Genomic DNA, 144179 nt, shown 5'->3' with positions numbered 1-144179 from the left:
TGCAGTGGATAGCTGCTTTCTGAGCGGGCTGGGGGGAGGATTTTTCTTGCACTCCCTGAAATGGGTCATTTAAATAAAAGGGCTACAACTGATGATTAGTGTTGACCCTTAAAATCCTATAAAATCATCACTGTCTGAGAACTGTTTCCTCTGCTGTTCTATTTGTGTGTGTGGAAGTGGAGAATTTCTGTAATGGGTAAATCTAAAGCCAAAAAACAGAAGTGAAGCTTTTTCTCCCCAGAGATTTAGCCTTTGATGCATGCATTGGTTTCCTGTTTCTCAGAAGGCTTTGGAGATCGTTCACGTGAAAGCCACCATAGGAAAACCACCGCAGGAAAAAAGTATGAGTGAAGCATTCCTGGCACCTATTACTAGCTCTACCAAAAACCAACCCAATGGAAGAATGCCATGGCCTACATTTCTAAAGGAGGCTAGTAGTTTTGGAGGGCCTAATTTTCAAAGCAGCTGAGTATCCAAAAATGCAAGTGAATTCCCTTAGAACCATTCTTGACACCTCACAGTCAAGTCATGCATCTTCCTTTAGTCATGATACATTTTTTTGCAAACCTGAAAAACAGAGACAGCTTTGGAAATGTAGGAACTTTGGTGCATTTGGGAGAGAAAAGATTCCATTCATGCAAAGCAAAGAAAAATGAAACACTTCTATAAATGAGCCATAATCCATCTCCCATGCCCAATTAAGATGTCGATATATCTCTAGCCTGACTTATGTCTCAGTTCAAACTCAACATTGCTAAAACAACATTCCTAATCTCCACCCCTTCCCTGCACTTGCATTCTCCTCTCCTTTTCAGTCATTCTGAAAAATAACACCATCATCCTTGTCAATCAAGCTTATCATTTGGGCATGATATTCACCCAGATGGATTTCTTTCCACCACATCAAGCTGTTTCTAAATCTCGCAGACACTTCCTGAAAAAAGATGCAGATTTTCTAATCCATCCACCCAGTTAAAATTTATCCAGGCTCTGAGCACCTGATGTCTCAAGCCTCGATAAACATAGTTTGGTCTTATTGATGTCTATCCAGAATTTGGATGCAAAAGTAACTTTCCTACTGTATTGTTTTGATCATATAATTTATTTCTGTATATTTCTTTAATAATGCTGTGTCTTTTCTGTTGTACCAAATATAAGAAAGTTCTCTTTTTCATGGTTTTACTCAGCTCTCTATATCTTAACTCATTCACTCTCACTTAACAGTGAGAGATCTGCTTTCAAGCCTCTGCTTCAAACGTTATACCAACTTACAGCTTTATGTTTTGTCCTTGTTTTGTCCCAGATGCTTCGGGTAAGTTCCCCCAAAGCAACCTTCGGTTTAATATTAGTCTGAATATGAATAAACATCCAGAATACCAATTTGACACAAGTCAATAAGTTTACCGATTAGTACTGGGACGACTGCGACCAACCAGTAACATAGATGATATTACCAAATTCTGGTCTGGTACGTGCCACAGTGACTGTAAATGAAGACCAGTTAAGAGACGATCTTGAACAGAAATATTTTTTCACCTTGTTTATGGCATTGAGTTTAATAGAATGATCCAACCTCCATCTGCCTAAGTCAAGAGCAAAAGTAAAAAGTATTAGGGTAACAGGCATGCAGGCTGTAGGTCTGATAGTCAACAAAAAGCATTATGCAGTAATTCTTAGCTGATCCACTGTGGTAAAAGGCTATGGAAAAACTTTATCTGATCCCTTAATATAATTGTGTTTACAACATAACACTATACAGACCATTTGCTAATAAGCAAAGAAGCTAAATTAAAATAGCTAAATAGCATCATCTGCCAATGATTTGCAAGGTCATGTCTTTCTTCTTGATATTTTTTCTTGACTCTCTTCTTTTCTGTGATGTCTACAAAACCTTGATAACATTCAGGTTAGTTGGGTGCTGCAAACCACTGCCTGTAACATCATCAGTTTCTTTATGACCGCCTTTTTTGCTCACCTATTAAAAATTACCTGCTTAAGGAGTTTTGAAGAAGGAATCACTTTTTCTTTTATATTTGTACAGTAGCTGTAGGGACTACAGTAAGATTTAAAAAAAAAAGATAGCTACTATATTTAAACCCAATTACTCAAACCATTTCTAAAAGTGAACAGCTTTTAAAAAAAATGCTTTGAAACAGCTAGCTCAATTCTAGCCAAATATCAGAGTAATCTTGTGAGAGCCATCCCCATCTTTATTGAAGATAATGACCTTCAAATAAAGGTAAATCTGAAAATATTTGGAGTCATCCTTCTCTATAAGACTCCAAGGCACACATTTTAAATGGGATCCGTGTTTACCTCTCATCTTTACTGAACTGATCATTTACTTTATTCCAGCTTGGTTACTCTACAAAATGAAACTAACACCTTCTAATAATGGTTGGCACAGAATGCTGTGCTACTTGGACATGTCTACATGAATTTTACATAAATTAATAAGTAAAGTAATGGTGGTTGTCAGTGCAATATTTATCATTACTTGCTGAATTGAGAGTGCGTAGTTTAAAGGACATAACTTACTAGCAATGACAACCTGCACAGGTTGCTCTAGCAAATGTCATCTTCTGTGATTTTAGCTTCAGCTGCATCCTACTGGCCAGCTGTATTAGCTATAATTCAGTTGTCAGTAAAATAGAGTTGTGTTGGTAGAAAACGTCTGCAGCCTCACTGCTCTTCAGGGTTGTATAATTGATCCTGCGCCAGAACCACTCAGGCAGGGACAACTGAGTGAGTACCCTGTCCCTTTGGACCCCTCCTGGAGGGAGGTGCAGGAAGGCACCAGCGTCCCATAGGATGCCTGTCACATCTGCCAGAGCCAGGTGTGTGTTTCAGATGCTCTGATGCATCTCTAAAGGTATTAAAGCCTGATGTCTGAGCAGTTGTGTTGAGTCCCTGGGTCATACATAAACATGCCTGTAGACATCCGCAATTAAATGTGAATCTAGACTGGAATATCATTCGAGATGTCTAGACTACGTTAACATACACTGACTGTATGTTAACAGGCTGCCCAGGGAAGTGGTGGAGTCCCCATCCCTGGAGGTATTTAAAAGACGTGTAGATGAGGCGCTTAGGGACATGGTTTAGTGGGCATGGTGGTGTTGCGTTGACAGTTGGACTCGATGATCTTAGAGGTCTTTTCCAACCTCAATGATTCTATGATTCTATGATTCTATGATTCTATGACTGACAGACAGACAGTGGAGAGAGGGGTATTCCCTGAAAGTGAATCAATTCCTCTTAAGACACAGGGAATGAAATGATCTCTGGACATGCCTTGAAGATCTTTGCATCTAGTTGACCAGTCTAAAGTAATGACATAACAGTTAGACATATAAAATTTGGGGAAATGATTCCTGGCCAAGAAAAAAAGGAAACAAGGAAATGGAGCTCATGATTTTTATGTAATAAAATCTGACTGCTGACATGGAAAATGGATAGAAGTGGGGGTCATCAGCACTGAAAGCACACGAGCCTATCAGATGAGCTGCAGAAAGAGCTGCTAAGGGTTGGTACAGGCCAGTCTAAATAGCCTGGGGGCTGTGTTTTAGGAACATGCCTGCATGTACTGAAATCCAACATAATATGCCTGTATTCATTTCATAATGTTGAATTTTCCATGTACTTGCAGATGTTCATGAACTGGGACTAAGCTTGAAAAGAAATCCTTACATCACTTCACAAGTCATTCCTGACAGACTGAAAAAGTGAAAAATCAACCTTAATGAGCTTATTTCTGAATCTACACGGGCAGAATTTGAGGATGAGTGTGATACCAACCCACCAGGGTGTGATCCCAGCATGAGTTGACAGGAATTGATACCTGAACCAAGCCCAACCACCAGGAAGACAGTAAAACTCCAGAGGAAAAAGTTCTTACGTAGTATAGCCAACTATCCATGGGTTTTGGTTTGCTCATTTTAAGTTTCCTCATTTAGTGCTTTGTAACTAAAACAAAAGAGGTGGCACCTCACCCAGACCCCAAAGTATCTGCTTTTAGGACAAGGTTCATTTTACTAAACTGCTGTCCAACAGTTAGCCACATAGTCTAAGGTGGTTGTCACAATTTCAACTGCAAGCAGCTTACCTCTGGGGATGGATTTATCAAACCTGTTTTGGCACCTGCCTTTTGATGGGACGAACTCACTTCAGGAGGTGCCCATCTCTCCCTGCTGACCATGAATGTTTCAGACCAGACATCCATCGTGTGACGGCCAAAGTCAGACTGGATGAACCATACCCTCCACATAGAAAGTCTTAACAGCAATTAAAGGAGAGCTAAACATCACCCTGCAGGTCCACTTTAAAGTACATAGCTTGAGTTAGGAAGTGATAGATAATGATAGATTCATAGTAATAAGATTTCCTTTGGAATATTTCCAAACTGCACAGCCTGGTGTGGTGTAGGATCCCAGTCTTATGATGGGAAGAAGCTCCTCCTTCGAGTTACCTTTCCCATTCCCAGGACCCCGTACAACACCACTACATCTGCATTCAGCCTTATTGCTCAGGCTTAAATTGGCTTAATTAGTGCCATTGATTTGAAGTGAGAATCACAGGGGCGGGGGGAGTGTACATAAGAATTTTTCAAGACTTTTGCTAATTAAACTCTGAGTTGCCAAACACTGGGATGATAGTCGTGGATTCTCAGGCAAAATAGAGTGGATATTGTGTTGGAGCTTGGCCCAGCTTCTATCCTACCTCAAGCTACTTTTAACGTTAGCTCAGGTAGTAAATAAAACAGAAGTGGTGTTTTAAAACAGCCTCCGTGAAGTGAATGAAATCCACGTAAACATCAGCAATCAAGGTGGCAGGCCCAGCTGTGCCACAGTGCCTAGCTTATATATATAGTTATAGCTATAATATAGCTATATTATATATATGATCTTGCACTTATCTATGCAAGAAAGAGTGTAAGCTATGAACATATATATAAAAATCATAGCTTATACTCTTTCTTGCGTAGATAAGTCCTAAATCAGGTCTTGCTGTGCATCTAGTTAAATGTAAAGAGCATCTTCACCGGCTTTTCTACTGCCTTATCTACATACTTCCCGTATGCTCCATTCTGGAGGGGCAGCCGTTTTGTGTTCAGGTATAATTTGCACAGGGTATATGGCATGCACTGCTGTGTGCAGCAGTTCTCTTCCACAGGGATTGCATTTTGGTTATGATTTTCCCTCCAGATAACACAGAAAACATCCTCTTTGAGATTCTCTGACTGCTGCTCGTACATGGAGCAGTATTGCAATGTCTGTATTTTTCCTAGTGACCCCTCGGCAGCTGCATTCCCTTAAGCACCTGGATGTTCCACATTATGCAGAGTGTTCTCTGTAAATGGCTGGGATAAATGATGAGATTCAACTGCTGGGGGAGTAACCTAATCAACATACAAGGTCACATTCAAAAGCTTGAATGTTACTTCCCAGTTAGAGCTATGTATTAGATGGAAGGCAAGAGAATAAATATTGATGATTTTCTTCACTGGCTAGTGATCCTTTTTCAGGGAAGCAGTTATAGTTTCTCAGCCGGTGTCCATGCACAAGATGCATTCTTCCACTAGGTATTTTTTCTTCCCTTAAGTCAGTAAAATAAATCTCAAGTAAAATTTGAAAAAGTACCCTGCAGTGAAAGACAAACTCAGAGGTGGTTTTTTCCCATTATTCACATTGTGGATTGAAATCGCAAAGATAATTGGCTACATTCTGTTTCCAATTACCCCTATTTCTACTCCACCGATATCATTAGGGATTGCATAGATGCTGCAGAACAGAATTAAGTTCACATCTCTTCAAGGTGGTAGGTACTTCCATGTGGTGCGTAGGTTGCTCGACAGGAGAGGTTTCTGAATGGGAGGGATAAGCAAGATCTAGAGGCAGCCTTGGTGCACTGAAACAGCTGAATCCGAGCACTGTGAGAGGTGTTCGGTGAAAGGATGTTGGACCACACTAGCAGTGAATAGGGCTTTTCCCCTCTTCTGCTTATCAAGGGTGATGTGGCAAAGTATTTCAGTGACCAGAAGAGACTTTCAGGCTGTATCTTTCATAACACCTGTTTGTGGGCTGTAGCTGTCACCCATCCTATGCAGCCGTAGACTTGCTGTTCATTGTTTTCCTATTCTTTTGCCCATTACCAATAACTCATCTCAATGTCCAGATGGAGACTGGTGATGAGTGGCGTCCCGCAGGGGTTCATATTGGGACCGGTACTGTTTAATATCGTCATCAATGACATAGACAGTGGGATCGAGGGCACCCTCAGCAAGTTTGCCGATGACACCAAGCTGAGTGGTGTGGTCGACACGCCAGAGGGACGGGATGCCATCCAGAGGGACCTGGACAAGCTGGAGAAGTGGGCCCGTGTGAACCTCGTGAGGTTCAACAAGGCCAAGTGCAAGGTCCTGCACCTGGGTCGGGGCAACCCCCGGGATCAACACAGGCTGGGGGATGAAGGGATGGAGAGCAGCCCTGCCGAGAAGGACTTGGGGGTACTGGTGGATGAAAAGCTGGACATGAGCCAGCAAGGTGCGCTTGCAGCCCAGAAGGCCAATCGTATCCTGGGCTGCATCCAAAGCAGCGTGGCCAGCAGGTCAAGGGAGGGGATTCTGCCCCTCTCCTCTGCTCTGCTGAGACCCCACCTGCAGTCCTGCGTCCAGCTCTGGAGCCCTCAGCAGAAGAAAGACCTGTTGGAGCGGGTCCAGAAGAGGGCTACGAAAATGACCAGGGGGATGGAACACTTCTCCTCTGAAGAAAGGCTGAGAGAGTTGGGGTTGTTCATCCTAGAGAAGAGAAGGCTTCGGGGAGACCTTATTGCAGCCTCTCAGTACTTAAAGGGGGCTTATAAGAAAGATGACAGCAAACTTTTTAGCAGGGCCTGTTGTGACAGGAGAAGGGGAAATGGCTTTAAACTAAAGGGGGGTAGATTGAGACTAGATCTAAGGAAGACATTTTTTACGCTGAGGGTGGTGAAGCACTGGCACAGGTTGCCCCGAGAGGTGGTGGATGCCCCATCCCTGGAAACCTTCGAGGTCATGTTGGACGGGGCTCTGAGCAACCTGATCTAGTTGCAGATGTCCCTGCCTATGGCAGGGGGGTTGGACTAGATGACCTTTAGAGGTGCCTTCCAACCCAAATTATTCTATGATTCTATGATTCTATGGTTCATTGCCTTCTCTCAGCATCATATATTTGCACCATAGAAGAACTGGGTGATATTTTTCAGTGAATTGTAGACTCCTTGAACAAAGGCTCCAGAGCATTTTTGAAAGCTGTTTCTCAACTATTTGGAGAACAGTTTTTGACTACAAATATTGACATTTATTTGAAACTAAGTGTTTGTTTTCAAACTGAAGTACCTCCCCCCCCCCCCCAAATATTATGTTCCCAGATCACCTGGTCTTATGAAATGATCTGAAGGAAATGAAAAGGAAAAAAACCTAAAAGTTTCATGTCAAGTCCATCTACACTGAAAATATAGCTCAAATAGTGACAGGGCAGTAACTGAACTGAAAATATTTTTTTGCAAGCTCCCATTCTTTGCCTAGACTCTTCATATTTGTTGATTGGTGGATTTTTTTGCTATAACAACTGCTTCATTGTGTAATTAATTTTACTGGATAATTCATTTGCACAGTTATTGCTTTGCATTTTTCAGTAATTAATTCCCTGTAAGCAGGTTCATGTTTTTTGTTTATTCCCCATATTATTCCTGAATTGTCTTCACTTTGTTAAGGTGACTGCAACAATCTTCTTCCCAGCCCTTTTCTCTGTCATTCTCTTGTTTCTCTTATTCTGTCATCGAGTCCTCAGCCCTGCAGCACCCTCCAGTCCTCACTTTTGACAGAGCAAAGACAATTTTTATTCCTTGCGTCATGGTCAAATGAAGCCAGTTTCAGGACACACACAAAAAAAATGGATGGATGAGGCAGTTACAAGGCTTTTGGAGAACAATTCAAGCTAATGCCTGGCTGGCTCTGGGCTTCTTGGCAGTGGTAGGGTGGTCCCAGGGACAGCTGGTGGGCTGGAAGTGGCCAGTAAGGCTTTATAAAGTCTGAGGTTAAGGACTGGAAGGACTTTAGGAGACTTTATGAGGTTCCAAAGACCTGGAGTGAGTGAAGTGGCCTGGGAGGAGATTTCAAGGTGCCTAGTGGGGGGAAACATAGGATGAGAACACTTAGTGGAGTTTCAGAGGGCTGTTGGTAGAAGGAGGTCCTTTCTGTCTCCTTACTGTGAAGGGCCTCATAATAAATAGAACAAGTTTGGCAAGCTCACTTCTCCTGGGAGCTTCAGCAAATATCCTTTGTTTTTCTAGATCGTAACACTCTTACGCTTCATTGTGACTTTGCTTCGAATTTTGATATTCACAAAGCTCGCATTTTCTTCACAGGTTGGTTGTTTCTCAAACACAGGCTTAATCTCAATACCTGTTTCTTAATTTCACAGAAAGCGATTATCTGCATTGTTGCATTGTTTATTAGTTGGTTTCCCCCCATTGGTAGTGCTTGATCAAACAAATCAATCGTAGGGCAACATTATTGTTTTTCCTGTGTGATACATTATACTGATCACCGTTAATAAGTAAATGGCTTTTTGGTACAACTTTGGCTTTGCAAAATTGAATGTGACCCTATACTTTTTTGTCTTGGACAGGAGTTATGCCAGTGTTACACAGAGTGGACTTTTTATACTCCTTAGGTGGATACAGTTAGGTGAGGTGGATCCTCCACATGGTCTCTTAGAAGAATTTCTTAAGTGAATTTGCATGTTTACAGGTTATTAATTTGCTTTTGCTCCAAGTAAAATTTCTGCCACAAAGCTTGATTACTCCAACATTTGTCTAAAGCAGATGAATAAAAGAAAACTCAAAAAGTTAGAGCCACATTATTAGTTGACTCCTTTGCTCAGTCCAAAGGGCACAATCCAAACTTTCCTGATGACTTTATTTGCCTTTGGACTAAGTTCTGACTGCAAAGTTTGGTTTTCAGGCACATTTCTGAAGCACAGGACACTGTGTTCAAATCACCAGCCCCAAAGAGATCTGTGCTTCAGGGGAAAGCAGTCAGAGCACAATTAAAAGATGATGTCTGGATTTGTCAAACTTATGGAGACTTTTTGTATCAGAGCAGAACTCACATCTTAATATGTCAGGGCTCATCTACCTTAAATAGTCCATGATATTCCAAATATTAGGTTCTAAGTTGCTCATCTGAAATATTCTCGGTAACCATTGTTAGAAAAGTAATACACTCTTTAGGGATTAATCCAAATATTACTGGAGTTACTAGGAGCTTTACTTTAAATACATTGGATCGGAGATACACCCTATTAATCTGCTTTTAAACTGCTTGTTTTGTAGCTGATTTCATGGCCTTTTGCAGGCTGGTATGGCTTCATTCAACCCACAGTCTGCAATGGCTAGAAACTATTAATAATGGCAGCATGACACTGACTTTGAATTACAATATCTTTTTTCTCCGTATAGCATCAGAGATGGTTTTCTCGCTGACCGTGACTATGCAGCCTCTTGTCAGCTTGAAGTGTGGACACTGAATGAGCTCAGGTCTGTCTGCAGAAGGTGCTGCAGCACATTGTCCTCCATCAGTATTGACCCTCAGCAACAGAGGGGGAACAAATATTTCAACCTCAGTCATTCGAGTCTCATCCTTTGAAAGGCTCTGGAAGGACAACCTCATGCCATTCGTAGAGTGCAACAGCAGACTGGATACTTGGCCCTATTGGAGGCACAAAACCTTTGCTATTCAAGGTCCTTATGCAGGCACAGCACATCAGGATCAGCACATTAGATGGACTCAAGGTGTTCAGAAAGTCTGCCCTTGCTTATCCCTCATTAAAACAAGGTTTAATATGAACTTTATTTGAATGTATTGGCATACATATATTACCATTATTCCTTAATATTTTATCATAAGAACACATTAAGATGGCTATATATGGGGACTGAGTCTCTGCTGGATGAAATTTGCCTGTATAATACACTCACACAGGATTCAAGCTTTTCCTCATCCCTGCCAGCATAAGGTATTGTTAATAACATTAAAATAAAATTTAAAAAAAACTGAGCGAAGACAGAGGTGTAGTGGTGCATGGTTCCTTGCCATGGAAACAGCAGTGAAATTTACAGTTCAGGAAATTTTAATTAAAAAAAAAAAGAAAAACTAAAGGAGAAAGTAATTTAGGTTTAACATTTCTGAATGAAGTGACAATTCCAAATTGAAAAAGTTATGAGTTACACGATAATTTGTTTAAAATTTTCATCCTGGTTTAGGATGAAAATATTTGGGAAAATAGTTTCCAAATGTGTGATTGTCAGTACTTCCCTCAGGATGGAACCTCACGTTTGCTATTCGGTTGCAGACTCCACAAATGCTATGTACAAATGCTTGCAAAGACTATGATGTCCTCCATCAGAGAAAAGGGAAAATGTTCTCACTTGGCTAAAGGTCTTGTTTCAGGCTCAGTGAATACCTGCAACAGATCTCCAGTTCCTCAGCATTTCTTGTTTCTTACTCCTGCAACGACCTGTATCCATGGTCCATGCACTCAGCCTATATCCCTGATGAAGGTATCTCCCATGAGCCTACTTTATTTTGTGAACCAGTAATGGTATTAATTCTGATCATTAAAATCAAACCTTGGCATGCAGTTTTCTGGTAGCATCCTAATCATGAAGATTAAATATGTGTAAACTATGCTTTCCTTGGTGTTTCAGAGAGGCCTTTCAATGAGATTGAAACTATAAACTATTGCGCTTGAGAAACTCATATTAGCTTTAATCTGAGAGGTGTGCAGAGTTTATGCTCAGCCATCTTTGTCATCAGAGCTATTAACTTCTGCAGTTGCTGCTGCAGAGTTTATAGGCTTTATAGGTTCCTTCCTTCTCAGGAAGAGAGATTACTATCCTTGGATAAAGTTTCCTCCCGTAGAAGAAACTTGTATTTTCCTCAGCAATTTTGAAGCCATGTAAGTTCTTCAAGAGAATGCAATTTTCAGTAAAGGATTAGTTTCGTCACTGAAATGGATTCCTGTGGCAGTCTGTATTAACACTGATTCAATTTAATTATATGTTAATTTTAACAAAGCCACATATTCTAAAGGAAAAATTGTTCCCAGTCAAAAATGTTGACCAGCTTTGGTATTAGCTGCAGAAATCTCTCCCTTTCAATTTCTGGGCGGCTTTCAGGTTAAATTGTTCATTCTTCCTAGCATTCAAACACACTGAATCCAGGAAGAGTAGCTGTGGCCTCCAAGATTGTCAAAACATAGTTTCTTCGTTATTTAAAAAAACCCCATACCTATTTACCTCTCACTTTAATTCCCTTTCATTTTAATAGTAGCTTATTAAGCTAGTTTTTTAGAAGATGTAAAGTAAAGAAAAAATATTTCACACTCTTTGTGCCTTTCTCCAACACTTATTTCAAGCGGTGGTGTTCTCTTCCCTCAGTTTTCTTTCTGTCTTACATCTTCCTGCTCTTCACTTGCCATTACAAGACAGTCATGTGATTTGTTACAGTTATTCTCACCACCAAGGTATGAAAACATATCATGGTTTACATTTTTGGCTAAAATACACAAATAATTTTGCATCTGATGTTTTTTGACATGTATTGGTCTGTGAGACTTGGTGTTAATGCGACTGTCATGCCAAAAAATTTAGAAGAAAGCAGAGATTGGTGGCCTAAAGCTAAATTGTTTTCTTCCACACCCTCCTCCACCAGCTGTGTTTTGCATTATGTATTAGGCTTTTTTTTTAATGCACATAATCTTAATGTCACTGGAAAGTTAAGGAAGAAGAAAAGGGAATGTGTTTCAGTGTTGGATGGCAGCCAAAGTTTTTTTGGCAGGTCTGAGTTAAGAATGCAAGAGTGAAGTTTTCAGAATCCTCTTTTGAAGATAGATGTTTACCAAGAAAAAAAAAATCAGATTGCCTCAGCATATTGAAAAACACCAAAATTTTAGAAGTGAAATCCTGACTCCATTGAAACCCCTGGCAAAACTCTGATTTGTTTCAATGAGGCAAAGGTATTTGTTGTAAACTGTCTGATCTTGGAGGATTTTGGCTAATGGAAGTAATTGTAGATGATCTGTTAATTTGGACAAAGAACAATCAATTAAATGATGAGGGATTGCATAATGTTCAGCAGCCCACTGAAGAAAAAAGCCTTAGCCTGAAAAAGACCAAATATCGAGTCAGGCAGGGTTTGCTGTACAGAGCAGGATTAGCCTCACCCAACCTTTGCTCTTTAAAAATCAGATCTTTTCTCTGAGCTTGTCATAGAGTGGGATTCAGCTCTAGCTTCAGACATCTACATGTTGGCACCCACATCTAGGTGGATTCATGAAAGTGTTTAAATTGCCATTATGCTCAGTGGGAACCTAGTCAATACTGTCAAGCAACCTGCAAAGAGATTTGGCTTATGCTACACTCAATGTCATGATGCTGTTTCCAGTTGCAGGAGGGAAATTTATCCCACTGATTTTGAGACAAGATGGACCATGCTCCCCCATGGGCCATTTGCCTCTCCACTGACCACAGAGGCAGCCAAGAAAAAACAATTGAGATTAGAGCTCTGAACTGTTGTGCAAAATAAAATTATCTTGTAACAGGAGGGCTTCTGCAAGTGTTTGTGGCAGGCTAACATGTCAATCAAATTGATTCCTAATCATTACAGATGTGCTACTTGACTCCAGTAGCTTCTTGTCCAACAGAGGATGGTGACGGGATAACTGTTTGGGGTAAAATTTCTGGCTGGGGAAAAAAAAATTGTCAGAAAACCACTGGTATTGAAACTTTGAGATCAATAAGATGCTTGAGGTTTCTGTGGATGAAATATACATAAATACGTATACCAGCCTTGAGCACTATGGTCATGTTGCATTATACCTTCTCCATGGAAATATGTTTTGGAGCATTTTTCTCCCTTGGCACAGGACTTTTTTTTGACATCTGACTCCTACCTAAGAGTGACTCCTTAGTGTGCTTCAGAAGGGAAGATGGCTGAAAATAGAAGGAATACCATCTTAAAAATAGGAAAGCTATTAAAAATAGGACACTACAGCTTGAAAAAAGGAATGTTTTTGTAAGTAATGACTATTTTTAAAAAGGCAATTCCATGAGTCTAACATTCACAAGCTCTTCCAATCCCAAACTTAGGAAATGACACGGATGTAGTTTAGAAAGCTTATGCACTTAGAATCGGAGATAAGGAAAAAATTGAAATTAGATAATGCTTACCTTGTCGTTGAAAAACAGGACAGATTTTTATGTCTGTTATGGTGGCTATACGTAAGTGTTATCCATCAGGAACTGTGCATATTTGTCAGAGCTAGGCAGTACAACAAAGCCCTTAGTGCCAAACCTTCCCCTTCTGGAGCTACAGATAAGCAATTTGCAGGTGGTCAAACAAAACCTGAGGTACTGGAAATTAAAATGATGGAAGCAAGCATGGCAAGATTTAATCTTTAATTTAATATCTTTATCAATGACATAGACAGTGGGATCAAGGGCACCCTCAGCAAGTTTGCCGATGACACCAAGCTGAGTGGTGTGGTCGACACGCCAGAGGGACGGGATGCCATCCAGAGGGACCTGGACAAGCTGGAGAAGTGGGCCCGTGCGAACCTCATGAGGTTCAACAAGGCCAAGGGCAAGGTCCTGCACCTGGGTCGGGGCAACCCCTGGGATCAATACAGGCTGGGGGATGAAGGGATTGAGAGCAGCCCTGCCGAGAAGGACTTGGGGGTCCTGGTGGATGAAAAGCTGGACATGAGCCAGCAATGTGCACTCGCAGCCCAGAAGGCCAATCGTATCCTGGGCTGCATCCAAAGCAGCGTGGCCAGCAGGTCGAGGGAGGGGATTCTGCCCCTCTCCTCTGCTCTGCTGAGACCCCACCTGCAGTCCTGCGTCCAGCTCTGGAGCCCTCAGCAGAAGAAAGACATGGACCTGTTGGAGTGGGTCCAGAGGAGGGCCCCGAAAATGACCAGGGGGATGGAACACCTCTCCTGTGAGGAAAGGCTGAGAGAGTTGGGGTTGTTCATCCTAGAGAAGAGAAGGCTTCGGGGAGACCTTATTGCAGCCCATCAGTACTTAAAGGGGGCTTGTAAGAAAGATGGGGACAGACTTTTTAGCAGGGCCTGTTGTGACAGGACAAGGGGGAATGGCTTTAAACTAAAGGAGGGTAGATTGAGACTAGATCTAAGGAAGACATTTTTTACACTGAGGGTGGTGAAGCACTGGCACAGGTTGCCCCGAGAGGTGGTGGATGCCCCATCCCTGGAAACATTCGAGGTCAGGTTGGACGGGGCTCTGAGCAACCTGCTCTAGTTGCAGATGTCCCTGCCCACAGCAGGGGGGTTGGACTAGATGGCCTTTAGAGGTCCCTTCCAACCCAAACCTTTCCATGATTCTATGATTCTATAAGATTGCCATCTTTGCAAGTAGGAAATAACATGAAACTCTAAAGAGAAGAGACTGTAAAGCTGCCAAATTAATACCTGTAACGTCCTTACCATGATTGCACATCATACACTAGAAATTCAGTCCCTCAGTAGGAAGTGAAGCCTTCTTAATGAAACAAACAAACAAACAAAAAAACCTGCTTCTAATGACCATCAAATTCCCAAAGGTAGGGCTTATGTTCTCTGGGTGAAGGCTTGCAGGAAGCCTCTATGCTTGGATTATGAAGGCTAGCAGAAGCAGGAAACTTAGGCTGCAGGTAAAGCATAAATAGAAGTGGTCAAACTAGAGAGGGAACAGCCTTACAAAGCTAGAATTCAGATTATGAACGAGGTAGGAGTTGCTGTATAGGAGCTATGATACATTTTATAAATGAAATTGAACTAGATGTTCAAAATGCTGCTACAGAGTCTCAGCATTTGAAGATTTTGATCAGCACTCTATCCTGGGAACTAAGTCTGTGAATTTTATTAATTGGCTGCAAAATGCTATGGTTGCTGCTTTTCATGGATTTCTTTTTATTACCGTGTGAGAAACCATTAGTTAGGCTAACAAGAGGGATGATTCTTATGGGTCTCTGGATAGAAGACTTATCAGTTCCCCTAAAACAATACATCTTTGAGATATTGAGAAACTGTCTCTGTAGTTTCTTCCATGAAGCACATATTTCTTGAGGTGTTAGCAGACTATGAACAGTGGCTTTTCACTGGATCCACAGTTTAATAAGTACATTTAAAAGATTTTTTTTGTTTGGCATTGGAAACACTACAAAACACTATGGCAGAATGAACATCATTTTCATGTTTCATTGGGTTGGTTTTGTCAGTAACCATATCTGGCCAGTCTTAGAATCTTTTATCTTCATGCAGAAGTAAATTGATGCAAATTAATGCTCGGTTTTGTTTACTTTCTATTTTAAAATTTCATTACTGGGCTCATGCTTAGGGTGATAATGCCCCATAAGATGCATGGTATTACCAGGTTATTCTCTTACTTTTTTTCCAGGCACAGTAAAAGAATTATGAGCATCCACTGAGAGGCTGTGATTCTGCAGTGACAGCTTGTCCCATGCTCTTCATGCATGTAGCAAGCCCTGCTCCAGTGCAAGGAAGGGAATAGGCCTCCTGTCTACCCAATTGCCAGGACTTTCCCCACCACCACCCATTCTACTTTACCAAGTACCTGAGCTGGTCCATCCCATGAACCTTGGTGCAGTACCATCACCTGTGTGTTCAAAGACCTGCCCTACCTTGCTCTGAGCCTTCAGCAGTGTAAGGCTGGAAATACCCACAGAACTGTAAATTCAATACCAAAATTTGCTTAAGAGGTAATGTCAGTGCAATACAGTGCTGTGACAGGATAATGGTCTCCTGACACAATAAAACTGCCAAAAAGAAGCCAAGCAGTTTATAGATAATAAGTGTCAAGACGGAGGTAGATGTTTATTTTCAGAGCATCACAAGCCTATTATCCTGTCAGACCCTCCCATTTCGATTTCTTTATTTCCATTATACTAAATTAATAAAGAACAGTAAGGAATGAGATATCCCGCAGGCCAATCACAAGCCTGTTCAGCCTGACAGATCCAGCAAGGCATTAGCTCACATCAACGCATGTCTTTATTGAGGAGCTGCATTGCTCTGGATCACTGACACATGAGCTTCAGACGGGCAGAAATCCCTCTGTCTCTTCCAGGAGGTGTTTACCTGCCAACCATAAAGTTCTCGTTGCTGTTAAACCATCTTCACTTCAGTGAAGGGGGGTGCACGTGGAGGAAACAAGGAGAAAACATTTGTCCCTGCATTACACTACTGGCATCTGTATTAGCTTGGCAGAGATGAGCATTAAATGGGTCTTTAGAGGGGGTAGATGAGGGCTGTGGGCAGAGTCAAACGGGTATATACTGGTGTATGTACAATGGCCATGAGTTTCTAGAAGGGGATAATGGGTATCTTCATTTATGTCCACAATGCTAATAAATACAGGTTGAGTAAATCCAATGTCATCTCTTATCTTGACATGTTTCCTCAGATGAGCATTTTGCATCATTTACTCATCATTTTTTGTTGCTGCTATTATTATTATTATTATTTAACAATAAGTATGTGTTTTATGGAATGGACTAGTAAAAATAATCTCTGCCCCAAAAGATGGCACAGTCTGGAAGTGAAAGAAATCTTGTATGTTGCTGAACAAAAAAGGTGAGTGGAAAAGGAGCCGGTTGTGCTTTTATTTGCTGCTGCATATAAAAAATAAAATTCAGAGCTGCTGTAGTGGGTAAGATATCATGAACAGGCCATGCTGGTGTGGGTCTGGAGAATGAATCTAAAGGGAAGCAAGCAGGAGTATCTGAAATGGGGTGAAAAGGGTGTTTCCAAAGGAAAATACACTGAGAAGTAAAGACCATCATGCAAGAAGAATGCTGTGATGACATTTGGTCTCACAAACATTATTTATTTCATGTGCAGGTTTCCATTCACCAACTAAGTGAAGTCAAAAGGCCTCCAGAAAAAGTAGCGTGACAAAGGAAACTCTTGGCAGCTTTCCTATGCAGAGAATGCCAAGGGCACAGTATTAACCTTCAGCCTTCAGACTTCCCGCTGGTTTTCCTGAGGCTGCTCCACCTTCTCTTGGGGGAATGGCATTGCATTAACATTTTTTACTCTCCTTCTTTCTTTATCACTGAAAGAAAAACACCCAAGATAAAAACCCTCCACAGAGGAGTGCTCATCTGGAGATGAGCCCTAATATTCCCTTGACAGCAGCTGGGACTTTAACTCATGTACTGCCTAGGAATGCCTGAACATCCAATGGTCAGCATGTGAAAAATGCACTTCCAGGGGGAAGACTGATCTGGGCACCAAGGGAAAGTGCCAGCCTGTCGTGATGAGGCTGTTTCAGGATTATCTCATGGTAGATAGATGCAGTCCTTTGTGTTTGCTGTGAATCGTAATTGCATCTGTTCACGTAGCCATGTTAATTAACAATACAGAAGGGGGACAGACTTGCTGAAACATTCCACAATTTCTGCCCAGAGGAAGTTTCCATGCCCTTCCTGACTGGGTTTTTCAGCCTCATTGCAAGGCGTGATGTCTTTGGTAGACCACCTGGATGAATGATGGTAGCTGACAACGCAAGTGACCCTCATAGTCTCTAAGAGTACGTTCATCTTACCTGACTTCAGCTATCCGAAGGTTAGGTATCTGGTCTGAATTAACCATCAAGGAGCCATCAATAGTCCCTGGAGACAGACAGGCATGTCCAAAGGTTATTTCATCACCGTTTAACAAAAAGTTCTAAGATAAGTCTAAGATGAATCTCCTGGTGAAGATGTCTTTTTGATGATTATTAAGGGACCTACCTAATTAGATGAGACTACGCACATAACTTTTAAACAACTAATGTTAGGTGAGTTGTAACCCGTCCCATAAATGAATTTCATGACTTCTTACTGCATATTATTTCAATATTGCAATGCAAAACACACTGTGTAAACTGAAATCACAAGAAAAATAGATAGATAGATAATAAAATGCTAAAAATCAATTCTATCAGGTGAAATGATGGGATTTTCAATTATGTTTTTATTTCAATAATAAGTGTCCTTAATATTTAATTTTAAATTCTGACACCTCTGTTAATCTACTTAGAATAAGCTAGAACTGCGATATATAGTTACTGCCATTTATATAAATCATTTAAATTAAAACAATGTCAAGCAGTTCAGGGTTCTTACCAAAGTTATAAAAATGTGAAACCATTTAACCTGTGAAAAGCACTGAGCAAGTAGCAGGAAGTGGAATTTGTTAAAGAGCTAAATTAATGCCGATACCACTAAGCTCTGTCTCAGTGCAGAGTATTTTCTGTTTATACCACTGATATAGTCAACTTCTTCAGGTGCTAGCATGTTCAAAGTAAAGAAATCAACAGGGAATCAAAGAAATGGGAAAATTCTTTATTCCCATCTGGAAGGATGAGATCTGCTACTGTAATGCTATGGTAAAATCTTGTGGAGTTCTGAAGCAATCTGTTCAATTTATTTGTACAAATTATAGTTTAACTTCATCCTAGATGCAAAACATGTCATTAAAAGCTCTCCAACCCTGCTTATGCATCCAGGACATTTAAGACAATTTTGTTTAACTAATAAAAATGATTTTTAAAAACCTTGGTTTCTGTACTTTAATTAAATTCCTGGATCCATGTGAAAGCTATTTGGCACTTACTGTGCGGGGGGAGGGGAAGTTAATTGCATCTTTAGAAAATAAGAAATTTGTCATTCACACTTTTTCAGCAAAAGAGAAATGAAAAAATAAAGAACCTAAATGAGGTTATTCTGGGTTATTCTGTGTATTTTCTTATGTAAATGCATATAGATAGAGAATATCCAATATTTGCAAAGTGTGTCCCAGATTCTGCTGACCACTGCAGATGAACATAAGAACATATATATATCATAAATGTTTTTTTCTTTCTCTTCTTGTTTTATGAAAAAAAGTACCATCCGTGTTTTCATTTTTTTTATCACTGAGGAGGGTGAGATTGAAGAAATGTGATCTGCTCCACAGCTGATGAACTTTGCGCCCGTGCTCCTCCATTAGGAGGAACTTCAAGACAGGGACTACTTGGAATCTCACAGCAGACTCGCAAAACCTTCCAGTGTTGGAGATTGGACCACTTCTCCGGGCAGTCAGTGCTAGGGCTTACGTGTACTCTGTGTTAGAAGGTTTTGGTGCAACATCCAACAACTACTTGCTGAAGTTTATTACATGTTGTCCTAGTTACCAGGGACATGCAAAACACGTTAATTCTTCCTTCTTTTATATCTGTTTTCCACATATTTGAAAAAGACCATCATGTCCCCTCTGTTCTTTGCCTTTGCATATGCATACTGCAAGGAATATTTTTCTTAAAGGGAGCAGTACTGTCTCAAGAGGAAAGTAAATAGGTAAAGCATGAAGAACTGAGAAGTTTGCAGGGGGAAGAAGGTTTAGGATTAGGGAGAAATCTCATAAATTACTTGGGAAGAGGAAGGAGTGTGATATTCTCAGATTATCACATCATGTTCGGTAAGTTGATCCTAATACGCAAAGTACTTCATGATCTTGGCATGGCATTCCTAAAAAACAACCTAATTGGCTCCTTTTGGCAAGATGGAGCCATTCACAGCAAAAAGAGGGCAATCAGGTCAGCTTATAGCAGAGCCCTGTGCAATTTGTTTACTGAAATTCTACTTCATAGTCCCTCACCATGGGACAGTGTGTAACTGGAATCAGCTCAGCAAAGGTAACAGAGGCACCTAATGGGTTTCATAGCCACTGACATTTCAGCTGGGCAACTTGACTTCACAGGAGATAGAACCAGAAATACTTAAACAGAGACAAATTTGCTTTTGAAAAGTTTTGTTTATCTTTTATTGCAATATAATTAAAACCCATTGATATCAAATTATGAGGTTTCTGCTGCAGTAAGTTACTCAGGTGATCATTTTTATGCTGATGATGACATAATCATGAAGTCAAACCCAATAATTAGATTCAGCAAAGAACATCAGAGGAAAAATATTGACTGAAGCATCAATTCTTGGTTTGTTGAGGTATGATATCTCATGCTTTGCAGTGGAACCTGCTTGTAGTGAAGTCAGTCTGATGCATTTTGTGGCTGTTTCTTGGGTAAATGGTATGACAGAAGTGGGCACTGATTCCTGAAACTTGCTATCATACAGACGTGAATTTGCAAGGCACAGAAGAAAAAGGCACTATCGCAATGATCGAGGTTTCTGCAACATGAAGAAAGTACAGAGACAGCGATGCTTTATGTCCCCTTTGGGTAGGAAAAGGGTAAGAGTCACACTGCCTAAAGAGAAACACCCAACTTATCTTTGTCTCCTTATGGCTTCTAATGTATAAGTGACAGAAACAGTCCTTCAACAAGTGAAACAGAGGTGGCCTTTTTTGGCCAATAGGTAGAAATTAAAGCCCAGAGTAGACTGGATATCATGAAACAGCACTGAGATAGGATCTTCCAAACAGCATCTGGTCCTTGAGTTGTGTCCTCAGAATTAAAAATTCAAGTCTGGACCACCCTTTACACTAGCCAAAACAAGTATATTTCTGCATGTGCTGGTTTTGGCTGGGATAGAGTTAATTTTCTTCACAGGAGCTAGTATGGGGCTATGTTTTCATTTTGTGCTGAAAACAGTGTTAATAATACAGGGATGTTTTTGTTATTGCTGAGCAGTGCTGACACAGAGTCAAGGCCTTTTCTGCTTCTCACCCCACCCCACCAGCGAGTAGGCTGGGGGCGCACAAGAAGTTGGGAGGGGACACAGCCGGGACAGCTGACCCCAACTGACCAAAGGGATATTCCACACCAGATGACGTCATGCTCAGCATATAAAGCTGGGGGAAGAAGGAGGAAGGGGGGGACATTCAGAGTGATGGCGTTTGTCTTCCCAAGTAGCCATGCCGATGGGAAGGAGTGAATGAATTCCTTGTTCTGCTTTGCTTGCATGCGCGGCTTTTGCTTTCCCTATTGAACTGTCTTTATCTCAACCCACGAGTTTTCTCACTTTTACTCTTCTGATTCTCTCCCCCATTCCACTGGGGGGGAGTGAGCGAGCGGCTGGGTGGGGCTTAGTTACTGGATGGGGTAAAACCACGACACTGGTTCATCTCTTTATAACCTGCAACAACACTGGGGCTAAACCATATCAGGCCTTAAAGTGTAAGCAGAAGGATTATGTGACGTGTCTTACAGACGCATCTGATATGATGTTTGGCCATTTTGGAAACTGCCTGATTTTCTTGAAATGTGGCCAGTTTGTGATGCAGTAAAACCCCACTTTTATTCAAAAATACCTTTGAATCCATCTGATTCAATACCATTGAATCCAAGCTGATTATTATCTAAGTGGACAAACATGCATTTAGTTGAATGGCATGCATTTCTTCCATCCTGTTTTGATTTCTATTCCTTTCTCCACTCCTTTGAGCCCTCACCCCGTATGATCCCATTTGCAAGTGTAATACTCATATTCCTTGTTTGATCATCCAAGGCATAACTCCAAATATTTGGTAATACCTGACCAAAGAAAGAGTCTTGAGAAATTTTTCACAGTACGTCCATTTGGAAAATGAACCAATCATAATTCATTTCAGGCAGTCATTTTCTAACCAGTTTTTCACCCACCTTACTTTGGTTTTATCAGGACTATCTCCAGTTTGTTTGTGAGAAAATAATATGAAACAATGTCAGTAAACATCCTAAAGTCAAGTATTTAACGACTGCTTCTTAACTATCCTGAAGGCTGCCATAGAAGGAAATTAAATTCATTTGACATGTTGTTTTTTTTCTTAACAAAACCACATTACTGCTTATTTCTCCCTGTGTGCTTTCATATAGTTATTGTTCAGTTATGCCTGGTTGGCTGGCTGTTCAGTATCCTTTGGCCTTCTACTCCTCCTCTTCCTTTTTAAAAAAGTCCACTGTATTTGCTTTTTCCTGTCTTACGGGACCTCATCTGACTTCTAGGAGTTCACAGACACCTGACAGTAACACTAAGATATTTTTCCATAAATTATCTGAGAATCCAATTTAAATTCATCTAAGTGTTCTCTACAACATCTTCTATTTTTGTTCTACTTTGATTTTTATTCCTTTGTTTCTGGCATTCACTTTTTTAGCCATCTGATTTGATTACACCTGACCCTCTTGCTGAAAATGGAAGCAAAAATGCTATTAAATATTTAAAACTTCTTAAGACTTCTAACGAGTAAGGAAGAAAAGCAGTTTCTTAAAATACCCATCTTGCTGAAGGATCAAGAGGACCCAGTCTAAGAAAATGTTAATGAGTTTGATGTATAGCAGTGTCCATTCTCTCATGGGATCATAGAATCATAGAATCATAGAATAGTTTGGGTTGAAAGGGACCTCTAAAGGTCATCTAGTCCAACCCCCCTGCCGTGGGCAGGGACATCTGCAACTCGATCAGGTTGCTCAGAGCCCCGTCCAACCTGACCTCGAAGGTTTCCAGGGATGGGGCATCCACCACCTCTCGGGGCAACCTGTGCCAGTGCTTCACCACCCTCAGTGTAAAAAAAAGTCCTTCCTTATATCTAGTCTAAATTGACACTCTTTCAGTTTAAAGCCATTCCCCCTTGTCCTGTCGCAACAGGCCCTGCTAAAAAGTCTGTCCCCATCTTTCTTACAAGCCCCCTTTAAGTACTGATAGGCTGCAATAAGGTCTCCCCAAAGCCTTCTCTTCTCCAGGCTGAACAACCCCAACTCTCTCAGCCTTTCTTCAGAGGAGAGGTGTTCCATCCCCCTGATCATTTTCGTGACCCTCTTCTGGACCCGCTCCAGCAGGTCCATGTCTTTCTTCTGCTGAGGGCTCCAGAGCTGGACGCAGGACTGCAGGTGGGGTCTCAGCAGAGCAGAGTAGAGGGGCAGAATCCCCTCCCTTGACCTGCTGGCCACGCTGCTTTGGATGCAGCCCAGGATACGCTTGGCCTTCTGGGCTGCAAGCGCACCTTGCTGGCTCATGTCCAGCTTTTCATCCACCAGGACCCCCAAGTCCTTCTCGGCAGGGCTGCTCTCCATCCCTTCATCTCCCAGCCTGTATTGATAGCGGGGGTTGCCCCAACCCAGGTGCAGGACCTTGCACTTGGTCTTGTTAAACCTCATAAGTTTCACACGGGCCCACTTCTCCAGCTTGTCCAGGTCCCTCTGGATGGCATCCCGTCCCTCTGGCGTGTCAACCGCATTGTCAGAGATTTCCTTTCTCCTGGCCAAGAATAGTACCAGATTCTTGCAACAGTGGATGTGGGCTGAGAGGAAGGAAGGTCCTCGTATAAAAAAGCTCTTAGAAACTTGAGGTCTTTGGCGAGGGCTAGGATCCATCAAAGGGAGAAGAAGCCGGTTAAAGTAGACAATTTTAGAGAACCACTAAATGCACATGCTGAAGGGAGGGGAAGAAGGAAGGGGGGAAGCATTTGTGTAGCAGGGTGGGCTGGGACTGAAGTGACTGTTAAATTTTCCATGGATAGGTGCAGTTCATGTCAGGTCATAATTGCCTATCAGGCTTCTCACTATTCTAGCTCTGTATTCATTCTCTCATTTCAAAACTACCAGGCTCATTTGAGACTGGAGTGTTTTTCCTGCAGTTGCTACCTCTCTCCTTTCCTCTGTATTCCTCATGTCCCATAGAAGTTGTCTGAAATGACACCCCTGCTTTTGACACAGCTACTCAACACAATCACGAAAAACTAGAGAGGCTATGTATCGAAACACAGGAAAATTTGCAGGCTGAGGCAACTTTCATGCCTGAGAGTTTCTAGAAAAGCATTTTCCAAAAGAACAGAATCCAGGGGATGTTCCAAAGGGTGGGAAACCTGCTGATGTGTGTCAATAATAACAAATGATGAATGAGATCTCCTGGGAAAGCCAGTGTAACATCAATAACAGAATCGATACAGGAAAAAAAGGCAAAATTAATACAGAAATAATAAAGAATAAATAAGTAATAGGGAATATAATTAATTAATACTAGTCACCAAAATTTTACAGAAAACTTGTCTCATAAAACAAATGCAATTTAAATATGTGATGATTTTCCAAGGCTGGCTAATTAAGCTAACAACAAATCTATTTAGACTTCTGCATGGTGTTTGACTTTTTGCTGCATAATATTTTGATTAAAAAATTAGCTTCACATAATATCAATAAGGCACATGTTAAGGAGATTAAGAACAGGCTAATTCACAAACCTGCAAAAGGGTTTGTCAATGGGAAACCATGATGGAAAGAGGATGCTCTTAGTAGGGTTCTGCATAGACTGTTGCTATGTCTGTTGCTATCCCATATTTCTGGAAGGCAATTTGCAATCACCGTTGCTAATATTTGCAGACAACACTAAGGATGTCAGCATGCTAAATAATGCAGAGAATGGAGCAACAGCGCACAGCAATACACATCACTCAGCGAGTTGATCCCAGGCAAGGTTATGTAGCCCATGACGAGGAGGAGTGGGGAGGAGGATTCTCGGGGCTTAGCATGTGAATCACTCAACATGAGCAGTGGTGTGTCAGGAATGGCACCGCAACCTCTGCAGAGAGCAAGCTAGCAAATAGGGCAGGGAGGTGAGTCTTTGTTGAAGGACTGGCTTTTTTCCTTTCACTGCCATGCCAACACTTGCATGTGATTTTTCTAATGTATCTTTTCCTTAGGAGGGATCCAGTTTGCCTGGGTTGACTCTCTAAGCAACACCTGTATTTTTGGCTCCTATCAGAGCAAGCCTACAGTAAGTACCTAAGTTCCCGGGCAAGTAGCGATGACAGATATCCTGAAGGCCTTGAAAGGAAGATCCACTTTATCCAATTTAGCTGATTAGATTTAGGCAGGCAAGATCTCTCCCTGGAGTCCTCCAGAGCACCCTGCTTATCTCCACTGACCACACTGGGGGTTTCAGCTCTTCTTTTGGGAGGAACTTGACACTGAGTCAGATAAACTGGATCACATTCCCTATATAAAGGTCACTTGACCTATATAAATCTATAGTCTCTACTGATAGGGGAATATGTATTGTTCACTCACGGGTATTGGCTAAGGAGCCTTTCTTGCTATTAAGTCCATTAAATTAGTCCAGTGCGATAAAAACCTGATAGCACACATGAGAATCACCTTTACTCTATATAGTGCATATACTGTGTCAAAAGTTAAGAGCATCCAGAGTTTTCTTTAAGGCCAAGATATGTCCTGAATTAAATTCATGCTTTGCCAGGAATTTGGGGCATGAAAATTGAATTTCCAGCTGGTGTAAATGGGGAAAAAATCACTGAGTTCCTGGTTTTATGGAGAAGTATGCTTTTCTTTTCTCTTTGCCTGTCTTTCAGTTCCAGTCATTCATAATCCACTTGTCTATTTTTCTATTTTATAGCCATCCCACAGGAGTAATGAGAAACATAATCAATCAGTATTTGTAAAGCACTCTGAGGCTATCAGGTGGAAGGAAGTGTATAAATGCAAATTGTTACGATTGCTCTTCCACTGCTGCCAAGGGACCTGCAAACAGAATCAGGCCCCCGTCTATTCAGATATACACAGTCACACCTTGTGAAAGCAACCAGAAGGTAAAACCTGAGGAAGCATAGGAAGATAGAAATTTAATAAAATATAGGAAAAGATGGTTCAGGGATTGTTTACAAGTTTAAGACTGAATCTTTGTTCTGCCACAGATTTTTGCTCAGTTTTGCTTCTACCACTGGCTACGATACCTACATTTGGAGCATAATTACTCTGGATTGTCTATATTGGTCTATGTTATTCATAATGTAGTGACCTAGTGTTTCTGGGCTACTCTTATAGTCAGTGTTATCTAATACAGCTTTTATGGTGCAACCCATGTGACGGTTATTAGACATCCACTTAATGATAAGTAGATCTCATATGATGAGAGAAATTATGCCCAAGTGTTTCTCTTCATTGACTATACATTGTTTGGGGAAGACCCAGACAACTGTCTCAGATGTAGGCATCTATATTTGATCAGGCAAATCCCATCCTATAATTACCTCTGTTAGTAAATTGAACGGTGCCAGGGAACATTCCCAAGCACTGGAATGCAATCATCTACATTCTTCAATTTTTAGAAGGGTGCCTGGAATAATTTTGGCCCAAAACAACCAGCACTTTCCCAACGCAATCCTGAGTGTAGGTCACGATCCAGCACCAGCCAGGGAGCGTTCTGAGCTGTCAGTTTGGATGCAGCTACCCTGTTCTGGAGGCTGAGATACTTTAACGCTATAGACACAGCCAGGCTGTGCCAGCTGGCCCCAGGGCTAGAAAATGGGCCCTGGCACTGCTTAGTTTGCTAGGATAGTCATATCCACAGCTCAACACCCATCACAACTGTGGCTGGGAATGTTCAGTCGTTCGCCAAAGTAGACCTGGTGCTCCCAAGTTGACAGGAGACTTACAGCCCCACTGGATCTAAGCCATTTGAGTAGCATCCCATAGGAACAACGTGGCAGAGGTAGAAACAGGACCAGACCCCCTCCAGGCAGCATTCAAATGCTTCACACTCCTGCAGCCTCTCTCAGTCCCAGGTTTTTAGGTTTGTTTCATTTGTTTTTTTTTTTTTTTTGGGGGGGGGGTTGGTTGTTTTTTTTTTAATTCTGCATTACTCTTTAAAAGACAGAAAGAAAGAAGCTGGGCTGAGACATTTTGCATGGACTCATGAACATGTAAATTTGCTTTTCATGAAATGTGTTCTGCTGGTCCCCTATTATAAATACCTTAAGGCAATGCAGCTTTTCGGAATAATGAAGTACTTTATCTTGAGACTGTTTTCCTAAGTAATGAATTCCTTAGTTTTCATCCTCCTTTTTACCTCTTGTTGAAACCACCATGCCCTTCGTGTCATTAAGCAGCTAACACCACCACTAGGTGAGATTTATTGAATATCTCTTGATGTCATGTCAGCCTAAAGAAATAAAATCCTGAAGTTGACTGCACTTTGCTCCTTCCCATCAGTTTCTGTATCAGCTTCTCTTACTGCACTCAGCCGTGTCCTCACAGGACTCACAGCAAAGGCCGTCTCAGGCCATGTCCAAAAAGGCAGACTAAGGCTGACAAAATTAGCAGAGCTAGCCTGTAACAAAGGAGAAGCAGGAAGCCTCTTAGGAAGACATTTTATGAAGGTGGTGTCTTCTACAAGACCTATAGTATTGCCTTTCCATTCTGAACCCACCTTTGTAAACAGAAAATAACACTGCCATATGGCACCACCCTCTGATTTGGGCTAAATAACAACACTACCCTCCATTGTCAATGAGAAGGTGAAATAATGCAAGGCAAGTACCCAAGATGTTGTCAGACCAAGGATTAATACCATCTATCTATAGCCAACTGTATCCTGGGTTGCATCAAAAGAAGGGTGGCCAGCAGGTCGAGGGAGGTGATTCTCCCGCTCTACTCTGCTCTGCTGAGACCCCACCTGCAGTACTGCGTCCAGCTCTGGAGCCCTCAGCAGAAGAAAGACATGGACCTGTTGGAGCGGGTCCAGAGGAGGGCCCCGAAAATGATCAGGGGGATGGAACACCTCTCCTGTGAAGAAAGGCTGAGAGAGTTGGGGTTGTTCAGCCTGGAGAAGAGAAGAGAAGAGAAGAGAAGAGAAGAGAAGAGAAGAGAAGAGAAGAGAAGAGAAGAGAAGAGAAGAGAAGAGAAGAGAAGAGAAGAGAAGAGAAGAGAAGAGAAGAGAAGAGAAGAGAAGAGAAGAGAAGAGAAGAGAAGAGAAGAGAAGAGAAGAGAAGAGAAGAGAAGAGAAGAGAAGAGAAGAGAAGAGAAGAGAAGAGAAGAGAAGAGAAGGCAAGGCTTCGGGGAGACCTTGTTGCAGCCTTTCAATACTTAAAGGGGGCTTGTAAGAAAGATGGGGACAGACTTTTTAGCAGGGCCTGTTGCGGCAGGACAAGGGGGAATGGCTTTAAACTAAAAGAGTGTCAATTTAGACTAGATATAAGGAAGGATTTTTTTTACACTGAGGGTGGTAAAGCACTGGCCCAGGTTGCCCCGAGAGGTGGTGGATGCCCCATCCCTGGAAACATTCCAGGTCAGGTTGGACGGGGCTCTGAGCAACCTGATCTAGTTGCAGATGTCCCTGCCCACGGCAGGGGGGTTGGACTAGATGACCTTTAGAGGTGCCTTCCAACCCAAACTATTCATGATTCTATGATTCTATTTTCTTGCTGGGATCCATGTGCTTAGGAGTGTCTTTTCCAGCTTCCTTTGGATCGGTAGCACTAAAAATACATTGCAGTAGCTTCACCGGTCAGCTTGAAAACCCACAGGTTAGATATTTTCTCTGTATAAAGTCCTTAAGGAGGAAGTGGATAGCAGATATAATTTACAGTTCCACAGATCTCCATCTAAAGATGGGTTGTAGCAGACAGCTTTGTTTTCAAAGTATTTTTCCAAATAGGCAGGGACATGAAAATAAAGACATATGGTGATGGAAGACATGAATATTCATTGTTAGCCTTTTTTGATAGTAAGAAGCACAGTAACAAGAGCTGAAAAGATGGGGTTTAATTTTTGCAGAAGCGATAAGGAGCAACACATGTGGGAGCATATTTGTTTGATTTTTTCACTCATCTGAGGTAGCTTCCTCAGTCATTGCCATTTTCTCCAGCTGAAGCAATATTTTCTCTCTCACAAAAGAAAACAAACCCACAACTTAACTTCCCCACCCACAAAAAAACTATTACTTAACTGCCTGCTGCTCCCAGCTATCTTTGCAAGCTGCCTTCTTTCAGCATTTTAATTTTTCAGCCCTCTCAAGAAATATAATACATTAGCATTATGCATTTTATGACGCTTTTACTTGTCACAGATCTCGCAGCTCCTTGCTAACACCGGAGGCTTTTATCAGGTAACAGTGTGAATTAGCTATAGTTGCTTAGAAAATGGCAAGTATATTTTTGCAACCAAAAAAAAAACTGAACAGGAGCAAACCCAGCTTATTTCTTTCTAAGAAATTTCCAAGAAAGCTTCCAGTTTTTGGTGAAAAACTGAAATTTAAAAAGATTTGGAGAATTAATCAGAAAAAAAATATATTTGACACCTGTTCCCAAAAGCTTGAGATTTGAATTAACATTTTTTCTTTTCAAAAATAAAAGAACTTTCTTGTTGTAGGAAAGACAAAACAATCCAGTAAATGTAGAGTAAAACGGTAGTTTTATGCCCAATATTTTTCAAAATCTGTCTTTCATATATGAAAGTATTGGCCAATTTTATTCAACAAATGTTAACCCTTTGAAAACCCTGGCTTGGCTATCTTTACTTAGGTGAGTAGCATTTTAGCACCTTCACCAACTGCCCTGCAGCTACTTAGGGAAATAACACCTAATTGGGGTTAAAACTTTTATAATAAAGCAGAACGTTTGAAAATATATTGATACATAAAGGATCTGATACTTGCTTCCACCCGTACAAGAGTTTCAATGACTCTTTAGCACCTACTCCTTTTGTTATGACCACTACAGCCTCCTGTGTCTTTACTAACAGCCTGACTGTCCATGCTTTTCATCAATCTCAGGTGTTTCTGTTTAAAATCTCCAGAGTCCATGGGTGAAGGTTTCTGGTCCTACAGGGCCTGACATCCTCCCCAAGAGGCACGAGGCACCTCGGTGTTTCATACCCTCCATTTCTGCCGCTGGCAGGGTTTTCTCAACTATTTTCAAAACCACCACATAGCACGAAAACAAAACAGCAAATCCAACCACAGTAACTGCAGTTTGAGTTTTTTTTCCCCTGAAGGGTCACCCCAGCTCTTATATTCTTTCTCCAGTGCTCTCATCCCCCAGTACTATGCACAGACCCGCTCTGTCTCCCCCTTTCCACCCCTGCCTTCCCTGCCTGGCTCCTGAGTAATGCTGGCCCTGCAGTTCGAGGAAGTTCAGAACTTAACTGAGAATTGCTAAGAAGGGATTTTCTCTTAAAATCTACACTTCTAAAACTAAATTCACTATCACACTAGAGTTTTTCTTTCCCAGTTTGAGGTAGAAAGTCATATAAGTGTATGAACGTGAACTGCTAGTCGGTCTGAAGTCTGTTTTATTTCCTCTTATATACACAGCCTCTGTGGCTATTCTAAATTATTCCTCTGTTTTTTCACTATTTAATGTCTTTTTGTACCATTAATTTTTACTATATTCACCCAGCTATTAAACCATAACAACTTAAAATCACTGTGTCAATAGGACTGTTTGTAGCTTTACTTGCTTGTGAATCAGCATTTGGCAATCTGGCTCTTGGGCATCCGACTCTACCTTCTTCAATACCTAATCAGTAACCCCTTGAGCCCACTGATAATTCTTATTTAAACTATTGACAGGTTGACTGTCTCTCAGTAACCCTCTGAGCTGAACACAGTCCCCCAGTGCAGCCACATCAGGGTTACACAGAGGGACTGTTCCCTCCCTGGTTTAGGGTATCTCTGCAAGTAAATTTCTATTGCTTTGATTTTCTGCTATGTATTGCTTTTCCAAAATCATGTCTGCCTTGCTCTGTACTGTGATCTGGGTTTTTTTTTTTTCACAATCATTTGTTCCCAAAGTTGTCTCCTTTCTGGGAGTAGGCATATCCAATTATTTTCCCCAGATACAGTTGCATTTTTTCCAAGCTGAATCTTCTTTCAAATATTTCTGAGTGTTTAGAATCTCTCTGTGGTTTGTTATTTCTCTGGGCTCCAGACTGTGAACCATCATTCAGTTCCCCCAGCTAACATCCCTGACATGTCGGTTATTCCCCTTTAAAGAGGATTCATTGGATGACACCAGGGAGGATATAAATATCAGCATATCCCAACACTATTCTCAGAAAAACTGCTGATGCCCTGTTTGTTTCTGAGACGTACTTCAGACTGACTTGATCTTCCATGGAGTTAGCCATTCGAGATGACCAACGTAATGCATTGGTCACTTTACCATCCACGTTACCCGCTGGGGCACTAATGCCAGACTGCACTTTGTTATTGTGTACTCCAACGCACAGGCAAGACCAACTGCTGGTGCCCTTTGGCAATATTGCTTTATTTTCCTGCCCAGGAAGGAAGCAGCGTGCGCTCAGTCACACCTTTCATTGCACATATTTCATTGCCCTCTCTTCGCGTGGTCTGTGCTTCAGCAATGCCGTGTCTGAATGCTCCACTGCAGCATCCTGGCAGACAGAAGTTGTCCAAGACTGGGAGAAGCTGCAGAAAAAACCATCCTTTGCCATATCTTATTTAGGCACTAGAGGGACCTGCTCCCCCTATGGTGGTCTGGACCGCTTGTAGTGTGTTCCTGAGCTCTTCCTGTGGTCAACAGGAAGATCTGGCCAACCTCCTGAGCAACGATCAGCTCTGTGGAGGGCTTACTGGGCAAGGCCACGACAACCAAGAGAACCGATTGCAGCTTTCTCCCTGCCAGACCAGGTACCAACACCATATAAGCCACAGACGCAATAAGTACCAAGGACCCAAAGGCTCCAGGCAGAGCTTCTGCAGCCTGTGCTGAAGCCCACCGTGCTAAGGCGTCTCTGCCAGCAGCACCCATAGCTTAGATACGGTGACACACTCTGTCAAAGGCTATTATAAGCCTGCATGTGTAGAAATGAGGAATCAGGTTCTGACTTCCCACTCAAGGTCTCACTTATGTGTGTAAGTACAAAGGCTCAATAAAGCCTTTGCATTTAGACTTTATTCACTGGGAGCACTCAACCATCGGCATAAGTGCATCATAAAATAGACAAAGAGCTGTAATTTGTACCGATGGAGCTTAGCATTTCCTGGGGTTGTTGAAGCAGATTTCCATCATGGACAATGCTTTAAGATGAGCAATAGGAGGCTGATAGGGTCTTTTCTACTGAATTTCCCACCTTCGACCTCTCCTTCTTGTTGCCTGTAAGAACTCCAGCCCACATTTGCAAAGCAGTATCTAGGCCGCTAAATAAAAACAGCCTGAATTGGAAAGGCATGGTGTGCTTGCAGCACCCATTCAAAAATCCAAAAATTAAGCCAGTTTACAAGGCAGTTGTGAATCTTAGCCACTGATTTCAGTCAGGTGGGTTTCCAATCCAATGCTCCCAGCGTCCCTGCTGCATCCCTTGGAAGAATTTCATGTTTCCACACTTCTGCAGGACCTCAGGCTCCCGATCTGAATCACTGCCTCTGCGACCTAACACAAGCCCTCCAAAGCCCTCAAAGGTGGGCTCCTTCTTTGTATGTCCTGTTCATCCACACAGAAGTGTGTGTGTGTGTGGGTGTCAGCATGAAAGGGATTGCTGAATATGCTGTTTTTCTCCAACACTGATAATTACTTCAAGCTGAGCGTAGCCCACTGTTTGTCTCGTCCTGGATCGGGCAGAGTCTGCTAACTGCCAGTCTCGAGCTCCCCATTTTCCACTCTCCCTCCTTCTGTTTCAGTAAGGGTTTATTATGGAAGAACCTTGCTCTCTCAGGCTTTCCACAACGTCCTTGGTCCCGTCCCAAAATAAATCAATTTCTGCTTGACAAAACTAGCTAAAATACAGCAGGAATTTGGCGGAGGGGGAGACACCGAGCAGAGATCTGCATTTTTCGGGTTTTGTTTTTTAATTACATTTCTGTGATCTAGACTTACGAGTTAAGTATAAAGCTCCTGCAAAGCAAGCCAGTCTTTTCTCCTGCCTTGCCTGCAAGGGGCTGTCAGGTCTGCTAGGGCTGGATCTGCTGTCCCAAGCAGTCCTGGCTGAAGCTCCTGGAGGGGCAGAGCTTGCTGCCTGGAGAGTTGGTGGGCAGCTCTCCTGCTGCAAATGCATGCATTTCTCTGCTGCTCTCCTTTGGCCCGGGGAGCTGCAGAATTTTTCTTATGTAATGGTCTGCTGGTGTCTTTGCTTGGAAAACCTCTTTTTCAGCTGGAGGGTGTCAGGAGTCCCGTCCTACCTCTCTTGGGTCACTGCGCAGGGAGCTCCTGGCCGGGGGGGAGAGGTGTCAGGCTGTCGGGCAGCAGGAGGGAGCCGCTCACTCCCCCTTCCTCCCCGTGCCCCAAGCCCTTCCCGGAGTCACTCTCCCCCTCGTAGGAGCACGGGGCAGCTCCGCCTGGGCGACCTCGGGCTGCAAACGGGCGAAAGGGGAGAGGTGGCAATTTGGGCTGGGAGCTTTGCCTGGAGTGGTGCGTGTGTGTGTGTCCCCCCAAGGGCCACAGCGCAGCTGGGGCAGGGCTGGGTGCGGCGGTGGGGGGGATGCAGCAGCCGTGGGACCGGGGGACGGGGAGCGGAGCGCGGCGGCTGCTGCTGTTGCTGTTGTGGGAAAGCGCTTCGCAAAGTCTCCGGGCGAAGCTCTCCCTCCTCCGGCAGCCGGCGGGGAGCAGGGGAGCCCAGGGCGGCCCCGCGGCTGCGGCCGGGCGGGGGTCGGGGGGGGGGGGGGGGGGGGGGCACGGTGGGGTCGGGGGACGTTAAAATGCAGCATCATCCTCCCGCCCCGGCAAATTCCCTGTGTGTGTGTAGGGGGTGGAGGGAGAAAAGGGAGCAGCGGTGCTTTGCAGCGGGGGGGGCCGCTGCCGGCGCTCGCTGCACCGCCCCGGAGAAGCGGTGCCCGCCGCGGGGCTGCGCGGAGCGGCGGCGGGCGCGGAGCGGGCACTGCAGAGCCGGCAGCGCTCCCGGTGCAACGCCGGAGCCTCGCCGGCGAAAGGGGGGCACCCGGGCGGGGGGGGGGGGGGCGGGGGGCGATGCTAGTTGGCTGGGGGGGAGGGAGGAGAGAGGGGGGGGAAAAAAAAGAGAAAGGAAAAAAAAAAAGCAAGGACCCCCCCCCCCGTCCCTCCTCTGCCCGGTCCCTTCCACCCCCGACACACACACACACACGCGCGCACACACACACCCCATTGATCAATATTTGGCTGTCTTGCTGCAACTTGCTGCAGTCTTTTAAAGGAGTAGTAGAGAGAGAGGGAGAGAGAAAGGGAAACTGACAGGAAGGGGTAAGGAGCTACACATGTCACATGTGCTTTCTAAAACGGCCAGGAGCATCTGCAGGCTGGATCTGGTGGAGGATGCTGCGGCAGGTGATACACAGAGGGCTCCAGTCGTTTTTCTACAAGCTGGGCTTATTCGTGAGCAGGCATCCGGTGTTTTTCCTCACTGTGCCCGCAGTCCTGACCATCATCTTCGGCTTCAGCCTGCTCAACCGCTTCCAGCCTGACACTGACCTGGAGAGGCTGGTAGCCCCCAGCCACAGCCTGGCCAAGATCGAGAGGAGCTTAGCCAGCAGCCTTTTCTCCCTCGATCAATCCAAAAGCCAGCTGTATTCGGACTTGCACACCCCGGGGAGGTATGGCAGGGTGATTCTCCTCTCCAAACCCGGAGGCAATATTTTGCATCAGGCTGATGTGATCCTGCAGATCCACCGAGCCGTGCTGGAAATGAAGGTGAACTACAAAGGCTATAATTATACTTTTTCCCATCTGTGTGTGTTGAGAAATCAGGATAAGAAATGCGTGCTGGATGATATTATTTCAGTGCTAGAGGATCTGAGGCAGGCTGCCCTCTCCAATAAGACAACAGCCAGGGTGCAAGTGAGCTATCCCAACACTAAATTAAAGGTATGCTCTTACTGCATGCTTTTGCCAATTAAAGAGGCAGCACTTCATTTCTTGTCCTAAACAGCAAAGAGAAATATAATCATATCTATCGCTCTATATCTAAATGTGTGTGATCTGGGCTTTCCTCGGGAAGCAGCTGAAACCGGTGCCTTGCTATTGTTCTGTACGAGGAGGGAGGGGGGGGACTGTACGCTAACGCACCAGGAGAAGAAGGGAGTGGAGAACAGCCTCCGGACCGGGAGACCTTGCAATGCCTTGAAGGGTTAATACATCGGGGAAAAGGGACAGGAGGTCGGTGGGGGGTTGAAAGCTGGGGCTTCACTATCACCTTTTCCAGCCCCACTGGCGTGAGATAATTTATCTTTAATATGGCCAGAAAAGGCTTTCCTCAAATGCACAGTGAGCTCCTGTATCTCCCTGCCTCTGCGAGTGCCGTAGGAGCAGCAAGAGGTTTGGGCCAGAAGCGATTTCAGGTGTCCTACCTTCTTTTTCTTTACCTGCATGCAAAGAAGGGGAAGGGAGGTGGAATTTTTTCTCTCGGTGTGAAAATAATTAACTCTGCCGCTGATGGATGCGCTGGAGTTCTGGGACGGATCCCATCAGCTAGAGGCTTCCAGCAAAGGCGAAACAAGGTAAAAGATGAAAGAAGTTTCAGTCCTTCCAATTAAAAGAATAAACAATTCGGCACAAATGATCTCAGGAATATTTCCCTGACACACAAGCACCCATCTGCTTTCCCCCTCACCTGGAGCAATCCAGTTCACCAGCGCTAACCTGCTATGAGCAAATAAGGTGCAAAGTTTGCAGGTGGCTGCTGAAAGAAGTTTATGCGAATTACACTATATCTGCATGCTCCCCCAGGCATTGCACCAGAGGCAGGATTTATCTAACAGAGTGTAACAAACTCCCTAGCACACTGGTTATTCATGGCTCAGGTCATGGGGAAGACGATACGGTCCTTCTTGTAAACCAGAGAGGCTTTTTGGTGTTACCTGCCCCCTGCTTTCAAAGAGATCCTCAGGGATGAGGGAGGTAGTGCTCTTGCAAGTACTGGCCAGATCCTGAAGTTATCATTTGTTTCTTCCAGTTCATTTACAAGGAAAAAAAGTAAAGCCAGTCCCTGCCCCAAAAACTGAAGCAGAGACGTAGATTGATTTTATTGGTATTTTTGCTTCAGTGAAAGGGCCAGGTGGGACAGTTGGGATTTGGTCCCGTTGCTCTAGATGTTACAGTAATTGCTTTGTGCAGAGTTGTGGCTGTTTGAGTTAAGTGTGTGGAAATGAAAAGGTGTCCTTGCTGCTGCTGGAAAGCCCTGAGTGCAAGGAGTGCTCAGAAACACGAGTTATTCTGGATTAAATATCCCTGAACAAATTTTATCTTTTAGTTTGCTGTGAAGACAATTCTGCTATTGCAGAATTAAAGTGCTTTCTTTCCATTTTGCTTATTTTTAAAGTCAAGATTAAGTGAGGTCAGTGAAGAACACTGATAATCTGGGCTAACATAATTATAAACCAGCTTTACACAGAAACAGTCATTCTACTCTTTCAATCCAGATTAATTTTCTTGTGTAGAGAAACCTTAACTGAGCTTGGCAAAACTAAGATGGGGCCACTTGCAATGTGTTTTTTTACTAGGAGAGTGCCTACAGCTCCTCCTTTTTTAAAGATAAAAGCAAAGGAAAAAATAACCTGGTCTGGATTAGAGATTTATTGGAATAAGTGATCGGTAGACAGAGAAAGGTTTTCCCAAGGCATAGATGTCTGACTCTGAGCACTGCCGAATACCAGCCCGACACCTCCAATCCCCCAAGTAGTTGTTGTGTATCATCTTCTGGATGAAGGAATAGGTGTCCTTAAGTACCTAGGTTTAAAGTTGGACAGAGCAGGCAGCTTTCTACCTGCTTCTCAGTGAAGGGAGGTAAAGCCGCCAAAATCTGTGACTGCACTTTAGAGAAAAGCTAACGATTACAACCCATTTCTGCAGATAGGGAGAGTCCCTGCTGTTACTGAGAAAGAGAAACACACTTTGCCAGTTTTTCTCTTTCTGGTACGGTAAGGACTCTGTTGTGGGACCGTGAACCAGCCCCGAACCTGGACTGGCCTTCAGCTATGGCGTGTCCTGAGAGACTCACCTCCTCTGGTCTCTTTGGCTCCAGCTGCTGGGAATAAATTACTACTTTGTATAGATTAATTCATTAGGTGAGCCCCCTCTCTGTCATCTCTGTTGTCCCACCTACCAAGCTACAGGGTTAGGAAGTTGTGGGCAAATATCTCTTGCTCTTCTTCAAGCCATGGCCAAATATTCATTTAATGTAGGTTCCCAGGCTATTCACTGACCTCTCTCTCTCTGCACCTCTGAGCAAAGGCTGTAGAAACCCAGGCCTGTGTTGCTTGTTTTCGGGTGTCTAGATGTGTTTAACCAGAAATACCTCAGATGCTGCACCCACTAGGGTAGATCAGTCTCTGGATGTTCAGCAAAGGAAACAACCCCTGTGGCTGTAGCTATGAGGTTTTTTTTTATTTCTTCTTACTTGAGTCATGACATGAAGGAATGGTTGTGGCTAGACCTCATGGGAATGCAAACAAGAGGGTCAAATCTGGCTGCCCTTATTCAGTGTGGACCAGTGTTCATCACACTTACTGGTCTATGTCCTTGGAAGCTTTCTCAGCTAAACTTTCCTGCACCATAAAACCCCACCAGGATCTTCTAGGTTTCCTCACTTTCTCAAGGGACACGTTGCTTGGTTAATACTGGTAGATTTTGCTCTGTCTTGTTCTTTTAATAATGGCTCCAGATTGAATAAATTTTTTCTAAGAACAATACAGTGGGTTTACAAACTGCAAAGGTGTCCCAGATGTGTTTAGTCTGCAGCTGACATGGGTCAAGTGTCAACCTGTACTGGTTTGGGAACCACAATGACAATGTCGAGCTGTTCCAACCGCTCTCCTGCTCCATTTAGGAGCTGCAAAAATATCTTGTAGTTTTTTCTTTCCCTCAAAGCTCGCACTTTGTCCCTCTTCTTGTCTCCTGCTGGAGCCCAAATTCGTTCAGTTCTCTCAGGTGAGGCTGGCTGAAGGCTGGCTGTGGGTGAGCTCTTGCCAGGTCTTTCACAGGAGCTTTGTGGGAGCCATACGAGCAGGTTTCAGCAAACTGCTCTGGTTTTGAAACAGCTGTTATTGGGCTGCAAAATCTAATGAAACTCCTTGGCTTTTCCTAAGAAAGTCTGGCTGTGAAGGGTAATGATTGTTTAATCGCTACTTGCTGTAGTGTTGGAAGAGCTTATAGCCTTGAATACATCTACCTTCACTGCCCCTCTGTAAGTTGGGAAGTCTTGGCTCTCCACTCACCAGAGGAGGAGCAGAGAGATGGCACTTACCTCCAGAGTGCAGACTGCAGTGTGGTTTCAAATGCCTGAGATGCATTTAAAATCCACTCTGTCAACACAGGGGTCATTGTAGGCTAGTTTACTCTTCTGAAAGGCCAGGTGAACGAGGCTGTATGAAAATGCCTGCTCCCATTGCTTTGGGGACACTCTCTAGCCCGTTCACAGTTATTGCTATGCTACGCTGCAGTCTGCAGCCCAGCCAGAAGACTGACTTGTCCAAGGTCATGCAGATAGACCGTGGCGGAGCAGGAAAACAAAGCTGGATGTATGAAGTCTTGATGAAGACTTTTTAGTTACGTCCTGGAGCAAGATTGCTCATGCTTTCCCCAGCCCAGGACAAAAAAACAATGTTCCTGTGCTTGGGGTCTGGATTGTGCCCTAACCACATAGACTGGACAAGTCTACGCTGAGCACTGACCCTCAGACATCAAACTGTTAAATTGCAAGTTTTAACAAATCCCGGCATCGTTTTTGTCAATTAAGACTTCCAGGATAGTGCCTGGGCATGCCTTGGGAGTTAGCATGGGAAAGGGTCCATTCCTGGTTGGTATATCTACTCTATTCTGGGGATAACAGTGTGTATCTGCTTGGATATGTCGTGCCCCTGCCTACGGGCCAGAGTGTGGTCTGAAGCACATTTTATTTATTGGTACAGACAGAATTATCGATTACATGGGGATTTCTTCTTGTGTACTATCAGATATGAGGAAGGAGATTGGTTTATGACCCTGATTTGCCAATAAGCCCAGCAAATTTGCTGTCCTTATAAAGAAAAAAGAAAAAAAAAATCACTACAAAGAATAAGAATGTTTTCTGAACACAGACCTTACCTGGAGGAAAAAAAAAAGCATGAAAGCATTTTTTCAGATATTTCACCTTTACTGTTTCTTTTCATGTTTATTTGCTAGTTTGTCTGAGAAAACATAATAACTTAGAACTTATCTTTCTGACATCAGAAAGAATATGACAACTGCTGGTTAAAAGGAGCCTTTGTAAGCAGATTGGTTGTTGTAATACTGCCTTCAATTAATTATCAGTCATTTATGAACACTAGGCTAAACAGCAGCCAATAAAACAGACATCTCTATTACCACATTTGTGATAAGCACATCAGCTGGATATTGAATCCTTTATTGCTTAAGTGGAAAAGTTACTTGCATTCACTTAGCATCTTGAAACCTGTAATTGCAGACTTGCTGCTGGCCAGATTCTCAATTTTTCTCATGCTGACAGCTGTACTTTTAAAAAAGCCTTGCTCCGTTTGCATTCATGGAGTCTTTCCCACTGCGCTAAGATTAATTGCTCCTTACATGACCGTGAGGCACCGACCACCTCCATGGGACAGAGAGGATATAAAACCAGAGCCCACCTACATCAGAGTAGGTATCTGCATATCAATAATATCCACAAACTGTTCATTCCTTCAGTAAAGTTGGTTCAAGTGTAAGATTACTCTGACTCCAAGGACCAGATGCTTCCTCGGAGGCAATGTGGCTCTGTACCCATTTGTGATACCACCTGTCTCAATCCAAGCCTGTGGCTCAGGATCCTGTGAAGTGCTCTGTGGCTGGCAAAAGTTGCTAAGTCAAAGCGAAATAATAAAACATGAGCAGGGAGAGGATCAGAAGAGGAAGGCTGGAGTCTGCAGATAGTTTTCATCTCAGCCTCTCAGATCAAGACAGGATTGGGCAGGCTGAGCTTGGAGTAGCTGCTCAGTAGCATGAAAGCAAGCTGATAATGTTTAAAGGCAAGTAGCCTCTTCTGTCTCACAGGTTGGGAAAACTTATTTGGGGGGGGGGGGGAGAAATACTGTCTTGTTCTTCCAATGGTGTTTCCGTACTGTCCGGCAGGACTAGGAAGGGCTCCTCACCCACCTCGCCTGGAGGGGCTGGCAGAGCTGGTGTCTGCAGCGGGTTACCTGTGCCCTTACTGGGAGATGTCCCTGCAGCTGTCAGCTCTTGAGGACATGATCAGACAGCCTGCCTGCTCCACGTGGGCAAGAAATGAAACCTTTCCTTGCATTTTCAGGAAAATTCTCCACTCCTTCCTCTGCTTAGTACATTAGGAACAGCCTCTTTCTTAGCTCTGCTAGACTAGGTGTTAAGACAACCCTCTTGCCTAAAAGGAAGGCCAGACTATGAGCCCTGACTGCACCAGGGATATGAAACCAGGTTAACCTGTACCAGGACAAGCTGTCCCAACATAAACAAACAGCAGAAAGACAGCAGAAACCTATCAAAGCAAGGATGGGGTTTAGGGTGCTCTTTTTGCATTGCGTTCTTCAGTTATGAACTTAACTTTCTTTATCAGTCTCTGGGGTAAATTCCACCTTCACCCCACGAGGGCTGTAGACAGCAGGTTCGTTGGGTGTGGGGCTCATTCCTTCCCATCAAGCAGCTGAGAGCAGTGGCCATGTCAAAGACTGCAAAGAAAATATTCTCCATTGACCTCTCAGATGACCTTGGTCAGCTGCTTCATGCCTTTCCCTCCCAGCTATTCCACTCTTCAGTTTTGTCAGCACTGGCTGGGAGACATGGCCTTTTATGCAGTGCCAGGCCTTCTGGAGACCTTGCTGTGATGTGAATAATAATAAAGAAGCAATTGGAAGATTGTTTAGGTAGAGAGAAAAGGAAGATGCAATTGCAAGCCCCTTCAGTTAGTAACGCCTGCTCATCACTGTGGATCTGGGATGGATGTCAAACACTTGCCAAAGGTAGAAAGTCCAGTAGCACTTTGCCACCTTCCTACAATAGCTACTCCTCTGTGGACAGAAAAAAAAAATTATTTCCTTTACTAAATATTCAGTTAACTCTTGGCAGTGTTTCTACACTGACATAACATCTTCTAATCTCAGCCATCCCTATGCCTTTCCAAAATGTCTTTTGAGCCCCTTACTGTAGTGGCTGTGTGAGCTGCTGGAAGGCTCTGAACTTCTCCCTCTGAATTTACAATGGATGGGTATTCTTGCTATCTGTAACAAGAATTAAAACTAATTCAGATATCGCCATGCTAGCAAGGCGAGAGAATACAATTGATGTAAATTGTAAAAAAAGAAGATGTGTCATCTTCCCAGCCAGAGAAAGATGCTTTAACAGAGAGGAGAGGAGGGAAGGGGAGGGGAGATCCTTAAACCAACATTAACTGATTAAATATATGTTCTGTGGTAGAAGTGGGAGGAACTGTGTAAGGAGAAAATTAGATTAATAAATGTCAAAAAAAGTTCTTAAATTATTTAATGTCCTGTATGTATATGTGGTTATGCATATTACATACATATCTTTCTTAGTCGGTAAACAATGATGTAGGTAAGGTTGTGCTAGACATTTTGAAAATAGTAATCTAAGAACAAAACCTGTATTAAACCTTTTCAGCCATTAAGAGAGAAAAGAGCCCTATGCGGAGCTCCGCACAGTTATTATTACAGAAGTCACGGTGAAAAAACCTGCTGACTGGTTTTCCGAGAGGAGTGAATTGGCTTATTAAAATAATGATCTTGCATTTCTACAGAAAGCCTTTAATTTATGCAGACCCCACATCCATTGCACACTCCTAGTGCAAACAGTGAGACATGCTGTGCATGGTTGGGACTTGAGCTGAAAAGCAGCTTTAAATACAGATGAAACAAAGTTTTCAACAATATAGGAAAGCAGGTGCTGTGTGTGATGGAAAAGAGAAGGGAAGACAACGGGAGGTAGAAAGGGCAAGCTATAAAGTCTTTTATACCTCTGTTGCTCACTATATTAGTCCTGTTCTTTGTTTTCCTACCTACCAAGGTGCAAGATGCTCACGTGGAGAATAGATAGTAAAGGAAGTTCTTGGTAGCGGGGCTGTGAAGGATCCTACAAAGGGAGAGAGCAGTGACAGAGCTCCTGAACATTGCAGAGATGGTCACATGCAGTGGCACATGTCATTGTCCTAGCCCTGGATTCACTGGGTGTGAATTAGCTTCACTTTTACACTAGTTAGGCCATTTGGGAGCAGGAGCTTTGGGTGAAGTGCTTGGAGATCTTTGATGACACTAGTAAGTGTCATCACTTACTGTGATCACTTGATGACACTAGTAAGTGTCATCTGGTGGCAGCGGGAGGATTTCCAGCTAAAAAGAATTACAGTGGAACAAGTAATTCAAGGGCAAACTGGGAACAATTTGTGGGTGGGCAGCTCTGGTATGGCAAAGAGATTTTTCTGCAGCTTTTTCTTCTCCTTAACCTTGCTCACACGTTGGTGGGTAATTCCTGCACAATGCCAGCTCTGCATGCCCAGCAGCGGCTCTGCGAGACGTCAGACAGCCCTCCCACAGCCATGAGTCGGCCAGATCAGCTTTTCACCCTGGTTCTGCATTCAGGCACCAGACGTGCTCTCCCCCAGTCCACTCTTGCTGGCAAACTGGTACCACAGCCAGGGAGCTGCTGGGGGGATCGTAGGTTGTGAGACCAGCATGTCACTACCTGGCTAACACTGCAGAAAGGTTTTGGTCTCATAATGATCTATAACTAAGATGGAAAAAGTCAGTCGGCACCACACGTGTATAATGTTTTCTCAATACATACGATGGCAAATGTTTCAGCATGTCCCAGAATAATTCTTTTTTAAAAATGCCGATTGCATAAGCCCCGAAGCCTGCTTGTCTGCTCTGAGGGCATATGAGAAGGCAAAGGGCAGTCTTACCTACCGGTCCCATACCTTCGAAGGCAATGCCACATTGCAGAGACTTTAAGTGTAATGCAGCCCACCTACCTAGGGTACGCACTTTGGGATTAAAGATAAGCTCCTAATGGGCCAGTCCGCCACAATTAATTTCCTTGTGCAGTCAGTGGGAGACCTGGGAATTGCCATTGAATACCTCCGCAGGGAAGCCCAAACACCTAACACATATCCTCTCTCAATATCTAGGGAACATAAACATCACCTATAGGACCGGTTCAGTGGGCACCTAAAACTTGTGCCCAAGTCAGGTACCTAAGCAAGACAGAAAAGTTGCCCTTGTGTAAGACAGGGTCTCCCTTTTCTTACACCTTGCATAATTGTTTCCACCAGTGTTACACAAGTGTTGTCAGTCTGATGGGGAGGTGTTATTCTTACCACATACATGGTGTATTTTTGCACATGTGTCAACAGCTTCGTAAAGGGTGCTACGATTGAGAAGTGGCCATGGAGTGTTTTGCTGCTTCTGTGCTAAATCACTCATTTACCTGTGCTAAATCATGAATTACCTGTGCTGCATGCAGGGCAGGCCCATAAAATTTCAGCTGAATCTTTTTCTATCAGAAGTTACAGTACTCTTGAAATCAAAAGCGTTTGTGAAACAATGTTTACCTTGCCCTTAATTTTGTCTTGGAGGAAGAAAAGAGAAGGGCAGGTTCCCATAGTTTCATTTTGACATGTCCCCAACAAAATGCTTCTATTTTTTTGTGTTGAAATGGTTCTTTCAAAGTATTCTTTCAAAATTCTTTCCAAAATATTTTGCTCTCACATTATACTGTACATTAGAAAATAAAGAAGAAAAAAAAAAGTTACTTTAAAAGGAAATGTTTTCCCATGTTCAAATTTTGGGGAAGGAGAGGTCACTCTGGCTTGAAAATCACAGAGAAATGAAGTCACCCCACCAGCTCTGCCTGGCAGGATCCCTGCGTGGCTGAGGACACAGCCCAGTCCCCGTGGACATGAGTGTATCCCCCAACAGGGCGCTTTGGCTTTTTTAATGTCATTTTTCACTGGAGACCAAGGCACTGTATTGATGGGCCAAGTGATCCTCGCTTCCAGTTTCCAGAGCAGGTTTAGTTTGTAAAACAATTTGCAGTTCGTTAAGAAGAAAGATGCTGTTAGTGGTACTTCATTATGCAATGCAATCTCTTGTTTGACAGGGCCTGTGACTTAAATATAAATCACCCTTTTCCTCACCATTTTCCAGGATGGTTTCTTAGAGTAGATTTTGATTCATTAACTAAATACATTAAAAAATTCAGTGCTGAGCAGATGCAACATGGAAATATTACTGTGCATTTTTCTCCTTAAAATCCACACTTCAGTTTGCTCATGTTCTTGACTCCTGTCCTTCTGAGTGAGGTTTTATTCACAGATAAGTATAAAACATCCTCCAACAGAGGATGCACCACATAGACTTTTGGATCCAGGTGACAAACCCACTTCTCTTCAGGAGTGGCTGGAAGGTGTGGTAATAAATGCTCTACCAGTGGTGTTTCTTTGTTAACTAACATTAATTTTCCTGTCCATAACTGATTTTCTATCTGCACGTGAAAAACACGGGTCACCCAGTTGATGCACAACAGATTTACCATTGAAAATTGCATAGAAAGTTGGGACACCAGCAGAGAAACATGAACGTTTCTGAATATTTACAAATGCCTCTCCAATCCTTTCCTTCCCCAGGCTTCAAGATTAGCACAAGTATTAGGCTTTAGGTATATATCCCATAATAAATTTCACAAGCTTGACAAACTTAAGAGCTCCCCTGCTCTCATAAAGTATTTAATGATGTTTCATTTCTGAGAAGAGTTTAATTTTAAAGAAAAGGGGTTTTTTCCACCTAAAAGAATAAAGCTTGTATCCTTACAACTTTTACCATCTTCTTGCCTCTAGTATAAGATTTTGGAGGTGGGAGAAAGAGGACATCCTTGAAGGGAAAAAATGTGTTATATAAATGCCAGATACTGTAATTGCATATGTTCAGTGGTATTTTCATCAGAATATTCACCTCAAAAGGAAAGTTAAGGCAGGTAATTTGTCACTGCTTAACAGATCTGAACAACGCTCCTTTAGGAATGATTCTGATACTTTTTTTTGTGGAAAACCCAATTACTCTTTGAAGTAGCAAAAATGTCAAGGAAAAATAAAGGCAGAATAGGACATTTTTTCACTTCCTTTAAAGTAGCTAAATAAAAGGTAACCAGGATAGAGAGTAGCCCAGAACAAAACTCAAAGAGACTCAAGTGCATCCTGAAATGATAGGACCAGTTTGAACTGGGTCTTTCCTATAGCCTCTTCAATGAGGATACAGTGGACAGAAAGGACAACATTTCAGATGCTGCTTTGGGAAGGAGCAGTTTGGGGTGTTGAATGGTGATTTTGGTGCAGGACCACGTATTTGAGAATTCATATTCTGCTGCAACTCAGATCTTCCACTCTCTTACATTGATTTTCCCATCATAACGGAGTGCTGTTGTGCAGCTGGAGAAATTCAGTCAAAGAGCTGTTGGAGTTTTATGAGGAATCTCATGTCTCTTCCGTGTAACCTCAAGAAGTCAAAGACATAAAAGGTTTATAAGGTCAGCCTAGCCCATTCCCTGACCTGTGCAGGATTATGAGGAAATCCTAATACAAAAATTAATTCAGATTGTCTTGGATGGGAAATCAGTCATGTGGGCTGGAAACTGGCTGAAAGATTGTAAACGAAGAATCATGATAAATGATAATGTAACAAGCTTATGGAAGGTGTCTTGCAGGGTATCTGGAGAATTTGTGTTAGGTCTGGTCTCATCTAACATCTCTATTAATTATCATGAAGTGGAATTGAATTGCACAGGAATGAAATTCACAGATAATATTAAACAAGGGGGAGATGACAGCAGCTGCCGAGTCAGAGAATTTACACAGGCAGAACTGGAGCAGTTAGAAACCTGAACACAATTTTCTGAAGAGTTTTGGTTGCATTTTGGTCCCCAAAGGGCAATCTAGGGTCCTCCCTTGAAACAGACTCCTGTGAGCTGACTTTTGCAAATGTCAAATTGAAGATGCAGTGCTTAAACGATAGGACCGAGGTCAAAGACAAAGTTGATGTTAAAGTTGGGATTTTGCAACCTCCACGGAAAGGGCACTTAGTTTTACTTCTGACTCTGACACTGCTTTGCAAGTATGGACATTTCACTACTCAGTGTTGTCCTTCATCCTTCACCTTCTTGCAGATTAAGTTCTGCAGGACAAAGACAGCTCCGTATGTTGAGTTTGAAGGGTGCTTTGGAGGCTGTAGATGATGTGTTAAATAATCAGTGAAACCTTGATAGATTGTTGCTTTGCCTTGGTCCTTTTGTTATCTTTCTGGAACGAAATCAGTCTTCTTCTGGAGTTTTGTGCTGACTGTGTGGATTTTTGATGGGCCAACCTTGAAGTTGTTTTGCCATGTTGTGCATCATCTGATTGTTCCCAGCACTTCAAATTTGAATAGCCTCATACCCCTAATGTCACAAATTGGCTCCATTTTGTCCCAGTTGAATTTTGTCGCTCATTAATTATATTCTAGTTGTGCCAGGGAAAAATTCTCGTAGCAGACAGTCTTAAAACTCAGTTGAGCAGGACAGTTAAAAAATATTCAGCTGGATCATTTCTACTATTTTTTGTGCAACTTGAGTGCGATTGCAGACCAAGTCTCTAGGAACAGGTTGGTGAGGTTTGTGAAATAGATTACGGAGTCAGGCCGTTTCTTCTCCTCTTCTTGACAAATGTCCACAACACCAGGCCATTTGCTGCAGCAGATGGTACCTGGTCTGGTCTGCAGAGTCAGGCTGTGACCCTGCCCTGCCACTGCGGGTCTATGATGTAGCAGTTTGCGGATGCTCATACAGAGAGTCACGATGGGAAAACCCATCCCAAAGATGGGATATATTTCTTCTAATTTGAGCCCTTTTATGTTTGGCATCTAATCTAAACAGGGCCCAGTGTACAATCAGAGGGAAGAAAGGTGAACCTCCAGAAGCAACGCATTTCACTTTTTCTAAACAGCTACATTAGACGGGGATGAATTCACCCTTCAGAAACATCATGGACCAGAGAAAGAATGTTCAGATTATGCATTTACCTTTCAGCTGGTTAAAATTAGGTGAGCTGAATCCCACCATACTTTCATTTCAAATCACAAAAAAAAAAAAAATTTCCGTCAAATTTTCATAAGCATGGGAATATGCTAAACTTTAAGATCTTTATAGCAAAGACTTACGTCAGGTGAAGTGTTTCTGAATGACCTAGGGTATAATCTGCATCTGCGCTGACATGAGAAAAAACTTCCCAGGATAATTTCATGGGGAAAATTAAGGCTTCTTCTCAAGCCCATTGCAGCTTTGTCTCACACCAAATCTCTGACAGGGTTTTGAAAAACTCTTTTTGGAAATTATTATTAGACGGTTGCAAAAGAAAATCTGAATAAGGAATTAACTTCCACTGAAGGAACTGGAATTAAATGCCATCCTCCTGCAAAATAGATTGCCAGATATTGGCAGTTTATTGCAGCAGGGGGGACTGAGATTTTGCAGTACTCTGTGCTCAGAAGACAAATGCTGAGGTTCTATCCTCTGGAAGTGCTTTACCATCTGATTACTCTTTGGCTTACTTTATCAGAATTTTTCCCTAAATATTTATTTGTTTGAAATCCAAAGGTGGCTAGATACCACAAGGTCCCACCATCTGCAGCACTTTTGTTTTAAAATTAAAAGTCCAATCCTTCCTGTTCTGCCAGAAGCAAAACCTTTCCAAAGAGGTTATACCAATATAAATTGAAAAATCACTTTGCACTCCAGGGGACTTTGAAAAGCCTTTTTTTTTTTTAAACACGTATTACATTAAAGTAACCGTAAAATGTCTATTTTGGGGGGAAAAAAATCAATGTTTTGCAGGGAAACATCTCAGATAAGTTGAAAAGGTGGTGGTTGTTGTTATTATTATTTACAGTGAGTATACTACATTTCTTCAGAAGTAACACAGTAACAAATATTCATCTTACTTGGTATCTTGAACTCATTCCTAACAATAGCGCTACATTAACATATAAATCTAGGAACACATATAACCTAACTTTAAGCATTTAATGAAGGTACTTAATTAGGGTTTGGGACATTGTAAGCTTTAGGAGAACTAAAAATCCTAAGAATGAGATTCAGTCCATTTAAGATCAAAATTGCCCTCCAGAGATGCTCCGTTTTTCTCTTCTCCTTGAGCAGGCAGCCTGGTAGTCCTGGCATTGCTAACCTGGCAGGTTTGGTTAGGCAGCCTCACGCAGGGCCTCAGAGTCTAAATTCTGACTTTTCATGTTTCGAGTCCTGTTCTGGCTGAAGAGGCACATCCAAATCAGAAACTCTGCTTGAAGTTAATAGCTGCTGTGTACTCGCACGAAAGGACAAATACTCAGCTGTGAAATACAGCCACCTTGAGGATGAAGCTATTCAGGTGTTACATAGCTGACACCACCACCGGACTACAGGGTTTGAGCACAGGAATTAAAGAAACCCTGAGCCAGCTGGCAGCAAGGAGGGAATTAAACCTTTTTTTTCTTTTTCTTTTTTCCTTCCCATTGAGTTTGCATAAACCTGGATTAGTTCTCCAGTCCAGTTCACCACATGCCACATGAACTGCTGCTCCCAAGCTTGGCAGGGAGGAGGTGCAGGATCAGGAAGGAGAGGGAAGGGACCCCTCCATTGGCAGCATCGCCAGTTCGTACTGTGAAATACAGCGACTAAGGAAACTTCAGCATCAGATGGGAAGATCTCTGGAGCGTGGGTAGCTTCTCCAGCTGTGCGTTTGCACAGCACCTTGCACAGCAAGGTCCTGGGCCATGCCAGAACCTCACTGGTGACCAGTGATTACGGTTTGAACTGAGACCTCAGCATCTGCTGTACCTCATGTGGGTCCTCCCAGGCCCCAGCAGCACAAAGGCTGCATCAAGATGAATTGCTCCCAGCACGCGCAGCTTGATCAGCGGCAGTTGTTAGCAACTCCTGCAATCTCTAGATGCAGAATTTGGACTGATTTAAAATTTTCAGGTTGTCGCACGCTGTTGTTTAACACTTGTTTATCATTGCAAATGTGCCCTGTACCGTCTGAGACAGCATGAGACACCCTGTCCCACAGAGTATGGCTGAAAAAAATAAAGAAAAGCTGGCCCTCATAATGTCAGCAAACTCCCCAGTGATGGGAGGCAATGAGAAGCCCAAAGTCAAGATGATGCCATGAGCTTTACTTTTTTGACTGGAATAAGAATTAAAGAAAACATGCTAGAGAATCACACATGACAGCACCTTCATCTCTATGGGCTACTAAGAACATAAGATTTTATCATGAAGGGCACGTGTTACAAGGTGAGCTTGAGACAGATTTTACAAATATAAAAACTACCTGATGATGTTCATACGTGGGGGTGAAAACTCTCTTTGAACGTACTGAATTCAAAAGTACCTTGGGTGGGAGTCAGCTATCTCATATGCAGATCCAGAACCCCAGCTTCAGTTATATTTTAATGCTTAAATACAGGCCTACTTAAATGCCTTATTTCCACTCCCCCTTTCTAGATTCTGGTCCAATGTTAGGAAGAGAAAAAAAGGAAAAACATCTGAAACCAGACATTTTTTTGGCTGTCTCCAGCTAACAAATGGCCAAACTCATTAAAAACCAGTGTGTGCTGGAGGGAAGGGGGGGATGCTTCAGGGTAGAGAAATTGCTTCACAATGCCAAATTTGAGATTAAAAACAAAAGAGGGAAAACTGATTAATTTTCTCTTAAAAAGGAGGAATTTTCAGCTGGAAGTGTTAAGTGTTCTTAACTGCATATGCTTTGTGCAGTGCCTTGTTATATCTTATTGAGCGCTGCAAGAGTGGAAGCTCCCGATAGGACTTGGGTAGGAACGCAGCAGCGCTTTGCATTCGAAGGCTAGGCTTAGTTAAGCCTGCAAACTGCTTAGCTGGAATTTAACCTCAAAACCATGCTAGCCCCAAAATCTTGCCACATCACACTTGGTTCTGTCTGATTCTCAGTTATTTCTTTTCTTCTTGCCTTTGATAAAACATTATCGCAGTGTTTCAGTACTTTGGCTGCTGGTCCCCAGAGAAACCAGGAAGAGCAGAGAAAAGAGAAAATTAAAGAGATGTTTGCCAACATAAAACATAATTTAAAAAGAAAAAAGTACCATTTTCTGTGCCATTATTGAAACTTCAGATTGTAAGAGCTTAAATGATTCCTTTGGATCTGCTTTACTCCTCACTTTTTATTCTCTGCTGTTTATTTTTTAACATTTCCTTTAGGTGGAGTAATAAAACCAGGCAAATCCAATTCCTTTTGCTTCCTGGCAGGTGTTCTTCCTATTTCTTGTGTGTATTGGACTTCAAGCGGTGTAGGGAAAACAATTAGATGAGGTACACAGTAGGATGCACACAAAGCAAGAGGGCCTACAAACCTGTCAGTGAAAACATGTGACCCCTTTTTAGGATCTTCTTTTAGGGACAATTATTGGATCCCATTCTCATCCCCCCAAAACCCTTCAGCTTGTGCATATGAAGTGTGTGGTGAAGTTTTGCAAACAGTTTTGTGCCTTTTTGCTTTTGTTGATATGGAAAGACAACAAGAAAAGAGGTTTTCTTGATTTTTAGTATTTTCTGATGTCATTTTTTTTTTACTTTAGGAATTAGGTTCTTGCTTAGCCTGTAACTCCATGGACTTGAAGAAAGCTTTAAGATTAGGCATTCATAAGAGACAGAAAGCGTTCTGGTGGAATATTGTCCTATTTACTCCCATTTGGAGAAAACAATGATGACCCTCTTCAGATAACAAAACTCTCTCAGATTTCACTGGGGCACAAGATAGCTTTAATTCATTAATCTTGCTTACTTTTAATTGCCAATTTCTTTCAAATCCCTGCATTTGGGAGAAGAATTTATGTGTTAAAAAATGAACAGTTGCATTCTTTCTCTCCCTTCCCAGCATCTCATTTCACTTTTTTGTTTGTTGAAGAGCTGGAAAATCCACAATAACTATGAGACTCCCAAAGGCATCGTCCAGCCATGTTATGGAAGACACTATCTTGGTGTGTCATGCTTTAGAAATGCACAGAGACTGAAAATTGGGCTAGATGGACCACTGGCCCACACTGAAAAAGCATTTCTTGTCTTCTTACTCCCTTTGTAATTTTATTCCTTTGAACATTTTTAATATTGAGTTTGCGCTGTGGATGAAATCATGGAGTATTCTTTAATATAAAGTATTCATGCTGTAGATTTCTAGAGTTTGCGAAATATGAGAGATAGTAAAATTGTTCTTCACACACATGCCTGCATACGTGAGTGTGTTTAACTGTATATATCCAAAATAGTGGTGTTTTGCACATGTCCCTTGAGGCAATACTGTCTCCTTAGTGATTCATTCCTACGTTTCTCTTTGGCACAAACAAAATCCTTTGGGATGAACACTAAGGTAGGGAGACAAACTCAGCTTTTTTTTAATTGGACCTGGGTATTCTTCATGGCTTAACACCTGGCAGAGGCCTAGATGTTGTCCCAGTTTGCACAGGTGGAGGACCACAACTGTACCATGCAATGCAGGAGCTTGGATTTCCCCTCCTAAACCCATGTGGCACCTCCTCACAGAAGTCTGTCATAAAGCAGGATTTGAATATATGAAAAATATGAACACTGTCCTGCTTGGTGATGTGAAGAAGCATGGAGGTCCTGGGGTAGAAAAACTGTTTTTGAGGAAATTCCCACACCTCAGTGCAAAGCTCCTGGTTAGCTGAATCAACCTGCCGCGCTCTAGAGCTGGTCTGCAAACAGTGCAGGTGGGGGAATGCAGCCAAAAATCTCCAGTAATCAGGGCATGGTCCTGTGCATGTTGAGAGGAAGCCACTGACCCGTAAACCAAGTCCCTGCTTCTTTCCAGACCAGAGACGGAGCTGGAGTTATTCATGCCACCCTCTCCTTCTTCCCCGACTGCTCACCCTTTGCATGTCGACCTGTTACAGGCCATTGGGGAGACCCTCAGAGCTGGGGATGGGCATTGAATCCTCCTGCCGCTGTACGGGTCCCTACACACGGGTCTAGGGCAGCACAATACGGCCGTGTAGACCTTGCAAACCAGATGCCCGGGAGCAGATAGACGCTAGCAGGAAGAAATAACTCATGTGCTACCCAGCCTGAAGTGTGACTTTTGGGGTGGAAATGCTTGAAATTTCCTATTCTTCTGTTGGGGTGGGGGATCAGTTTAGGGTAGCTAAACCCAGCCCTGAGTTATTGCCGTTCTGCTTGATGCTACCGTGTGGTCTGGGTCCCTGTGGGGAGGTGGGAAGGAGGGAGGCTGGAGGGGGATGGGAAGGTGGCGAGAGCTGAAGCAGGGACTGCAGTGCAGGGCTGTGCTTGTCTGCTGCCACTGGCACAGCGGCACAGGGCACGGGAGACACAGCTTTGCAGGAGGATGTCAAAGCAACTTTGCTCCCACCTGCCTTCTCCTGCCCTCTTTCTGGGTGGTCAGCGTGCAATGAGAACTGCTGCTTTGTTACCCCTCACCCTGTGTTTTCTCCTTCCTGCCTCCCTCTTTTTCACACCTCCAGTCTCTTTAGGGCACCCCACTCCATAGCCCCACTTTTATTTTACAGTCACAACAAACTCCACTTCTTTTGCATCATTGACCACTTTCTTGCTACACAAATCCCCCCACAAAGCACACTTCCCACTTGCTTAGTTTGTCCACAGCCATCCTTCCGACAGGAACCCATTCATGGATGGGCAGAGGAAACTGTGCTGGTCTGCAGTGATTATTTTTACCATCATCCTTCATCCTGGGGGATTTAGGGGCTAGGTGCAGCCTGACTTTTTGCTCTGTGGTACCAGGGAAGCTCCACTGGCAGGGACAGGCAGTGAAAAGCAGAGGGCTGAGCCCAAGGTGACTGCCTCAAGGGCTTTTGATCCTGGACAGGGCAGAGCACAAGCTCAAAGGGCAATATAAAGTGGGGAGGGAGCTGCGGCTCTGTGCCTGCTGGAAACAAGAGGACAGCAGTATTTTAAGACCTGACCTGGTAGGTTTACACACCCAGGCTTACCTACAACTTGAGAGGTCCTGTTGACACAAATCTCCTGTGGAAGGTGAACTGATGTCACTGACACCAAGTTTTGCTGAGCCACCCACTGCAGGGCTTCCTCTCCTGCCATCTCACCAGTCCCCAGGCCACTGGGCACCCAAAGCCATCTGTGCCCTTCACCCTTGAATCCATCTCGCAGGGCTGGGGTGCAGCCACCAACTCACCTGCCGCTGCCTGAGCTGTCAGTGCCAAAGCTATTTCACTGCTGTGCTATTTCACGGTGATCCTGCTCCTGGTGGAGGGGAGAAGAAGGCAGATAGGTCAGCTGTGCCCCCAAATTACCTCCCAGTGCTTGCGGTCCTCTTTGTGCTGTCTGTAACCCCCCATCTTCCAGCAATACCCTTCCCCACGTAGGGGAGGTGTGTAATCACAGACAACATAGGTATTACTCAGCAGCTTCAAGGGCACCACTGTGTCCTTGGGTGCACGGGTGCAGTTTAGGACAACTGGGGACAAAGCTGCGCTGGGAGTGATCTGGGCAGTAAATCGACCCCTCTTTTCCCAGAAGAACTGGGATGGGATCTGAGATGGACCGAATGGGAATCTGACCTTGAGATTGAAGGACGAGCTCTTCCGTTGAGCGATGAAGAGCTTGAAGATAGGACAAAGAATACAGGAGGCTTGAAAAGGGTGTAAAGGTGAAGTACAGTCTAGGAGGGAAAGCTTGGTGTGGAGTGAGCTGGTCTGGAAGGGAGAGGGCTTATCCTGTATTTTCATTCCTGAGGGATGTGCAGGGGAAGCAAAGGTGGAGGGACAGCCTTTTCTGCTTTCCCTCTGGCATTCCCCTCCCTTGACAGCTGAAAACCTGATGGGGTGATACTGAAGGAGCAAACTGGAGAGGGCCACTCAGAAATACAGTGTGTCCAGCACCAGAAGCTCCTCCACACAGAAAAGGTCTTCAGTAACAATCACAGTCTGTTATTGCACCCTTATAAATTCCTCCATAACTTGATTTACTTGGAAGGAATAGATGTGCATTAGGAACACTTCTCTTATTCTCTGTTATTAATCCTAGAGTATATAAATCTCTTGAAATACTTTTCTCCTGTTCTTGCCTCTTTTCAAATTAGCTGATCAAAAACTAGAAACCCAAAGCAGTAAAGGAAAGGAGCATGAGCCCAGACTCATCAGAAAGGGGTGCCAGACAGTTCTGGTTGCCTTTTGGACGTTCTGGGTACATGTCTCCTTCACTTAAAAATAACTCTGGTGATCCTTGATTTCCCTGGGAGGGGCTCAAGGTCTGTATGTTTGTTAACATGCAGGACATGCCTGTGAAGGGGCCAATATGAGCCAGGGATGACAAGACAGGTCAGCTAGTTGCTAGTTTTGTGTTTGCATCTGCCACTGAGGGTGAGTTAATCTCTCCTAACTTTTTCGCCTGACAAAATCTAGGATCAAGTCTTAAGTAATCTTGTGCCTCTGCTGTAAACAGAGACAGGCAACTGCAGAGGGCAAGTCTGTTTTTTACCTGTACCTGGTGGGTTGGATCATCCTTTGTTTGGATGTGCCTGACTCTTCCCAGTGACTGAAAAACAAATTTGTTTGACTAGCTGGTAAACTGAACCTCATCATTGCCGGATAGCTGGAAATAACTGAATTGTTCTTTATTGCAGCAGAGACCTATAGGATTATTTCCTGGATAGCTTCTCGTGGCCACTTTCATACATTTAATTTTTGCTGAGTGAACAGACCACATGGCCATTGCTGCATCCCTGTTCCCAGCCAGCGGAGGTTTTACCTCAAATGCGTTGCCCTCAGGGCTCACTTGCCCTGGACTCTTTCTCCATTGCTGAGCCATACAGAATAGCTGCACAGAGACAAGCACAGCAAGCAGTCTGGTGGGTGTGCAAGAGCACCTACACAGCTCTGAGGGCAGGAAAACTGCTGTGCTGACATAAATCAGCGTTACGTGCAACCATTTGAAAGGGATGTTTCAGGAACTGTTGGCAATTGGTGGCTGTGTAATAGGGATCAGCTGGTATAAGGTCTCCATGGATAACTATACTAGGGACAGGGACAGAGAAATCAGTTTGGTTGGGGAGAAAAAAACTCCCTCCAAAGTTTTACAATGAGCTAGTGGGAGGTAGGAGCAACCAAATATGTTGGCCTTTAAATAATACCTCAAAGAAAGGGGATTTTTATTCTATTTTACCTTGAAAACTGAAGCTGAACTAAAGCAACTGACTTCATCCTAACCTCTGTGGATTTTAGTGTAACACTTTCTATGGCCTATGTTTGGTAGAGTGGGAATGTCCTTATCATGGGGAGAAACAACTGCACTGATCTCATTAGGAAGTTTATCACACAATATATTTTGACAGACATTCCTGGTTGCCCCCTGTTGAATGTTTTTAAGCTTTTAAGGTAAAACAGAGTTTAACCAGGATTGCATGTTTTATCCTAACATTTCTAGAATGTAGCTTGATAATTATCCATCACTCCAGTTAATAAGAGGTAGCAGTCAAAGAAAAATAAAAATAGAGATAAATTTGTTGGCAAAGGTTCTGTGAATGTACTTGAATGAGAGTGATCTGGCAGTAGGGTACCAGGGCTCCTCTTCTCCTTGCAGGGATCTGAAATGACTTTTAAACCTCTCACCAGCCCCAGCCTCCACAGAGCAGGGCGCTGGAAAGGCAGGAGCCATGCCATCTCAAAAATACCTTAAACCCTCTGTTTTTCACATGAGAAGGAAGCCAGTGGAAGCTGGTGCCATTCAAAGCAGGGAGGAGAAGGCGATCTGCCCAGGGCTGGTGTGGCAGCGGGCAGGGACCACACAGAACCCTGGAGACGGGAGTCAGGGCTGCAGCAGCCGCACTGAAACTATTAAGGAAACAAAAAAGCGTCCCAGGTAATTTAGTAGTAAGGGAGTATTGCTAGTATCCCTCTGGGCTGCATGCAGAGAGGATCTATGCCTACATTAGCACCAGCAAAAGATGTTTTGCTCAGTAGGAGCAGCTGTTTTTGTTTAACCTGAGAGGTCCTGCACTCAGCTCTGGAGCAAGCCAAATATCCCCATGCCATTTACACATCTTTTTAGGATATTAAGGGTCCAAGCATCCTTTACAGATGAGTTTTTAGCCTGAAATATATTAGGGGTTTATTCTGCATCCATCCATTCACCATTAGTGATTTTTACTGCTGAACAGACAAGGAGTTTGGATTTTCAACTGCGTGCAAGGCCAGGTCTGTATAAACGCAGGTGGCAAAATCCATCATCCTGGGGGAAAAGGTGGATGATGCTGTTGATGTCTGTCATCTCTCACTCTTCTGAGAGTCCTTAGTTCTTGTCTTCCTCCCTTTCAGAGTCTAAATCTACCAAATGGCTTTGGGGCATCTAGAAAAAGAGAAGGGAGTACACAAAAAAACAATTTAATAGTATCCATCAAAGCAAAGATTTTTGCTTGGCCCCTGTTTAAGATCAAATATCACATGCCCCCAGCAAGTGATCGATATTTCATGCCACTTTTAAAGATGCCCAGGTCTGGAGAAAATTAGCTGCCATCAGAATGGACGATGGCCCTTTTTGTCCTCTGGGAGAACAGACATTGTGAAGTTTTCACCAGACTAAAAAAAAAAAAAAAGGGGGAAAGACACATAGACACAGCCTGGGAATCTGAAATTCAGGCTCCAGCCATGCAAGTGACCTTGCTAAAGACAGTTATCATCTCGTGTTGTAGATCCTCTGGAGATACATGGGTGTAAAATGATGAACCATTAATAATTATACCAATAAGTATTATTATTACTGTATTTTTTGAGTTTGCTTTTCTGTGTATAAGATCAGAGAGTAGCAACATACGTAGGTAAAATGTGTAAGGGATTTGTACTCTGAAACATGAAACTATTGTTACGAAATTAAAAATAGCATCATGTAGGCATATACCAGGAAGGATGTGCTAATTAACAGCAGAAAGTGCTTTTTTTCATTGAGGAACTAGACAGAATGAGGGATCTTGTTCAAAACCTGCCTGGTCTTCAGGCCTCATTTATACAAGTCACTGTGGCCTCATTTTGTTTCCCAAACCTTAGAGCTTAGCCCAGGAGCTTAGCCGTTCATGTCTCCTTCTTTCACCAAGAGGTGACGGGTCCTAGGCAAGGAGGTGAAAAGCCGGGTAAGCTCAGAGCCCCGGTGTTTGTGGGGCTGTGAAAGGGCTGCCAAGGGAAGGTGAGGGCCAGCAACATCTGTCAGTTCTGGTCCTGGAGGACAACAGAGAACATGGGATGTTGAATAACTCCCCTGAAGTGCCCATGAGACAAGAGGTAGTTAGGTCCCTGATTTGGAGGCCTCTAGGAAATGTTGAAAGTCATGTTGGCAGCTGGGTCTTCATTTTCCCACACTTCAGTCTCCATCTGTAAAATGGGATGAAAGGCAATATTTTTTCCCATCTTTCTTCTGTCTTCCTTGCTGAGGAATTGTAACCATTGGTGTGACAACCCCACCTAGCACAACAGGACCTTTTTCTTGCTTGGAGCATTTGGCAAAGCCAGTATGTGAGCTGTATTAGAAAAGGGCCCCATTTTCCCAAATGCCGTGGTGGCAGGTTCGTGTTTACATGCTATAAAAGCAGCAAAGGCAAAACCCTTGCGTAGATAGGAAACGATCTGCCTTTGGAAAGAAGTGGACGGACAAAACGACCTCAAAGCAATTCAGCATCTGTGATTTCCTTGATTCCATCTGAAAGCTCGCTCTTTATTTTGCTGACATATGAGCTGGGTGCCCTATTGTACATCAGTGTAACAAATAGCCGTTATCTTCTGTTTCATGGGAGATACAGCAGAACATGATTTATTTGTGCCTGCTCTGTTGCCTCTTTTGAAATGTTGCCGTCATTCGTGCACCTTTCGCAGAGGAAGGCAGATGGTCATCGCAAAGTTTCCCATAACCTTGCCGTGCGTGCTGCATAGTGAATCAATGAAATCTGAATTACAGTCCATTGTCTGAGTTTGGAGCTGTGCTGCTAAAGTATCCTGCAGTGGCTGAAAACGTTTGAATGTCAACACTGCATATATACTGAGGAAATATGACATTTCTCCCTAAAATTTCAAAGCAGTGCCAAAGGGGATTTTTAACTGCGAAGTTGCATCTGACGTGAGCAGTGACTGCATTGCTCAAACCGTAATTACCAGCTTCGAAATGTATCTTTTGTGAGTCTGTGAGTGTCAGGTGTGACCCCTCCTTAGAAAAAAATAGAAATAATGAATCAAAACAGGATTCTAACATGAAATGCCAGAGATGAGGATTTTTTGGAGTCCAAACAGCACCAGCTGCCCCTCTGTGCTAGCTGTCTCTGCTTATATGACATTTGCAATGAGGCTTCAGGTGGTTTGAGAAGCTGGCATTAGACTGCAAATCACCTTTCATGTCACCTCGTGCCAGGATACCTCGCCAGAAGCCATTATTTCAATGGGAAATAACAACTGGGAATAGGGAAAAAATTAACTTCTGAAAAGCACTTTGTCATGTTCCCTGGGCTGTGGCAGGCAAATGCTGAAAACAGTGTGAGCTCCTGCCATGAAAGCAGGCATGGGCAGAAATTTCTCAGTGGGAGGATTACCTCCTTTACATACCAGAGACAAGGCAGGGTGAGTATATAAAACATTTTCGGCACTGTCTCTCAATCTCTGATATTTATTTGCTCTATGAGCAGACATCCCGGAAGACATCTATGTTTCATAAAGCCTGGTACCTTGCTTCATTGATTTTTCCTTAGGATGGGAATCATTACGGCGCGCAGGTCTGGCAATTTCAGATAATGACCTGTGTGCAGCACAGGTGTTTCTAGAAACGGTTAATGTTGGATGTAATAGATGTTAAAAGTGTCTCCCCCAAACGCTTCTAGCCTTTTGCAGATGACTGCTTCCATGTGTGTGTGTAGGGCAGAGCATCTCCCAAATTCAGGCTGTCAGTCAGCTCATTCCCATAGCGCATCTAGCAAAGAGTACTATCTCATGTGAACTCGCTGCTGCAAGATATTTCATATATTAACTGGCTTGATAATATTATGGTTTTATTAAATACAAGAGGAAAGAAATCTGAAAACTTTTAATCCCATTTACACACAAAAAAGCAAAGTGTTGTTTTTTGGTGTGTAACAGACATTTAATCCCTGGGTTTAGAGTTTTTGATCAAAGAGATTACTTGTGCTAGGACATTTTTATCCAATCTGCTCAATCTTCTCCCTCAGTTTGCAACTGGGTTTGATCTAAATCCACACAAGCTTCCCCTGTCTTGAAAGGGGCACATGACAGTTATTCTAGAGAACTAGAATAACCAGTGGCTAAAAAGCAAGGACCTTTCTTACAAAACCTTTTTTACAAAAAAAGAAAAAAAAAAACATCCAAATGGGACCACATAACTCTACAAAAAAGTAGTCTGGTCTTGTAAATAGATGGAGGCTGATCCTGAGTGCACCTGATGTGTCCTTTACTGATTGTCATGGAGTTTTTATGTCCTAGCATACACTGAAATAACTGAGAGCAGAGTAAGGTTTATGTTCTTCGAATATAAAAAAACAAATCCTGGCTAAATCAAGGCGTAAGGTAGATTCTTATCTCTGTGCCATTGATAGAAATCCATGAAACTTCAAATAAACAATTCAAAAAGTCTGATTTTAATTATATTGTTCTAGAGCCAGAGTAGCTATTAAACTGGATCCATCTACATTTACATCTGTGTACTGAGGAACCAGGCCTCATTTTCCGTACATTTCCAGCTTTTTAAAAGCATTTCCAAAGTGTCATGAAATCACAAATCTTCCAGAAATTGATCTTCATCTCAAACATTTCATACTTCAGTAATTGGAGGTTTGTTGTTTTCTGTCACAGTTAAAATGTGGAAAAGCGATCCTCTCCCGCAGGGTGAGGAGCTCGCATGCTATATTTCAGTCCCCAAACATCTGGGACCGCAATGAATATCTGGGCAGTCCCTGAACTGCAGCACAGAATTGCTAATGAGTCTATAATGAGTAAGGAAGAGAATTGTGGCAGGGAATAAGGATGCGTCCCAAAGCCCGCTGACGTGAATGGCACGACTGCTGTTGACTGCAGTGGCCTTTGAGTCGAGCTCTTGGCATGTCTGTGAAAGGAAGGCAGCGTCAAATGGTATCACTGTATCACATCTTACGCAGGATAACCACATGCTCATCTTTTTTACTTTCCCTCCCAGGATGGAAGGAGCAGTTTTATTGGCCACCAGCTCGGAGGGGTCATGGAAGTACCAAACAGCAAGGACCAGAGAGTCAAATCAGCCAGAGCCATCCAAATCACTTACTACCTCCAAACGTATGGCTCTGTCACCCAGGACCTCATTGGGGAGAAATGGGAGAGTGAATTCTGTAAACTGATGCACAAGATGCAGCTGGATCACCAAGATCTGCAGCTCTACTCACTAGCGTCCTTTAGCCTCTGGAAGGACTTCCACCAGACCAGTCTCTTGGCCAGGGGCAAGATTTTGGTGAGCCTGATGCTGATTCTCCTGACTGCTACCCTCTCGAGCTCCATGAAGGACTGCCTGCGTAGCAAACCTTTCCTGGGACTCTTGGGAGTACTCACTATCTGTATTTCCAGTGTCACTGCGGCAGGGATATTTTTCATTACTGATGGAAAATATAATTCTACTCTGTTGGGAATCCCTTTCTTCGCTATGGGTAATTATTTATCTTCATAATAATAGGATTAACAGAGCTTAATGACAGGATTGTAAATTACATCCTGGGTTATAAAGTGCAGATTTTACCTTGAGTGAAAGTCTAAGTCGTTTTCATCTTGTTAAATAGATCTGTGCCTTGCCAAAAAAAAAAAAAAAAGGAAAAAAAAAAGAAAAAGGGAAACACAACAAAGCAGTAGCAACAATAAAGAGCAAATGACGTTGCTGGAATCTCGGCCAATAGGAGAGAGGGGCAGTTTTATTGATCTCTGTTACAAAACGAAGGAGAAATTGTTATTGAAAACTAGTCAGCTCAGCACAGAAAATGGATATATGTTGGCCTGACTTTGATGGGATGCCAGCCGAAAGAGTAAGTTAAAATAGGAGGGCGCAGAGGAGGGAAAAATGTTAGCATCCTTCCCGAGGAGGGCTGCTCTTCCAGCTTTGTCGGAGGGGCAGAGGGGAACAGCTTGGTGTAAGAATAAGATTGATGCACTTTATCTCAGAGAGGAGATTACTGTTGTGGTGTTTGCCGGGCTGCAAGTAAAGGGGCCTGTCAGTATCGGTAGCACATAATCCCTCGGTTTGTGAAGTCCCGAATCAGCTGCAGAGATTTCCTTTGTGTCGCACCTGGGCAGGGGAAGGTGCAGACGAAGAACAAACATAAACCCCAGCTCTTTTAGTAGAAGAATTGTTTTCATTCCTTCTGCTCTCATTTCTGTTCCAAGCACTTTTAGTGCATCCGTGTGGTTAATGAGTTTGCTGGGAAGGTGTGTTCGAAGGGGAGAGGGAAACGTGCCCAAAACGGCTTGCTGAGGCAGCGTTGTTCAGTGCAATCACATCCAAGTTTGTCAGAGTTTCTCCGTATCATGAGCCTGAACCCCAGCGACGACTCTCTATGTAAAATCTCAGCAGTGGCTGCCCAGACCCAAAAACCTTCACGCTGGCTTTTTGATGGCAGGAAATCTTACCTGTGGACAGAACTCTGCATCTTTACAGTTAATTTCTTAAATTCCATCCATGCTTGTAGTACTCAATCCCAGTCCTCTGTTACAGTGAGAGATAACTAAATATGCAAAGCCACAAGCTAGAGTCAAGGTTTGGAGAAGGGTCTTATATTTTTCCTAAAATGCTCAACCCCAAAACCCCCACATTTTCTTGCTCTTCCCCTCAAGAAAAGTCCTGTAGGTGTATGCATCCTCCAACCCCCGCCTCCTATTTTGTCTGTCTCCTGAAAATGCATCTGTGTCACTAACCAAGGGGACTGAGCCATGGCCTCACCAATCCTGCACCCAGCATCTCTGGAGCAGCTGGCTGAGGTGGGAAGGATGGGATGGAGTGGATGGTCGAGATTCCAGAAGGGAAAGGGAAGAGTGAGGCAAAAGACCCCAAGGAATTGCATGATTGGTTCAGCCTCATTAATACTGATAAACAAAGCCATGCCAAAGCCTCTAATTCAATCATCTGCACTGTTAAATTGTGACAATGGCCCCTGGCACGGTCTGACCTGTGCCAACTCTTCAGCTGCTGTGCACAGCTCTGCAGTGTAAGAGAGTTTGCTGGAAAGAAAGCGCTGAGAGGGGGAAGAGGCCAGCAGGAGGAGCAGAGAACGTGCCAGGTTGTGACAGGGGTGGATCCCAACCTGAGCAAGGGGTGTGGGCTTTGGAAAAAGAGATCTGTGTGGCAGGATGGAGAAAAGGATGACAGCGGGGAAGGAGGAGCTCATGGTTGTTGTCAGATTACGGCAACCTTTTTGTTGGGTGTCAGGAGGAGCGTATCAAAGAGTGGGGCCAAATGGCATTGCCTTGCTTGTGCAGCAAGTTGAAGTAAAGGCAAGAAAACGCTGAAGTGATGAAAAACACCTTCCCTCAATTGTTTATTCCTCTGTTGGTGTCCCTTTTTAGACAGCTGTAGAGAAGGGTGACCCATCTTTGCTTGACAGGTCCCAAATTTGTCACGCCCAAGGAGCCCCAAACAATGCCTGTAGGTGAAGCTCATCTTCGGGCTGACCTCAAAAGCATCAGCATCTATACAGGCCAGCAGCATCAACTGAAATGGCAGTAGCATTGCACTCGATTTATACACTCCCGGCAGCCGCCAGATGAGGCAAGGGTGCGAGTTTCTGAAAGCAGAGTGGCTCAGTTTGCCATCTAGGATGGTGGTAATCCAGGAGTTTGTTTGCTGTTTGAAGAAAAGTAATGTTTATAACTTTCTGTTGTGTTTTGCACTGTCATTCTTGTCACAGCCACTGCCAAGAGCAAAAGAAAAGAAAAAAACTCCCTTCAAGTGAGATATTTGCAAGGATTGCTTCTATAACATCATATTGAATGAACTTCAGATTGAACAAGAAAACATTTAAGTAATCCTTCTACAGAAATTTCATTCAGGAATCTCAGACTGAATTGGAAATATCATTAAAGAACAACTTGTAATGCCTGGGAACTGCTGCTGGTAAATATTAGGCAACAGTTTTACAATTTGGTGAACTAAAAGACAGGAAGAATGTCTTGCCAAAGTCAGACTGGGTTACATCCTGCAAAGTGCCACCTGCCTTTAGTCCCTTAAATGACAGTGCCAGCTAATGACGCCTTGCTCTGTCCATGATATGCCCAGGGCCTCACAGACGCGGGCTCCTCACAGGGCAGGGTTTTCTATTGAACCTGGTTTACCGTGAAGTGTCCTGACACCGTAGAGTAGATCCACTGAAGACCCCAAGGCTGCCAATTCTGTGGGGCAATGCGTAACTGTGGCCCACGTTGTACCAGTGTCCCTCGCTGCTAGCACAGCAGAAACCAAACAATACATCATAAAATAATTGAGTGAGTATAGATTAAAAAGTGTGCAAAGTGGGGTTTCCCAGAATTACAAACGCCAGATTTGCAAGTCAGCCTTTCGAAGTCAAGTTACTTAGATTAAAAAAATAAAAGCAAAAAACAGGCAAGAATAGCCACAAAGTGTCTGCAAGTGCACTGCTATGCAGAATACACAGGCAACCTTAATTCTGGCAGATCCTAACTTGGGAATGTTTCAACCTGACATTTGCAAAATGTCCATTTCAAATATATTTGTTTGGTCAAAAATATGCAGGTTTTTTCTGACATTCACTTTTCAAAGGATTAATTTTAATGGAAATTCTGTGATGATGTTCTGCATTTGTCCCTTTTGCTGCAGAGATGGCAGGATGCTGCCATCTGAACGACAGGAATAACCCTGGACTTGTACAAGTGTTTAGGTCCATAATTCCTATTCCAATGCAGAGCTTCTGTGGGTTTCAGTAGGTGATAGAAGCCTATATAAAAGCGAAATGTTTCATATTTTTCTAAATTTGGACTGAATGACCTACACATTAATCATTTACTGTAGTCCTGCTGTGAGGGAATGATCTGCTGGGATAAAGCATATCTCTGATATACTGGGGGAAGAGCGTTAGCTCAGATTGGCTTTTCTTTTTATCTTTGAAGGTGAGAAACTTCAGTCTTAAGTTAGGCATGAGGACAGCGGTGGAAAATCCTGCTTGCTCTGACTCCCTCTTCCCAATACCACGGTCTTCTCAGGCAGCCTCCTCAGGAAAATCAGTGTCCCCAGTACAGTGTCTACCACTGTGGTTTGGGAGTCAGCGGGGAGCAACTCTTCAGAAAGGTCCTGTGCAAATAACACTCTGACTGCCAGGATCTCCTGCGAACAGGAGCAAGAGGTGTTGTTTTTGAGCTGTTCATACCCCAGACAAATGGCTAAATGTGGTGAGTTAGAGAAAAGGTGCTTCTTTAGTTTCAGGGCTTCCTCCTTTAGGAACTGAAGTGGACCTAGATGTTTTGTTTGTCTCTTTTTTTTTTTAAGTCAGGTTTTCGTAACCACCATGTGAAATCAGAATATGGGACAGTTCTATCTTGCATTTTTTTTCTGGGACAAATACAAACTGCAGTTTCTTCTGCAAGTTTGACACCAGCAGAGCTATCACCATTGTATGTGTTTCAGATAGGAGACAGAGGGTCAAATCATTGAGTTTCAGATTTGTTCTAGATATCAGAAATGAACCTGGTTAGATGTTCGCGTCTGCCTTTGGTGTTTGGATTCATGACGCAATTTCAAAGGGATGTTATGTACGTGACATATTTATGGTTTCCCACACCTAATCATCACTAATTAATATAACCAGAAGGTTAACTACATAATTGAGATATTATTGCTCCCATGATTTTCTTTTTAATGCACAGGAACCAGACTGATATCATCAGAGAGATAATGATTTAACTCAGCTGAGGATCTGACTGTATATTTTTAAATGCAGGTATATTAATTATGTCATTTTACACTGTCATTATTTTTGGTCAGCCCATGAACTACCTTGTTATATAGATTAGTGGAAATCTTAGGTTAAAAATGTAACTACAATGTAATTAGAATGTAATTATGCTTTTTGTATTATAAAGTGTATGTGTTTCTTAGAAGGCTGGATTCACAGTGGATGTAAGAAATATTTCCTGCCCTTTGTAAGCACAGACCATGAAGACCATAAGATCTTCATGGAAATGGCTATTTCTCGCTGAGTCTTTAGAGAACACTAAGCTCAATGGATGCCCTACAACACATTGCAATATTATTATTCCTACTACCAATAACGACACTGTAAGTAGCTGTGTAGTAAAGAGATACAAAAACTTTAGGAAGCAATAGGCTACCTGTTTCCAGCAGTAACCCCATGCCTGATGTAAGAGCACAAGATGGATAACAGAGATTGTACTTACAGTGCAGACTTTTCTGGTAAAATTCCCAGCTATTTTTTCCCCTGAGTTATTCAAATGGAAGAAGGAAGCAAGGCAAAAGCAGACAAGACTCCAGGCTGTTATTAACATTTCAGACGGAAGCCGTCTAACCTCTTTTGGATGGCAGTTGTTAAAATAATGGCTGGTGATCACCTTTAAGTAAATTTGAGATGTCACAGTATTACCATTAGTGGTAGAGTTGTCGGAAATTACAGAAAAAAGTCCTAGTGCAGATGAGGAAATTATTTTTTTTAAAACTCAGAAGACAAATGTGAGTGCTAAAGTGCATGCTATTGCTAGTTTACCCGTACGTGAAGTATCACAGTACTTCTAACCTTTGCTTCAAGGAATGGACTTTCTGATTACAGATGCAACTTAGAAACATTGCAAGAGTGACTCTGACTTTGGTTTTGTCCTTTTGATGCAGCAGTAAAGCAAATCCCATATGAATCTCATGTTATATGATCATCTCCTATCTGTATGAGGAGCAAGAGAATGACCCTGTAGAGCAAAGAGACCTACCGCCATAAACCCCCACCACTCGATGCCTTAGAAATACAGCGAATCTGTCATTTTAGACATTATGGCAGTTCATGTCCCCACCCACTCAGCAGATCATTAGGGACTTGGAAATACCTTGTCCTTAATTAGAAAATGTCCGTTCTTGACTTTTACAGTGGGAAATGGGAATAACAAAAAAAACCATGGGGCAGCAGGAGAAAAAAATTGAAAGATGTAAAAATGTTTAAAATTACCTATCTGGATGGGCAGATAACATAGATAATTCATATGAATGGGTTTAGACATTCTTCATATCTGTAAGGTTCATTTCCCCATAACCTGGTATACTCCCTAACAAGTCTATTCCCAGTTGCAGAGGGTTGGGTTTTTTTCATTTCTATAGGAAAAGATAACCTCCCCAGAACACTCTTTCCTGGATTTTGAGTAGAAGACGAAATCCTGTCTAGGATAGTCTGTTACACTCACACCGTGCAGCCTGGCCCTGTCAGACCCCTGGAGCTGTCATGGTTAGGGAGACACAACAGGACTGGGGCTGTCCTTCTCTCCTCAAACACAGGCGAGATGAGGATATTTCCTTTGAGCCTTCTCACACCCAGCAGAAAGGGATGCAAGAAGAAGCACAGCCAACCTCAGTCTTAACAACAGGGTTTGTAGCACCTAATTTCAGGTGTCCCAAATGTTCCTCCCTTAACTGAAGTAACACAATCTCAATTTCCTTTGCAGTCAATGGAGAGAAATAGGCAACTCCAAAGTAATTTGGGCCATCACTTAGTACATATTTGGGATGAGCTGTGTTAATCTCTGGAAGGCCTATCCGTCTCTGAAAAAGCTCGGGTGACTGCTTAGACTTTAACACCTACGGTTATGTACATAAGCTCTCATATATACATGTATGCATATACAGCATATATGCATAAACTCACTTGAATCCCTTACAGATTGAATTCTAGCTCTTCTTTTCCTGTAGAGACTTACCAGAAGGTCTCTTATCAACTCAAATGTCATCATCCCTTAGGGCAGTTGCTCCACCCCAGGAGGTGGGTCTGCAGGTCTGCTGGTCAGTGATTCTGAGGCTCCGCTCAGGTTGAAGCATTCATCCTTGGACCATTGCCCAAGCACAGACCATCACTACCAGATCCTCCATAATGACAGAGCAAATACAAAAGACATTGGCTGGGTTTGTTGCTTGAGAACAGCCAGCTAAACTCTTCCTCCTTCTGACTCTAGTGGGAACTCAATTAATCCATTTGTTCAAAGTGAAGTCTCCAAAAACAGTTGTCTTTTTATTACTATTATTATTATTATTATTATTATTATTAAAACAACTTCCTCAGCTCTCCATCTGCAGCTGACAGATTGGTAGCTGTCATTTGAGCTGCTTCTAATTTGCTGCAAACATTTCTACAATCCTTTGAAAAAAGTGGTTTCATAAGAGAGTCAAAGGCTAAAAGGAATGGTTTTATTTTACGCTTAAAAATGTATGTTTAGTATTCTTAATCAATACACAAATTCTGTTTGGATAGTAAAGGATGTTTCCTTTTCAGATGCCTCACGTATCTGTCTGAACACCTCTCGCTTTCATTTTTCTACCCTTTCATGGCAATACTCATTCCTATGACTGGGTTATTTAAGGTTCTTTATTGGATGCACCTTTTCTGTGTGTTGATCTCATTTAGCAGGAGTTTTGTTCCTTGTACTTAGTATGTATCGATGCACATCACATTTACATTTGACTCATTTGGGCTGGAAAAGGGCTGCATCATGGCAGAAATTATTTAGCTCCACGTATGTCATCCCTAATAGGGCAATGCCAAATCCAGCCTTGAATAACACCATTGCTAGCAATTCCATAACCTGCCTCGACGGCTTGTTCCAGTGCTTAAACAGCCATACATTTATAAAGGTATTTCTTAATATTTTCACTGCTGCAGCTTATGCCTATAACTTCAGGGTCTGTCTGGCCTGACTGTGGAGCGTAATTTTTCACAGTATCTATGTATCTGCAAATACTTTTAGGATATTTTATATGTAAGGCTGTGCTTACTTCAGCTTGGATTTAATTTCCCACCAGATCTTTTTTCCCCAGATATGTTACTGTAGTTCACTTTCCTGTGAGCTCCATCCATACAGGAAGATTGATGGTGGCTTCTGGTCTCTGCTGGAGCACTGTGGATCTGCAGGAAAGAGCAGATGTGGGATAGGCTGAGGCTGTGTCCTGTGCTCTTTGATGTGTGGTGGGAAAATGCAATCTTGCATTGTCCTTTCTTTTCTGCTGGGCAGGAAAGGTGGGCTCTGCTACCTGAGGAAGCATAGAGTGAATGATCCTATGCTCTGTCAAGCACGCTGTCTGCTCACCTTAGGTACCGTGTTCCTCTGTAGGGAAATCCAAAGTTGTGCCTGTGGTTTTTAAGCAAAAATGAAAGGCAGCAAATGCATTTATTTTCTCCTGGAATACATTCTGTGTGCAAATAGCCCCTGGAACTCACTGTTGCGAGATGTGGTTGTGGCTCAAAATTCAGCCTGATGCAGAAAGGGTTGGATTTTTACACAGCTAGCTAAAACATCTTCATTATTTTGAATAGCATTGCAACACTAAAACATAACAGTAGGAAGAAGTATAAAAATTAATGACCACATTCAAAAGCCCAGTTCAAAAATGGGTACAAAGCAATTTCACTTGTGAAGAAATTTGCCTATAGCTGCCCTCTTTCAGTCTGATAATTTTCCCCTGAAGAGTTAGGAAAAGGATACAGAACTCTATAGACCATTTGCCAAATGTTCTAAATCAATATTTATCTGCTATATTCAGCTGCAATGTCAAAAACTTTGCATAGAATTAAAGGCTTAAAGAGTCTACTGCAAATACAAAACCAACTAAAAAGACCTTACTCGATATTTATCATTTATATGTCCTCCTTTGTGCAACCACTAGCCAGCTGAGGTTTTAATAATTCAGTTTTATCCTTCCATTGCTGATCATTTTGTTCACTCCATTTCTTTCCCATGAAGTGACTTCTCCTCTCTGGTGGGATAACTGCCTGCAGTAACATACAATATGCTGAAGCCACACTGGCTCAGGGCTCATTGCTCCACGAGTAGTAACAAATGATAACAACAGCCTACGTTATTCAAGAAGTATCTTCCATGTCATTGGCATATGCCTGTGTTACTGGCCTCCAGACAAAGGTATACTCAGGTATTACAGCTGTGACTTTCCATGTATTAGTCCTGCTGGATGTGGCGAAGCAGGTCATGTTTCATTCACGCTTGTCTGACTGCAAGATGAAGAACATGCTATTTTGGATGCTCAAAGTGGTAGTGAGAGCTGCAGCAGCAATAGATGTAGGTACAGGGCTGCAAGTGGTACCACCAATTGAATGAGATGAAAACCTCAGGCCTTTGCAGCTTTGGATCACTAAAGATGCTCTTTAATTTTTGTTCTGCAAGAGAGGGTATGCTGTCCTCACTGTCTTGGCTGAATTTCGGTGTGGATAATTGCATTTCTATCTTCTTCAAATTCCCCCTGCTGTGCAGGTTAGATACAGTATTGGTGAGCACTGCCTGGCTCAAAGGGCTGTGCAGGTGGTGCTCTGTTAAGAAGGTGCTGGTTTTTACCCAGACATGGCTGTGTTTCACCGGTGAATGCAATGGCCACATTATGTGGCTCAGCAGTCTCTAAAATCATTCTGCATTCTCTGAGAGTGTGTAGCTGTGTCTTGGCATGTTGTCATTGCATTTTCCTGCAGTAATCTGTGGTATTTCAGCAGCAGGGAATTTTTTACTCATACTCTATATTCTTAAAGTCCAAGGAAGAAAAGCATTTCTTTGCAGCCTGATATGGCACTTAGACTTGCCCATATTCAAATGCAAACTTGCCACAGAAATTTTAACTGCTGTAGCTTTTTCTGGTGTTATGAACTCCATTGCTGTTGATATCCTGCGTATAAAGAAAACTATTTTGCGAGCGTAGCCATGAAACCAATTAGTACTATATCATTTTGCAAATTTTACATAAATTCAGAAACCGCAGGTATAATCTACTAGAGGGAGCACTTGCATTACTTTATAAAGAGGACCAAACGGCAGATTACTGCACACCCGGTGAGACCCTAGTGGGTGACATTTTCTGTGTTTCTTTAAGTTTCTAGTTGATATTTTTACTACTACTGTTGAGAAATTATTATCCTCCAGGGAGGACACAGTGTGGTAGAAGCTGAAGGCGGAGAGGTGTTCTGCCTACTGAGTGCAGAGCAGCAAAACCTTTTGTCCCTCTACAGTAACTTAAAACATTTTAGCACAAAGTTTTCGGTTAAGGCCATTTAAACCCGAAACTAGACTGGGAGCCCTGGGAACAAAAAACCTGTTTGTGCTTAGAGCACAAAAGAAACTGTGCAAAGAGCAAAATCAAAACCCTTCTAATGCACAATCTTCTCATGGGAGCAGCTGAAAGAGAAGACCCCACAGGAGAGATGCTAACTATACCACTGAAAGCATTACCAGAAAGTGCGATGTTGGGGCCATACGGGAGCTGAGTACATTAGGCAGAAAAACAGTGCAAATATCCCTCCCATCACACTGCCAGTCAACTTCAAGGCACCACTTTTAGGAGTGAGAGCTGCTGGACTAACCTAGTCCTCAGCTATCTGCAAAAGTACAGCTCAGTGCCTTTTATAATCCCTTACGTGAGCTTTCAACGTCTCTCCCATCAGAGCCAAGAAACACTAAGAACTTTATCATGCGGTTAGCCTGCTTTTAAATTAATAACCTTGGTAGGATATTGAGGGAGAGAAGGCTTTACTAATCATAGATACAGATGTTCTACCTCTTTCTTAGGTTATTTGCAGTCAAGCTCTGAACAATGTAGCTAATGAAGCAAGTCTCAAAAGATCTCTCTCACGTGGATTTTGACCTCTAATAGACTTACTCTTTCTAAGGGGAAACTAATAGAATCTCTTTACGGACTATTTTTAAAAAATAAGTGTAGAAATTTATTATGATCGAAATCTTTTCTGCTTTGCCACAGTTTTTGAAATTGGTCAGAAGGTATGAAAGTAATCAGTGGTCAAGGACAGACAAACAAACCCAAATGCATACACAAACATAGAACACTGGACAAAACAAGGCAAAAATGTCAATCCATTTTCCTTACAAATAGTATAAAAGAAAAAGTAAAAACTGTATATGTGGTAAACAGTCATGATTCAGCTTTCACAGCAATGAAATCATTAAACCTCATCCACTCAGGAGCTTTGGTCACAAGTTGGAAAAGGTATTTTGTCGGCTTTTAAATTGCAAGAATATTGTCAGTGCTCCATGAGACGTTTGCTTGTCTTTTGTGACCTCTTTTACTCGACCCTGTCACGTTTGCATACCGCTTCCCTAGGACCTGACACTGTATTGCAAAACACACATCAAACAATGCATGCCTTATGGAAATTTTTGGTTTAGCTATTGATAAATTTCCTTGAAGTTTATTCAATGTTTATTTTAAAAGATGGGAATACCTTTCGTTTCATTTGTCAGTGACACACATGCCCCATTTAATGTCTTTTACTGGAACACATTGCAAGGTTTTTAACTCTTAGAGGGGATTGTTTGACCTGACATTAGTAAGGAAAAGTGAAAGCATCACAAAAATTGTTGAAATACAGAGAACTTTTTTTAGCTGCAGATTAGGTTCTTCCATGACTTTTCCCTTAACAGCATCTGTAAATGGGTCACTGATCCACTGATCATCTAGTCCAACTGCCTGACCACTTCAGGGCTGACCAAAAGTTAAAGCATGTTGTTAAGGGCATTGTCCAAACGCCTCTTAAACACTTGCAGGCGTGGGGCATCGACCGCCTCTCTGGGAAGCCTGTTCCAGTGTTTGACCACCCTCTTGGTAAAGAAATGCTTCGCAATGTCCAGTCTAAACCTCCCCCGGTGCAGCTTTGAACCATTCCCACGCGTCCTATCACTGGATCCCAGGGAGGCGAGATCAGCACCTCCCACTCCACGTCCCCTCCTCAGGAAGCTGTAGCGAGCAATGAGGTCGTCCCTCAGCCTCCTTTACTCCAAACTAGAAAAGCCCTGTGTCCTTAGTCGCTCCTCACAGGGCATGCCTTCCAACCCTTCCACCAGCGTTGTTGCCCTCCTCTGGACACATTCAAGGACCTTCAAGTTTTCAATTCAAATTTCACCAAAAGTTAGCAAAGTTAGACAATTATTTTTCATAAATTCCTTTGAAAAGAAATTGTCAAAAATTATTTCATTGGTCCAAGTGTAGGAAATTTTTTATTTCCTGGAAAAAAAAGTGATAACCGTTTCTAGGTTTCATAGTTTTCAATTTCTTTACTTTCCACACTAAGCCCTCATTTCTCCTTCATTTTTACTCTGGGAAAAAAGGAAATAAAGAAAAAGGGGAAGAAAAAAACCAGGGTGTGAGGAAATGAAGAAAGGAAATCCTCCAGGAGTTCCTTTTGCTTTTTAAATTGTGAACACACAGGAAAGAAAAGAACACATTTTAGTAGATAAAAGATTTAAGTAAAAAAGTTCCAACAACTTTATCTTCTAAAATCTTAATGTTAAATATGATGGCAACAGATGTTTTAACACCCTAGATCAAATATTTATCTGGAAAAAAAAATCAGTAAATATTATCCCATAAAATGGCTTCTTAAACGGTGCAATAATTATTTCCATGTTATCATGGAAAATAGGTCTTATTAGATAAACCTGATTTTTTTAAATTAATCTCCAAGTTTACACAAGAAAAGAAACTATGCTGGTGTAGTATGTTCAGATAATGGTAATTTGATTTACTCCTGCACAACATTTTGATACATGCATGTATTTGTACTACATTAAATCACTGTAGCTCATATTAAATGTAATAATGAAATATTCATTTGTAAATGCACACTCTTCCTTCTGGGAAGATACAAATAATAGGCCAAAACTAATTTCTTCTGTGCTAGTCAACACCTTTCCCCATGTTCTGGAGTGAAACAGATATTAATAGTAGTAAAATTCTCAGATACTGCAAGGTTTGGCAGATAAAAATAATGAAAATGCAGCCCAAGCACATCATCAGGCAGGCTCATTTTGTCAACATGTGCTTCATCACAGTTAAGTGCTAGATTATGCATCTAGAAACAAAGAATGTATTCACATTTGCAAGATGAAGAATTGCATCCCCGAAAGCAGAAACAATGAGATCACAGTAGATAATACATCAAATATGAATTCCTAGTGTGCTGCTGTTGTTAACATGGGAGGATGAAATTGCAAATATGTGTTAGAGAAAGAATAGGAAAGTGATACCAGTTGGGTGAATGGCTTTAGGAAGATGCTAATTGGCATTTTGAGTGGGATTCACCTGATAGAATGTAGATGTCTATCATGTATGCAGTATCTCTATGGCACTGTTGAGCCCTTCCTAGAATATGTTTCAAATATAGACTGCAAAACTGGAGCCCTCCACTGGGACGAATACGATGTTCCTGTTGTTTTCAACAGCAGGCAGTACAGGGAGGTGGAGGTAACATAACAAGATCCAACGTCTGGAAGCTGCAGTTAAACCACTTCATACCAGAATAAAGTGCAATTCTTTTACACCGAAAGCAACTAACCAATGGACAATTTTTCAGGGCTTGATGGGCTCTGTGTGACTAGAAACTTTCAGACCAAGACTGCACTTTCAGTGTACAGGCTATACCTCAAACACTGTGATTTTGATGCAGAAATGATAGGTTACAATGTTTTGGCACGTAATCATAATAGTTTTCCCTAGTCTTAAAACCGATGAAGTTTCTGTTAGAGAAGAACAGATATGTTCTCTTCCATCTGTGTGACAAATCAGCTTTGCTTTTCCTCATCCTAAATTTTTGTTTTCTCAGCTTTATCCCATTATTCCTATTTTATGCCCACCTTTAGGGAACTTCAGATAATTGTCTTTACTCACCAGACTCCTACAAATATTCCTACAGAATAATCTTATGTTCATATCTCTATGTTACATACCTTTTATTTTGCAAGACTTAGATAATAAAAACCATTCTGTTATTTAATGGTATTTTGTAAGACTATCATGTTACAACCAACATACCAAAAATACAAAATCACTTCCAAAAACTTTCTTCTTAGTACATTTTGATAAGTGCTCAAGCTCCACTGACCCATCCAATATGCACAGAGGTTTTTAAACTGTTTTGCTTCATTTGTTCTAGAACATTTCTAGTTTTTAGGCTCTTCAGAGCAGCCGTGACTCATCTGGCAAACTCTTCCAGGCCTACATGTCTTTTTACTCATATAAATGCAATGCATGTGAAAAATACTGGAAAGCTATTATTGTTCATATGGCTTACTGGCTTTTGATCACATTTTGCTCAAACTCATAGTTACAGTAGGACTGCATGAGATGTTGCATCACAAGGATTTTCTCTAACCAAGACATACTACGTCTCTTCTGTTAGTTTCTATTTTCATATTACTTCCAGCTATATATTAGTCTTAACAACATCGCTCTTCCATAAACCCATTCAGTGTTTCTACCTTGTGGCTAGTGTGAAGTCCCAACGGAGAGCCTGTGAAATGCTCATATGTCTATTAAACCATGTGTTGACTCTCAGCACAGAGATTCATTTCACCTAGTTCCCTTATCTGGCACCTTGTTAATGGTATTCCTCTTTAATACTTATCTTTCCTTTTGCCTAGACATGAAAGCTGGTTTCAGTGGTTAGCAATTGCTGTACTCTGGCTCTTAAGGTCAGCATCTTGACTAGTTCTTCACGTCTTCAGTCCTTTGACATCCCTTTTTATGTTTTTCCAGTACAAACTGGCAGCAATTCAGTGAAGCTGGTTGCAACCATCATTCCCTTCACACTGGTACAGTAGATGAGAAGGCTGAGTATTTTGCCTTTATGAAATGCAGTGAAGGAAGAAGTCTCAGTAAGAGCTGAAATTCAAGCTCTTCTTGATCCGAGTTGCTTAATAATACACTTACTGGTTCTGTGATAATCAAAACTTGGATTTCACAACAGCATAAAGCCCATACGCAGTGTCTCAGATTGTAACACGGGGCAGAAATACACTACTTAGAGTTTTCTCTCATCACAGCTATCCCTTCATGTCTTTCTTTTGGTAGCTTGCATTCCTCAGATCACTGCTGGATACTGAACTTCCAGTATAACAGATTAAGGCAATATCCAAACCGTTTGGGAACCTAGCACTTTCTGGAAATCAGAAGCTGCTGCTTTATGCAATCTGTGTTTAGAATTACTAGCAGAAGGGAGCAATTTTTAAGGGAAATGGAAATAAAGCAGTGATATTGCTTTTTCCTTTTTATCCCTATTATGCCAGTTTTTCTTGCTGCTGACCATCTCCTAAAGATATTGTCATATCCTTTCCCTGCTTCCACAGATTCATCTAATCATACATTTTTCTTCCACTCTATTTTTGCCTCCTATACTCCAGGCTTCCTGTGGTCCATGTAGTTCATCAAATGTTCTTCCTTCATCCTTTCTTCCCACAGCCTTATATGCCCTTGGCTCTTCAGCATCAAACTGTGGTCTTTCTTGTTTCTCTGTTTCCAGTTATAGCATTTGATTCCTATTTGCATCAAGGGTATGACGTGTGACCATGAGTCTCCTCTAACTACTTTGCAGATCTCTTCTTTGGTTCCTGAAGAATTCAGGATAACAATGTTTCCCCACTACATCTTCTTCTTAGAGGCAGAATCCTCATAAATCCCTCTGTGCCAGCTGCATGCTGTATGTGTTGATAATCCCCAGATGAGGTGACATTGCCATAATCCATAGGCTCCTTGTTTCCTCTTCGTATTTGCTAACTCTGTTCTTTTAATAGTCAAACAAAATAATCTTCCAAGTGACAACTAAGGCTTCAGCTTATCTGCATGGAGTGGCAGAGGATCCAAGCAGCAAGTAAAGCTAGAAGGGGAATTCTTCCCGCCCCATCCCAGCAACCCTGCAATATGAGCTGCCTGTTTGCCGAGGTGCTGGTTCGCAGTGGCTCCCCACACCAGATCCTTGGATCTGGAAAAACACAACTTCTCGCGGGGGCCAGGAGTAGGACCATGCTGAGGAGCACTGAAGGACGTGACTAACTAGAAGGTACTTGGCTCTCAGCATCCTGGCACCTTTTCCTACATCTTTTGAAATTATCTCATTGCTGTTCAGAAAATGCATTGGTAAAATGAGCTAGGCTACGCTGTTCATCTGCACTTTACTTTTTGGATTTTGATGGGTGAAAATCTGCCATGGGCTGCAGTAGCTGTGCTGCTAATTGCCTAAGTGGGGTCTGTTCATGCTCCTTCAGGGAGAGTCCAGCTCTTAGGTTTTACTTGTCTCTCAGAACCCCATCTTATGCCCAAGTGCCTACAGTAAGGACCTCCATTGACTGGAAGGAGCTCTGAAGAGCCCCGCGATGCCTGTGTCAGGAAGGACTTGCTGGTTTGGTCCTGGTATGAGGAGAGAAAGAGGAGCATCGTGAAACAGGAGAGCTCCTTGTACCAGATACTTCCAAATGCTTGACTAAGATGTGTTTGTATTTTTGTTAGAAAAAAAATATATTGTTGTCTTTGTAGTGAGACAAAATATGTATGTGGTGTGTCAGAGAAGGGGCTTCTCTACTTCACCCTCCATCAATCTTCTCCCTTCCCAAAACTCCTCTCAATAAATCAGCATGGAAATGGCAGAAATCATGCCCTTTTCTCCCTGCCTTCTCATTGTCATGGTTGAATTCACAGATGAGTCTACCAAAATCAGTGGAATTGCCTCAGAAATTAATGTCTGGGATAGCTTGCAACAGATGTGCTGTTGGCTTCTGCTTTTATTATTTCTGTGCTTGTAGCACGGCCCTGTTGTGTGAGATCCATTCCAGGCCCTGAGGACCCTGCAACACAAACTCACTCTGGAGACTGGGAGAAGGGAAAACAGGAAGATTTGACCAATGTCACAGAGGAAACCTGGCTTTAGAAATTTAACGTGGCCCTTAGTCTTCCTTGCATGGTCTGATTTTGGACCATGCCACCCAACTGCTATAAAACACAGGTGGGAGTAACCATGGAGGAGGTCAGATGTCTGCTTGGGAAGGTGTCCAGGGCTTGCCATCACCACGTGAAAAGAGAGAAGAACAAGCCACTCAAACTACTTTATAATTTGATACTTGTGATTGAAATATTTTATCTCACTACAAGGCATTTATTTGTGATAGATGCAACTGATCTTGGTTGGAATCAGGCTGTGAGTTACTTGGCTAAGGAGGGTATTGCTGCAGAGGTGGAGGTGCATTCCATCATTGGGGTGTAGCTGTTTGCTTCATGTTTGGCCATAAGCCACCACCAAAACTCTGTCAAGAGGACAGAAATAGCTGCTCTAATGCTATATATGTCTATGCTATGCACTCTGGGACCTCCATTCAAGTGCAGATTAGCATTTAAGGTGAAAGAGGATAAAAAAGGGAAGCAGCTTGTTCATCTGCTGGTCTGCACCCAGACATGCCCACCCAAAGAGTTACAAGCAAGTAAGAATAACCATATCCTCTTAGGAGAGCTATAATGGTATTGGGAAGGTCAGAGTCTTGCCGGAAATACCTCAGACATACCAGACATTGGCTGATAAAGGAGAAAAGAGGAAAACTCTTTTTGCTCAATGAAAAGATAAATGAAGAAGAGTATCAGCCACGGTGCCAGCAGAACTGCTGCAGGCGCCAGCTTCGCCGGAGAAGTAGCAACAGCAATGGCAAATAATTTTAATAATCCCTAGCCGATATCAGCGTCCTTCTGTTCAAGTACCCGGCTGAAGTCACAGTGTAATTAACCTTGGCTGGGTTATAAGATCAGCAATGTGCTGAAGAGACTTGCACTGAAAGAATATGTACTGTCACATATGTGAGTAGGGAAATCATATAAAAATCTTACCAGAAATTTTGCATATGGCATTTCACAGCTAAATATGAGCGTTTATAGGAATGAAATCTGTTAAAAGTGAGATATAAGACCTGAGCATCAGTTTGTAAGACAACTTTTTTTACATCTCAGAAGTAAGCGCGATCCAGAGTCACAAGCAGGATGAGGCTCAGGTACATACTTTCATGGTTACCAAAGTACTATTGTACTATGTAACTAACTATGGTTATCAAAGTACTATTGATTTGGTGTATTCTTCCTTAAGACACGGTTCAGCTGTCATGTGCTTTCACACCAGAGAAGAAGAGACACTACCTCCCCAGAAAACACCAGCAGGTAGTTTTACACAGCTGTTCCCACATTGTGTAGTTATTTTACGAAGACACCCACGTGTTTTGTCTTAGTGACTGCCACCCTATAGGGATGGGCAAACAGCAGCCGTTGTTGCAACAGTCCTGCTTCATCCTCCAGCGTTGCACCGCATTTAGGTAAGCAAAAGCCCCAAACTTGCCACTTAAATATGGATTAATTAAAGCCAGATTTTCTCCTTTAAACATGTTTTATTGAGTAGGTAAGAAGGTTAAAACTTGGGAAATTACTGACTAGGTTTTTGATCTAAGAACTGAGCCTGGAATAGAACAAGCAAAAGCGGGAAAGGGTGTCCTTGGATGGGTGAAGAGATTTAAGATGAGGCTCAGGAGAGAAATAAAAAGAAAAAGAAAGAAAAAAAACACCCTAAAAGAAAAAAACACACATCTTGAATCTTTTATCTATTCTGATGAAGCTTTAATGACTTAAGTTTCTTCTTTGTGTTAGTTAAAATATTTTTAATATCTTTTTATAAAAATAAATTTCTACTCTGACGGAAGAAAAGGCATAAGTGATATATTCTCAGGAACAGCTACTATAATTACACTGTAGTTATAATGAGACGATAACATAGCTACATTGCAGTTAATTCTGAGATACTTTTCATTTCCATTTTTCACATAACTGGCAGTTCATGTACATGATGGAGTTATTGATTTTCTCTATTATTTCTTTCATGCTTAATAAGCACAGTTTGTGGCATAGAAGTAGTAACAAAAGTGCTTTAAGCCTAAAATATAATTATACAGAAACAACTTCAAAATTACAGCATAACTGAAGTGCTATTACCCTCTACAAGCAGTTTTTATATAATGACTTATACAACCCTGAATGTATAACCGGTAACTTTTGAAGTGACCAGATATTATAGTGGCAGATCTGGTAGGAAACCAAAGACAGATGTGTCAAAAAATATTTGTGGGTCTTCCTTCAGCTGGCCTATCAGTTCCATGGAAGGGTCTATGCTCAAAAGCTGCGGTTCATTCATCCTTATTTGTTTTAAATAAAATATTCAAAAATACAGATTAGTATACAGTATATGGCCTCTTTGCTCATCTGAGTATTTTAATATAACTTCAGCTTTAGCTTTCTGTCCTTCCAACATACCCTTAACTCCAGTATAACTAGGAACAAGCTGGAAGTAGGAATCTTTGACTTATGAATTAAAATGTAAGCCTGATAATTAATGAATTACAATAGCAACATTGCTCTCTATTTTGAACCAAATGAAATAAAGAGGCTAGGGGGATTCTATAATAATAATAAACATGGAATTCTAATTCCTTTTTATGCTCTGTGATCACGTACAAAAGATTTAATAAATATAATTGCATTAGATGTCCTATTTTTGGAGAAATGCATAGCTAGTATTTAGGAAGACTCTTATTGCTCTGATTTATCTATTAATGAAGCAAAACCTACTTAATTACCTAATTTGCATGATATTTTGCATCCACATAGATGCTGGGATGAGCACTGGGGAGACGTTTTGCATCAATCCATTTTTAATAAGGTAATGAAGTTGGCTGGGCTGACTCTGCAGATCAAACCATTGGATGTTCTTCTCCTGTTGGACTGAGAACTTGTAAATCAATGTACAGGTCAAACAAGCTTGTGACCTGGGGAAGGCAAGACCTTTCCTCCTCCACTGCCAGGGTCCTGCTACTGTACTGGAGCTGCAAATCGGTAACCTGTCTGAGGTCCCAAATTATTGTCCCACAGTCTTGAGTGGAAGAAGTAAGGAGGATAATTGCAGCTTCCTACCTCTCACCTTATTCCCTTCCTGCCCCTCTGTACCATTGCCCTAAGGCAGGACACAACCTTGAAAACTGCCAGCCAGAGCTAGATCAGTAATATCAAGGCAGAAGGTGGTAGGTCTACTGCTGCTTTTGCCTCCTTTTTACTTTTTTGCTCCATGGTGTTTCTTCCCAGTCTTCGTCTGTCACTCCTCTGTCCCCTCATGTTGGGGTGCCTTTTCTCAATCCATCTATCCTTCCATCAGTGTGTGCTTGACATTTCTGCACGTCATGTATCTGTCAGGAGAGAGCCAAGACATAATTGCCTCAAGGAAAAAAAGGACTTACACAATTTTCCGTGAAGCCTTCCCAAGCCCTGTGCAGCAGAGGGTCTGATTTGCCGTGCAAAGACGATTTGTGCAAGAATGCACCGTCACTAACATTAGCTATTTAAAACCAAGGCATCCAGTCTAAGCCAGTTAGCTGTCCAGGCTGAGCCTGCGGTGGCCAGAGCGAGCAGTACCTCCAAGGAGTGCTCTTCCCATCCCAGGGTGGGAGTTGGAAATAGGTTTGAGTCCCCTCTTTGATGTTCTTCTCTCTCTGTGTTGACAAGAGAGGGAGCCAAGGACAACAAATTTAGATTATATACAAAACTCTACATGGCTAAAGTTGGAAGAGATTAATTTCATCCTTAGGGTCTTCTGAAAAACTCCCGCATGCTCTATACAAGCACAGAAAAAGTGCCATTAAACAAGAAAACTCATAAAACAAACTAGGTCTTAAAATGCAAACATCTGCCATTGCAGAAATGAGGGAATTTGGCAGGAAAGAGGTCTCCAAAGAACAGTCCATAGTCTTCCAATCTCTGCTGCTTCAAGTAACAGTTACAACGTCTGAGCCATTTAATACTGAAAAGTGGGCAGACTCTCATCACTGGAGATAAATTACTAGTTCTGGAGACTCAGCTACAGCATGAAAGTAACAACCAGCTAAAAAAAATATTTTCCTAATTACACTGGGTCATATATTGAAATATGGTAATTTGAGTGCTGAGTCACCAAGAGTGCTGAGGAAAAAGTTTCTGCTATAAAACAAAATTGGTGAAGTCTGTGTTTTCTGTTTTTAAAGCCATCATTGGGAATAAGCTAAATAAAACCACATGGGCTTTTGATCTAATCAATGCAATTGTGCTTGACTTTAATCCACCATTTTTTAAATACATTTGGAGTTTTATTCAGATGATCTACCTTTGTGTCTAAGATGAATTTTAACAACTAACATGACATTGAAGCTCAAAGAGTAATTTGAGCTCCTTATTACCCAGGGCAGAAAGATGTTAGCTATCTCTGGACCCAGTTGAGAGATGCCTACATAAAAATTCAACCTGTGTATTTTAACTATTCAAAAGTTAGGCTTATAGCCTAAATTAGGGCAGAGAAGTGCCACCTCCCGCACCAAGTGCTTGTGATAACATCTCTATCATAAACATCTGATCATGGTTTCCAGTTTGGATGGAGAGATCCTCCCTCAATATTTTTACCTGGGCTTCCTTTCTGAGTTTTAACTCTGGCAGAGTGTGGGCTAAATAACCTGGTGCATACCAAGCCATTGTTCATCTGCAACTTCTCTGAGAAAAATGTGAGATCTGTGTAGCTTTCATGCTCATGAGATAATCCTCTCATGGCATACCATGTAAACCTGATGGCACATAATTCATAAGAGAGAGAGAGACATCCAAATACAGGATTTAAAAAGTACTTGGCTTCATTGAAAAATGTGCTGGCAGCCTTGGTTTCCCTAGCATTGTGCAAGGGAGGACAAGGGCCATCTGACAACACAAAAAGAAAACAAGATGATAAAAGTCTCAACTCAATTTTAAGGGCAATCACCAACTTTCGCTGTTTTCTAAATGCCTTCCCGAGCTTAGTCCAATAATCGTCTGTGGGCACTTTTGAGATTTTGATCTGAATTGTTTAGTTGCCAGAAGGATAATGAAGTAGGGCTAGATCATGACAAAAAGAAAAATGTAACCCAACGCATTTCAGTATCAACCTAACTACTATTATTGTAACATAGAAAACATAATACAACATTGGGACCCAAAATTCTGCTGCAGTGTTTCCATGTTCTCCTTCCTACTTTAAATTCTGATGCTCTTGAGGAATGGTATAAAAATTTCCAGTTTGATTAGGCTAAAATTTCCAGCTCAAAGTAGCACACAAATGTGTGGTAGAGCCAGTATAAATCAGTCTCAGTTCAATGAAGCTTACAATGAATTGAGCTCTGCTGTTTTACCCAAGCATTTTTCCCTGAGCATTATTTTCAGCCCTGCGTGATGCACCGATGGAGCCCATTGCTTCACACAGCACAGGCTCACAGACACAAGCACACGTATCATCAGCACTGTGTCCATCTTTGAATCAGGGTGGCATTACTACCAAGTATTGGTGGGTTTCATTTTCTGACCATAATGCTGCAAAATTACACAGAAAAAACAAGTAGTAGAAAAACTGTTGGTTCCAGAATTTAATAAGGAATCAGCTGGTGACTGAAGAAACTTACTTTCAGGAGACAGATATGTGAGAACAAAAAAGAACAGAAGTTCATCCCTTAAATCCTCTCCTCTCTTCTCCTCTCCTCTCCTCTCCTCTCCTCTCCTCTCCTCTCCTCTCCTCTCCTCTCCTCTCCTCTCCTCTCCTCTCCTCTCCTCTCCTCTCCTCTCCTCTCCTCTCCTCTCCTCTCCTCTCCTCTCCTCTCCTCTCCTCTCCTCTCCTCTCCTCTCCTCTCCTCTCCTCTCCTCTCCTCTCCCTTTTTTTTTCAGAACAATTTTCTCTGGCATCTTAAAATCACTGTAAAAGTCACCTCTGGGAATAACAGTCCAGGCATCCCTGAGCTTAAGCTCTGCTTGAGAGCAAAATAATGCGATTCCTCTCTAATTGCCATAAACTTAGCGCACTTAGTGCAACTGGATGTCAAAATTTTAAATTCCCTAATCAGGCTGGCATTTAGTTACTCTACCCAATGAGATGGGAAAATGATCTTAAAATAGAAGTAAGTATATAAAGATATGTTTGTATTTCTGAGGATAGAATTAAAGTGTCTTGTTTCATTTGTGAGAGCGTTGCAATTTTTTCTGCAGCTGAATCTGAGGTCTGACAAAGTAGGAAGATGCTCTCTGGGCTGATTAAACCAAGTGAATTTCACAGCCTCAGCAGATGAAGGTTGAAGGTCTCCTGACACAGTAATGGTGCACGCTCCATTCCCAAGAGGTGGGAGAGGACTATTTCAGGTTTGCTGAGGGTTGGGTTTTTTATGAAGGGTTTATTGCCATATTGCATTGGTCTGTTCTAAGAGATCCTTCCTCCATGGGGAAAAGCAGCTGACACTGGCAGTTTTCAAGCAAAGTTATCTGTAGGACAGAGTAACAAAAGAGACCATTGTGATTTTCTGATGTGACCTCCCTTCCAGGCCTGACAATAGAAATTATTGCATTTCTGGAACCAACTGCATAAAGCAAGAAAAGAATGAAAGACAAGACACTCTCATCCTACTTGCTTTGTTACTTACCTTAACTCCACTGAATTTGGTGTGAGCCCTAGGTTCATGGCCCTTGTGAAAAGCACAGATGGAGGTTTTTCAAGATGGTACCCCAACGTGAATGAAAACTTCTGAAAATGTAGGCTGCAATCTCGTTATTCCCCAAGTCCACTGCATTGGGCAATAGGCAGAGAGTAGCTGGGAAGGAATATGATCATGAGCAATAAAAACACTCACGAGGAAGGTATAGCAGCAGAGAGAAGCCTTGGCAGTAGGTACAGTTCCTGGGAGTTTGTCAGTAATGACAGCCCAAAGAAAACCTGGCTCTTGCAAACAGGAAACAAACAAAAAACCAAAACAAAATACAGAAGGAACTTGCATAAAGAGGAAAAGGACTAGGCCAAAGGAAAAGGAAAAGGGAGTTTGTTTAAGGACTGGCCATGATGCTCCAACAGATAGAGATGGAAAAATTTTCTAGCAAGATGGAGGTGAGGACAGCTGGGAATACACGTTCCAGGCTCCTCAACCTCCTCATAGCCTGTAACACTGGCAACCAACACCCACGTGTTGAAAAATAACCACCGTTGTCATCACTGTTTGGATATTTCGCCACTTCCAGCACTTGTTGGTACAAGCATCTCCCCTGCCGTCCTTGGGCTGTAGAGAGCATGGAGGGGGCTGGAGAGCACTTCAAGGAGTGCCTGACAACAGCTCTGTGTGTGGGTAGCACTATCATGGCATCGTAGTCAGTGCTGGGAAGTGCATTTTGTCTTTCTGTTGTAAGTTCATTTCTCATTCATTCCTACTTGCACAGCATTACACCTCGCTCCTCTAATGATTACACAGTCCTTACTCAAACAGAAAAGCACCTCTTAAAACAAATACTCCATCATAGCACAGGGAAAAAAAATGTGAGGTTAATTCACCAGGGTAAAGTTGGTATGACCAGATATTGCTCTTTCCCTGGTGTACATACTCTTCTGATATGTATTATTGCATTCCTTTTGCCTTATTTTTTATTTTTCTCAGAGCATGATATAGAAACTTCCTCCTTGACTGGGTTTTGAAGACAGAAAGTTGCCAGGATCTGCCTCTGAATTAGACCCTTTTCTTCAACTCATGGTTAGTTTCCAGGAAATGCATCATATCATCTATTCGGCACTTTTCTCTGATGCACCCTGAGGCTCCCCCTGCTCTCTCCTAACTTGAGGCACTCAGCTGAGATGCTGGCTTGCCCAAGGCACTCTCTATAGCCGAAGGGAAAGAGGGATCTCCAGCAGGTGTTTCTGATCTCAGTAGCCTATCTCTTCCCAGTGATTATAAGGAAGCGTGTGGTAACGAACTGCTACTGTAGGTATCTCTTAATTGCCTAAAATTAGGTGGGATGAAGCCAGGCAGCAGCATCTAAAACTGAATGCCATAATCCATGGAGAAGCTATACAGACACTGTACCCTCCCCATCCCTTACGCTATTGCTGATCTAAACTGGATGAGCTTTTCTTTGAAACAATGCGATACAAAAAATACCTGCTTGATCTGGTCTTTTTCAGCAGTAACCATCACCAGTTACTCCATCACTACTTACACAACCATCTGGATCTTGTCTTCCTTTTTGTTATTAGATTGTGATTTTCATAACAATTTTCATTGTGATTTCTTCTGTCCATGAAAACAATTCTGTGGACTTTTGCTGATGGCATTTTTGAGAGAGAGTCAGGTCAGTCTAAGAGAAAACAGGTTGAAAAGGGATTATCTCCTTTACAAAGAGACAGAGCCCCCACCACTCCTGGTAAACTGAAGGTGATCTCTTATTCTTCAGTTTCTCCAAAACTTTATTTGCTCTATTTTTGAATTCTTGAATCATATGTACAACTGTGTGCAATGAAGCTAGAGCCTGGGAGGCTAAAATATGAGAGCAAAATCTCATCTAAGCTTTGCAGTAAACTTCTGTGATAATTGCATCCAGCATCATTCACCACCACCAGGGAATATTCCATGATTTATCACTTTAATCTATTTCTTTGTTGCCAGTTTTTGCCAAAAGGAAAAAAACCTATGGATTAGCTATTTGACTGACGTGAGTAGGAATACTTCCAGTTAACTGTGTAGGCTTATGTTCTCTAACACCCTGTGGTGGATCTGGTGTTATTTATCTCTCGTGGAAGAATGTATAAATGCAATGGAATAAAATATACCTTGACGCATCTGTGGTCCTGCAAAAGCCATGCTTCTGCAAAATGTCTTCCTCAGCGCAAAATAGCACAAGCCTTTGACTATCATATAATCAAATAACAATATCAGTAAAGGTACAATCTTTTATACAGTTGAGAATATCTATATCTGGGCTTTTTTGTTTTTGTTTTTTTTTTACTTTAATGCCGTACTGGATACTTTGAGTGGGCAAGCAAAAAGTTCACTTTTTCTGGACTGGAAAGTGGGATGGGAGTAATCATATAAACTTAGCTGGATCACAAGGGAAATTATTTTCTCTCTATTTAGTATTAGTGAGAACTTGTCTTATTTGTATATTTTGATAATTGAGGAAAGAAAATTTAAGAAAGCTGCTTTGTAAAAGCATGCTACTTTCTTTAAACTTCAAGGTGTTGGTGTTTCTTCTAAGAATAAAGCAGGCACATAAACTTATGTTGGTGTAATTTTATAACGGATGTCTCTAGCAGATGGCACATTTTAATGAGGTCAAAAAATCCCTGTGGGCTCAAAAGAACAGGGAACATAACAAACGTTTCATAAGCAAGCTTAATCCAATATATCTAAAAAACAAAAAAAGATTTTTTTCCAGTAGCCAACCTATATACCAAATGTTTTTATTCTCAGGGGTCTTTAAAACAAACCCCAACCATTTTAAATGTGCATGAAAATCATTTTGGTCTCCTCTAGGATGTTTCTTATGAATGTTTTCCACCATAGGCAAGCTTGAAGAATTCTGTAGAGAATTACTAAAAGGGACAGTGTATTTATATTTCCTAAGGACTGTGACAAAAAAAAAGTCACCCCTTCCCAAATTTCCATCAGGACAGCCTCATCCTTGGTGTAACTTCTTAGATGACTAGAGATCTACTTTGAATAAAAAGAAGCTGAACCAATGGTGCTCATTTATACAGGAGTGAATCCAAAGATATTTAAGACATTTTAGCAGATGTACTTGGGTTTAAGACAGTATAATTGAGATGGCAGTTCAGAAAAGTATTTAAGCACAGACATAACTCCAACTGTGTTCATGCTTAGCTTTAAACATGCATTTAAATTCAGTCAGTTAAGTACATGCTTAAGTATTTTCCTGAATGGGAAGCTTTCCTGAATCACAGCCTAGAGTCTAGAGTGATGTTCACATTTTATGATGTGCAGTATATTTAGGTAATGTCACACTTCACAGGCACTCAGAATGGGAAACTTAAAGCGTAGTGATGTTTTAGAACAACCTTTATTATGCAGACTTGGCTTGTGGCTCTGTGTTTAAGGCTGTTTTGACTTCTTTGTCTACTCAAAAAATAATTTAAATTCCTTATTTTTTTCCAGAGAGCTTCAGTTACTTCACCATTATGTTTTGAACTCTTAGTCAGTAGGTCTGGACAGCCCCATGAAAGATGGTGAGGAAAATCAGGTAATATATCCTATACGGTGAACAACGTACTTGGAATTTCAAAGCTCTGTTGGAATACCTTGACATGTCAAAAATGTTAACTATTGAGATAGCCACTTTTGTTTCACATCCAAGCATTTACAAAGCTCTCTCTTGAAATGCACACTATGCCTATTTATTTTTTCTCAGACTCTGAACTGCAAGATTTGTGATACTTGTGAAATTGTGAAATTTCAGATCTCTCCTGCACATCAGTCTTCATAAAGACTCTTCCGAGAGATTAATCTCTTTAAGAAGATCAGTCATTACAGGGAAGAGGATGGGGAACTTGAGAGAAAAAATCTTTTTATATCCTGTGTATTGTCTAGCATGATTAAGTCTTTGGATATTATTTTAAAATAAATAAGCCATAATTATTGTCATCAAATCACTTCTTAATATTTCTCAGTAGAAAGAGGTACCTCTCTTAGGTACCTGGAGGGTCTCCTTTCTCTCCCCAGTGACCAAAGAGGGAGCAGAGGTAATCATTTTGGACTAGATTCCCTTCCCCTTGGCTGATGATAGGGAAGATGACTCCCAATCACCTTTGGTGTCCATAACGTTAGCTTTGCTATGGACTGATCCATTACTGCAGTAGAGACATCTCCATTTCCAGACACTTCTAGATTCTCTGATACCACAAGGCAGTAGCTGAGGAAGTGTGACATAAAGCCGTGCTTCATTATGGCATTTATGCAGGCCAGTTTTAGGGATTTGCATTTATGTTTCCTCACTTTTTCTTTCTAAAGCATTCCCAGCTAAAGAACTTCTACATGAAAACACATGCTTTCCCCCTGGGGTAATGCTTGTTTGACAAAAACAAAAGAAAACCATTGACTCTGCTTTTCAGCAAACACTTGTTTTTAGGCAAAAAGCAACACATTGTGACTGCTAGACACCTGGTGGTTTCTAGTTATCTGGAATTGGTTAAAATTCCAGCTACCTGAAACTGGAAACAGTAAAAAAAATAAGACATCCCTTGAGAAACTTAACCAAAAGATGAGCTTTCTGATAGAAAATAACTTGGTTTTTCTCACTCAGTCTGATATTCCGAACTGTTCTTTACAAGCAAGGCTTCTTGAAATACCGTGCAGTCTTATTCTGAGTGAGATTTGCTGTGGGTGTGTAGCTAATTTTGTGGAAACACATCTACTGTGTTCACCTACATCTGTTTAGATATCTTGCATAAGAAAAGAAAGCGGGCTGATATTTCTTCACGCTTCAGGCTTTTTGTGTTCTCTATGCCCTCACATTTCTGAACTGATAGTATTACTGGTGCCACAACACTGCAGCTGGAATACTCTTGGCTATTTTTGCAATTAGATTTTTGTTTAGATTAATGTTATAGAAGATAACTTCTTCCTTCCCCCGCATTTGAATCTCTTCAAATAACATATTATAGTCTTCAAGCTATAAAGGACCTACGCTAATGCATTTCTAATCCTGACATATGTCTCTGGACAATATTTTAGTAAAATACATTTACTGTCAAATGGCCTTTCAAAGTTAATGGTCCATTGTTAAAAATGGTATCTCATGGTAATTTGAGTTCTTTCTGAATTTAGGACACTTCACTGTGCAAGAATGTAACCACATCAGAATGAAAAAATGAATTGATATGAGTGGTACCATGCTTTAGTTTCCAATTTACACCTTCTTGCCCCAAAGCAACTAGATCTGTTTTGCTGGACAAACACACAGTAAAATAAAAATATGTTTAAATCCAAAAAGTGTGTTTTCTAAATCCATTTTTATTAAAGTTTGCAATACGTTTTGCTGGCATTATATCTGAAAGAGATATGCTTTGGGGCTTCCTTATCCCCTCTTTTAAAAAAAATATTGGCAATCCAATCCAATAGAGTGGGAAAAGGGAAAAGCGCAAGAGAGGCTGCAAGGCTTTGCCTGCCTCATGCAACACAACGCGTACAGCGGGTTGTACCATGGTACTGGTAGGACATCCTTTGTCACCTCTCCTTCTCTCAAACTCCAACCCCTCTAGTAAATTTGTGACCTTTTGTGATTTGAACTCATATTAAAGCACACAACCACTATAAGATGCTGCAAATTTGTCTCCAAGCTGAACTACTGGTTTAGATCAAAGTAAATGCTTGCAGAAGATGTGAAAAATTATGTTCCTTCATATCTCCCCCTCATCTTTGGAAAGATAGGAAGGAGAAAAATAACATTCTTTGATCTCTTCTTTTCCACAGTTACAAATCAAGCAAAGCCTGAGTTTTCCGAATTAAACTTTTCCATTTATATTTACTCTTTTTGTTGTTCTTGATGTGTGCAAGACTCTGCCAATGTTTGCTGACTCACAGAAAATGCTTGCTGAACACTGGTTGGAAAACTTGACTTCCAGACATCTTAGTTAAGATAGATGCTGCTTTTATTATAAGGTATACAATACTTTTTTTAAAAAAGTCACCTTGGGATATTGTCATATTGCACTAAGAACTTATTTTTGCACTGACAGCTTATCCTTATTCTATTTTTTCTAAGAATGTAGCTCAGTGAGAAATTTAATTATGCAAGCTGAAGGGCAAGATCCAGGGGGAAAAAAGTGGAAGAAGAAATTCTTTCTTAGCTTTTGAGGAAAAATATAAGCCTAATGTATTAATTTGCCCTGAGCTGCAATGGTAGAGAAAAGCAGGTAGCAGTGGGGAACATTACCTATGAGTGGATTGGCTAAAGAAACATCACTTATGAAACTTGGTACCTGCTAGTGCTGTTGAGAGTGACTTCCAAACATGTTCAGATAGTCCCCATAAACCAGTAAAACTTTGGACCATTCCAGTCACTGGAAACAAAAGATCCATGGTTGTTTAATATGGCATATAACAGAGCACAACGAGATAAAAAAAACCAACCATATTTACCTGTATTTCCTACTTGACAACTACTGCTGTCAATATTAACTTATCCACTTTATCTAGCTCTGCTCTTGGTGCTTTCTCTAGTCGTCATATATTCATCTTACGTATTTTCCTCTTCCTAAGTATTAAGTTTACACACAGAGATTACATAAGTCCCTCTCCAATGTCATGTCTGTCATGGTAGCCCTCATAAGGAAGCTGATACTCCAAGTGGGATCTTCCAGGAAGAAGGCTTTTATTTCTGTGAATGCTTCCTGATGGCTGAACAATCCCAACAATTCGACAACTGTTGAAACAGTTCAATCTGGTTCCAGGTCTGGGACTGAAAATATTCCAGGACTCTTAATGCCAATCTGATAAATGTTGGAATACACGATGTGTAAGTTGGAAAGTTTCACCTGACAGAGAGAGAACTTTATATAGGGCTTCTGCTATAGAGGACTACCTGATGTTGGAGAACTGGGGAGGGGCTGTGGGGTTGTCTGGCACCCCATGCAGGAGTTACATAGAATTTCATTGCCAGACCATGATAACTGTATGGGAGCAATCACAAAGACCATTTCATGACATTGGAGGAGAATCATGGCCAACAAGTGAGGAGAAGAAGGTGAGAAAATGGGAAAATGAACCAGAGGAAGCAAAGTCAGGTATTAGATGAGATTTGCATCTCCCCCCTCTATTTTAAAGGATAACTGACAACTTTATCCGCTGCAGAATACTGCAGCCTTTTTGCAGAAGAGTTCACTTGTTTTTTAAATTCTGCCAAGGGGCCGTGTCTAAGCTTGCAAAGCTGTTTACTGTTTGTTCATCCGGCAACATGCAAGTAAAACACATAAAGAAAAGAAACATCTTCTCTAGCCCTTCAAGTCAGAGAGAAAATGTCACTCAATCCAGGAAAAACAATCAAATATGATGAAAATCCAGAACCTCAAAAGTGTTTGGATATCTTATCCCAGGGATAAGGTGAGGGTTAAGTTCCTGTGCACCTTAGAAGATTTAGGAAAGATCAGAGGCTTTTTTATTCATAAGACACCTCTACCAATCAGTTACAGGGAGAAAAAGTTAGCACAGAATTACTGAACTGTGTTAATTATTTATTCTGACAGTCTGAACAAGCGATTGAATTGAGACAGTTTGGGAGTCTCCACTGACTAACAGGGGAGAGCTTAAAGGCAAGGGGCGAATTGAGAGCAAGTGTTTATTAATACATGATTGAATTTACTACTCCAAGGAGAAGTTTATTAGTATGTTATAGCTCTTTGGTCTTCATCTACAGAAAAGGATAATTTGGAAAGGCTTTAGAATTGTTAGGCAGACTCTGAAACATAAAATCATTAAGACAGTAAAAAGTTAGAGGGAAAATCCTGAAGAAGAGATAAGATGTACATCAATCATCATTCCTATACAAAATGTAAACTAGACAAACAGGAAACAAATAAGGTAACTAGATGAAGGACTTTTTTTTTTTAATGAAGACTAAAAAGTAATTACACAGAATAAAACATTTATTATCACAGAAAACCAGAAAGACAACAGACTGGTCTTGAGCCTGTTTTATTTGGTTTGAGTCTCTTGGTTTCAGTATTATGATGCCAACTAACTCTTGCTGAGCTGAGTAAAAGCTTTGTAAAAACTAAATTAGAAGGCAAAATTGAAATCCTGAAACTCACAGAAGCCAGAAGAAATAAAGAGTGGGCTTCATCTGTCATAACTTTAGCCATGCACAGTACAGCAGTCTGAGCTGGTTCCCTGAGCAAGTCATCGTGGGTTCCCTTTGTAATCAATGGGATGAATTATGCACTGTTGGGTCATAATTCATCTGTCCTGATTTAGAAGCCCTCCTAGACTGAACTGAATTATCCCCTAAAAACATTCCTCTCTCATGGATAAGAGTGTCTAAACAACTAGCTCAGAATTACATGTGTTCAGATGATTTGTAAATGCATGAAATTCCAAGGAAGAAAATAGACCCTATTTGATTCTAAGTAGAATCTATATGTAGCAAGGAAGAAAAGGAATGATAATAATTTGTAGCTTGGATTCCCATTCTTTTAAGTATTTATGCATCTAATAACCACTGGAAGCGATGGCTGTATCCATACCAGTTACCAAGACTGTGCCACTGTTTATTTATTATCCTGGAGGCCAGCTGGCATTATTTGATAACATCCATATGTTTCAATTCTCCTAGCCTTCAAAAGAGAGCGGCCGTATCCACATTTCCTATTGGGAATGGTTCCTGGCCTATAATACATCCTAAACTGTGCCTGGGAACTATTTGTGGGAATGCTACTTGGCCCAGGCCAAACCTGTGCCAGGGACCTCTCTGGCAATCAGAAATATGGCAAATAGATTCGCAGTGCCCATTCCAGGGCATTGTTTAATGTACTGGTATGGAGGTACCCACTGAAAGTTACTTTATAGCACAGCTTTAAGAATTTGGGTTTCAATAACCTGTAGCACACTTCAGTAGGGACAGTGGCAAAAAAATACCTCAGTGCATGTTGCATCCAGCTCCGAGTTATCTTATCTCCATTTTCAATAAAATATAAAAAGAGGTTTGGAAGCTACGGAAGAAGGTCATAATATAGTGAGAACGAATGACAGCTGGTGTTGATAAAGGGGAATATTTGCTGGGTAACCTAAGCATATATGAATATAGGAGTTACGATCAATGAGAAACGTGCCTTAAGGTGATCACTGGCAAATAACTGAAGTCAAAGCAGACCAAAAGAACAGAAAATGACTACATGGTTTATTTCTGATCACTTTATATAATGACATGAAGCAATCACAACAACACAGAGCTAAGCTTACAGCTTATCTTTTAAGTCAAGAAGAGGAAAAATCTGGAGTTCCACAATATTACACATTGGTAAATGAGTAGCAAGCGATCCAGTCTAACAATGGGTATGTGCTGATAGCTCACACTTGATCTCAGTGGGAATAGGTGGAATAAAAATGTCACCAACCATAACACTAACAAAATATCTAGATCAATCTGAAAATATAGACTTTCAAAGAGAGTGCCAAGGTGATTAAAAGCCAGCTTGGGCTCTTGGGGAACAGACAAAACCTGGATGGTTACCACCAGGCTTTCCCTAGCATCATCATAATTTTAAGTAAGTGGTACAGTAGGATTATTGCAAAAGATAAGCTTTCTCTATGGAGGAATAGTATTACAGTAAAAATTATATTTGAAAATGAAAAAAAAAAGGAGAAAAGAATTTTCATAGAAACATAGAATGTTTTGGGTTGGAAGGGACCTTAAAGATCATTTAGTTCCAGCCCCCCTGCCATGGGCAGGGATACCTTCCACTAGATCAGGTTGCTCAAAGCCCCATCCAACCTGGCCTTGAACACTTCCAGGGATGGGGCATCCACAACTTCTCTGGGCAACCTGTTCCAGTGCCTCACCACCCTCATAGTGAAGAATTTCGTCCTTATATCTCACCTAAATCTACCCTCTTCAAGTTTAAAGCCATTACCCCTTGTTCTATCGCTACAGGCCCTGGTAAAAAGTCCCTCTCCAGCTTTCTTGTAGGCCCCCTTCAGGTACTGGAAGGCTGCTAGAAGGTGTCCCCGGAGCATTCTCTTCTCTGGGCTGAACAACCCGAACTCTCTCAGCCTTTCTTCATAGGAGAGGTACTCCAGCCCCCTGATCATCTTCGTGGCCCTCCTCTGGACTCGCTCCAACAGGTCCATGTCCTTCTTATGTTGGGGGCCCCAGAGCTGAACACAGTACTCCAGGTAGGGTGTCACCAGAGTGGAGTACAGGGGGACAATCCCCTCCCTCGACCTGCTGGCCACAATTCTTTGGATGCAGCCCAGGATATGGTTGGCTTTCTGGGCTGCAAGCGCACATTGCCAGGTCATGCTGAGCTTCTCATCCACCAACACCCCCAAGTCCTTCTCCTCAGGGCTGCTCTCAAACCATTCACCACCCAGCCTGTATTTATGCTTGGGATTGCCCCGACCCAGGTGCAGGACCTTGCACTTGGCCTTGTTGAACTTCATGAGGTTTGTACGGGCCCACCTCTTAAGCCTGTCCAGGTCCCTCTGGATGGCATCCCTTCCCTCCAGCATGTTGACCGCACCACACAGCTTGGTGTCATCAGCAAACTGGCTGAGGGTGCACTCAATCCCACTGTCCATGTCACTGACAAAGACGTTAAACAGTGCCGGTCCCAATACTGACCCCTGAGGAACACTACTCATCACTGGTCTTCACTTGGACATCGAGCCATGGACCACAAGTCTTTGAGTGTGACCCTCCAGCTATTTACTTAGGAATAGTAGACCTTTACATATCTTATGCAATGGAAGTTTATTCAGTTACTTAAACAACGATGTCTACTGCTGCTTGAATCATGCTAAGGGACAGTACTTTAGAGACCTATGGGAAACTCATGCTTTTCTTGAGTCACAGGTAGAAACCCACCAGGCTGTCTACGCTAGGACATCTTTAATGGCGTGAGATGCCTATCCAGGGGCACCTGAATCAAGATAAGGCTTTCTTGGTTCCAACTGTATCAACAGAGGTCAAAGGTGGTATTCAGCTGCGTAATGCAGGTATCTTGTGCTATTTAAGAAGCCCTGGGACATATTCTGTCTGGTCTCCAGCAGCCAAATCAAAAGGACATGAAGAGGCCCTGTGTCATTCTGCCCTACGTCAGATACATCTGTCTGTACGTCAGATACTCAAAGGTATCTGAATTGTCAGTGGATGTCTATGTTTGCGCAACTGGATTTCATCACTAGTAAGCAAACATAGTCAAGAGAGCTTTTCAGTTGATCAAATGTCCACTTCAGGATGTGCTGAATGTTTTTATAGATTTCACTGACTATTGAAAGGGCTTCCACTGACTATGATGACACCATTAATACTTACCTCCCAGTTGTATATGTATACTGCAGATACTGAAATTTACGTACCTGAATCTGGATGAGAATCCTTCCCCTTGCTGTGGGTGTCTAGATCAACAAATAAATTCCACTTTCAGGACTCAGTTCAATTTTCTAAGAGTATGAATCCTGTCAGTTGTGTTTGGATATCTGGAATACTCAAGTGCTGGACACCTATGTTTAGGCATCTGGATCAATTCCCTAGTGATTTTGGGTAACTGTATATTTTCAGGTAAAATAAATGTCTCCAAGCTAGCAGAACCTGATGAAATTTATTTTCCAAAGGTTCAAGAAACTATCTGAAATAATCTTGTAAATTTTAGCAATTATTCCCTTAGAATTTGCAGAGGCCAGGGCAGGCCCCAGAGGATGGGATTAGGGCAAACATAATAATCTTTAAATAGCAGCAAAAAAAGAACGGTCCAGAAACTTATAAACCGGGCAACCTAACTGTGAAAGTCACAAAGATAGAGAAGAAGATTGTTGGCCGAACACTTTGCAAACACTGGCAGGATAATAAGGTGATAAGAAACAGCTAACATGTATTTGTCAAGAACAGGTCACATCCAACCAATCTAATATCCTTCCCTGATGGAGTAGAAGCGTAAAGTTTAATGTAAAGACATATAAAGCAATTTATTTTAGTGATTCTTGCATTTATTTTCATTTTCCCATAAATAATGGATACCAGTTCATTAGTCTCTCTTCATGTGCTTTTTATGTCTTGCATGTGACAATTGCCTCTGTTTAATGTGTGGCACATTTCCTAGGAAAATGTCATATTGTTAATTGACACTCTGCAGTAATTGCCATACCTTGGCAAGAATGATATGAGGCATATGTACCAGAATTTGTGATGGAAGCATTGCCACCATGAGAAATTACTCACATCCTTGAGGGATTCCCCCTTCTTGAATCACAGTTCTACATCTGTGTCTATCATGGTCAATATTTCTCAGTTAATCACATTCTGCATTGATGCTATCAGCCTGATTTCCCCAACACTTACACTGGTACTCAGAATGCAGTGATCATTAAACTACACTGATGTAAAAGAGATATGAATCAGGCTCTTGAGTTACAGAAACAACACTAAATGCAAAAGCCCTTTTAAAGCAAAAAGAAGCCTTCAGTAAAATGATTTGTGAAGATCCAAAGTCCTTAGGAGTTAATATGAAAATTATTGACTAGTATTTTTGAAAGCCTAAGGCTTCACTCTTAATGCTTTTCTGCTAAAGATGCTATAAGTTAAATGTCTACAGTGTTCAACTCTTTTTTTCTTTTCTTTTTTTTTTCCCACCCCAGTACAATCATGGTAGACTTTTCAGTATGGACTCCTAATCGTAATATTTCATTACATGAAACCTGCACTGAATTATAAGTTGGCTCCAAGTAAAGATTACAGCAGCTAGAAAGATGTATAAATACTAAATAAGCTTGGTGCACTCATCTTTCTTGGTATATAGATTGTCAGTACTTTCTCAGCTTTTTTAGTTTAAAATAGTTCTCAGGAAAATTAGTAGGGTCACATTTGTGAGTTTGAGCATAAATCAAATTTCAAAGTGTCTAAGGGAAAACTGACAAAGGTTAAGATGTCTACACGTGCATACATAACGGGATTTTTAAAAATGCCTTTGAGGTAGATGGAGAAATGACTTAGATGTCTATCAGTCAGTTTAGATGTCTATATACATTTTTAATTGCCTTTTTAATGTCATGAGCGCCTAAAATCTCTATGGTATCTCACCTACAGTTAACAGTCTGAAAATTAGGTTTCTAGACTCCCTCAATAGGCAGTGATGTGAGGTGGGTGTCCCCAGAGAACAATCCATCCCACCTATTTTAAGATCCAATTAATAATTATTTTTTCTCTAAAGAGGAAGCTCAGGTGCCTATCTTTGGCTTGGTGTCTTTGAAGAGTAAACAAGAAATATCAGGGCATACTATGTACAGCCTTGCAGAGAAAACAGCTGGGGGTGGGAGCTGAGGGAACACCGGGCTGGTTGTTTCCCATTTTACTTAATTATGGACTGAAAAATGAACATGAACAAGCTGAGCATGTAAGATGTTAGAGTAGGACTGCATGTATTAAAGCATCTAAAATTCATGTGAAAGTGTTTACTGAGGCTGTTCTCAGAACCTAGAGAAATGTTTAGGTTCTTTTTACAGTTCTCTAAATATTTCTTTAAAGTTCTTTTCAAAGTCTCTTTGAAGTCTATCGACTTATATTTAAGCACCTAAGGATTTTCTATAGAACAACTTCTTCACGGATTTGTAAAATTCAGGTTCAAAGTGGGGAGTCTCAGTCTGAAAAACTTGCATCTAACTCTCCATCTTTTTCTTGCCAAAATGCTGAAAAAAAATTACTTTGACATAAAATGTTCAATTCGGCCTGAATTAAAGCACTTTTTTAGACCCTTGGGAAAACAAGGAGAGCAAAGGAAAAAAACCTGTATTAACAAATGATGAAAAGTATCCCCTTCTTGTCAGTAGATCAATGGAAAGAGCGCCTACACTTGCTTAGATCCAGATCCAGGGTTAATTCCCCTGTCTGCCTGAGAGCATTGGTGTCCACTTGGTTCACAGTCCAGCACAGCCTCCGCATCACCATGCAATAGGAGCACTGGGAGTGAGACAGAGACTACCTAGGCACCATTAGTCTGCCCTGACAATATTTGTTGAATCAGTGATTGAATTGAGATGTCACTGGATTCAGTCCCAGATGAGTGACATAATCCCCAAACAAGATAGTCGTTCTCTGTTCTCTCACTTTGTCTCATCTCACTTGGTTTATTCATTTAAAAGGCACTTTTAAAGCCAACTCCTAAGAACAAGGGAGGAAAGAACTGTGTGTTTCTACAAAAAACATTAGTTGGTTACATTTGTACTCTATAAATTTATAGCAAACCAAAACCAACCTTTATGGTACAAGACAGCAAACAGGGCGAAATATAATGGCAACAATTCAGTCAATTACCTGAAAGACTAAGGATAGAAAAATTTTCCCACCAAGATTCCTCATTGTTCCAAATCTACTCTCAAATAAGCCTAAAACACTCTTGTGGGTGCTGAATATTTACCAACAAGGCTAAAGTAATTCATCTTCATTAGTAGAAAATAAGGGTGGATGAGAAGGATTATTGAGATGTGATGGGATATTTCAAGAGCAGTGATAAAAATTGCTGAGTATAACCACAATAAAAAGGTTTGCAGCTAGCTCATTTTAATCAGCTGCATATTTGAGTAGATATTCAAGTCAAACTGTGCCTGTGCAGGTTAGAACATGTCTCCAAGATCCTTCTTCAAGGGATAGTATTTATGGGATAAATTACTGCGTGAACAAGTTCTCCAGATAACAAACATGAAACAATAACCAAAACAGGACCCTTGCCTTCAGTAACTTCTATACCTGTATTTTACAGTTTGTGTGCTTCACCCTTGTAGCCCAAGAACTTAAAATTGTTACTTCCTTTGAACAAGAACTTGTGATTTCCATCAGAAGTTTGTCTTCTCTTTAAGGCACACTCAGGGCTAACTGACCAGCATTAAGCTTTCTGCATTTGCAGACAAAAATGTGGGTCACAGAAGAAGTGCAATCATTAACAGCAAGGCTGGGACTGGGTTTCCTGCCACACTGCAAGAATCACTGCAGTGGGAGTCACCAAGTGTCAGGGGACATGGGCGTGTGCCACTGAGCACCCTGCTACCAGTGAGTAGACACCAGAGAAGAAGAAAGTTACACCTGAACAAGCAAATCTGTGAAAAGTAATTGAGAAAGGTCTCTCAATTGCCTATGCCAAAAGAAAGAGAAAGAGAAAGAGATAAAAGGCCCAAGAGTGAGAATGAGCATTTTGTTCATTCAGACAGAGAGGAGATATATGAGCACACCCTGCCTTCACCTGGGCTGCTAGCATGTCTGCTTGGACACATCACCTCCCATTCTGCTGTTCCAGAAGTAATAAAGTCTGCCATCTGCTAGTGCCAAGGGCAAAGAAGAGTTTTCTGCAGAATGGTTTGCAAGAAAATTAATCGATGACTTGGCTTCTTGGCAGTTTGCAGCCATAACGATTGTATGATCTGCTGACGCCATGGTTTTATTCCCTGCTAATCAGATATTGCTCTTTTACTATGCAAGGGCATCTCTTCTAGCTATTGTCGGCATGGAGAAGGCAGACCTCCTAACAGTAATAACTCAAGTCCACAACAACTTTCTGTTCATATCGGTACATATTTTTACAAGGTCTCAGAATACTCCCCAGAAACAACCCCAACACATACCAGCCAAAATGTGACAATCTGCCTGACCACTCCATGGTGTGGAAATCCAGCTTTGCCAGCCGCTTCCTTGGCTTCAGTACTAATCCCTACCTCACCAAATGAGCCAATTCCTAAGACATAATCTTGGTCTTTATTTACACACACCTGGACTCATCCCACCTGACATAACTGAGTTGTCTACATCTGAAGCTGTCTTCTAGAGCTCCCTCTAAGTCAATGGAAGGAGACAGACACCTGTAGATCTCCAGATAGACAAGCTAGGTTGTCCTCTGTCTGTCTCTCTGGTTACAGAGGGAGCTTAGGATGATTAGACACCTCGGATAAATACCTAAAGTTACCCAGGAAAGGATCAACTGAGAGAAAGAGATCTGCTCAGCGTGTCTACATGGAATGAATATCCTTGGACTGACCTTCAGGCTGTGTCTATACTAGTAAAATCACAGTGCCAGAGGGCAGGGCAGGACAGTGGATCCCTCTTCTCTATACAGTTACAGAGTCCTTGGCATGCTTTTGGTCAGGGACAAGTCACATTTTCCTAACCAACTATTAGACATAGCTTGGGAGTCAAGAACTATTTAGAGATAGCCATTCAGTCTGAGAACAGAGATTTAGTGTTAAGGCTATGACCAGATCCCGCAGCTGGCCTCCAGACCAGGAAACGGTCCCTGATTTCATTTCTTTAACAGCATAAATGTAATCATATTGAGTTCTCCATTCACTGTGGATTGCACTGTCTATGGAGACAGCTTGGAGGACTGAAGCAAGCTGGACTGCAAATAATTGGAAGTCTAAAGAGAAGAAAGCGAGGTCAGATACACTCTATTTTGGAAAGATGTGCTCTGCTTTGGAGCAGTTTGCAGTAAGGAAGGATTGATGGCTACTGCATTGGGACATCCCAGCATGAAGCACAGCAGAATAGCTTCACATCACTTCACACAGAGATAGCTGTGACTGTGGCCCCCTGCATTGCTGGGGTCAGCTCCACACCGTCTCACAATACTCATAACCCTCCTCATGTCCCACCCTCCCCAAGAACTTTCTCTTCTCTACCTTTTCCCACAGTGCTCCAAAGTCTTCCTGGGTCCATTAAGCCCTGATACTAGAACACCTCCAGCTCTTGGCCTTATCCTTTACATTTGTCTCCGTACCATCAGCTTCAGCTACACTCATTTCTTATAAATACATTTTTCCAAAAATATCATGATTTAATTCACCCTCCATGTTTCCTACAAGGGCAGGTGGGTCTTCTCTCACCCCCAGAGAAAAGAAGGAAGCAGAAATGAGGAGCCTGGGAGAGGAGAGCAAGCCAGCCCTGACACCCCACGGTCAGGGGGATGACCTACACCACTGCAGCCTGTGATAGTGGCACAGGCTGGACCTGATCACAGCTCTTCCAGGGCTGCATCATAAAACCAGCAATAGCTGTTTCCCTGTATCACTGGCAACAACAGGAGTGGCCGCAGCAGCAAAATTAGCAATGTGTTGACTCCAACAGGTTGAATACGACCTTTTTTTCAATTGTTCATCCACAGAATATCTCCCAGACATCTTGCTCCAAATCCCACCTTTAGTCCACAGGCCTCTCCCTCTCCTCCTGCGATGTGGTGAGTCACCTAGGGCAGATGTGGGTGATTTAGAGAAGTGCACGTGTGACTGTCAGGCTTGTAAGGGCATGCTGGCCAGTTGGCCGGCATTATGGGACAGAGTAAGTAAGAGAAAAACTCCTTTCCTGCCTTGCCCTGGAAGGAGGCACTGAGGAAGCGTATAGCTTCTACTCAGTGAGATAAATCCCCATCATTGAGAATAGTACCCTATAAAACTAATGAACTTTTTATATGGTTTCTGTGAGGCATTACCAGCTGAAATCATAGCAGCTGAGGTTTGGTTTACTGCTTAACCAACATTCAGGGAAGAAAAAAAGATGCATTAAAAGAAGGAGCTCTCTTACATTTCATACATAACTTCTAAGACAGTAAAGAGTTGCTAATTAGAAAGAAGATAATTCTGGTTTACTGGAATTTGTCCAGAAGCATGAGCAGTGCTTACAAATCAGTTGAACTGCCCAGAAAGAGGTTCAATAAGATGAAAGTTTTGTAGCAGAATTCACCATTAAATTGGCTTTAAATTTCTGAGACTGGCAAAGGGGAAGAGAAGGAAAAATAAAGTAATATTTGTGACTGTTTTCTGCTCTCCTGGTAGTCTGGTGTTAGAATTTGGGGGCTTTCTTTCAAACTAAGAGTGTAGAAAACTTCTTTTTGCTCAGCTAAGGGTCAGGAGTCTTGCACAGTCCCGGGACACCAATAACTGGAGCTGTTAGAGGAATCCCAGGTGCTGCTGCAAATCCTGAGAAAACAGCACGGGGATGCAGTAATCTGGTGCTAAAGCAGCAGAACTCCGTGTATAGTGAGCGCATGGCTACATGAAGCTTTCACTTTCCCATTAAAAAAAAAGATATTTAATCCTAAATTTACATAAGTAAGAATAAGATTGTACCTAAAAAGAGGTTCCAAAATGCAGATTATGTAGTAACTTTTTAATGGGTAAACATTTGTTTTGGTAACTGACTGCATCTCTTGAAAAATACACTTTGGAAGACACAGGGTATATCTTACAGACCCCAGACAATGCAAGAAAATGAACTGTCATATTCCTTGCTGTTATATTTTTAACTTTTGCCCCAGTGCTCTGGTTTGCATTTAGCAATCTCTTAAGTTTGTACAGTGCAGTTGGAGCCTTATGAATGAAAACACCATTATAACAATCATTTATCAGCTTGAGAGATATAGACTGAAACTGTACAAATTTCATTCTCAGTCTTATAAGGATAACTCATGACAATATCTGAAATCACTTTTAGTTCTTTAAAACTGAAGGGAAACAGCAATTTATGATGTCATAGTTTGGATGAATGGGAACATTCTCAGAAGCAATCATCTAAAATAAGCTGATATATAGGTTCCTGTAGGAGGCAAAAAATCTTAAAATCTCTTTTTAAAACAAATAACTTTGCATTCTGTTCCATATTTAAATTGCAGTGATTTATATATATAGTTTGTTCATTTTATGTTTATTGTTATTTGCCTTTCTGAGTAAATTCAACATACTGAGAGCACATTGCAAAGTGCTACTCACAAAGCTTTGCTGACATAAAGGTAATAAAAAGAAGCACGCCGTGAGATCAGTGATTCATTGAGAACAGTCAGCACCTTGCTTCTAGTGTAGATTATAATTTTCTTTCTTCTGAGCTTAGCAAGCAAAACCCTCTTTTGGTAACAGCCTTAACAGGCTGCTTCTCTCCAGATTTTTTACATCTCTCAGTTACAGCTACCAAGTAATTAAATGTGGTCTGTAGTCTGGGCTCAGGCTATCTCTGCCTTACACCCATTGCAATGACTGACAATGCAACTTTTTAAAGTGTATCAAAAGCACTAAAACCAGAGAGTTTGAAGGAGTTTGATCTAGCAGTTTCCTCATTCCTCCTTTTTCTTTGACAGCACTGGGCTCCTTATAAGGGGTAATCTCCTGTTTCTCAGACTTTTTAGAGAAGAAGGATAGCTGAATCAGCACTTCAGATGGAAAGAGAGGCAGAGATCATCTCCTCAGTTCCTATTACCATGAAAAACTCTGCCATTTCTTAATGGTCGGAGAAGTTAATGAATGCACACGCTAAAGTCAGGTGGGAGTGACAGGCTCAGAACAGCCAAGGGTTTGGTCCTAAAGCCGGCCCTAGTGATATACTATTGTGTCAGTTATCCTGTAAGGTAAGGCAGCCCCTCTCCCTCCCACCAGTACAGCTGTAAGTACTTTCAACCAGCGTAGCCATCTCTATAAAAGAATGGTAAAGTGAATTAGCGTATTGTGCTTTCTCCCATGTCCACAAAGGGATTAAGACCCCCACAACCATGTTTATAGATATAAACATGAAAGTTAGGTACCTCACCAGAACCAGGAAATTAAGCATCTGCGTGGTTCTTGTGCATGGACAGCGGCAGAACAGCATCACCCTTTGCCTAAAGCCTTTACTAGTGAAGAAAACAGGGCCAGGGCTGTGACTGTCTCTATGGTATTAAATTGTTTGCATGCTCCCTGGCATGATTTTGCCCTGTCCATGGCACTTTCCCAAATAATTCCCAGGGGCAAATTAGGGTTTGTGTGTGCGCGTTCTATTTTGGAGGCTTGTTGCGCATAGAGTGAGAGTGCACTTCACTTGCAAGAGAGAAGCAACAATATATTTTATTGATATAAAACAGTGAGTTAGCAAAGTTCCATGGTAAACGTGACAGTGGTTTAACAAGATTCAATGGCAAGGTACACTTCATTATTTACTGCATAGAGGACAGGGTGAGACAAAACTGTCAGGGAGACCCTCCTGTTGAATCACAAGGTTCAGGGAAGACCCCCTTGTGTTCTAAACTCCTTCCCTTAGAGGAGTCTAGGTGTGGCTGGATCCAAACTTAGTCCCAGACTTGGTCAAAGGTTTATGTCTAAAGGATTAAATCAGCTCTGACTCAGCGTGGGCGGGGACAGGAGGGGCGGCAGCCAAACCCCCTCACTTACAAGAGCAGCCCCCAGGGAGCACGAGCGACCCGGAGCGCAGCGAACAGGGCGGGACGTGGCGCGTCAGAAGGGCGTGGCGCGGCAGTTTGCGCAGCAGTTCGCACAGGCAGGGCGTGCAGGGAAGGCGAGCGGGCAAGGCGCAGCCCCCCTCCTGGCTCTAGAGGCCAACTCAATTGGTAATCATCGGCTTCCGAGAAGAGGACCAGCTATGGTTTCCACTCGGCCAAAAGCCGTCACCAGAAGGAATGTGGCGACCCAGACGGAGCTCACACGCAAGCATACAGCTGTCCAGGTCTCTGGCTGCAGGGAGTGCCTGAGCCTGTCAGCTGTACCAGAGGGCAGCAGAGACACCACCTGTGTGCGGTGTGACCAGGTGGATGATCTGCTCGGCCTGGTGGCAGAGCTGAAGGAGGAGGTGGAAAGGTTGAGGAGTATCCGGGAGTGTGAGAGGGAGATAGATTGGTGGAGCCAAACCCTACCGTCCCTGAGGCAGAGGCAGCAGATGGAGGCTCTGGGAGAAGCAGAGGATCCCCTGCCCTCTTGCCACCAGGTAGGAAGAGGGGACCTAAGCGACAGGAGGGAAGGGAAACAGGTCCCTGCTCGGGGTGCCAGGCGAACCCCCACCTGGCCTCCCTCACCTTCCCGGTTGCCTTTACACAACAGATATGGGGCCCTGGAACTTGAGGGCCAGGCAAACGAGGATGTAGACGAAGGTCCATCCAGGGGGTCGCGTAGGGTGAGGCAGTCAGCCCCACACATTATGACTGCCGCTGCTAAGAAAAAAAGGAGGGTAATTGTCATAGGCGATTCCCTTCTGAGGGGAACAGAGGGCCCAATATGCCGACCGGACCCATCCCACAGGGAAGTCTCTGCCTCCCTGGGGCCCGGGTCAGAGACATCACTAGGAAGCTCCCTGGTCTGGTACGGTCTTCCGATTACTACCCGTTGTTGGTTATACAGGCTGGCAGTGATGAGGTTCCAGAGAGAAGTCCAGAAGCAATCAAAAGGGACTTCAGGGCACTGGGGCGACTGGTTCAAGGATCAGGAGCACAGGTAGTGTTTTCCTCAATCCCTACAGTGGCAGGGAAGGATACTGAAAGGAGCAGGAAAACACACCTGATCAACACGTGGCTCAGGGGCTGGTGCCATCGGAGGAATTTTGGCTTTTTTGATCACGGGGAGGTTTACATGGCACCGGGCCTGCTGGCGACAGATGGAGTCCAGCTGTCTCACAGGGGAAAAAGGATCATTGCTCATGAATTGGCGGGGGTCACTGAGAGGGCTTTAAACTAGGTTTGAAGGGGGAAGGGGATAAAACCAGGCTCACTAGAGATGAGCCTAGGGGTGGCATGCCAATGCTGGGGGTGAAATCGATAGCCCAGCTCAAGTGCATCTACACCAATGCATGCAGCATGGGCGGCAAACAGGAGGAGCTGGAAGCCATTGTGCAGCAGGAGAGATATGACTTAGTCGCCATCACAGAAACATGGTGGGGTGACTCTCATGACTGGAGTGCTGCAGTGGATGGCTATAGACTCTTCAGAAGGGACAGGCGAGGAAGGATAGGTGGTGGGGTGGCCCTGTATGTTAGGGAGTGTTTTGATTGTCTAGAGCTCAACGATTGTGATGATGATACGGTCGAGTGTTTATGGGTAAGGATGAGGGGGAAGGCCAACGAGGCAGATATCCTGCTGGGAGTCTGTTATAGACCACCCAACCAGGATGAAGGGGCGGATGAAGCGTTCTATAAGCGGCTGGCAGAAGTCTCTCAATCGCTAGCCCTTGTTCTCGTGGGGGACTTCAACTTCCTGGATGTCTGCTGGAAATAGAACACGGCAGAGAGGAAGCAGTCTAGGAGGTTCCTGGAGTGTGTGGAAGACAACTTCCTGACACAGCTGGTGAGTGAGCCTACCAGGGGAGGTGCCTCGCTCGACCTGCTGTTTACTAACAGAGAAGGACTGGTGGGAGATGTGGTGGTCGGAGGCCGTCTTGGGCTTAGCGACCATGAAATGGTAGAATTCTTGATTCTTGGTGAAGTAAGGAGGGGGGCCAGCAAAACTGCAACCATGGACTTCTGGAGGGCGGACTTTGGCCTGTTCAGGTCGCTGGTTGAGAGAGTCCCTTGGGAGATGGTCCTGAAGGGCAAAGGGGTCCAGGAAGGCTGGACGATCTTCAGGAAGGAAGTCTTAAAGGCGCAGGAGCAGGCTGTCCCTGTACGCCGTAAGAAGAATGGGCGGGGAAGACGACTGGCCTGGCTGAACGGGGAGCTCTTGCTGGGACTCAGGAAAAAAAGGAGAGTTTACCGCTTGTGGAAGAAGGGGCAGGCAACTCAAGAAGAGTACAGGGATCTCGTTAGGTCGTGCAGAGAAGAAATGAGAAAGGCAAAAGCCCAGCTAGAACGCAATCTGGCCGCTGTTGTTAGAGACAACAAAAAAAGTTTTTACAAATATATTAATGACAAGAAGAGAGCCAAGGAGAATCTCCATCCCTTATTGGATGCGGGGGGGAACATTGTCACCGAGGATGAGGAAAAGGCTGAGGTACTCAATGCCTTCTTTGCCTCAGTCTTTAACAGGCAGACCAGTTATCCTCAGGGTACTCGGCCCCCCGAGCTGGAAGACAGGGACGGCGAGCAGGATGAACCCCCCATAATCCAAGAGGAAGCAGTCAACGACCTGCTACGCCACCTGGACGCTCACAAGTCTATGGGGCCGGATGGGATCCACCCGAGAGTGCTGAGGGAGCTGGCGGAGGTGCTCGCCAAGCCACTCTCCATCATTTATCAGCAGTCCTGGTTAACAGGGGAGGTCCCAGATGACTGGAGGCTTGCCAATGTGACGCCCATCTACAAGAAGGGCCGGAAGGAGGATCCGGGGAACTACAGGCCTGTCAGCCTGACCTCGGTGCCGGGGAAGATTATGGAGCGGTTCATCTTGAGGGCGCTCACAAGGCATGAGCGGGACAACCAGGGGATCAGGCCCAGCCAGCACGGATTCATGAGAGGCAGGTCCTGCTTGACCAACCTGATCTCCTTCTATGACCAGGTGACCCGCCCAGTGGATGAGGGAAAGGCTGTGGATGTGGTCTACCTGGACTTCAGTAAGGCCTTTGACACTGTCTCCCACAGCATTCTGCTGGAGAAACTGGCTGCTTATGGCCTGGACAGGCGTACTCTTCGCTGGGTAAAAACCTGTCTGGACAGCCGGGCCCAGAGAGTTGTGGTGAATGGAGTTCAATCCAGTTGGTGGCCGGTCACGAGCGGTGTTCCCCAGGGCTCAGTTTTGGGGCCAGTCTTGTTCAATATCTTTCTCAATGATCTGGATGAGGGGATCGAGGGCACCCTCAGTAAGTTTGCAGTCGACACCAAGTTGGGCGGGAGTGTTGATCTGCTCGAGGGTAGGAAGGCTCTGCAGAGGGATCTGGACAGGCTGGATCGATGGGCCCAGGCCAATTGTATGAGGTTCTACAAGGCCAAGTGCCGGGTCCTGCACTTCGGCCACAACAACCCCATGCAGCGCTACAGGCTTGGGGAAGAGTGGCTGGAAAGCTGCCTGTCGGAAAAGGACCTGGGGGTGCTGGTCGGCAGCCGGCTGAACATGAGCCGGCAGTGTGCCCAGGAGGCCAAGGCCAATGGCATCCTGGCCTGTATCAGAAATAGTGTGGCCAGCAGGAGCAGGGAAGTGATTGTGCCCCTGTACTCGGCCCTGGTGAGGCCGCACCTCGAATACTGTGTTCAGTTTTGGGCCCCTCACTCCAAGAAGGATGTTGAGGTGCGGGAGCGTGTCCAGAGAAGGGCAACGAGGCTGGTGAAGGGTCTGGAGAACAAGTCTTCTGAGGAGCGGCTGAGGGAACTGGGGTTGTTTAGCCTGGAGAAAAGGAGGCTGAGGGGAGACCTCATCGCTCTCTACAACTACCTGAAAGGAGGTTGTAGCGAGGTGGGTGTTGGTCTCTTCTCCCAAGTAACAAGCGATAGGACGAGAGGAAATGGCCTCAAGTTGCGCCAGGGGAGGTTTAGATTGGATGTAAGGAAAAATGTCTTTACTGAAAGAGTGGTTAAAGATTGGACCAGGCTGCCCAGGGAAGTGGTTGAGTCCCCATCCCTGGAGGTATTTAAAAGACGAGTAGATGAGGCACTTAGGGCCATGGTTTAGTGGGCATGGTGGTGTTGGGTTGACGGTTGGACTCGATGATCTTAGAGGTCTTTTCCAACCTCAATGATTATATGATTCTATGATTCTATGTGTACAATCAATCTAAGATATAATCTTAGTTTAGCATGCTATTAGTCACTTACCAAGGATCTGTTGCGGCAAGGAATCTTTCAATATTGAGGAGTAAAGGATCTCTGCAACAGGCGTAACCTTGAGAGGCTTCCCTACTCAGGGGGAGATCGTGTCGTGCAGCCTGCTGCCGTGCAGAAGAGCTCAAAGGGCTCTTGGGCTGCTCACTGTTTATGGGGGTAAGATGATTCACTCATAGTCATATTTGCATACCGACCACAGATTTTAGTTTCTTCCAAATTTGGCTTGAGTCGGACATTGACCAGCACTGTGGTTAGATGGGAGCATTGGTCAAATTAACCCTTGGCTATTGTGTTCTTATCTGTCTCCTGAATCCACCTTGAGCCGGATGCAGCCATCACGACCAGACGCACCCATTACGACCGCCACTGGTGGTTATCGCTTGAGCAGGGTTACGGGAGATAAAGGTCAGGTTGGGAGGGAGCACACCATCATAAGGCTAAAGAAATAAAATACCGTAGTGATGCTTGGATTCCACCAGCTGGCCTCTGTGGCAGAAAATTAACCCTAGAAATGCTTAATTCATTAGAATGGATGCAGATTAGGAATCTCCAATGACCTCTGTAGGGACCTATGCACACCAAAAGATTCATCAGAGAAAGCATTCCCTCTCCTGTCCTTGTCCCACTCTCTTCCTCCTTGAGGTATTAGGAAAGTACACATTCAAACTAACCGTGTTCAAAATTACTCACATCTGAAATTATGGATATTCAAAATAATAATGGGAAAAGGGTGGGCAACCAGCTGGCTCACTGCTCCTGGTATTCCTAGCAAAAAGGACCCCCCCCAAAACAGAAACGTTTCTCATATATTGTTTTAAGGCTACAATGAGTTTAGCCAGAATAATAATTAAGTGAAAAGCTTAATTATGCCCCCCTGGGACAGACTGCTAAAGGTCAGGTTTCAGATACATTAATGAGCTGATAAATGCTCCTAACTGGGAAAGGCTTTTTTTAAATCCTGCACAAGCCAGCCCACTCGTATTTTTCATGCCAACACTGGGCATATCAGATGTCTGTGGGAGTTTTGCCATGAAAAGAAAGCTCATCTTACACTTTATTTAGAACCATTTCACCAGGTTTTATGAGAAGCAACTTGAAGATGAGGCCATGCACCACAAAACTGGGAAAGAGCTTGTTGGTCTAATTCCAGCTCTTCATGGGACACTGTAGCCAGTGATTTGGGGGCTGAATCAGTGCTGTGCAGGGAAGGAGGCCTTTGTTAGTGGCAGCCCTGCCTCTTGAAAAGGCTGAAGAGCAACAAGGGAAGGAGTCTAGGGCTTGCAGAAAAAGCAGCGGTCATGTGCTATCTTCAAAATTGGGAAAACAATGTATTTTAACAGGTGCCTATTAGTTTGCACAGTTTACTACTTCTGTGTCTTGGTCTAACACCCAAGGTATGAATCCCCAAAGCATGACATATGCATACATTGATTCATTCCAGGCTTTAAGCATATGCATTGCAATAAAAGTCCTGTGTTACATGAGAACAGCAAGGCCTGCTCAATACTAATTGCTCACTGATGGATCCTGGTGATATTTTAAAACTAGATTTCTTTTTGCCTCAATTTCCCCGCTGTAAAATTTGTGTAATAACTGTAACAATCTCACAGAGGTCATGATATTCATTAATGTATGTAGTGCATGTGGGAATTGATGCATGCACTGCCATATCAACCCATGACAAAATAATCAATTTGTAATCAGTGCTGTGTACAAATGGTGATGGTAAATAGGACCTGAGACCATGCAGTGAATGAGGCAAATATTCGTATCAATTCAAAGACAGGTTTCTAAATGGTATTACTATAGGACTAAAATTAGTAACGTCAAAAACTTAAATGCCAGAATTAAGGGCTGGAAGAGTTGCACAGCTTTAATTCATTCTTCATGTGCATATGGATTTTAATGCAGTCAGCCCCATGAATACATAGGGACATGAAAGCATTCAGACAGATTCAGGCCAAAGGGTTTATCTAGCTCAGCATCCTATCTGTGATAGTAGCTACTGGCGAGGGCTTTAAAAATGAGGATTTCAACAGGTCAAGCATAAAGTCACACTTTCCCAAAACAGTCCCCCTCCAGCTGCTTCTTGGCTCACTGGCTTCCACGTCCAAATGTGTTGTCTCTGACTTTAATGACCTTTTCCGTGCAGTTTGCCTCCATGAACGTATGCAAGTCCTCTTAATCTCCTGAATGGCCCATATTAGTGCTACAGGTTTCTGAACAATTTTGATATGAGTCTAGCCGCGAGTCATGGAGCAGCAGGCATAGCATCAATATGTTGCAGTTGTAATTTTGTCAATAGAGCTGCATAATGAAACGTAAGGAGTAGGGTTTTATTTCAGTCGTTTGGATAAGTAATTTCTTCTCTCTTTGGTTCATTTTGCTTTTCACTCTTTGTCTAACGGGAGGAAACTCTTAGGTCCAAGCATAGGCTTTTGCCCGTGCAGAGGCATGCTGAGGACCATTATAGGCATTTGGCAGCTCGGCTGAATGAATTCTTGCATCCACAGCATTCCCTGGCACTGCTGTTTGATAAATGGTATATATGTAACCTACACGTCCTGGATCTGCAAACTGCAATCCCTCCCCGGGGTAAATTTATAGGGACAAGCTGGGAATATGGGAGAGCGCTATTGCTCCCCCACAGCGTTACTGTGTGAGCAGCACAGCTTGTGTATCACAACGTAGGGCAGCAGCCACATCGCTGCATCAGCCGCTTGGCAGCTGCCTGCATCTCGCAGCCGAAAGGAAGGATGCTTCCCCGCCTGAGCAGCCCCACCGGCAGGACGACCTGAGCCAGAGCTGCGGTGCTGCAGCGGGGCGCGGGCAGCCCAGCGCTGCAGTGCACCGAACGCCTCCTCCCCGAGCACCGTCTCGGGCTTGGCAAGGGCAGCAGAACAGCCTTCCTCCTCATTCTTGTGCAATGCAGAACCTGGGCTTTTTGGGAAGGGAAAGGGAGATTTAATACCTATTTTTCAATTTGCTGAGTCAGTCCCTCGTATTTTCTTCACTCCCAGCAAACAGAAACGAAGGGCTAACGTTGCCTCCCCCTCTGCCTTCCCATCCCTTTTCTGAAGTAAACAAACGTCAGCAAATCCTACACTAATAGTGCTGTTAAAAATATCACCCTGTCAGCAGACAGGTTCATTCCCTTCAGTCTGGAGCTATCTCTTCATTGCAGAAAAGGTATGTTTTTACATCAAGATAAGTAGTTTAGATGGAAACCCCAGTGGCCGAGTGAAGAGCAGGTGTGCTATGCTCTGCACTGTAGTGTCACCAGCTGGAGTAATTTCCAGATAGAAATTATTAGAGAAGGAATGGATTTGACCTGCATTAACTATCGAGATAAAAGTTAGCCCTGCCTTTCTCAGCTAGAACCTGACCCTGGGGTAGCAATCGAAAATGAGCTACTTCAGCCAAGATGCAGTACTCGCGCTCTTCAGCGTATTACAAACCTCATGAGCCAAGCTAACCACAGGACCAGATCTTCAGCCAGTGTGAAAAGTTGGTGCCCCATTAGGCTTTGGGGATGTATAAGAAATATCTTCGATCAGACAGCCTATATCCCTTTCAAAGGGCGATAAAGCCCCACAAAGCTTTGTCCAGGAGAGCTTCCAGCTGTCCAAGTAGGGGGACGTCGGTTGGACAGACGACCAATTTCGCTGGAGAAAGTGAAGGGTGAACTTTTTCCTGCTTATTGCCTGTTACACTCTGGCATCCTGCACTTCAGAAACTGCAGGCTGTGCAGACAAGTGCATCTTGGCATGGAAAGGTAAAACTCTTCCCCTTTCATAACTGGGTCCCACTACTGAAAATGTTGTACACTTCCCTCATGGGTAACTCCAGATACTTGTCCCACTCTCTTCAAACACTCATGTGCTCTCTTCATTTGCTCAGACTTACAAATGCACTGGTCATTTTTCAGACATGTATTCTTTCACGCCTTTTATTTGCTTCTCCAACTATTTAACTGTTCTGTTGCTTTTCTTTGAAGAATCCACAATTGCTCTCTCTATGCCAGAAAGTAACAAATGACCAAACTCATTGTTTCTATAATGATTCAAGTATAGATTATTTCTTCTGGATGGCAGAATCCACACCTGATCAAAGCATTTCCCTTTCTTGAGACTCACTAGCACCTTTTTCATCTGATTTTCTTTCAGATATTACTGGATTATCAAATCCAGGTGATGATAAACAGAGCATGTTCTGATCAGTGTCACAAATCCATTGTATGTTTTTAGTATAAATGAATATATAATAAATTCATTAATAGCTTGATCTAAATTCATTCCCTTGTTTTCTATGTCACTTAAACTCCTATCAATGAATAGCAATTTCCATATGTGCAGTCCTTGTTTACAATGTTCATTAAAAGGCTTAGATGAGAAACAGCGAAAAGCATTTTAATTCATTGCTAAGCACAGCAGAAAACTAAGCAGGATTCCCACTTTATATACAATTTGCAAGCAGTATACGTTAGCTCAAACATAAATCTCACATAATGAGGTATGCAGCGTGATGACTAATCACATCCATTGAAACGTTCTCCATGTTCAGCTCTGTTTCAATGCATGAGGTAGGGGGGGGTTGCTGTTTAATATTTCAGTTCCTTCTAACAAGAAGAGGAGCTTCTAGGCATGAAAAATTGTAAAATTTGACCTTAAAATGAATTGTAGCAAACAAACCTTGAATACAACGTGGTGTCACTACAGTTCAGTTAGAAACATGTTTGCATCTGGACTAGCAGGTCTTTGGCTCATCTCCAGTGCTCAACCCTGGGCTTCTACCCAGGGATGCTTATAGTGAAGCTCTGGAAAGGCCTTTTCAATATGAAACATCCAAAACTGGATAAGATTCAAAATCAGAGATGCCAAATTCATGTTAGCATTAATTATTCTTAATTTAAATCAAGATCAAGGTCCCATTACGCTGGTCTCTGTGTAAACAGGGATAACAGTGTTTGCCTTGGAGAGTCTGCAAAATGAGAAGCAGAAACTGATAAAAGATTGAGGATGTGCCGAAGGGGTGTGCCATGTAAGTAAATGATCGCCATGCAATTTAGCCCAGTTCCTGTAGTTGTTTGCTCATGTCTGGGCTTCTTTATGTTGTCTGGAACAACGTTTATTTTGAGGTGGATGGGAAAGGGTAGAGTGAGGGGGCTGTCAAGGACTGTGGAGCTGATTAGTTGAAGGGGGCACATAAAAGAAAGGACACCAAAAGAGCAAGTGAACTGTCGCTTTTCATCTGTGTTTCCAACAGATTGGCGTTAATGTATTTTACAGATTGGTGTTCCTTAGGATCCTAGATCCTTAGGATCCTGGAAATTAACAGAGAGACTCTGCTATGACTGGTACATCATTACCTTGTTTTCTTCTTCTACAGGCATACGTTTCTGTATCGACATCCTTCTGCAATAGAAGGATTTAAGAAAACAGGATGGAGACAGAAGATATGATTAATCTCACATAATTTTAGCAGTCTAAAAGTCAGGCTCCTAGGCTAAACTGGCTGTCTCAGCTCCCTTTTTAACAGGTGAAAAGAGAGAGGCATTTTCCTTGGGAGAGTCATGCAAAAAGGTAACCTTAGGTTAAAGCAGCCAGTAATATCTCCTGCTGTAGTTACCTGGTAGATCAGCTACCACAACTATGGCTGTGGTTGAGAAGTTCACAATATTCTATGGGAGCAGTGTTAGGCTGATACTGAGCTCTTCTGAAATGCCATTATACAGTAAACACCAGACAGAATCAAATGTTTGCCTCTCTCCTCATTGCTTTTCAGCCTCAAACACTCACAGGGTTGCTATCTGCCAGGCTCCACTGAAATGCCCATGAGGAGACTAGCTCTTTTATGTTTTGGTCTCATCAGCTATTCCCAGAATTATTTAAAAGGCTTTTAGAACTTCTCATGCGAGCAGAAATAAATGCAGTCACTTGGAGCACACATGAAGGCATCAGTCACAGTCTGTATGTTTAATAGAAGTACCCCGTGATGCACTGTTATTTTTTTAATGGGGTTCACATTGTAATAGGGATACACCAAAACTTGGGAGCTGGAAATCACTAATGTGTTCAGGCCTGCAAAGTGGCCATAGGCTTGTCGAAATATTTTTAAGGAAATCGAAATATCTATTAGGCATAACTATCTTCATTTATGATATTTGTGATAGCTTTAAGTACATGTGCTGTGTTTGTTGAAAGTGTTAAAATCTAGCAATACCAAAATCCCTTCTGTAGCACCGGAGATTTCTCTGAGGTCCTTGTCAATAAAGACGTACAATTCATCTGGCTGAGGTTTCATTGCACTTGGTTAAACACTCCTGCTATAGAACCCAGCTCTCGTAAATTAGCCAATTTATTATGATAGGGACCCGTTGCTTAAAAGAACAATTCTACCCTGCATACTTTTTAAGATGAAAAGGCACAGCAGGGTGTAAACCCCTCTGTCAGCATGTCTGCATAAATCTGGTTAGAGGAAAAAAAGTGTATGTCATGGCATCACAAGGGGAATGTACCTAGAAATGATTTAATTTGTCTGTTTAGATGCTTTTTAATATCACAAAATGCGATGTCTCAAATGAGATAAAGGATCATATGTTTAGTGAAAACAAAATTTCTGCAGGAGATTCATCAGCAGGTCTTGGCTGGACTTTATCTATTAACTGCTGTAAGCTCAGTGACATTCAGAAGGTGTAAATACCGTAATATCACTGATAATCCCTATGACTCAAGGAAACTCCTCCCTTTGGACAATGTTAGTCAGTGGTGCATTGCTTCCACAGTTAGACCCTCTGTCCCCAAAGTCTGAACTATCCCAGGCATCTTACTGGCAATGTCTTTTCCCACATTTATTTTGGTTTAGTTAAAAAAATATATATACTCTATCTTCTCCTTATCCTTAATCAAGCTGGGAAGTTATTTACTCAGGCTTGTGGGCAAGGTCCACTTCTTGTCTGGATTCATTGTCCTGAGATTTACCTTTATGGAAGAGGATCTAGATTAAGGTACACTTTTCCTCATATATCCTAATGCTGCCTGAGGTATCACCAAGCTTCAAATCCTTTTTGCCTTCTGCACCAGGGACCACAAGGGTTTATTGACTTTTCATAAAGAAGTAGTTTAATCATTCTTTCTATTGCTTCTTCCCTTCTGAAATGTAGACAGTCCTTGGTGACCATGATCAATTTGCTTAATCTCCTTGCCTCAGTTTTCTAAATATAAGTGGGGATTCTAATATTAGTGATTAAGCAGAAGAACAAATGCATCCTACATTGCACTGTGTTGAGATGGAAAGTTCCTCCTCTGTAAAAATGTGATTGTGTGAGCCTAAACTATCAAAAATGGGGTGCATTTTCAAATCAATAGGTGTGGATAAGTTCATAGTTTCATAAATTTTAAGGCCAGAAGAGAACATTAGATCACAACCTCACCTTCTGAATACCACAGGCTGTTAAGTTGCATCCAAATAAACTATATTGTCTTAAAACATTTAATTAGACAGAGAATAGGTCAAGTTAATATGCTACTAATGGCCATGGCCCCTGCTATCATGGGGCATTGGTTTGATAAAACAAATCCAGTTTTTCCAGGAGATGAACTGCCCTCTCTAGTGCTAAGGAAGAAAAAAAATCCCCATGTGCCCTGTTTGTCTATTCCCAGGGGAAAAAAAAATGTGATTCCCCCCTCAAGGAGTTATAGGTTGTTTTTCTAGATAAAATAACGGAAAGGTCATTTCCTGTAGACTCACAGCAAAGAATTTTAACGTAAAAATATACTTACTGCCCACCACTATGATTTCAAAGAAGGCTGTCCTTGCATCCTGTATATACGTGGCAAGATTACAGGTGTGGCTGTTAATGAAAACTGAATATAATACTTGGGTTTCTTAGTGCAGAAATGTTGAGTAAAGCTGTGCTATGGCACTTACTTCTAATTAAGAGCCCTGTGATTTTTTCCCCGTGATTAAAAACCCCATTACTTTATCCACTGCAGTTTTGATTTGAAATATAACATAGACAACAGGGATATCGCCACATTGACTGCTATCACCTATAGCAGCAAACCCTCTTCCTTATGTCTTGACTCAAAAAAGTACAGGCATGCTGGTCTTCCTTCCTAGAAAGTTTACAAAAGCTGGCAGTACCCAGTCCCTCCTTCCAGCAGTGACTGGTGCCTAGTGACTTCAGACTGAGGTCTCAGTGGATATTATATTGAGTGATAAATGCAGATCAAATTCCTAACCCAAGAAGTTGACGGGTTGTAGCTGAAGGAACAGATAAATGCTGAACAGACATGCTTTGGTTAAGGCCACACAGAAGGTAGACTGGTTTTCATGCTTAAGTAATCCTAAGAATCTTAAGTCAAAGTTAGGTATGATGGTACAACGGTAGAGATGTAAGAGATCTCGGGAATCTGCATAGAATCCACCTCACGGCACTAAGGCAGGATGTACCTAGCACCTCCATTAACATTTACTAATCTAACCTTTTTCTTAAAAAATTTGCAATGAAGACGACTTTATGGCTTCCTTAGATAGTGTGTTCCAGTGTTTAATGAACCTTAGAGGAAGAAAGTTTTTCTTTCTCTGATATCTAACCTAAATGTTTTTCTGCAAATGAAGCCAATGATTCCTTGTCCTCCTCCCTGTAGAAATGAGAAAAAATTGATTGCTGTCCTTTTCAAAATAACTTTTTTCATGTTGAATGTTATTGAGTCTTCATTGGCATTGTGATCTACAGGGGAAAATAGGCCAACTCATTCAGCTTTTCTTTGTGCTTTTCATATTTCACAAACAGGCTATTGTTTGCTGTTTTCATTCCCCAAGTCATTCAGATGAATTTTTCCAATTGTTTTTAAAAAATGTCCCTGCCCACAGCAGGGGGACTGGAACCCGATGATCTTTAAAGGTCCCTTCCAACCCAAACCATGATTCTATGAGTCTATGAAAATATCATGCCCCATTTCAAAACGGTGCTCCAGTTCATGCCTCCATCCTACTAGTGTAAGCAAAATTATTGCCTCCAAATTTTTATGTTATTACCGTTAATTCAGCTTTTTACATGTTGTAACAGAATATTTGAAGTTCCCCATATCCTTTAAACAATATTCTGTCTCATTTCTCCTTCACCTGTTATTCCTTATTATGCATTTCTTTCCTTTGATTTCCTCAGAGCCTTGCATTTATCTTCATTAAGTTTCATCTTACTGATTTCTGACCACTTCTCCAAGTTTAAAATCTTGCTCTACAGAGGGTTTGAACTCCTCCCCAGTTTAGCCTCACACACAAATTCCATAAGTGTCCAGATCATTAACAGAAAATATCAAAAAGAACCAGGACCAAGATGGACCTTTGATGCAATCTCACTTACAATGTCCCCGTGAAAATTGATAGATCATTGGAAACAACTCTGTATGTGCACCCTTTCAATCATTTGAATACATATTTCTCATGTTTTCCTCTAGACGGTATTGCCTTAATTTTCTTGTCAGAATACTGAATACAATAATACTAAAAAACTTACTAAGCCCAGTAGAAAGGTATTAAATGCCTTACTGAGATAGATAGCCTGTCTCCTTCTCCTTCTTTCCATTAGAATCATAAAATCATAGAACCATAGAATTGTTTAGGTTGGAAAAGACCTTTAAGATCATCGAGTCCAACCATTAACCTAGCACTGCCAAGTCCACCACTAAACCATGTCCCTACGCGCCACGTCTACATGTCTTTTAAATACTTCCAGGGATGGGGACTCCACCACTTCCCTGGGCAGCCTGGTCCAATGTTTCACCACTCTTTCAGGAAAGAAATTTTTCCTAATATCCAATCTAAACCTCCCCTGGAGCAACTGGAGACCATTTCCTCTTGTCCAATTGCTTGCTACTTGGAAGAAGAGACAGACACCCACCTCGCTACAACCTCCTTTCAGGTCGTTGTAGAGAGCGATGAGGTCTCCCCTCAGCCTCCTTTTCTCCAGGCTAAACAGTCCCAGTTCCCTCAGCCGCTCCTCAGAAGACTTGTTCTCCAGACCCCTCACCAGCCTCGTTGCCCTTCTCTGGACACGCTCCAGCACCTCAACGTCCATCTTGTAGTGAGGGGCCCAAAACTGAACACAGTATTCGAGGTGCGGCTTCACCAGTGCTGAGTACAGGGGGACAATCTGTCCCCTGCTCCTGCTGGCCACGCTATATCTGATACAAGTCAGGATGCTACTGGCCTTCTTGGCCACCTGGGCACACTGCCGGCTCATGTTCAGCCGGCTGTTGACCAACACCCCCAGGTCCTTTTCCGACAGGCAGCTTTCCAGCCACTCTTCCCCAAGCCTGTAGCACTGCATGGGGTTGTTGTGACCCAAGGGCAGGACCTGGCACTTGGCCTTGTTGAACCTCATACAATTGGCCTCGGCTCATCAGTCCAGCCTGTCCAGGTCCCTCTGCAGAGCCTTCCTACCCTCGAGCAGATCAACACTCCCGCCCAACTTGGTGTCATCTGCAAACTGACTGAGGGTGCACTCAATCCCCTCATCCAGATCAGTGATAAAGATCTTGAACAGAACTGGCCCCAAAACTGAGCCCTGGGGAACACCACTTGTGACTGGCCCCCGACTGGATTTATCTCCATTCACCACAACACTCTGGGCCCGGCTGTCCAGCCAGTTTTTTACCCAGTGCAGAGTACGCCCATCCAAGCCATGAGCAGCCAGTTTCTCCAGCAGAATGCTGTGGGAAACGGTGTCAAAGGCTTTACTAAAGTCTAGGTAGACAACATCCACAGCCTTTCCTTCATCCACTAAGTGGGTCACCTGGTCATAGAAGGAGATCAGGTTGGTCAAGCAGGACCTGCCTCTCATGAACCCATGCTGACTGGGCCTGATCACCTGGTTGTCCTGTACATGCTGTGTGATGACACTCTGGATGATCTGTTCTATAACATTCCCTGGTGCTGAGGTCAGACTGACAGGCCTGTAGTTCCCCGGATCCTCCTTCCGGCCCTTCTTGTAGATGGGTGTCACATTTGGTAACCTCCAGTCAGCTGGGACCTCCCCGGTTAGCCAGGACTGCTGGTAAAGGATTGAAAGTGCCTTGGTGAGCACTTCCACCAGCTCCGTCAGTACCCTTGGGTGGATCCCATCCGGCCCCATAGACTTGTGTGTGTCTAAGTGGTGTAGCAGGTCGCTAACCATTTCCCCTTGGATTATGGGGGCTTCATTCTGCTCCCCGTCCCTGTCTTCCAGCTCAGGGGGCTGGGTACCCAGACAACAACTGCTCTTACTATTAAAGACTGAGGCAAAGAAGGCATTAAGTACCTCAGCCTTTTCCTCATCCTTTGTCACTGTTTTCCCCCGCACCCAATAATGGATGGAGATTCTTCTTAGCCCTCCCTTTGGTTGCTAATCTATTTATAGAAACATTGTTTATTGTCTTTTGCGGCAGTAGCCAGATTAAGTTCTAGTTGGGCTTTGGCCCTTCTGATTTTCTTCCTGCATAACCTCATGACATCCTTGTAGTCCTCCTGAGTTGCCTGCCCCTTCTTCCAAAGGTCATAAATCTCCTTTTTTTCCTGAGTTCCAGCCAAAGCTCTCTGTTCAGCCAGGCCGGTCTTCTTCCCCACCGGCTCGTCTTTCAGCACATGGGGACAGCCTGCTCCTGCATCTTTAAGATCTCCTTCTTGAAGAATGTCCAGCCTTCCTGGACTCCTTTGCCCTTCAGGACTGCCTCCCAAGGGACTCTCTCAACCAGTCTCCTAAACAGGCCAAAGTCTGCCCTCCGGAAGTCCATGGTAGCAGTTCTGCTCACCCCCTCCTTACTTCTCCAAGAATCAAAAACTCTATTGATAATTTTGTGATCGCTATGCCCAAGACAGCCTCCAATCATCACATCACCCACAAGTCCTTCTCTGTTCACAGAGAAGGCTCACTCACCAGCTGTGTCAGGAAGTTGTCTTCCACACACTCCAGGAACCTCCTAGACTGTTTCCTCTCTGCTGTATTGTATTTCCAGCAGACATCTGGTAAATTGAAGTCCCCCGCGAGAACAAGGGCTAGCGATTGAGAGACTTTTCCAAGCTGCTTATAGAATATTTCATCTGCCTCTTCATCCTGGTTGGGTGGTCTATAACAAACTCCCACCATGATATCTGCCTTGTTGGCCTTCTCCCTGATTCTTACCCATAAACACTCAACCCTATTGTCACCATCATTAAGCTCTAGACAATCCAAACACTCCCTAACGTACAGGGCTACCCCACCGCCTCTCCTTCCTTGCCTATCCCTTCTGAAGAGTTTATAGCCATCCATTGCAGCACTCCAGTTGTGTGAGTCATCCCACCATGTTTCCGTGATGGCAACTATATCATAGTTTTCCTGCCACACAATGGCTTCCAGCTCCTCCTGTTTGTTGCCCCTGCTGCATGCATTGGTGTAGATGCACTTCAGTTGGGCTATTGATCCCACCACCTTTCTGGGGGGAGAAGCCCTAATTCCTACGTGACCATTCTCAGGCACTTCTGTGGTTTCTAACACATCCATAACCCTTGCATCTTTGCTGCCGCACGGATCTCCATCCCCTACCTCCACTGAGACAGCAGACCAAGGGACCTTGCTAGCACACCGTCCCTCAAACATTGGCATGCTGCCCCCAGGCTTATCACTAGTGAGCCTGGTTTTATCCCTTTATTAGGCTAGTTACTTTTCAAAGCAAGAAATTAGGTTGACTTTAGGTTATTTGTTTTTGATAAATCTATATCAGTTTTTTCTGATCACTTTCCTAACCTCTCAGTGATGGCAAATTGGTTTGCAATTGGTTATTCTATTATCTTTTGAGATAGGAACTAAGCTGATGGACATTAAGTTCTGGAGGTCTTCTTTCTCCTTTTTGACAATAGATATTATGTTTGTCCTCTCCGTTCTTCTTGGACCATCCCATCTACATTCATTCTCTAAGGTGACTGTTAATAGTTCAGAGATTGCTTTGGCTCAGCTTTTAATTGATTCATTTCTCCAGGTTCTTCCAGCTTGAATAAATTTACCTGAATGAAGTGGTCTTTAATCTGTTATGTCACTCTTCATATTTTTATCCCTATCCTCTTCAAACTTATTTTAAATATCTGCTCATAATTAACCTTTTGTTTTGAAAATTGAGGCAGAAAAAGCATTATATATTTCTACCTTCTCTGCAGCTACTCTTATTTGCTCTCCTAACTTCATAAGTAGTGGAATAAAAATTTCTCTTGTCTCCTTTCTTCTTAAGTAGTCATAGGCCATTAGTTGTCTGGCAAGTAAAAAATTACTGTACTTCATTCATGTCATGTTAGTACTAGAGAAACTTGGCAGTTTTGACCCAGAGCCAAAGACCGTGTGAGCCTTCCTAGAACTGCTCAGTGAACTTAACTCCACTGTCAATGTTGTCAGTGACATTAGCGATGAAGCTGAAGGAACAGAATTTTACAGAGTGACTGTGGTGTCTGAATCATTAGAAATGTCAGGAAAATATTGGTTTCTGTCCAATTCAGAAAACAATGAATTTGTATCCTTGGTGGGAAAGGGGAATAGACCTGCTTATCTGGGGAGAACAACAGAGGCTGACTGGAAAACTTGGTATAAGAGTAATGATGTAGGAAAATCAGTCAGGGAAAGATTTCTTCTTGTGGCAGCAAGGGAATGACTGCATTGTATTCCCCAGTCCCTGTATTTGTGTGACAGAGCTGGTTATCTGCAAAAGTGGAATAAGTGGAAATTTTACATTTGTGTAATAATAATCATAAGAAAATTAGTGCCAGTTTTCATGCTCAAAGACATTACAAATATCAATATTTTATTTCTTTAAGATACTACTTGCTTTATTAGAAAAAAATGTCTAGAGTTTAATTACAATATTTTCATTTTCAGTACTGACACAAGTTAGTACATACACATTAGTGTATACTCTTGGGTAGTCTTTGCATACGTATATGTTTCACAGTCAAACCCCTTTCTATCAGTCATTATGTACCTACCTTAAGATTAAATGCATCCATGTACACATCACTGAGAATGTGATACACTAAAATTTATAAATTAATAACAATAAAAACATGATATCAGTGCAGCTGTGAACATATCCTTTCAGGTGGGCAGATAAGTGAGATTTTGGAATAGCAGAGAAAAGTCAGTATTACTGTAAATTGTTGATAGAGCTGGTTGAGCTCTGCTTCACCTAAGGCTTCTTTGGAAAGTGCCAATCCATCATAACTTAAACCGTTTCAGCAAAAGGACTGCTTTTGCTAAATTTCCAATTTAAAAACATTACAATGATCCACACTATCTAACATTTGCAAAATCTTTTATTTTTTATTTGATTTTGCCAATCATTTTTAGCTGTGATTCCTAACAAGAGCCTCCCACAGTTATTCTCTCCATACATTTGCACGTATAACAACAACCTGCAAATAATGGGCCCATTTCAGTCACATCTAGAAGAGGGATAGAGATCTCAGAGACTACTGCAGTCCTAGAAGCTTTGTGAAAATTGACACCTAGAAAGAGGAAAAATCCCAGATTAGTACCTCCTAGAGGAGGCTGAAGGCAGAACTCAGCTATTTTATATTTTATTGGTAACACCCAGATGGCAAATTAACATATGTGTCTTGGACAGCCAGCTAGGGAGCACATGCCTAGCTGTGGACATGTGGTCAAGGAGAGGTGTCAGAAGGGTGAGGGATGCTGGGACTATTCAGATGGGAGATCCCAGGAACAAAGGACACAAGTATAGAACAGGTTTTATGAAAGACGCTGCTCATGGACCAACAGGTTTACATTTTGCTTAGTTCAGCCATAAAGTTATACTGGCTGAGAGTTTGAAACAAACGAAAGCCAGTCCTTCCTTCATTCAGCGAGTAATGAAGTAATAAAGCTCCTGGTAGCAGGAAGCTGTGGTGGCCAAAAGTATGAGTGCATTTAGAAATGGATTAGAGAGATGAATAAAGGTCCCTCAGGTCCCTCAAAGCCTCTGAACATGATGTTGCAAATACAGCCTCTGTTTTTTGGCAGGCCTTTTGGCTGAATGCAAAAATCTCAGAGGCTGAAATGGAAAAGAATTACTCTATATGTTTCTAACATCCTTTTCTTGAAAATCTATCCCTGCACTTTGTCAGGTCAACTAGACAGAGGTAGAGCAACCCTTGGTTTGACCCAATGTGGCTACCATCGCGTTGTTAAAGGGAGAAGAAAGAAGTTAGAGAGGAAAGATGTTCTCAAAATCTCAGCTAGACCCTAAATTTCCAATGTGAGGTCTGTAGATCAAGGATTCCTTTAGTCTTAGATCACAGCAGGGTACTTGGGAGAGTGGGGGGAAGAGAGGAAACAGGTAGAAAACAGCATCTCTGCTCAGTAAGATCACTCTGCCCTCAGTGGAAGAGTCTTGATGGGATGAGGAGATGGGAGGAATGACACCAGCAATAGGAGCAGAAATCCTGTGCTACTACTCATCCCCTCAACCTTCCTCGTAAGAGAAGAAAACAAAAAGAGAGAGAGAGAAACAAGAGGGGTGCCTAAAGCTGGAAGAGAAGGGGCAAAAATGAGGTCAGGAGCTGGCTCGGAAAGACAGGTGTTATGGACATATGGGATATGAACAAGTTTTAAGTGGTAAAGTCATACATTAAAGGGACCTTTGTCAGAAATGTCTGGAAAAGAACCATCCAAAATCGATTGGTAGATGGAGAGGGGGTGAGCACAGACATCTGAGGGAGATCATTGTGCTCTACTGTACCCAAAAGAGAATGAAACACAACTCCTATACCATTAAATTAAGCCATGCCAGGACATGGGCACTGGAAGTGGTGACCAGCCAGCCTGGTCCACACCCTGCAGGGTACTTACAGGCTTGCTTTAGGCATAATATAAAATTGCATCCAAGTCACTGGATTCTGCAGCTTTACTCAGCCCAAGGAGCCAATTCTTTCTGCTTGATGGTCCAAAAGTGACAGTGTGCAAGACAGCTGTGCCTTGAGAATTCGAACAGACTCCCCCTAAACTTACCAGGGAATTCAAGGTCCCTCCTGAACCAAGATGCTGATTCAGAAGAGAGCAACATTTCCACACAGGTTTTTTGCTAACTGCAAGACTTCTGTAATACTGTATGTTTATCTTTCACTGGGGACACTGATTTGCAGTAAAACAGGTAACATTCACAGAACTTGACAGTTTATGCTGTAATTTTCCCTCTCTAGAATGGCTGTCAGGAGTCTGCTTTGGGCAACATAAGCAGCTGTATGAATCCAAACAATTTAGATCAAAAGACAAACTCAACAGACTTTTTGCTCACTATTACACACTTTATTATTTGCAAATCTCCTGTTGTCATATTTCTGGTTTTGTTACGAGAAAATTACCTTTGTGCATGCTTTGCTGCATGCAATTCTTCTACTGCAGAGAGTGAAGGCACACAGAGGCAGGAGCATCTGCAATCTGCTTCTACTTCTTTCTCTGCTCAGTACTGTGTTTCCTTACATTGTCCAGAATTTTGTCAGGGCTTGATCCAAAGTGCAGAGAACTTTCCACTTTCTCATCCAAACCCAAATGTGTGTTTTTAATTTTTGACCAAAATTTTTATTTGAAAGCCAAATCCTTTTGGCTGTGTTTTTTAATGTTAGGTTTTATATTTTCCCCAAAACTGAAATTCTCTAATGGGAAATAAAAGAATATATGTGTGTATTCCTGGACTGTGACTGTGGTGAGTAAAATGAAAGTAAGTCTGAATTAAGCTTTAATTCATTAAAAAATCATACCCCTAAAATGCTTCTCAGGATGGAATACAAAGTAAGAACCTGTCATGGAACACTGATCACGTCTGGCTCTTTTCTGAGTGTCCTATCATGTGAGCTAAGGGAATTTCTTCTCCTGAGGAGGAGCTCTGGTTAGCTGAGAGAGAAAAAGAGAGACAGAGGGAGACATAGTAATGAAAAAACCCGTAAGTTTTCTAGACAATTGATGTGGACCAGTGATTTTGCCAGTACTGTACTCTCCATCACTACCACCAGCATGTCAACTTTCATATAGTGTGGAAATTTGTAGACTATCACCGAGAAGTTCCAATGTCACTCAGTAGGTAGAGAACCATCATACAAATTATTCTGGTTATTTGTATTTAATGGCAGTATATTTTTTCCTTTGTCCAGCATGAAGAACCAAGGTGTCCCTTTCTTGGCCACACCTCCTCATTTCTAAAGTAATGCCTTTAATTTATACTCTCTGGAAGAAAATGTTGTTACTTGCATTTGTAAGTGTTTCAAACTGAATCCCTTAAACATTGAAAGATGTAGTAGGATGCCACAAGGAATTTCAAGAATGAACCCCAGACTTGAACTAAACTTAATGTTCTCCTTTGTCCTATATAGACAGTCCATTTGGGAACTAATTCAATGTCCATTAAAATCAATGAGTGTCTTTTAAAAGGTATTTCATAATTTCATTTCTGAGCATGGAGAGTCTCAGAATATCAGGCTGTTAATTTAAGCACCTGCATATGAATTCTGGTGTCTAGCTTTAGACAGACACTTCACAATTTTCCATTTGTTTAACTAGTGACAAAATCATAACGAAGCTTAGCTGACAAAATTTTTTGCCTGCTGGAGGATGAAAAACCTGCAGGATGATGGGACCCCCTTTATATATCGACATGTATATACTTTGTTTTCTCATTTCAGGTCATGGAACCAAAGGAGTGTTTGAACTTCTTTCAGGATGGCGTCGAACCAGAGAGAATCTGCCATTCAAGGACAGAGTAGCAGATGCCTACTCAGATGTCATGGTCTCCTATACAATGACAAGCTCCTTGTATTTCATAGCCTTCGGCATGGGTGCAAGCCCTTTCACCAACATTGAAGCTGTAAAAGTCTTTTGCCAGAACATGTGTGTCTCCATCCTGTTGAACTACTTCTATATCTTCTCTTTCTTTGGTTCCTGCCTGGTCTTTGCTGGCCAGTTGGAGCAGAACCGTTATCACAGCATCTTCTGCTGTAAAATTCCTTCAGCAGAATACCTGGACCGGAAACCTGTGTGGTTCCAGACCATGATGAACGATGGCCATCAGCATACTTCTCATCATGAGACCAACCCGTACCAGCATCACTTTATCCAGCATTTCCTCCGAGAGCATTACAATGAGTGGATTACCAATATCTATGTCAAGCCATTTGTGGTGATACTGTATCTCATCTATGCCTCTTTCTCCTTTATGGGGTGCTTACAGATTAATGATGGAGCCAACATTATCAATCTTCTTGCCAGTGAGTCTCCGAGTGTCTCCTATGCCCTCATACAGCAAAAGTATTTCAGCAACTACAGCCCAGTGATAGGTTTCTACATTTACGAACCTCTGGAGTACTGGAATGGCACTGTGCAAGAAGACCTAAAAACACTGAGCCAGGGGTTCAATACAGTGTCCTGGATCGAACAGTATTACCAGTACCTTCGAGTGGGTAACATCAGTGCAACCAACAAAAGTGACTTTATCAGCATCCTCCAGAGCTCCTTTTTAAAAAAGCCAGAATTCCAGCACTTCAAAAATGACATCATTTTCTCCAAAGCTGGAGATGAGAACAACATAATTGCTTCTCGTTTGTACCTGGTGGCCAGGACTAGTGAAAACACACAGAGAGAGGCAGTAGAATTGTTGGAGAGGCTGAGGCCTCTCTCTCTTATACAGAGCATCAAGTTCATTGTGTTCAATCCTACCTTTGTTTTCATGGACCACTATGGTTTATCAGTAACTATGCCTGTCCTGATTTCTGGTTTTGGCATCCTGCTGGTGTTAATACTGACCTTTTTCCTGGTTATCCATCCTCTGGGAAATTTCTGGTTAATTCTCAGTGTCACCTCGATAGAGCTGGGTGTCCTTGGCTTGATGACCTTGTGGAATGTAGACATGGATTGCATTTCTATACTGTGCCTTATCTACACTTTGAATTTTGCCATAGATCACTGTGCACCCCTGCTTTATACATTTGTACTAGCTACTGAGCACACCCGAACTCAGTGTATAAAGAACTCCCTCCAAGAGCATGGGACAGCCATTTTGCAGAACGTTTCTTCTTTTCTTATTGGGTTGGTCCCCCTTCTCTTTGTGCCTTCAAATTTGACCTTCACACTGTTCAAATGCTTGCTGCTTGCCGGCAGTTGCACACTTCTGCACTGTTTTGTTATTTTGCCCGTCTTTCTAACCTTTTTCCCACCTTCCAAAAAGCACCACAAGAAAAAGAAACGGGCCAAAAGGAAGGAACGAGAAGAGATCGAATGCATAGAGATTCAGGAGAATCCTGATCATGTTACAGCAGTCTGAAAGGCTTAAAAAAAATAATAGTATATTCTCTTTTTAAAAAAGCGTTGCACAGAGATGCAGGAAAAATAGAGCAAAGATCTCAGCTGCTTGTGCTGGCCAGGTCTGACAAGGCAAAGGAAGATCAAGAAGGGGTATTCATGACACACCGAGGTGCAAACTTTTTTTAACAAAAATAATGAAAGTAAAAATAATCTCAGTTGTTTCCTTTGAATCCTCATTCTTCACCAGGGAAGAGTCTGTTGGCCATTAAGTGTTCCTGAATCTCCACCTGTAGCTCTAATGGGAATTGCTTGATCTGTCGTATGTAGGACTGAAGCAAAGGTGAAAAAAAGAGTTACCATTAAGTAAACAGTAGGGGAAAAGGCAGATTTGTTTGATAAAATTGTCCACAGAAAAGAAAAAAACAACAACATTTCAAATGAGAAAAGGGAACAAGACCAAGAGAGATGAAAAATGCCATGGTACTTTTTTCTTATTTTCTTGAGCAAGTTGGTTAAGATAAAACCTATGCACTTGGGAAGCAGATGTTTAAAACAATCTAAGCCAAAGTACTTCCCAATTCTAGTATACCATGTATATCTGTAACACCACAACTAGTGTGTTATTGTGAATATGGATGGCAAAGCTATACTGTTAAAGGATAGAGGTACTGTTTATATGGGGGATGAAATAATCTTAGCCATTTGGAAATTTAACTTTTAGTTTCTTTAAATGTGACTCATGACCTTTATCCCAAGAGGTCACAGCTGGTAGTTAATACCATACATACATTTGGATATTTCTGAATTGTGAAATTCCCCTTCAACTAACAGATCACACGAAACTAACCCAGGCCATTACCACTGCAGCAGTATTTGCAGTTCCTGCAGTGTAACACTTCGGAATTCTAATTTCTCAGTGTTGACATTAAATACTGAACATTAATCAAGCAGGCGCTTTAAACGTAATGATGGATAGCATGTCACTGGCATAAAGTGATCATGTGACAGCTGAGTCAGCTCTGGAGCACCCGCACAGTATTATCATTATATATTTGGTCCAATGGACAAAGGGATATGTTTGCTGGTCCCAGCAATATGCTGCAGGAAGCGGGATTTTCCCCTTCTTTAAGCAAAAGGTCAGTCAAATACTTGCCACACACACAAAAAAGACCTTGTTAAGGTTTGCACGGGGCTGAATCAACCCCTAGTTGTAAAGACAGATCTGTTCCCTGTGGGAAGGGGAGGGGAGGGTGAAATGTCTTTATTATTATTACTCCTAAATATTTGGGTGTTAATAGTCTGCAGCATAAAGCTTTGTTATGGCACTTCAAATTTCACAGGAGAGTGCAGTAAATCTGCAGTTACTATGTGACACTAGAAATCGTACTGTAAAGAACTACGAATGACTTTCTCTGCTTTGTAAACCATACAGCTTAGTAGCCCAAGAGAAGGGATGAAAACAGATCTAGCCATTTCAGTTTGCTCTTGGCCCAGTTCTGCACTGGAGCTTGCAATGCCCATCTCCCCTTTCAGTATTTTAAAAGGGCTTGCTTTCTACTCTCTGGAGTATGGTATAGCACCACCCACGTGAGCAATGTCTTCCTGAATATATAGTATCCATGAGGGCACTATGTAAAGATATCACTATATGGAGTGTTTATGTCTACTTTGTATTACTTGTGGGTACCTTTAAAAGATGTCTGGAAGCTGTTTGCCTTCCAAAATGTGTATACACGTCTATTCGTGGCTGGTTAACTCAGTCTCAAACCTGCAGAGTTTGCTGATGAGGGTGTGTACATATGTTTCACTAAAAAGCTCTCTGCAAGAAGTTGATTCTTTGTTCTGTGACATCTCTTACCTCTTCCTACTGTTTCATTGTTAGGGAGAGCCAGAGAAAATTCACCTGCAGCACAAAAAGCTATTTGAACACCAGTTCTAATGTTCATTAGCTGCTTCTGTTTCCAAGGGATGCAGTTCCTCCTCTTCTCTATACTTTCTGTACTTTGCCATTACCATTTGCCAAAAATGACCTCTGTGTTTTAGGAGCGGTCAAAGCTCTTGATTGTTCAAGAGACCTTTTGTGTGCAACAGGTTTTAGAGAAAGATAAACTTTCTAGACAGGTAAAACTTCCAAAGTTTGAATCCAGCTCTAAACTTCAGGTGTAGCTAGATCAAGGTTACTGGTTTGATCCAAGATATTCAAGGACCAGCTGCAAAACTGAGGTCTAAATAGTTTAGTAAGATTTAGGAGCAGGGGATGTTTTAATGTTGGGTTATGTCTCAGATGCATCACTAGTTGGGAAGTATTTACTGACCTTGATTTGCATCTTGAAGACATTGTGCACTATCCATCCTTTTTAGAACAGTCGGTTATGAATGTCAAGCTTTCCATACCTTCTTACATTTCCTCCACTGTCCATACAAAACCTGGATTGTTGCAGCACAACTGTGACCCTTGGGTATCACTTCTGGAGGTGTCACATGGGAAGCTGCTGGTCTTCTCTTGTACTGCCGATGTATCCCAGGGATCTCTGTCATGCATCGTATTGAAGAAAGTAGCGTTTTCCAAAGCCAAAATTCATCTCATCTAACTTTGGACATTGACAATGTAGTTATTTATATCTGAGCTCCCTTTATGGCCATAGGAGAGGGACAGACACTTCTGACCCATTTTACAGCTGTGCATTGGGAGTAAATGAATCAAACCTTTAAAAATGCATATTTCTGTCCATTGGTGATAAAGGAAGCTCAGCGTGATTAGTTCAGACACAGACATTGGCAATGCAGACTCATCCAGATTTCGTGAGATTAACCCCACTTAAAATGACCAAATATCAAGTGAAAGAGAAAAGAAGAAAACCTTAGAAACTTGCTTCCCAAGCATCTATTTTAGGGATAAATCCCAGAGTAACTCAGCTTAAATTTTATGTTTGGCTTATGAGGCTTTTATGCAGAACAGATCATTTAAAAATTGCCACTGGAAGTCCCCTAGCAGAGAATAGTGAGCTAAGAAATCAGAAGTTGTTAATATTGAAGGTGGGCTCACACAAATGAGCTAGAGTTTGATGAGATGTCAAACCAGCTTCTCTCTCAATATCATGCATGCGCAGTAGCACTTGTATATACCAGACACAAGATATGTGGATTACACTCTGGGACTAGAGGTTTTTTATTTCTACGTCAATGTGGGAGTGGAGCAGAAAACAAACCAGATTTTCCATGGATGTAATTTTATTACTTTATTAATCAACCATTTTCCAGATCCACCAGAAAAGGCTGTTGCAGCTGTTTTTCCTGCAGATACATAGGTCTCTGTGGAACAAGGGAAACTTTCATCTCAAGCTAGAAAAAAGATTATTTTCTTCTATAATTCAGTTCATACTGGAATCATTTGGGGATGGGGAGTCCATATTTTTTAATTTGTTCTCCTTTTTTAGCTTATTTTGCTTTCTGTCCTTTTCAATAAATTCTACCCTTTGCCACAGCACCTGTTCAGCTCAGCTGGAGCTACATAAGTACCTGTGAAGAAAGGACATAGCTCATGCAAAGAAATTTGACACTTTGATACATGCTGCATATTGGATCTTCATTATACACTTTTTTTTTCCAGTTACCATAAGTCCGCTGGTATATTGCGTATATTCCTTTAATGTCTGGTTTTATATATGGCCTACGTAAGCTGCCAAGAACCCTGTGTGCATTTCCTACTTGGTTTGGTTTCATTCCCTCAAAGTATATTGGTTTGAATTCATTGTTGAGATAACTCTGTTGAAGTCAACAGATTTATTGCCATGATATATCTGTCTTTGCATGCTTTCTATCTGGTAAGAAGTGAAATCATGACAAATGAACCTTCTACATTGTTGATATGCTTGTTGAACAATATAGCTGTCTATATAGCTATTGTTGCATGCTGCATTCAGAAGGCTGCAGTGAAGGTGTATTTTCTTTCTGTAATTTTTTCTTTCCACTTTCCCATGCAGGCTATTTTAACCTTAATTAATCTGTTCCTCTGTCTTTTTTATTAGAGTTAAGTCTTCACCTCTGTAGTCCAGTACTTGATGTTTCCTAAATTTATTGCCTAACAAAGCAACGTACTTTTTATGGCCAAGATAGGTATGGATGCATGGCACCTTGCATGTATAATTTACAGAGATTGTCTTCAGGGTTATCATTCTCAACCTTTTACTTCCAACAATTCCTATTTAGGGTGTAACCTGCCACATGCGAATATCTGTTTGAGTTCACTTGAATAACTCTAGTTTTGAAATTTTCTCCAGTGGGAAGGAAAAGAACCAAGGGGGGAGGAAGAAATACGAAGTAAAGTAGTTGTGTGATCAGTGTTCTTTTTTCCCCAAAGGCTCTCACTGCTCTATTCTTAATTAAGTCACACCGAGTAGTGACTCTAGCATAATTAAGATTTATTTCAATGGAGTTATTCCATATTTCACTATGACAAGAGCTTGGTTTATTGTCTTTATGCAAGTATCATGCTAAGTCTCTTTGATTAATTTTTCTGTAATTATAAACTTTAATAAGTTCTTTCTCATTGCAACACTAGGTTTTTGAGTACCTCAAGCTCTCATTTGATGTCCTAGGAAACACTGAAAGGAAGCAAAGTTAGGCAGTTAGTGAGCAAGAGACGTTGGAGTGTTGGAGAAAAGGGATACTTCACAAAGAGGCAGCGTACCCTCCAACAAAGCTTTAAATAAAAAATTATGTTAAGGCTATCTCAGAAGATTAAGGTGAAGTGGAAACCAAGTGAAACATGTTGTTTGGAGAGTAATGTAATCAAATTATAGACAGTCAAAACTTTGATTCTTCTTCCATACCATCTTACACAAGCAAGAAAGCATTTGAACAGGGAAGGAAACTGAATATGGAAAGAAGCTCATCCATCACCTAAAATGTTTCTTTTCACCGTAGTCTTGCATAAAGCAATGTCACAGACCAAGTAAGTGCAGATTCTCCCACCTCAGCATGGGCCTCTCCATGACCTGTTTTCCATGTACAGCAAGGAAGGGATCCCATCTTGGGTTTCACACACCCTTGGGGGGGAGATTCAGAGCTGCTTCCTTACCTGACAAAGCTGTGAATGAGAGCTGAAAGGTGCACAGGTGTTGCAAGCACAGGTGTTGCATGCGCCCGTTGTTTGCTCTCTGCCTTCTTATGAGCAGCAACACCACAATCTCCTGGAGGTACACAGAGGTACCTACCTGACACTGAGTGCTGGCATTCATAATTTCCCCAAGAGTAATCTGGAATTTGTGATCACAGCAGCTCACAGGCATACACCTCTGGCCAAGAAGAATTTAGAGGCTTTTTTAGAGGTGTTCTTTGAGACATCCCCAATTCTCACTACAGAGCCCCATGCATCACCTCACGTGCCCAACACTGGAGAGGTGTAACTGCTTCTTCTGACATGTCAGTCAGGTAGAAGAAAGTTTTCTGGAAGTTTTTCCTTTTAATCCTCAAGGTCTTCTTTTCCCCAACTGTTTCTACCTCCTTCATCGCTTAAAAGCAAAGGATCCAATGTGAAACTTGGATGCTCATCCTACCCATAGTAATGCAAAACGTCATTGCTTAACCACAAGGCTGAGGTGAGTTGTGGGTTTTCAGGCCAAACACAGGGATCTGGCCTTCTTGCCCAGACAGGCAATCAAAATCCTGCTGAAACATGTAAATGTGAAGGAGTTCTGAACCTCATCTTTCCTTGCTCGCTTGGTTTCCTCTCTGACGTACCAATGTGCCCACAACGCTATTCTCATTTTCTTCCTGCTTCCTCATTAAAGAAAATAAGGTTTCTCTTTCCCACTCCCTGAGGCTATCTTTCCTTTGCAGCTCAGCTTATTCTGTGCTTTAATTTTCTGTGTGTGCTCTCAACTTCTTCAAAATTTTCCTATTTATGTTTGAAAACTCTGAGAGCATAACCCTGTTGAAATAAATGGAAGATGCTTGGATGCATCAAAGTGCAGACTCTGGTACAGAACTAGCTAATTTATAATAACACCGAAATAGCTAAAAACTTTCTTCAGACAGAAAAATGTCTGTAAGAAAATTCAGAAAATAATTAAGCCTAAATTTCCATTTTTCTGCACTTTTTATCTCCTAAACTTCTACTCTTTCTAGTTCTTTTTACTGTAGACATTTATTTTTTTCAGCATGCTTTTATCATAGAAATGCCTAGTTTTTCACTGCTTTTCTGTCTCAGAAACAAAAATAAATGGGTATTTCTTCATGCCCTCAAAAAGAAAATTGAACATTTTGTGCCAAGTTTCTGTTCAGAGCACATTTTCCAGGCTGAATTAGACAAGCCTCTGGAAACAAGCATTCTGCTGGAAATGCTGATAGAGCCTTAACTAGAGAAAAATTAATGGTACCTCAACAGTGTCCGGCTTAACTTCAACCCCTCTGCATCAGCCCGCTGGGTACTCCAGGCAGTATTTCTAACACAGACTGATAATGGTCTCCCCATTAATTGCAACACCACTGTTTCGGCAATATCAGCTGTATAGTTCTGAGCACACATCAGAGTCTACCCTGCTTATGTACTAAAATCATTAAGAGATTAGCACAGCTTCTGCTGGAGAAGCGATATATCCCTGGGTAAGGCAGTGTGGCAGCCCTCTACTGTAAGACTGCTTCTCAGTTTCCCAGCTGTATGTGGGAGGTTGTACTGAGTTCCTCTGTAAAGGACAAAGAGCATTGCTTTTGTTTCAATAAGCCACTTGAGAATAGGACATGAATTATTTTAGATTCAGTCATGGATATAAATTTTTTACATGGGAATTTGAATAGGAATGTCAACTGAATAGAGAGTAAAAGTCTCAATGAATAGAGAAATCTTGGTCCAAAACATTTTTTTTTTTTCTATTTCTCTTGCAATTCTGGCATGATACTTCTTTGATCTTATTTCCTTTCATTAATAAGGACTGAGCTTTTTTCACACTTTTCACACCGAAGATAATTCCTGACCTACAAAAACATCCTGTCTGCCAGAAGCAGACTTTCTCTTGGAGGAAACCCCATTTGACCTCCATGTCAAGGGAGATTTTGCAGCATCTGGCACAGCAGAAGTGTTAGTATGTGGCTATTCAGACATAGGCCCTCATTCCCAACAGGTACACCCAAATACTAAATACGTAGGATTTGTGGGATGTGTGGTTTTGCCTCTACAGAAAAAGAAGTAGTTGCAAAATTCAGTTCTGTGGCCAGATGAACTTTCCACCATGAGGTGGAAAAGCAAAGAGTGACCAAGGTGCCAGCCTAGCTGCAATTATTGTGCCTGTGTGAGAACTTCAGAGAGGGATCATCTAGCTGCGAAAGCCTAAACAGTGGCAGTACCTAGCCCTGAAAAAGAACTTGTTCTCTTCTTACTACCTCAGAGAGCCATGTGTATAAAAACAACCTGCTACTGAACAGCACCGTGAAACCTGTTCTACGTCCTGGGCATGATAAAGCCAGCTGAAGCACAGAACTTAGGGTGCAACCTCTTAAGATCTGAGGCAGTTACCTCCAGAGGTGATTCGAGGTTATGGCATGACACAGGTGCTGCAATTAATCTTCAGAACTATTAAACATCTAGGGAAGTCCTTGGCACAGCTTTGGCCCAGAAAGCCAGCTCTCTCCCCACCAATTCCTAGGCACAGTCTGGGTGCTGACATGGCCCAGGGACCATTCCCACCAGACAGCTTGTTTACAGTTACCCTTTTTTCAGACTACAGGAGAGTTTAATAGTATGGACTTTGACAGACCATGCCAGCCTCCTTCGGGGCCACAGAGCAACCCCTGGCATTGCTTGGTTTACTAGCAAAGTTATAACTTCAGACAGCAATGCAGCCTATATTCATACTGGCATTTTACTTCTGAAGATCTTACTCTGGCAGAGCACTCAAGTAAATGATTTAGTTTAATCAAATTCTTAAGTCTCATGGGCTGGGACATCTTTAAATTTAAGCATGTGTTTAAGTACTGAGCTAAAGGATGCACTTATCTCTGTGCTTCAAGTTAAATATGAGCTTTGCAGAAAAAAGAGGCCTTTAAAGAAAAGGCCTTTTTCCCATAACATACTAAATCCTATAATTATAGTAGCAATTTCACAATATGTAAAAAGACCGTGCCAAGCACATATATTTTTCAGGGTTTCAATTTCCATGATGTGAGAGATCTCAGGGACATTTTAGTGATTTGTTACAGTCATACAACACTCAGGCAAGAACAAAGCCCTGCTGAGCACTTTTTCTGGAAAAATAACAAGAAGATATTTGACTCAGAATGAGAACACAGCATTTTATGATGTTAAAGCTCATTTTTAAAAGAGAAAAATAAAACTTTTCATTTAATGTAATTCATTATTTCTTTCAAGTGATACTCTGGAGAAGTGCTGGATATGCCTCTATTACGGATAAGAGAGGAATTGCTTGATGAAGTTAAATTCAGCTTTGCCAATTAAAAAAAAACACCAAAAGCTGGCTTTGTGCCTAGTGTAAAACTTACTATGGCATCATCTGTTGCTTTTTAATTAAATTAAATCTGAATTGTGACATGAATGGGGCAGAAGTGGAGAATCACGCTATAGATGTCCTTGGGCAGCATCTGGTGAGGAACACTTATGTACACCAGGAAAAGAAATCAAGTCCCCACTCCTGCAGAAAGATGATGCAACTGCCAAGCCGTAAACATTGTGAATAATCCCATGGGCTTCAGTGGAGCCATCAGGATGTATATAAAGACATGCCCATAAGTCTTTGCCAGTCTGAGGACTGGGATAAGCAGATATTCTAATCTAAAAAGGAGACAGAGGGTCTTAAATCAGACATTTCCTCAACATCATTAAAAAGGTTCAGTGTAACTGATGTCTGTTTCTTAGAAGAATAGTGCTTTTTAAAAAACTTTGCCCTAAAATATGAGCTCGATAGAAACAAAGGCAACATAAGCATTTAAGAGTCTAATGACAAACAGTCTCTTTTCATGAAATAAGTCTTCCCCTGTGATGTCTGTAGCCAATACTTTATGGAAGCACATGACCAGAGGGAGAGAGACATGTAAAAATCAGATATCAAAGACCTTCCCTCCTAGGCTATAGTCAAAGGAGAGAAATAGGTACTGCAATTCATCTAGCTCAGATCGCTACTTTAGGATGAGGGCCCTTGCACGCATCTGACAGCAGCTACCAGAGCTTAGACATTAAGCAAGTACTGTAGGGAAGATGAAGGTCATTTTTTCCAACTGTTATTTATGTCAATTTCCACCCTAATTTAATGTAATGATCGTTCTTTATTTTTAGTCCATAATGGTCAGCTTTTCTATCTCCCTTTAAGTTGCAGAATTTGCTTAACCTTTTTTTGTATGAATTTAGCATTAGGTGTTTAATTACTGGAATTTCTCAGGTGTAGGCAACTTTACTATGCTACAAATAAATACCATAAGTCAATATTGGGTTTCCTCCCTCATAAAGCTCCCTTGTTGTTGAAAACTGTTAATATTTTTCAAGATTATACCATGACCATATTTGTATAACAGCCTTTTACTGAGCTTGAAATTCTATACCAAATACTTATGTCTTTGAAAGACTGAAATCTTCAATAAAATATATTACTCTTAAATATTAGAATTTTCCCTTTCTTTAATAGAAAGATATTCCGTATTAATGTATATTACAGGACCATTTTGTCAGGTGCTTCTTCCCTTACATTTAGTTTTAGAGGAAATGAACAGGGGGTTTATTAAGAGCAAATGTGGAGCTAAGACCTTGGGCAGCACCAGGAACTGGCACCTCCTTCCTCACAAGAGGTGCAGGGCATTTCAGGGCTTGGGAAGAGTGAGTCGGAGTCAGGGAATTGGCAACCCTGAGCTGGCATATGGACCCTCACGGGCTATCGGCAGATAGACAATTTACAGCTGCCCTGAAGCTATGCTAAATGCAACCAAATGTTTAAATTTCCCAGGCAGAGCTGACTAGATAATGGCCTCTACAGGACATAACCCAGTTCCCCTCTTCACCAACTGCTCATGCCAACAGCTCCTTTCTCACCAAATTCTCTCTTGCTTTCACATTCAGGCTTCTCCCCTCTCCTCCGCAACCCTGGTAGCTCTCAGCTCCTCTTCCCTCAGTGGTAGAGTTGGGAGTTCAAGCCCTTCCAGTGCAAAGGCATGGGGCATGGTTTTCTCAGGTTTTCTCTGACCATCTCTGGGAAGCCTGAAGGAACCTGCCCACATTGTGCTCAGCGCTGTCCCACAGCTATGAGATCTGCCCCTTCCTCCGTGTTATCACTTCTCTTGCTCTTGACAATGGAGGTACCAGCATGAGCATCTCTCAGGCCCTTGAGTAAATAGTGAGCTTAGAAGGACACATTAAATCGTGTATTTCACATTCATTCACATTTCCCCATCAAGTGCAAATGGTAACCTTTGGGTATTGCCTTGAAGTCTCTGGCTGTATCCTGAAGTCCTGGTCCTCCATACCCTGTCTAGAGGGAACCTACTGGACTAAGACTCTGTCCTTACCCATGGACCTGGTTTGCTTTCAGATGAAAAGGAGGGGATGGTGCAGGATCAGAGGACATGACCTTGTTGGTCATATTGGAGAGGGCACCTGACCCAGGATGTAGGCCTGTCCATCTTTGTCAGACTATTTTCCACAGATACACTTATTTTCCATTTCTAAATCAATCACCTTTTCCCCAGGTGAGTTTTCCAGCTAGTGGCCCCAAAAGGCACTGAAAAAAGGACACTGCTAGAAAACTGCCTCTGCTAGTTATTGCTGAGGAAACTCTCCTTGGTGAAAGTAAAGTGGCTAGTTGTCATCTCACGTGGTGAAGTGGTAACTCTATTGTGTCTTTGAGCTGCAAAACATCTCCACTGCCAAACATGGGTAATATCGAGTGCAAAAAACACATTCTAGTAGAATAATACTGAAGCTGTTCAGCTGAATTACAAGAAGTCATGAAATTACTTCAGTTGAAATAATATTTGTCATCAAATTTGTTCAGCTCATATTGCAAATCACTAGTCATACTACAGCAATTTACCAAGTTTCTGCCTAGAAATTCAGGACTACCAAATACTGCAACTTACACAACAGACACTCAGCTGTAGCAGCGTATCTGTGCTGGTCCCATGTCAAATGCCCTCTTGTCAATCCATTGCACAGGCTTTTCTGGAAATCAAGCTAATTAGCTTGTCAGAATGATTCCTGCACTTACAGACAAGAATCTCAGCTGATACAAGTCAGCCTGAATCATATAGCTGCAAATGAAGCACACTTCCTTACCTACTGAGGACTTTGTCCTCAAGTTTCTGTGTCTGACTTAAAGCTGTCGTATCAGAAATGTTGACCAACCAATTTACTAACATTGCCATAAGAGTTTCTTTCTTTTTCTTCTTTCTGTTTTTATTTGATTTAACTGATTTGGTGTAAAGTACACAATTTTCTCCATTCTTCTTCTGTCAGATTTATTTGAAGAGGAAACATAAAAGAATTTTCCTTGATTATATCATACAGTCTCACTTGGGACTAGATGTTCACACCAGCCAAAATGCATGAAGCAGAGAGCTACTGTTGCCTCAGAGGCTCTGGCTTTGCATGAAACCAGAAGAAGTCAACACTATTTCTCTTGGCCTGACTAGGTGCTGCTATTTCTGCTCGTGTTGATCCTGTGATAGTTTCGCTTTCATGTGGGAGGATGCAGATTTGACCCAAAGTAACAGAGGTACCCCACAGAATTAACATTCTTTTTTCCACTGATTTCTAAGGAATGCCTAGTCCAGAAACTTCATAGATTGCTACGATTAAGAAAAGGTAGCCCAGAACTGTGGCATGAAATTCTCCTCTTCTCTTCATTGCCAAGGACGCAGAAAAGTTTGACAAAGATTTCTGTGCATTTTGCAGATGAAACAAAGTCTCATTTCATCCACCAAGCCCTTAAACTCTGCTGAGCTCCAAGAAACAAGGGTAGTGTTTGTCTGGCTTGGGACTGCAAAGTTTGGTAGCAGCCATAACACGATGAGGGCTTCTGCAACTGTATTTGCTGTTAAAATTAGAGAAAAGCTCAATATGAATTTTGCAAACAAATTTCACTTCCAGAAGCTCTCTGGCCATGGAAAGTTTCTCTCTCTCCCAGCCCAGGTCTGGTCCGGGAAATTTTCATGATAAAGAAAAATTGATGCCAAGAAAACCGCCTTTCTGTCTTTCGGTGACAGGTCTGACCCGCTGTCTGCAGGATCTCTTGTTTGTAGCGGGCCACTATAAAGAAGCAGCAATTACTGTTCTGGTAGATAAAGTCACTTAGTTGAGGGTACTGGAGTTTTGCTATTTTAGCTTATATTGGTACTTATACTGCCCTCAAGTGATAGTCAGTTGTTCCAATCTGTATTCTAGTCTTTTGTAGCAGCTTATTTCTAGTCTTTGCTCAATTCTTCCTGAAAACTGCAGTTCTCCTTCCAGAATTTTAGCCAGTTCTTCTCTAAAAATAATAATAATAATATAGTTCCAGTTATTTTTATTTGTAGTTTTTTAAAAACTAAAAGTAAATGCAGATCAATTTATTGTGAGAAATAAAATGTAACATTGATTTGAATATGAAAAAAAACCATAAATACATAATTTTGGACCTACTAAAGTTAAACTGTCACCAATTAATGAGATTTTGAATTAATTCCTTTTTATAATGCAGATAGACTTTTTAGTTTTAGTTCTGCCAAAAAAATGTGCACTTTCATAGAATCATAGAATCATAGAATCATTGAGGTTGGAAAAGACCTCTAAGATCATCGAGTCCAACCGTCAACCCAACACCACCATGCCCACTAAACCATGTCCCTAAGCGCCTCATCTACACGTCTTTTAAAAACCTCCAGGGATGGGGACTCCACCACTTCCCTGGGCAGCCTGTTCCAATGTTTCACCACTCTTTCAGTAAAGAAATTTTTCCTTACATCCAATCTAAACCTCCCCTGCCGCAACTTGAGGCCATTTCCTCTCGTCCTATCGCTTGTTACTTGGGAGAAAAGACCAACACCCACCTCGCTTTTCATTGTTGTTATTCCTGAAAATAACTCCTTTGTACTCTCAACATTGGATCCGTATGGATTTTGGTGGTGTGTTGACTGATGGACCTTAGATCTGTTCTGAGTTGTTGGTTCTCTCCCACGCACCTCAGAAATCCGTGCATAGTGTGAAAGACAGGTGGTATCTTCATGGCAGCATACGGAGAAATGATGCAGTGGTTGTTAGCATTTGAAGTTTCTATGAGCTCATGTCATCATGCAACAAAAACATGTCTATGGTCCTGCAACTCAAAGGTTTGGCATAGTTTCTTACAGCAAATGAAATGTTTCAGAAACATTATTGGTGGTGCTGCTATAAGAACCCATCATCTGCAATGAACTGACCTATATCCTGGCTGATTGTGGGTGCGTGTAAAGCATTAGAGATTAGAAAATAATTTAGTGTATTTTACTCTGCCAGTCTCATTCATGATCACTTTTGGCTTTCTAACTGCAATTTACATTTTGCTTGGGAATGCTGCAGTTGTGCTGATGGGTATTTCTCCAACTCTCCTTTAAAGGAATACAACTATTTAGTGCTCTTTCCTCAGATGATCGCAGAGATATGACTGCAGCTCATACAGACGTATCTGAGTTTTACAGTATGGGATGCAAACAAAACATTTCTGAGAAGCTGAGTAAGTGTCTGAGTGATTGGCTTGTGCAGAATTCCCTGTTGCCCCGATTATCAGTAGTAACTATGCTATTGCTGTTAAAACTAAAATAAACTGTGGCTCCCACACACATTGCAGCACTCCAGTTTTGTACAGTGATTGGCAGGACAGGACAGGTCAGTACCCCTGTGGTCTGAATCTGAAGGACGTGGCGTGATCTTCGCTTGCTGAAGTCAATGAGAAGCAGCCGCTGAATTTGTTAGGTGTAAGACCAGTCCAGGCTAAGCAGCTTTTCAACTGCAACAACGCAATGATCAGAGACCCAGTGTGAGGTGTTGTGTCCACAAGATGCCACTATATGGAAGGAAATGGTTTCTTGCTTTTTATTAATCGGGGGTGGTAATTTTACCAATCCTTTTGGTCTAGACTTCCCTGCAATAGTATTGAACAAAAGCTTGAACAGGACTGTGTGACATCCAGGCAGAAAAACTGCTGTACAGATCATAGTCACTGAAAGAAAGATTTGCAGAGTATCATCAGGGCTTGCTGGATTTAGGTCTGTTTTTCTGCAGCCAGTTCAGGAAATGATTTTATGTTAACAGATGTTGTGCCTGAAGGTAGCACTGAAGAACAGGCCCAGGGATGGAAAAATACAAGACCTAATACCACACTAACAGTTTTTACATCCTTTGCACAATTGGAGCTGCCTTCCTAATCATCTCAATCTGGGCCAGGTTAATTGAAGCCTTCCCAGCCGTGAGTCAGTCTCACACGTTTTCTGCATCTTTGCTAATTAAGAGAATTTTCCCCTTTTATAGTTGCTTTAGTATTCAGAGCAGTTTGCCATGGGCTATTTATAATCATTGAGTGATGGCTTTGGAATTTCATGTTTGTGATGACATTTTATCACACTAAGTTGGAATCCCATAATGCTTCTTGAGCTAGGATAGACAAGGAGGTCATCTCTATGCTGGATGTTACCCACTGTGTAAGTTTGTGCTGATGTTGAGCTTCTACTACAATTTCATTTGGAACCATTGCAATCCCTTCTACTCTTCAGCTGAAGAGATTGGAAACCCAGCTGATTCCTGACAGAGGAACACAAAAATACTGACTTCAAGATCCAGGGCACAAGCCCTTTACTTTCATCCTATAGATGCTCTTGCTTTGTGTGATTTGGTAGAACTGGATACCAGAGTACTGAGGGGCTGGAAGGAATGAGCCAAGGCAACATATTCTTCACAGCATTGCTCCTCCATTTCCAAATCCATGGCATTTTAAGAGCTTAATCACTGATGCAGTGTGGAAAGTTTTCAGTCCCCTTGAGCTGAAGGAGGAAGTTGAGGAGCTCAGTCTCACAATGTAGTCGTTGCTTCTTGCAATCAGCACTGTATCACAGCTTACAGCAGCTTTTCCCCACGCTCTGTGACAGCGCCTGCAGCTGCTCTCAGGGGCTTCCCAGCACTGACGCTTCCCTGGAGTAACTCTTAATAGTTCTCAAAACTTGATGCCAGGGTCCGGAAACATCCTCTTTGCTGCATGGCCAATAGCTTTACTGCTTATCACTTTAGCTGCAACCACTTGGCCTTTGGTCCAAGTTTGACAAAGCTGGAAATAGCCAAATCAGGGCATAAAGTAAAAGAAACATCACTGACTATTATAAGCATAGTTTACTTAAACTCATCCTACAGTGTGCAAGGGAATATATTTACTGAATTCAAAGTCTGTACAAACCCATAACCTCACAAAGAGTATTTCTACACTGAGCAGTGCTGCAATGATGAGAAGACAAGGCAGCTTTGCAAACATAGATGCAAAGTTGTGTCAGCACGGCACTCTGCTGAAGCTAGTTACCCTTGCTCAGAAATAAGGCTACCATGTGAGTAACATCACACCAACACAACTATGCCATTTTCAGAACCGATCTAGTGCCTTTACACAGATCCTCTACAACTAACACTGGTATCTTTAACCCAGCATAGCTTTACAAGCATAAATTTTCCCACTTTTGCTCATATCTTTCAAGCGCAGGCTCACATCTCACTGGCGTCTGTGGGAGAGAAACGTGCTTATGAGCTTTGTTCATTTTGTTCATGCAGGAATTGAGGAGTTTACTGAACTGTAAGTAGCTAGATATTTAATTCCTTCTAAGGCAGCAATAAAGACCAGTTGCAAATGGGATTTGCTTTGTTCTTGGTTGAGGAAAAAACCTATAAAGCTAAAAATGAAATTTAGCAATGCAAAGAAGTAGTCATATCATAACCATGCTGTCGTTTCTTCTTGGCTTCTCGTTAGAAGACTAAAAGTTTCTGGGTACAGATGATAACATTAAGGAAATAACTCAGAGCAAATCAGAATTTGTTGAAGTGCCCTCTTCTCAGTTCATGTGATGCTGGAGCCTGTTTTACTAGATTTTCAGGTAGACTTGAAAATTTCTATCTAAGGGGTTTTCTTGCCGAGGAAATAATGTCAAAGAAAATGATTGCGTAACTATGACTGTAAATTTGAAGCATATGACTTATGACTGATCATATACATCAGGCTCGTATTTCTTCTAGCCACAGATAAGGTAAATATGGCTCATATCTCTCTGCCTCTGTTCTGCTGTACTGTACAGATCACAGTCTGTTCTAAATAGTTGACAAAATATAATCCCTTGAGTGTGTGTGTGGACCAGCTCAAATTTTATCTATCTGACTTGTTTAGTTCGTTTTGTGCCAAAGGGCCATGAGATTTTGGGAAGCCAATGTTTTCTTGTGTCAGCTCAAAGTCATGATACTTAAGGAATAAATATTTATGTTTGAAGGTAATGGTGTCAGCAGAGGTCAGCAGAAACAGATTTGAACAAATCCCTGAAAAATACTGCTAAGCATCTGCTTTCTTAGGACTACTCAATAAAATGTGCACCTGTGGCAATACAGAACTGCTATTCTAGAAAACCTCTCCAGGCTCTAGCATTTTCAAAATAGAGAGTTTCAGAGTTATGCAGCATTTTCTTTCAAAGATGTTTGCAAATATCTTTCAACAAATGGCTGGAAGTTCACAGTCCTAATCATTTTCTCAGACTACATCTTAAAAAAGATGTAGATTTCACAGCCCTCAGAATATTAGTAAATCTACAGTTGCAGAAGGCAGGGAAAAACTCACTCCCTTCCTACATATATAATGTCTAACACCAGCCAACAAAAAGATTAATAGAAATTGAGAGGAGTAGATCTATTTTTAGAGCTTTTTTTTTTTTCTTTCCCTTCCTGGCAATTATCCAAATTTTGGAGGGTGCAGTCATTTCTGTTGGTGGAAGAGATCGATAAAGAATTCAGCTACTTGTTCAGTGTCCTCCTCTTTCACCTACGAGGC

General features: G+C 42.2%; 1 protein-coding gene across 3 annotated transcripts; it reads left to right on the top strand.

Annotated features, from left to right (window-relative positions):
- The first annotated feature begins 33642 nt into the window (after window positions 1–33642).
- Window positions 33643–127227, top strand: PTCHD4 (patched domain containing 4). Of its 3 annotated transcripts, XM_076335420.1 has the most exons (4): window positions 33643–33653; window positions 34052–34601; window positions 59994–60474; window positions 125547–127227. In XM_076335420.1, exons 2-4 carry the CDS (start codon window positions 34053–34055, stop codon window positions 127178–127180), a joined length of 2664 nt encoding a protein of 887 aa, XP_076191535.1. In that variant the 5' UTR covers window positions 33643–33653; window position 34052; the 3' UTR covers window positions 127181–127227. The 3 variants fall into 3 exon arrangements, with proteins under 3 accessions (XP_076191535.1, XP_076191534.1, XP_076191533.1); XM_076335419.1 differs by lacking the exon at window positions 33643–33653 and having other exon boundaries at window positions 34002–34427; XM_076335418.1 differs by lacking the exon at window positions 33643–33653 and having other exon boundaries at window positions 34002–34601.
- The last annotated feature ends 16952 nt before the right edge of the window (window positions 127228–144179 follow it).

Source organism: Aptenodytes patagonicus, chromosome 3 (genome assembly GCF_965638725.1).
Source record: "Aptenodytes patagonicus chromosome 3, bAptPat1.pri.cur, whole genome shotgun sequence".
In the NCBI taxonomy this organism is placed as follows: domain Eukaryota; kingdom Metazoa; phylum Chordata; class Aves; order Sphenisciformes; family Spheniscidae; genus Aptenodytes; species Aptenodytes patagonicus.
Note: the sequence above shows the minus strand (reverse complement) of the source record. Positions and strands in the feature narration are given on the sequence as shown.

Bases quoted from the DNA above. Each gene is read 5' to 3' on its own strand.
- PTCHD4 (XM_076335418.1), top strand. From the start codon at position 34,002: ATGTGCTTTCTAAAACGGCCAGGAGCATCTGCAGGCTGGATCTGGTGG. The intron at 34,602-59,993 runs GTATGCTCTTAC...TTTCCCTCCCAG, and splicing joins ATCCCAACACTAAATTAAAG to GATGGAAGGAGCAGTTTTAT. The intron at 60,475-125,546 runs GTAATTATTTAT...TTCTCATTTCAG, and splicing joins AATCCCTTTCTTCGCTATGG to GTCATGGAACCAAAGGAGTG.